This window comes from Gobius niger, assembly GCF_951799975.1.
Source record: "Gobius niger genome assembly, chromosome: 20".
NCBI classification, from domain to species: Eukaryota; Metazoa; Chordata; class Actinopteri; order Gobiiformes; family Gobiidae; genus Gobius; species Gobius niger.
This window is the reverse complement of record NC_136871.1, coordinates 20498744-20626132: the sequence shown is the minus strand read 5'-3', so window position 1 is coordinate 20626132 and position 127389 is coordinate 20498744. Positions and strand designations below refer to the sequence as shown.

At 40.5% G+C, this 127389-nt stretch overlaps 12 protein-coding genes across 26 annotated transcripts; 6 read left to right on the top strand and 6 right to left on the bottom strand.

The window, feature by feature from the left end:
- Positions 1 to 14394: 14394 nt before the first annotated feature.
- Positions 14395 to 15351, bottom strand: ora2 (olfactory receptor class A related 2; the record flags this gene model as incomplete). The annotated part of the gene is made up of 1 exon (XM_079579119.1): positions 14395 to 15351. The coding sequence occupies one exon, from the start codon at positions 15349 to 15351 to the stop codon at positions 14395 to 14397; it is 957 nt and encodes a 318-aa protein (XP_079435245.1).
- Positions 15352 to 18927: 3576 nt separating this feature from the next.
- Positions 18928 to 19872, top strand: ora1 (olfactory receptor class A related 1; the record flags this gene model as incomplete). Its single annotated transcript, XM_079578492.1, has 1 exon — positions 18928 to 19872. One exon carries the CDS (start codon positions 18928 to 18930, stop codon positions 19870 to 19872), a length of 945 nt encoding a protein of 314 aa, XP_079434618.1.
- Positions 19873 to 20776: 904 nt separating this feature from the next.
- Positions 20777 to 26457, top strand: phtf1 (putative homeodomain transcription factor 1). The gene is made up of 17 exons (XM_079579125.1): positions 20777 to 20798; positions 20881 to 20951; positions 21170 to 21229; positions 21312 to 21381; positions 21503 to 21661; positions 21862 to 22042; positions 22257 to 22353; positions 22439 to 22600; positions 22671 to 22919; positions 23105 to 23233; positions 23318 to 23584; positions 23844 to 23975; positions 24448 to 24534; positions 24605 to 24760; positions 25241 to 25336; positions 25428 to 25553; positions 25850 to 26457. Exons 2-17 carry the CDS (start codon positions 20922 to 20924, stop codon positions 25868 to 25870), a joined length of 2022 nt encoding a protein of 673 aa, XP_079435251.1. The 5' UTR covers positions 20777 to 20798; positions 20881 to 20921; the 3' UTR covers positions 25871 to 26457.
- A 161-nt stretch (positions 26458 to 26618) lies between these two features.
- pfkfb2b (6-phosphofructo-2-kinase/fructose-2,6-biphosphatase 2b) lies at positions 26619 to 32809 on the top strand. Of its 5 annotated transcripts, none has more exons than XM_079579107.1 (16): positions 26619 to 26729; positions 26998 to 27114; positions 27724 to 27849; positions 28022 to 28118; positions 28825 to 28891; positions 28967 to 29041; positions 29114 to 29170; positions 29315 to 29439; positions 29926 to 30133; positions 30440 to 30586; positions 30778 to 30882; positions 30962 to 31091; positions 31177 to 31239; positions 31311 to 31375; positions 31751 to 31918; positions 32712 to 32809. In XM_079579107.1, the coding sequence occupies exons 2-16, from the start codon at positions 27027 to 27029 to the stop codon at positions 32775 to 32777; spliced, it is 1587 nt and encodes a 528-aa protein (XP_079435233.1). In that variant the 5' UTR covers positions 26619 to 26729; positions 26998 to 27026; the 3' UTR covers positions 32778 to 32809. The 5 variants fall into 5 exon arrangements, with proteins under 5 accessions (XP_079435233.1, XP_079435232.1, XP_079435234.1 ...); XM_079579106.1 differs by having other exon boundaries at positions 31311 to 31387; XM_079579108.1 differs by lacking the exon at positions 31751 to 31918 and having other exon boundaries at positions 31311 to 31387.
- Positions 32810 to 33711: 902 nt separating this feature from the next.
- On the top strand, positions 33712 to 37229 carry yod1 (YOD1 deubiquitinase). 3 transcript variants are annotated; one of them, XM_079579121.1, is made up of 3 exons: positions 33712 to 33759; positions 34379 to 34593; positions 35719 to 37229. In XM_079579121.1, the coding sequence occupies exons 2-3, from the start codon at positions 34386 to 34388 to the stop codon at positions 36414 to 36416; spliced, it is 906 nt and encodes a 301-aa protein (XP_079435247.1). In that variant the 5' UTR covers positions 33712 to 33759; positions 34379 to 34385; the 3' UTR covers positions 36417 to 37229. The 3 variants fall into 3 exon arrangements, with proteins under 3 accessions (XP_079435247.1, XP_079435249.1, XP_079435248.1); XM_079579123.1 differs by having other exon boundaries at positions 33738 to 33759; positions 34385 to 34593; XM_079579122.1 differs by having other exon boundaries at positions 33742 to 33770.
- Positions 37230 to 40759: 3530 nt separating this feature from the next.
- Positions 40760 to 42563, top strand: LOC306979970 (uncharacterized protein; the record flags this gene model as incomplete). The annotated part of the gene is made up of 3 exons (XM_079579158.1): positions 40760 to 40864; positions 41085 to 41280; positions 41479 to 42563. 3 exons carry the CDS (start codon positions 40760 to 40762, stop codon positions 42561 to 42563), a joined length of 1386 nt encoding a protein of 461 aa, XP_079435284.1.
- Positions 42564 to 44659: 2096 nt separating this feature from the next.
- kif17 (kinesin family member 17) lies at positions 44660 to 50540 on the bottom strand (the record flags this gene model as incomplete). Its single annotated transcript, XM_079578491.1, has 13 exons — positions 44660 to 44835; positions 45399 to 45522; positions 45991 to 46266; positions 46392 to 46620; positions 46800 to 46924; positions 47001 to 47080; positions 47454 to 47619; positions 47749 to 47804; positions 48330 to 48782; positions 49151 to 49340; positions 49532 to 49633; positions 49996 to 50142; positions 50310 to 50540. The coding sequence occupies 13 exons, from the start codon at positions 50538 to 50540 to the stop codon at positions 44660 to 44662; spliced, it is 2355 nt and encodes a 784-aa protein (XP_079434617.1).
- A 1010-nt stretch (positions 50541 to 51550) lies between these two features.
- On the bottom strand, positions 51551 to 55803 carry sh2d5 (SH2 domain containing 5). The gene is made up of 11 exons (XM_079578983.1): positions 55718 to 55803; positions 55540 to 55644; positions 54749 to 54857; positions 54578 to 54658; positions 54110 to 54184; positions 53879 to 54025; positions 53553 to 53753; positions 53034 to 53214; positions 52564 to 52669; positions 52029 to 52188; positions 51551 to 51951 (listed from the first exon to the last, which is right to left on the bottom strand). The coding sequence occupies exons 3-11, from the start codon at positions 54797 to 54799 to the stop codon at positions 51748 to 51750; spliced, it is 1206 nt and encodes a 401-aa protein (XP_079435109.1). The 5' UTR covers positions 54800 to 54857; positions 55540 to 55644; positions 55718 to 55803; the 3' UTR covers positions 51551 to 51747.
- Positions 55804 to 56249: 446 nt separating this feature from the next.
- hp1bp3 (heterochromatin protein 1, binding protein 3) lies at positions 56250 to 61434 on the bottom strand. 2 transcript variants are annotated; one of them, XM_079578159.1, is made up of 13 exons: positions 61303 to 61434; positions 60802 to 60881; positions 60317 to 60482; positions 59837 to 59899; positions 59582 to 59735; positions 59361 to 59504; positions 59206 to 59265; positions 58697 to 58836; positions 58428 to 58518; positions 58193 to 58352; positions 57991 to 58102; positions 57773 to 57919; positions 56250 to 57442 (listed from the first exon to the last, which is right to left on the bottom strand). In XM_079578159.1, exons 2-13 carry the CDS (start codon positions 60866 to 60868, stop codon positions 56926 to 56928), a joined length of 1821 nt encoding a protein of 606 aa, XP_079434285.1. In that variant the 5' UTR covers positions 60869 to 60881; positions 61303 to 61434; the 3' UTR covers positions 56250 to 56925. The 2 variants fall into 2 exon arrangements, with proteins under 2 accessions (XP_079434285.1, XP_079434286.1); XM_079578160.1 differs by lacking the exon at positions 59837 to 59899 and having other exon boundaries at positions 56251 to 57442.
- Positions 61435 to 62096: 662 nt separating this feature from the next.
- On the bottom strand, positions 62097 to 97006 carry eif4g3a (eukaryotic translation initiation factor 4 gamma, 3a). Of its 7 annotated transcripts, none has more exons than XM_079579074.1 (34): positions 96414 to 97006; positions 89251 to 89323; positions 87330 to 87647; positions 85792 to 85824; positions 83341 to 83361; positions 81506 to 81685; positions 81098 to 81206; positions 80847 to 81007; positions 80588 to 80722; positions 78289 to 78493; positions 76345 to 77073; positions 76028 to 76119; positions 75523 to 75796; positions 75327 to 75451; positions 74557 to 74676; positions 74061 to 74216; positions 73582 to 73779; positions 71495 to 71650; positions 71190 to 71426; positions 70686 to 70790; positions 68158 to 68296; positions 67780 to 67892; positions 67396 to 67486; positions 66139 to 66262; positions 65844 to 66064; positions 65636 to 65748; positions 65373 to 65545; positions 65134 to 65259; positions 64525 to 64618; positions 64336 to 64434; positions 64102 to 64248; positions 63936 to 64017; positions 63714 to 63860; positions 62097 to 63055 (listed from the first exon to the last, which is right to left on the bottom strand). In XM_079579074.1, the coding sequence occupies exons 1-34, from the start codon at positions 96575 to 96577 to the stop codon at positions 62874 to 62876; spliced, it is 5442 nt and encodes a 1813-aa protein (XP_079435200.1). In that variant the 5' UTR covers positions 96578 to 97006; the 3' UTR covers positions 62097 to 62873. The 7 variants fall into 7 exon arrangements, with proteins under 7 accessions (XP_079435200.1, XP_079435201.1, XP_079435205.1 ...); XM_079579075.1 differs by having other exon boundaries at positions 64537 to 64618; XM_079579079.1 differs by having other exon boundaries at positions 64537 to 64618; positions 78289 to 78442.
- Positions 97007 to 100542: 3536 nt separating this feature from the next.
- ece1 (endothelin converting enzyme 1) lies at positions 100543 to 115460 on the bottom strand. 2 transcript variants are annotated; one of them, XM_079579097.1, is made up of 19 exons: positions 115327 to 115460; positions 109864 to 109950; positions 108615 to 108753; positions 107035 to 107247; positions 106764 to 106888; positions 106541 to 106687; positions 105761 to 105826; positions 105411 to 105599; positions 105198 to 105340; positions 104940 to 105054; positions 103970 to 104080; positions 103789 to 103887; positions 103593 to 103670; positions 103413 to 103516; positions 102434 to 102544; positions 102173 to 102240; positions 101833 to 102023; positions 101269 to 101364; positions 100543 to 101136 (listed from the first exon to the last, which is right to left on the bottom strand). In XM_079579097.1, the coding sequence occupies exons 2-19, from the start codon at positions 109948 to 109950 to the stop codon at positions 100960 to 100962; spliced, it is 2259 nt and encodes a 752-aa protein (XP_079435223.1). In that variant the 5' UTR covers positions 115327 to 115460; the 3' UTR covers positions 100543 to 100959. The 2 variants fall into 2 exon arrangements, with proteins under 2 accessions (XP_079435223.1, XP_079435222.1); XM_079579096.1 differs by lacking the exon at positions 115327 to 115460 and having other exon boundaries at positions 109864 to 110434.
- A 672-nt stretch (positions 115461 to 116132) lies between these two features.
- alpl (alkaline phosphatase, biomineralization associated) lies at positions 116133 to 126924 on the top strand. Its single transcript, XM_079579180.1, has 12 exons — positions 116133 to 116288; positions 118879 to 119031; positions 119730 to 119849; positions 121016 to 121131; positions 121968 to 122142; positions 124381 to 124556; positions 124736 to 124876; positions 125006 to 125075; positions 125221 to 125355; positions 125635 to 125826; positions 125908 to 126027; positions 126593 to 126924. The coding sequence occupies exons 2-12, from the start codon at positions 118959 to 118961 to the stop codon at positions 126856 to 126858; spliced, it is 1584 nt and encodes a 527-aa protein (XP_079435306.1). The 5' UTR covers positions 116133 to 116288; positions 118879 to 118958; the 3' UTR covers positions 126859 to 126924.
- Positions 126925 to 127389: the final 465 nt, after the last annotated feature.

The following is a 127389-nucleotide window of genomic DNA, read 5'->3' as shown; positions in this document are numbered from 1 at the left end:
TGCACATTTCTCAATAAAACTACTCTCATATTCCCCCATAATATCTTCTGTGAGTCTGCTAATCCCAAAATCTCTTCGCTAAGAAGTGCAGGAGGAATAAATTAGCAAAGTTTAAGCCGCTACCTCTAAACAGGGGTCCACAGAAAACGATTCTGAGATGTTTTTCTCCAAACAGTCTGATGTCTCATGTTTTGGTGGATCCATGAGTCAGGAAACAGAAGCACATTTTTAAAGGCACATGATGTGCAATGTAAGCTCTCTTCCGTGCTTTGCCAAAAGACACAACAAAATGCAAGAATTGCACTTCACATTGTGTGTCATCCAGTCAAGGTTAAGCAACGTCAGGCCACACGAAACAAAAGCTTTTATTCAAAACAGATGTTAAATGCTCTGTTTTATTGAATTAGGCCTATGTCTTCTTTTTATTGGACTTTTAACATGAATTTCTGTTGCACTTCCACACATCTCTTATCCAGGTGTAGGACCTCCATGAAATACAACTGATTTGCGATCTCTGTGGATGTTTGATAAGTCTAATTCGCTTTGACAGCTTATTTATGAACAAGGAAAGCATTTCTCCTTGGTCCTCATGGCGGAGGGAGCTGAGATTGCTGCAATACCACCCCCTGGTGGCCAGGACCTATAGGGTTCCATTTGTGTCAAAAATAAGTCGGGGCGACTCCAAAAAGAACTCTTTTAAACGGAGACCGTATGTACACATCCCAAAAACAGCTTGAAAGCCTCACTGGAAAGAGTTTTCTTTTTTCTAAAGATTGCTGTGACCCATGTGACAACTCAGGGAAGGGTTTCATATTTTTAACTATGTTGGTTTTATATGGAATTAGAACGTTTAAGCTCAGGGTTTGATTGACAGGTTCTGGAGCACTGTAGGCGGGATTTCCCGCCTTTTTGCCCTTTTTCAGAACATTCTCTGTAGGAGGAGCAACGTACGCCATCTTATTTTCACAAAAACACGGCAACATTACCATGAATGGGGTGGAATGGCGATAATGCAGGGTGCTCATGAAAAAGAGAGTCTCATATTCTCCCTGTATCTAGAAATAAAAAACAAGCAAATGAGCAACTGATGATCCAGTGTATTTAAAGTCACAGTGCAGAATTTTCCAGGTTATAACTCAACATTTCAAGATAATGTAAACTGTTGTAAAACTCAAAACAAACACAAATGCTCTGCCAGAAACAGATCATGCTACTTTGAGGTTCTCATTATAAAGCAGAAGTGGACCCAATGTATTCAAACCTTGTGTTTGCCTGTAGTTACAGCAACGCATGAAGACAAGGAGCTAATATCCCACTTCCCAGCAAAGTTACGAGTCAGGTCTGAGCATTGTCCTGTATATTTTTGAAAATATATCGTCAATGGTATGGCGTAATCGTCTTAGAAAAAGAAGGTAATGTAAAAGTGTCATGAGAATGTACAGTAGTTGACAAGCTCTGTTAGACGCAGTAATTCCCCGAAAGGTCACACCCATGACGAGTGGCAGCTTTCTCATCCCTTTCCTTCTTTTGAGCTAGAATCTGTCTGATCCAGTTTCCCCGCGCCGTCTGTGTCATCTCTCACATCACTCTCACCTGCGCTAACGCCACTCCTGACAAGCGAAAGGGCAAAAGGGACGATCCGTGTCTTGCTCCCCATACCTAATGTTTTTCTACACTGAGGCAAAACCCGGCACTGTGTAAATCAATGCAACTAGATTGAACATGAGCAACTTCCTATTACTTTTTATTACCTGAGGAGAAACTGTAGGTCGAGGATTTATTAGGGTGTTAGCGTCACAATGCTGAAGCAATTTGGCCGATTGCCGCAGTAAATTGGCTTGTCAGTTAAGATAGCGCTACCAAGATGAACGGAAAATGCCAAGGAGCACATTAAATTATGAATGATGCGAATTATATTAACATTTAAATGGGACAGTCATGGTCCAGTGGAGTTACAAGTTTTCTGTGTTTATGGTGTGGAATGATGTATCACAAGGAAACCAGAAATTAGTTTTGGTGAGGGTGCTTTAGACAACAGCAGTTTCCCTCCGAGGAGCATTTAGATGGAAATGATGGTATAACTAATCATTTTGAGAGGGCCATTAGGCATCCACTCCAAATGCTCAAAAACTGAGAAAAGGTTGGCCTCTTTTCTCCACATTGCTGTGTGGAAAACAATTGTGTCACTTTTGTTTTCATACCCACAATATCTGGTACATTTCGTATAGCAACATCCACTGCCCACATGCGCTGTCCCGACCAAATAAACAAATCAATCAATCAAAAGCAATATAGCCATATTTCCTGTACTGTACATACACCTCTCTCGCAGTGCCATATCAAGACGACCAGAATACCAGTCTCAATGGTATTTATTTATTTATTTATTTACATTTTTTAAACAAACATTTTTTTTATTTAAACATGATATTTTTTACAAACATGTTTAGTTCTTGGCTGGTCATTAATGAGCAACATAGATGAAGAAAGGTTGTTCAAGCTGTCATATGTACTGGGGAGTTTTGAGTACTTTTCCCCACGAAAGCTTTGACAAACATTGAAGTTACTGGGAGCAGGCTGTCTCATTTACTCGGACTAGGGAGGCTGCTATTCTCAAAAATCTATTCTCAACTTCCTCGTTTTGTAGATACCTGCTACCTCTCTGTACACAATAGAGGTTGTTCCACAGAGCACGGGTCTACCACACACACCGTTGTTGTGGGTCCCGCCCCCTCGGAGGAGCTGTACATATCGTCATTTAAAGTTTTGCAAGCCTCGATGAGAACAAATGTTGAGGAATGCTGCCTTCTGGTGGAGGTGATGGAATCATTCAGAGGTGCCAAGGCAAATAAAACAGAAAAGAAACAGCCAAAATATGAACGATGAAGGTAAGCAACATGCTATTGTTTTGCTAACACCAGCTAAAGTTGCGCTAACAGGGGTAAATGCTAATATCTGCAAAATTTGCTTTTGAAATAACCTGCGACTCAGCTTCATTAGCATGATAGTGTCTATGTTGTTTTTCTAAAGCTTTGGTGGTGAAAGGCAAACGTCCACTACCCTAAACAGCACGGCACAGATGACTACTTTTGAAGAATGGAAAACTCCTGTATCACAGACAGACAGCCTGCATTAACATGGATGAAGAAAGATGGTACATTAACAGCACAGTGATGTCAGATGGTGTCTACTTGTGAGCATTTGCGATCTTAAAGTCAGATTTCCCCAGGCGCGGTTGTAGCAGGCCATAAGCAATCACAGTGAAACATGTCCACAGGGAACGGGCCTGGCAAAATGAAAGCAGAAGTACATGCACTGACCTTTGCAGACTCTGAGCATGATAAATGTCAAAGGTTTTCTGTTTTTAATTTGTCAGGCTTTCCAGAGAAGCCTGACCTATGCCTACTCCACAGCCACAGTGTTCCCATCACAGCAGTCGCTGAAGCGGCACCTCAAAACCTATTACTACCCGCCTTTGCCAGGGCTGGTGCTGTCAAAGCTGCAAATTAGCCTATTTGCAACCTTTCATAATGCACTGTAGCAGGGAAAAGCATGTTTTTCACCAGAAAGGCCGGCGCTGAGCTATGTAGAGCAGTGCAAATGTGACACATTACACACAAAACACAAACTATATGTTCAGATTTGGCATGTGTCACTTTTGTGCTTAAGTAGCTGTCATCTGCATCATAAGCACAATCTGACCTTCACAATGACATACTAGTATTTGAATAAAGTAATATCAGTATTGTGTGGCAGGTAGTTTGCCAAAAAATCATCAAAGTTATAGAATCCTCTCCTGATTTGTTTTAATTGATTGAGCCTCTTTTATGGAACATGAAACATCGTGATGAAACTTTTTGAATTATAGCTCACAAAGTGTTCTTCCTCCTAATGTCTACTTTAATCTCACACCAGGAAGAAAATGACAAAATTACCCCCAATTTTGGCTGTTTCCCACAGACTTTCTTTTCAAATCTTTCAAACATAAATAACCTAAAATAAGGTTGGAGGTGGCTAACAATAATGACAACAACCCAGAAAGTGTTTCTGCTGAGGTAACAGCCCTTGGACAGAGGTTTGTATGAATACCAAGAAATATTATGCAGATAAAGGATCATCATGCTTTGAAAACATGAAAATGGTGTTCTTCCTTATCATTTTTTAAATGATGCTTACAATTTTGGCTGTAAATTTAGTTTGCTAATTCTTCTTTTATCTCGCACACTAAGCATATTTATATAAAATGAATTACTCGCTTTGAGCCTTGAGCCAGGCTAAAGCAACAGCGGTGGGTCTACACTCTTCAAAGCTTCCTTTCTCCTGCTCAATCAATGAGCCGCAGTGATCTTTAAAAGACTGGTCGATGGACTCCTTCAGCTTTATTTGTGAGATATTTCTTTCTGTGTCTCTTGTGTGTGCCCTGATTGAACATGTGAGAAAGAGAACTCATATAATAGGGATATGGAGCAGCTGGTTTCAGGCATTTCCATGTTTCACACCATCCCCATGGAGGCACAGTAGCACTGAATATGATCGTCTCCGAAGCTGCAGAGGTCTTCAGCATGCAGGGAGGGGTGTGTGCTGACCTTCAGCCCCTCTCCTCACGCGACAGGACCACGAGGACGTGCTGCTGGGCAAGAGATGGTCCAAGGTCAGCAAGAAGTGAAGAGATGTCAAGATGGATTCCCTTTTCATTTTAAAAATCCTATATTCTGCTCTTATGGGGGGTTTCAAATACCCTTTGAGACGTCTGGAATACCATCCTGTATAGATAATCACTTGGGGTGCTAGTCCTGTCACAGAGCCACATGTCACTCTCTGCTGAAGACAGAAGGGACTGAAGCAAATTGAATGGCTTGTTAGCAGCATGACAGACACTAACCTTTATAGGGCTTTTCCACCAAGCTGGTGCTGGTTCCGGGTCGGTTCCAGCTTCAGAACCGGGTCTTTCGTTTTCCACTGAAAAAATGCCGGCTCTTGCTTCCAAAAACTGAAGCTGGGCCAAGAAACAAGCACCAGTGATGTCAGCGGCTGGGGGTGTGGCTTTCTCTTCCGGCAAACAAGCAAACTTTAGTTTTTTAGTTCGTTAGTTATTTATTATTATTAGTTATTTAGTGCTAACTTCCTAAAAGTGGAGAAATGGGGAAGCCAAAATGGTCTCTGTTGGTGGAAACTGTTGTTTTGCTTTATGGTCTTCAGGTACAGCTAAAACAAGAGGGAGCATCTAGAAAGAAGAAATCGAAATGTTAACAGCTGCTGTGACAGGCGCATTAGCTTATTTTATAACCAGAAGTGGCTGTAGTAAGATGTTACTATGCATGTTTTATGTGACAGTTGACTTCCCAAAGCGTTGCTATGGTAATAGGCTCAATGCCAGCCCTCATTTGGGTGGAAAACCAGTAACGGAATCAACCCGGCACCAGAACCAGCTCTGAGCCCTATTAGAGTCCTAATGGAGGCAATCAGTTGATAAAACTGGTCAGAACATGGTCTGATGGTGTATATGAGAATATGATGGGGATACATTGTTTTCCCCCCCAAACCTAACCCAACACCACTTTCAGCCATATCAGAAACCCTGACCATAAAAATGTAGTCAACCATTAGCCCAGCATGATTTACGATGAACTGTCCCGGCCACGATTACTTGAATTCAAAAGTAGATTCTTCAGCCACTCTGTTCATCCTACGTTCAGGCACTTTTAGCCTTGATAAATCCATAATGTGCTTAGAATGCACTTCTGCTCGTTTTGCTGAGCTCAGCTACACACATCTGTCTTATGGCCTTCACCGCCGCGCTCTCACTTTAAATGCCATCCTACACTGACTTTCCTCATTTCATTCAATTCACATGTTACTCATCATTCATCACTATGGAAATAATAAAAGTCATAAAAACCTACTGATGTCCCTTCTAGCACCGCTTAATCGGGATCTTCTATTTTTCATCTGCGGACATAATCATTTTGCTGTGTGTCACTTGTACATGTTTTGATTTCTGTTCCGCTGGCTGCAGCATTGATTGTCTGCTGCGCTTCTCCAGACACATGGGTCAATATGTACCCACAGATCTACACATGTGAGACAAGACATCCATGTGTGTCCAAGAGAATTGATCCATTCATCGAATACTACAGCCTTTATGCTGTCTTCACACTGAGCTTGTTACTTCAGCAGCCTGCGTGTTACCATTTGCACTGTCAGTTTGCAAATATACAACTTGACAGCGATGATGTGCAACTGAACAATGACAGTCCTTGAAATAAGATGCCAGGAACTGAGTAGGAAAATCTCAACCTTTATAAACGATAATATCATAACACTACGATTAGCCTCGAATGAAAGAAACTAATTATGTGTGGTGTAATTTTGCCTTGAACAGTAGTACGACATATGACCAACAGGTGGTGGCCTATTCCCAAGCAGTTTGCATTTGTTTTCACATGGAGACACTGGCCATACAACTCTACAGCAATTGACTTGTTCTGAAAGACATACCCAAACAGAAAATCCACAAATGTTGAACATATTGTATGGTGATCAACTGATAACAACAACGCTGTTTGATTCAATATCACATTTTTCCAATCACAGAGAAAAAAAAGTGTCATCTTTCAAGAATTTGTCCGGATAGAGACATTGAACTTTCTACTAGTTTTTGTTTCATGTGGATAAGCCCTGTAATTACGGCGATAATCACCACAAACCAAGGAAAAAAAAGGTGAATTCTACAATAGAATTTGTCCCTATCCTCCTATCAGGCTATTAAGAGTATTTGGATCTCACATGAACACAACCCACTGTCCGTGGCTTTGACATGATTCACTCTCATCACACTCCTGTCTTGGTAACGGTTGTGACAGCAGCTGTATGTTACTCTAAGGACTTTCCTATGCATAATTCAAGTTTAAGAGGGAAGGAACTATGTGGCTTCTTGTTCGGAAACATCCCAGCACTCAATATTTTATATGTTGAACCATGGTGGAATCTTTACATCGCAGCAAACATGTCCCCGTGGTAGGTAATGTGTTATCTATATGCAGGCCTCTTAATTGGTTTGGAGCGGTATGGCCCACTTAAGTGCTTAGAAGAGGCAGCATGGGCCCTTATGTAAAAGGTATAGCCTATACGTGAACATAACTGTGGGCCTCATTTGCCAAGCGTTGGAAAATGGATGCTGTGTGCTTAAGTGGTGAGAAAAGCTGGTGAAGTTGAGGTTTCTGTGTCTATCGGACCACAGCTCTTTATATCAGATTTGTGCCACTAATGTTATACACAGTTTTCTAATAACGTGAATAATGTGCTTTTAATGAGAAAGTGTTAATTTTAAGAAGTACTTGCAATTTAGCGCCTGACTTAGTGAATCAAGTCCTATTGGTGTTAAATATTAAAAGTGAAGAGGCAGAATGTCATTTCAGTCAGGTGACTATACAAAATCTGCGTCTCTTGTGTCAGCATTTTCCCACTTTGAAACACTTTATCAGCTCATTGTTGTGAGGCATGGATGGCAATAATAATAATAAAAAAGCTCCACTTGTAATCCAGAGTGTTTTACCAAAGTATTCCTGAAGCCGGGTACATATCTACATACAGTGTATATTCAAAAGCTACCCATCAAAATGCATTACAATATTGTGGAAAGGGTCCTTTTGCAGGTTTCATCATCCTCTCAAAACGTTTAAACTGTTCAATACTGAACAGAATGTAGTGCTTTTTTCTTGTGTCACATTTTGACTATTTTAGAAGAAGCATAATAAAACTGACAGTGCTTAAGTGCTTTTTTAATGTTACATTATCACTGCTGCGTATATGCAATGTTCAATGTTTAAGGCACATGTGTCAAACACAAGGCCCAGAGATTATTTAATGTGGCCCTTTGTAGAGCATGAATTTCTGAGTGTGTCAAAAAAATAAGTCTCTTGCCCATTCCTGTGCGGAATTATGGATTTTTAAAGAAATAGCCGGAATGCTCACTCCAGCCACTAAGGGGCAGCCTAAAATTGTTTTGAATAATGATTTCCACATGTGTCCATCACAGGGCACTGACATAAAAAGAGATCTGGATATAAACAACAGAAGCCCCTTATGAGAGACCAACAGGCCTTGGTTAGAATCATTGGTTAGAAGCCGTCCTTTCCCTGGACCCGCCAATTGCAGGAGGAGCCATAGGGGGCTGATGCAATGTGATTTGGGCAGCTCCAACAGCTGCCCCCATGACCCGGCAACGGACAAGTGGAAGAAGATGGATGGATGGATGGATGGATGGATGGATGGATGGATGGATGGATATAAACAACACATTATAGCCATGTGGTAAATGGTCAATCTGTCCCAGGGCGACTGTGGCTACAATGCTTACCACCGCTGAGTGTGGTGTTAATGAATAAGGACTTTATGTAGCACTTTGACAAACGTGTGACACTGGCTGATAAAGCGCAAGTAGTGTCAGCCGTTGTTATTTATTAGGCCACAGTCCTTTACGATATATGCGGCCCCGACCCAAACGAGTTTAAGGGCATGACTATTATTGGTGGGACTAACTGTCGGCTCCCTCTTCGAGAAGGCCCAGCAGAGGATATTCTTTCTGCGGCAGCTGAGGAAACTTAAGCTGCTGGTGCAGTTCTACATGGTCATCATCGAGTCCATCCTCACCTCCTCCATCAACCACACAGGTGTCCCGACTCATGAAAGAAAACTCTGCATCAGACTCATGAATGTAATAACCGGTTCCAGCCATTTGCACTGCTCTATTGCACTATGTGGCATGTCCACACTCATCTGCTGCAAACACTTAAAGCACCATCTGTGAATACACTCACGCTGTCAATTGTCAACAGCGCGAGTGTATGTCAAATTGTTGCATGCCCTTATAGTCTTAGTCCTAGTAATGGCAAATGAAACAATTCTGATTCTGATTCTGACTAGGCTGAGGAGCGCCTGAATGCAGCGCTAGTGCAGAGGTGCCGTCCTCCTCAGGCCTGCTGCATCTTGTCTGCATTCCACAGCGCTCTCAGGGAAGAGCTGCGTGGAAAATTCCAACATTGTGGCATTTTGGAGGGAAGAAGAAGAAGAGAAGAAAACAGCGATTAAATGGAATAAAAGAACCATGAAAACAAATGAAATCAATCAAAATCATTAAAAGTTTAGCTAAAAGTATGTCCCCTAATGCCAGCAAAATACACTGATATGCATTTATCTGAATATATATATACTGTATGAATGAGGTTAAAACAGGCACATGGAAGAGAAACTTTGAGCCTAAAACGATCCATTCGAAATGATTGCATATCTGCGTTAATCTTTGTATAACTTTTGTCAAACTCTCGTGACGGGGTCAGCCAAGATCAGATGGGTATTTTCTTGTCCCTGCAGAGCGGCACATATCTTACCTGAGCTGGTGCCACTGCCTCGAGGCCTCAGGTGATATCCTGCCTCCTCTCCCTCCCACTTTGTCCACACAGTGAAGAGAGAGCAGGAAGTGATCGGATGTGCAGAATGAATACACAGCCTGCAATAGATTAAAAGCATTAAAGTTGTACAAATATAATGCAAAGGGCAGTCACAGTATCTGCTGTCCATGTGGTCAAAGAGCACTGGCATTAAATTCTCTATCCACGCAGTGCCAAGTTTAACAGACGAGCAAAGCATTGTTGTTGTTTTTTAATTTACCCACTAATAATAAGACAAATTTAAATGCAAACTTAGAAGAAGAAATGAATACACTCAGAACTATACTTTTTTTTATTCCATAACACAAGGGTTTGTTTAAAGTGGCCAACCATTCTGGAGATGAAGCTGAAATGACAATCTTGGTACAAAATCTGATATTTTAACAGTTTGTCTCCACTATTTTTTTCCTAATTCAAATTCACAATGTAGATTTTAACATTTTGTTCCTTTGTTCTCTGGTACAGACCCACTCCACAAGTAACCATAACAAATGCCCTTGCATACAAATTCTGTAAAACTGTATGCATGAGTTGTGCCAAATCTGCAGCTTTTTTGCAGTTTTCTGAAAATCAGCACTCAACTACTAGTCATTTGAAAGTATCCTGTTTACGGGGTTGGGTGTAAAACTGGAGCACTCCTTTCAGAGATGCACAGCAGCATTCCACGGCAAGTTGAGACTCGACCGAGCATTGGTTCTCTGACAGAAAGTGTTCAAATAGGCCCATGAAACTGAAATAATCATAATTTGAGTGGAGAAAAACATGTAAAACATGATATAGTTAATACAAGTTAAGTACTGGTCACTTGGCTGGTGGGCTAATCAGGACTAATTTAGTTTTTTTTATAAATGTAGAAATAAATGATCAAAAACAACCTTGAGTTACATCAAATTGAAGGAAGGGAAAATGCAGTGACTGTAAAATAAAGCTAATAAGATATTATTTCAAATTAAAAGATGCCCCAAGTCAAATTGCATCAGAAAGCTGAGGTTACAGGGGGAGGAAACATCTTTATTAATTGCTATTGCGTGCGTCCGCAATATTTATTACCATATTGTTGACAGTGAATTTGTTTAATCATGCCATCATTCCAGGCTTTGCACGTTATTGTAGCCATTCAGATGTTACTGTAATTGGAGATTCTTTGTTGAGGGGGACAAGGGAGGGGCCTGCTGTGGTTCCTCAGTGGGAGAAAAAGGCTATATTAGGGTTTAGAGATGCAGATGTGGGCAGGGTTAGAGACGGCTGATGTGTTTCTATTGGTGGAGACTGGGGACAAAAATGCAGGTACCTGGCCCAGGTAAACAGACTGACAGGAGGACGGATGGAGAAGGAACAAGTGGTGGGATTTTTACTGATGCAGATGGACACCCTTTGAGAATTTTTTTTAGAACTTTCTTTTTCTTCTTTATCTTAAGCTCCTTTTTGTTATGGTGAGTAACAACTGGGGATTGAATGGCTGCTTAATGTCAGGCTAAATGTGGAATGCTTTGAAACAGATGCTTTGTTTGATCTTTGTAACAGACAATGTAAGCAAACATACGTAGTGCATCTAAGATAAGATTTGTTGGGTGAGCTCTCTTTGGAGGTGTAGAAAGTGTTGTGCAGTCACTGGTGCTTAACTGAGTGAGGGCCAGGTCTCATGCAGGTACAGACCTGCCTGGCACACCCTTCTCACTCAAAGAAAGCCAAAATGTGACCGGTTTTTCATGGCCTACTAATCTCCCTCGTTTTCTTTTTCTCAACAGAAAGACCTGCCCAGCAGAGACAGAGCTTTGTCGACGCTACCACTTTTAATGAACATTTTGATCCATGTATTTCATCCTTCATTCCACCGGAGTCTGTGTGTTTGAGCCAATCAGATTTCAGTGGAGTGAAGGGTGAGGCGCATGGAGTTAACGACCAAAGCAAGTGTTTTGATGGTTCCAACGCTTTTCAAATAATAAAAAATGTATTTTCTATTGCTAATGCCACCTTCCTTATGCTGCTGCTGCCACAACTGCTGCTAACTTAAAAATACACCAGTAAGCTGGGGGAAAAACTTAGTAGTATACTGATAAACATTTTTTTGTCCATCACTCAATTTAAGAAACTGCGAAATATTGAAGTAAATGAACGTAAATTGCATATTTTTCAATAAATAAAGGATTGCAATCGTTTTGAATGTTTTGTCCGCACAAGCATTGCAAAAGTCACCTCTGCCGCCTCAGCGACAGCACTCGGGCAGCACTTAGGACTTATTGTGGCATCACAGCGACTGACAGCCTGGTTGTTATGTCTTTGAGACTGCCACTCACGCAGGTTGTCCGCAGTCATGTGTCCTTGTCCTTTCAAAGACATCTCAATTACAAAATTACACTGAAAACCTTGCATCATCTAAAGCATCTTCTACCTGGCTCATGTCAACATCTCAATACAGCGTTCTCACAGGCATAAAGCAAATCTCTATGAACAATGAACCTAGCTTAAACATCTATTTATCTATTATAGTACATTCACAATATTGATTACAGCAAACCACTGAGTTGGAAGTCATCTGACATATCACAAGTGAAGGTCCAATTCCTTCAGCTAGTTCATCCAAATAAAATCCCTGTAATGTATTTCTTGCATATGGTTTGTTTGTTTGATTGATTGACTAACCACAGTTCTTAACCTATATAGCTTTGAGATCCATTTTCAACCATAGACATGAGGCAACCCAAATTAAATGAGTAATCACAACAACTAAGAACAAATAATTTGTAGTGTAGCATATAGTTTTAGAATATTTCTGAGGCTGAACTGTCCGACCTTCAAACTATAAAAACAAACTTCAACCAAAATAGAAACATTGATTCAACCCTTTCATAGAAAACATATATAATTATCAGATGAATGCAAATCTCACATTTAACTGAGGAACAAAAACAACATTTGTTAATAACATTGTTTCAAATTAATTAACAATTTCTACTAATAATGACATATTATACCAATGTCGCTGGAATCTGAAATCTATCTCAGTTTATTTTTCAATGCAAGTCTTTCAATGGAGAAAGAAAAAAACACAGCATGAAGAGAAAACACACAACTCCTAAAGGATAATTAGGGCCCGACCGATATATTGGCCGGCCGATATTAGGATATTTTCAATATTGGTTATCGGGCAAAATTGGCCGATAAAAAGGCAATTTTCATTGCGGTGAAAATTGTTTTTACACCTATTTTACATATTTTGGTTTTTAAACTTTTGAGTATAATTTTGTAACCATAAGAGATGGAGACTTACCGTTATTTTGTTTTGGAATCTACTGATTTTTGTCTTTCAAACAAGCTCCCTCTGAAGTACCTACTAAACATGAATATACAGCGCCCCCTGCTGTCACAGTTCAACACTGACACATTTAAATTTGGCCAAATTTTTTTATTTAAAAAAAAATAAATATATAAAAATAAATATATATATATATATATATATATATATATATATATATATATATATATATATATATATATATATATATATCTGTGGTGCATACCGGCATCGACCGATCAAAGTACCCAATAATAGTTTAGTTTAGTTTATTAAAAGGACAGTGTGTTCATTTCAGTTTCAGTTTCAGTTTCATTTAAAAGATGGCTGCACCAGATTTAGCTCTATGTTAATTTCCATTTGCAATCCCCACATCTGTTGACTGATATTTCTATATATTTCTATTTATTTCTATGATTGAAAACTTTACTATAATAATAAATGCTTAAGCTTAGGCTATTTGAGAGATTACTTGAAATTACTTCAAATATTTGCCTTTATTTATATCGGCCAGACCAACCCCCTTCATATCGGTATCAGTATCAGACCCCAAAAAATCCATATCGGTCGGGCCCTAATGATAATTGTTTTCCACCAATGATTTTGAACTGACAATTTTCCACAGAACCCGACTGCACATACTTTACTCGCTAAGTGTATCCTTTGGACAATTATCGCCACAAACAGTGATGGAAAAAAAATGCAGAGCCTAAACTTTTTGCTCATACAACTGTAATAAGCACAATAACAGAAAAATGCTGCTCTGATAGACGCAATAGGCAGGAGATGACGTTATCGCACTTAGAAGTAAAAGAACAAAGACAAATACAGCTTCTGCAAAATGGTATGGCTGAAAATCCATTACAAGGCAAGGCAAGTTTATCTGTAGAGCACAATTCATACACAAGGCAATTCAAAGTGCTTCACATTTGAGATTAAATCAATCCACAAAACATCAACATGAAAAATTAATTCATTACAGTAAAACGCAAGAGTACAGATAAAACGCTTTCAGTTGTCATATGCACAGACAAAAAGAACTGTTTTCAGCCTGGATTGGAACATTGTCAGAGTTGAGGTCTTTCTCACATCCTCGTGAAGACTGTTCCAGATTTTAGCTGCATAAAACTGAAACGCAGCCTCACCTTGTTTATTATTGACTCTGGGAACCACCAGGAGACCCCTCCCTGAAGTTCTCAGGGCCCGAGATGGTTCATATCATTGGCGCTAAACCATGAAAAGACTTGTACACAAGCAGAGCTGTTTTAAAGTCTATTCTCTGAGCGACTGGAAGCCAGTGCAGAGGCCGGAGCACTGGACTAATATGGTTGTATTTCCTGGTTCTTGTCAGGACTCGAGCAGCAGCATTCTGGATGTACTGCAGCTGTCTAACAGTGAGCAGGTCTAACCTGCTGGAGACAAACGCATGGATAAGTCTCTCTAAGTCTGGTTTTCACAGTATTCCTGTGATCTGAGCAATGGTTTTCAGATGGTAAAAAGCTGCTGATGTTATTGCTTATGTTACTAGTGTTTTAATAATACACATAATTGTGTACAAGGTGAAGAGATTGTATTTAAATTAAGCTATCTAAATGTTTTTCCTTACTGGTCCATACCTTTTGTTTTAGTATAGTTTCTGCTTCTCTTCTCTCACATTGTGGAGAGAGTGGTCGCCTTCTCCACAAGTGGGTTCTGAGCTCTAAGACACCTGAGTTGCCTGAGCACCTTCCTGTTAGACGCAATAATGACCAGGGGGCTGAGAGCTGCATAGAGCGATGAGAAGAATATACGCAGATCAGACAAGAGAGCAGACTTCATTGTTTTTTTTACTGTTAAAGTGTATACCCAGATCCCACAATCTACTCCATACAAAACCACATAGAGAGTCACTAATGCAACCACAGCTTTGGCAGCACGTTGCTCTGCGCCACCTCCCCCTGCGCTGCCTCCACGAAGCCCCTTCACATGAAGGCTGTGCTTGTACAAGAAAACTAGAATGATCAAACTGGCCAGAGTCATAAGCGCCAAGGGTACCACATCCCGTCCCACCTGACCTGCACCATTGGCCTCTTTTGAGAGTTTGGAGGGGAAGTAGACAAAGCAGAATTGTACGTTAATGCCATGCTGGGCTGAAGAGGAGGTGTTCTGGCTGCCGAAGGAAAACAAAATGGCCGCTGAGCTCATGCAAGTATTGATAAGCCATACGCAAAAGAAAACAAGACAGAGGTACTTTGCAAATAGAGCTCGTAGCGAGGCCCAGCGAGAGCCAGGAGGTGCGATGCTCAAGCACTGGTATGTGCTCAGCACGAAGGTCAACCAGATAGACAGGGAGCGGGATGTTCGATAGACAAAGATCACAGCCTTGCACCCCACATCGGTAAAGACTTCGGTGAGGTAGAAGGATTCGAGGGTTTCCAAGAGACAGCGAACACCCACAATAAGAAGGTTAGCACAGGCCAAATGTAGGACGATGGCATCAGCTGGAAGCAAACTATTCTCCTGGTACAAAAGTAGAAGGAAAGCCGAGATAACTGTAACATTTCCGGGAACGCCAACCACAGTGAGGGACAGGTAAAGCATGCCGCGGACAAACAGTTCAGAAGTCATCAGTGCAGCTGAAGCAAGATCCCTTATCTCAAAAATAGGGTCTTCACATTGCATGAATCTTCCACGCAAACCATCTGACAGACCTACTATGTAGTGTGGGCTAACTTGAGTTTTATCTAACAAAACAGGTAGCATCGTTTGGCATGGTCCATTGATTCCCTTCCCTGAGCTTCCAATTACTTGAGATCAATCCAGAAGACTGCAGTCGTCTGTCACTTTGCTGTGTGATAAACAGACAAGATTGTCCCTAAAGGGGATTGACTACCAAGTGCACTGCAAAGGCAACAGTGTAAACGAATAAGCCATTTACACCCAATGTTGATCTCAACCATGCATCAAATCTCTTCTCAGTGATTGAGGTTTTAAATCTACAGGGTATTTATATACTGAAATTGATTCAAAAGGCCATATTTCATCAGAGAAACTTGTGTCCCGTGTTTTCTTTTGTCACACATCACACTGTTATGATTGTACTAATCTCCGTTGTGAGATCAATAAAGGATTATTTTATCGTATCTTATACTGAACGTGTATTCATGCACTACATTTTGTGTATGGTTACAAATTTGTTTCTGGTTCAGTTATTTTTTTTTGTTTTTTCTTTTTTTCTTTGAACTGCATGTTAATGAATATACATGAGAAAATTGATATAAACATACTGAAGTATTTGTAGCCACAGGCTAATTTCATCCTTTGTTTCACATTTATGTGAACAAACAAGCAATAATTTATAGAGCTCTGTATATAATTCAACTTCTTATATTGCTCACAGGCTGCTATCACTTACAAATCTGTGAGGCCATGGTCCTAGCTCTGGAGAAAAGCTGTATTAATTTCTGCTACGGACAGAGCTATCCCAAATGTAGAAAATAAATTGCATCTAATTATTAAATTAAAGTGGACAGTTGGCCCTGGAAGCTGGTAACATTGCCCTTTTGCTTATACTGTATTTGTTTTAAACTTCCAACTATTGTACTATTTTGAATTCATTACAGAAGATGCTGTGATATACAACTCTAATCTTAATGGAAGAAAAACATATTTACATTCTCAAACCTGATCCGAACACACGTCTAAAGCCATTGGGAAAATGGCCTGGATTTTTCTGCATATAAGACGCCTTCCCCCGAGAGCGACATGCTTGAACATGCCATTTTAATTAGCTCTCTGAACGTGTAAACATGTAAGAAACACACTGAAAATAACAAATTATCCCTTGCCTTATTACAGGGAAATGTCCCAGGAGGACGCCAACATTTCTTTCACTGTTCCTCGCTTCAAAATGTAAAATGATTAAATATGAGAAGGTTAGTGAGGCACTGGGTTATCAAGATTTCTGAAACAAGACAACAACAAAAAACATGATACATGCTGGGAATGTTTGGAGTAAGGTATATGTCAGTGATGAACATAGTACATAAAGGAAGAAAGGCTGTCCCAATACCCCCAATTAGAGAAGGTGCTCATTGTTATGGCCTAATTGTCTCGCTCCTCTGTGTCTTTAACAAACTCCCGAGACATGAAGGAATAAGCCAGAGCACCAGCTGAGCATCTAAAAGCCTCCTGATGGCTTATTCAAGGAATCATCAGGCTGCTTTGGCATCAACAATCACTGCACACTGTTGTCTCCGCAGGGGTTAGTGAACTCTGTGTTTTTATTCTACAGGCTGGAACTTTGTATGTAGATTGGCAGGCTCTCATATGGAACTATGAATTATGAACAAGGCCATATCAGTCAAGAAGTGTATTTTCATATATTTACATGTGTTACTTTATCTCAGTAGCATGTCAGTGCTGCTGTCATGATTGTTATAGACAAGTACATGGCTGTGTAGGCTTGATAATTACACATGTACATATACATGTGTGGCTACATGGCTGTGTAGGCTTGATAATTACACATGTACATATACATGTGTAGCTACATGGCTGTGTAGGCTTGATAATTACACATGTACATATACATGTGTAGCTACATGGCTGTTTAGGCTTGATAATTACACATGTACATATACATGTGTAGCTACATGGCTGTTTAGGCTTGATAATTACACATGTACATATACATGTGTAGCTACATGGCTGTGTAGGCTTGATAATTACACATGTACATATACATGTGTGGCTACATGGCTGTGTAGGCTTGATAATTACACATGTACATATACATGTGTAGCTACATGGCTGTTTAGGCTTGATAATTACACATGTACATATACATGTGTATATGTATATGTACATATACATATACACAGGTCACATGTACATATACATGTGTGGCTACATGGCTGTGTAGGCTTGATTATTACACATGTACATATACATGTGTAGCTACATGGCTGTTTAGGCTTGATAATTACACATGTACATATACATGTGTAGCTACATGGCTGTGTAGGCTTGATAACACATGTACATATACATGTGTGGCTACATGGCTGTGTAGGCTTGATTATTACACATGTACATATACATGTGTAGCTACATGGCTAGGCTTGATAATTACACATGTACATATACATGTGTGGCTACATGGCTGTGTAGGCTTGATAACACATGTACACATACATGTAATAAACATAAGAAGTTGAACAGCATTTTGTAAAATTCCTAATTTTAGAATATACTTTCCTCTTCATTTAGTAACAAATGGATTTATAGGTCAGAATACAGTAGAAATAGGGGTTGTTGAGTTTGTGGATGAAATGGCTGGATTAAAACAAGTACAGCCACAGTTTATATAGGTTTACAAATCATTCCTGTAACCTGTAAAAATACACTGAATGTTTTCACAGAAACAAAAGACGCCTTGTACACCTTGGTTTGTTTAATGGTTTGGAAAGAGTCTTTTTAGTTGATTATATTGTTGTTAGTGATATTGTTGTTGTTAAATATTCACAGAGCAAAAATGTATCACATTCACAATATGCAGTCGCCAATAAAGCTTGAATTTAACAGTATTCCCAACAGGGTGTCTGTCTTCTGAGACCATTTTGGTGTAATTCTTGGGCTGAACACTTTAATATTTCCAGACGATCTCATGGGAAGTGTAAGACTATAAATGCCAATTACACGGCCCATTAATCTTCTTGAGCACAAAATGCTTCATGCTTCATTGACCACTTCAGGTGAGATTACTTTGGTTTTAACTGTTTTTCGTGATTAGTATCTGTTTACAAAATGAAAACAGATACTTGTTATTTCAACAAATGTAACTCTTTTTTTTTTTTTTTTTTAAACAAAAGGTTTCTTTAACTCTATCAATTTTCAATGAAATCAAATTGCAAATTCAATGTTCAAAATAAAACAGAAATCTAAAAATGTGCCTAATCTTCTTGGTTTCACAATGTGTTTATAACCCAAAGGTTTACACTTCAATTGCCTCTTTGTAAGCAGTTTTCTTTTGGCAAGACACTTCCTTCATGCTTCAGTGTCTGAGTGATTGGTGCTGTTTGGGACGACTCTGTAACATTTGCAGTCAGGTCAGCTGACTTCTGGACAGTCACCATCAAGTTGATTTGTCTTTATTACAAAAGTGACTACGTATTTGTGTATCTGTCTTGCAGATTTTGTAGCATGGATCTGTGTGTGACCATCAAAGGTGTCTCCTTCCTCTTACAGACTGGAATGGGAATTTTAGGAAACACGGCTGTTCTTCTGGCCTATGCCAGCATCATCTACTCTGAGTCCAAGCTACTCCCCGTGAACATGATCCTCTGTCATCTCGCCTTTGCCAACCTCTTGCTGCTCTTAACCCGCTGTGTCCCTCAAACAATGACAGTGTTTGGCCTTCAGGACCTCCTTAATGATGCGGGCTGCAAGGTGGTGATCTACGCCTATCGAATTGGCCGTGCCTTATCTGTCTGCATCACCTGTATGTTGAGTGTGTTCCAGGCTGTAACCCTTGCCCCGGCTGGCCCTTGCCTTTCCAGGTTAAAACCTGCTCTTCCATCCCTTGTCCTGCCCACATTTGCTGGCTTATGGTTCCTAAATATGGCCATTTGCATTGCTGCCCCATTTTTCTCCATGGCACCACGCAATGGCACCGTCCCAGCCTTCACTCTCAATCTGGGCTTCTGCCATGTTGACTTCAGAGACAACCTGTCCTACGTTATAAATGGGGTAGCGGTGTCTTTGAGGGATTTTGCATTTGTTGCGCTCATGCTTGGGTCAAGTGGATACATCCTGTTTCTTTTGCACCGTCACAGTCGCCAGGTGAGGGGCATCCGGCGCACTCAGGGTGGGGAGACCAAAGCAGTAAAAACAGTGGTGACTTTGGTTGTTCTTTATGTGGTTTTCTTTGGTATAGATAATGTTATATGGATCTATATGCTGACCGTGGCCAAGGTGTCCCCAGTTGTAGCTGATATGAGAGTGTTTTTTTCCTCGTGTTATGCCTCTCTGAGCCCATACTTTATTATTTCCTCAAACAAGAAAGTTAAGGCCAAAATTGTATGTGCAGCAGAACAGGAGCAAGCATCAGGCAACACAAAGGGATCTACTGAAGTGACAAATAAGTAGCATGACCTATTTCACCTAATTTAAAAGTTTACAAATGTTACATTCCTTACAACAGAAATTAGTTTTATCTTCAAGCTTACGTGTAGTAATATTCTCCTAATGTTAGGCCGATAGAGATTTCTTACAGGGAAAGATAATTAGGCTATCTCAATTTTATAACTATGAGGCATTTAGCCTAAGTCTAGTTTAGTCTACAAAATGTTTTTTTTTTTTTTGCTGTCAATGCTTGTCATTAATCATCATATAGGCTATGCAAAGTGTCAGCATTAAAAGCTCTCATTTAATACCATAATCTTCTTCTTCTTCTTCTTCTTCTTCTTCTTCTATGGTCATATCCACATCTGATTCCATGATTGGTGACGCTGCTGGCTTAGTTTTTCACTTTTTTGCCCTAGGAGAGACCACTCGGGTAATCTTGTGGTCTGTACGTGTTAAATAAATAAAAATAACAGCGGAGAGGTGAACTAGAAATACACTATATGTGATTTGGCATAATAATGTATATACATACATTCTGAGTTCCTAAAAGCGCCTATACCTTGGACAGCGTGTCATTGTTCAGTGCGTTGTAGCCTGACGTACAAAACTGAGGGAAAAGCCGCACGCTATTAAGCAAAACAAACCCCGGAAATGGGAAGTTGAAGACTGAAAGGAAAGTTTTAAAACATTTCGTGAAATGTGCGTAAAATGCTCAAAGCGTGTTTATTCTTGGAAAATGAAGGGCTGATATTTGAGCTGAATCGTTTTGAGACGCCACAAAGCGCAAAGGAAGAATTTTGTGATGATTACCTAACACCGCGTTCAAGTTTTGACAAGTTACCATCCTACTCCTCCTCTTTATCAGGTAGGTGCTCATGCATTTTAACTTGTTATTTAAGTATTGTTTGCTCTTTTGCGGTATACATCTACAGTCTAGAAGCTATATGGTGACTGCCTTGTCTTTTTAATAACCTTTAAGGCGAGTAGTTGTGTCCCTCTGAATGAACCTGTTTTTTGTTTTGTAAACAGAAGTGGCACGATTTTAAGAGCTCACCGTGAAAGATGACACTATGGCCCGAATAGCCTGGTATCAGGAAAAGGTAAGGCCTATAGACATCGTTCAGGTTTCTGGATTCAGTATCCTAGTGTATGATGTTACGTGGTGATTAAAATGATTATCTTATCTCATTGTTGGCGCAAATCATCTCTTGATATGGCCTGTGTTGTGATCTTTGGTCCACTGGCCATTATTGAGGGCCGATTTAAAGCTACATGAATAACTTTGAAAACTGTTATAATTACAGTGCTATTGTTACAGATTGGTGCCTATGACCAGCAAGTCTGGGAGAAATCTTTGGAGCAACAAACGGATTTTAAAGTAAAACACACTTAATTTATCAAGTTTAATTCCATGTGCACACACATTTTAAGACAATAAGTACTTCTTGTAATCCCGGCAGGGATTGGACAGCAAACCAAAGAGGAACTGCCACATCAAACCAGATCTTATAGATGTTGATTTAGTAAGAGGTGATAATGTCTGAATTGTCAATTTGGACCTATAGTTATTAAATACTTGGTGACGCAGTTATGTCATGTCCTATTTGTTAACTGACTTAACATTAGTTTTATTTTCCTGTCTTTGTGTCAGGGTCAACATTTAGTAAGGCTAAACCAGACAGTCCCTGGACTGCCTTGACGAGGAAGGGTCTAGTGCGGGTGTTGCTCTTCCCGTTTTTCTTCCACTGGTGGATCCAGGTGACCTCCAAGTCTGTCTCGATATGCCTCCTCACATTGTATTTCATGCAAGGTTTGTCCACCACCCTCATTTTATAAAAGGAATACCTGTAAAACTGTTACTGTAGATATACATTTTATAACTTTCATAGTGTTTTTTCTTTTTTTTAATCACATTATGAACACTGTAAGTGTGATAGCCCCATTTCTCCCAGTAACACATGAGTTGTATGGTAGGGATAATGAGACACCTTTTTTTGCTACTTTTTTCAGTTGCTGCAGTGGTTCTGTACTTGGACATCCCCGGGGCGAATGCCAGTGAGGTGTTGGGGCCCATGTGTCTCATGCTGCTGCTCGGGACTGTGCACTGCCAAATTGTGTCGACTGAATCCAGCCGCTGGCCTTCAGGCAGTCCAGATGCCAGCAACACAACTAGCCCAGCTCGCAGAAGGAGGTGGGGGTACCATTGTTAGCACTGTGCACACATTTGCACTTGGCTCAGGCATAAATCCACTGACAACACAAAAGCATTCTACCCCAAAGGCCTCTCTCTAACCCAGGCATACAGTGTTCGCAATGCATCACTTCATACTGTCATGTTTCCTGTCATGTTTTTACACCTTTAGACTTTAACGTTATTCTTTTTGTTGTTGTTTTTAATCTCCTAGACCAAGGAAGAGCAGAGTTCCCAAAAAATCAGAAGAAAAGAACAGAGGGAACACTCCAGTAGATGAGGGGGCACATGAGTCAGACAAGAAAACAGAGGTGTTTAGTGTTGCTTGTATTTTTATATAATTGAGCACAATCGGAGAATGTCATTACTAATCCATGGCTATGAAATCTTTTGCAGCAGAACAACAAAAAATGCGGCTTTGGAGCCTCTGATGAGTTGTCCAGTGATGAAGAGTATGGTGTGCAATCACTTGATGTCACTCATTTACTACCTCAAAGAGAAGACTCTAAATCGACACATACAATGTTTTCTGTCAGAAAAAGAAACATAAAGTCTCAGGTTTGTACAAATGACACATCATACCTATACAACAAGCACATTTCTTACTGTGTGCTTATTATTGTCTCAGGATGGACATGTATCTGCTGTTAGAATGAAACCTCGAGAACTGGAGCGTCTTAAGCCAAATGCTGGCCCTCATCCTGCCTCCGACACAGATGACACAATGTGGGAGGAGCTTTTACAGGGCCCAGACACCGCGTCCACAGGGAGCAGTGACAGTGAAGGCAACAGGGAGTACAGTGTAGGGGGCATGGCTCTACAGCAAAGCTCCTCTCAGAGCAGCAATGATGAGAGCCTGCACCACAGCATCACTGGGGTAAGAAAGACCAACAAGTACTGTATGAATACTTGCTTCTGTTTGGGATAGTTTTTACAAAGCAATTCTTGAGCTCCAACTTTGCTTTTTTTATACAATGGCGCCCCCAACTGTTCTATTTGAGTAAATGCTTATTTTATTCTCTAATCAAGTGTTGATATCTTCTCATCTTTCCTTCACTACAGAGCCAGCTGACTTGGCTTCAAGCTTGTCATCCATCCAAGGACAAAGTCAGCGCCTTTATTTGGGAGCAGGGCGAGTGTAAGAAAGTAGACATGTCAGTATTGGACATTAGTGGAATCATCTTAACACGGGTACACGTTTTGTTTATATTAAATTGTTTGTTATGTGTCAATTTTGAAGTCACTCATATAGCAATTTCTTTTATTTATTAACAGGTGAAGACAGTGGAGCAAGGAATGGGTTACCTGGTGTTTGGTGGAGTGGTTACAACCACGATGGCTCTGCTTCCGTTTGTCTTTCGTCTGGCTCAAGAACTGGACATGTCCAATATTAGCTCTCTGCCCCTGTCAGAGATACTGAAGATGACAGTGGGACCTGATGCCAAGAGCTACATGTTTTACTTGATCACTTCAGTTCAAAGAGTCTGCCTCACTGCATTATTCTTCTTTATGGTGTGTGTGGCTGAGAGAACGTATAAACAAGTAAGTGGCCTGCAACCTGTATCTTCCTCTTCAGCATAATAGTTTCAGATAAAATCATAATTTTGTGCTATATTCTTAATATACTTTTCGGGGGAAAAATAGCATTTGCATATACTACATAGCAATAAATGGCAATAAACACTTTTCCAAAATCATACATCTTGAAAACGTAAAATACTGTACTTTGAGATTGATGCTAAATTCTTATGTAAATTTACTGTCGTCTTCCTACACCATTTTTATGCCATTTCTTTTACAGAGGCTCTTATTTGCCAAATTCTTCAGCCATCTAACCTCAGCTCGAAAGGCCAAGAAGTCTGAGGTCCCTCATTTCAGATTGAAGAAAGTGCAAAACATAAAGATGTGGTTGTCTCTGCGCTCTTTTCTCAAAGTATGTTCAACAACTTAACATTTATAATGTTAAGTATATAATGTAAATATAATGTTTTGGTTTTTTTAATCAGAACATATGTAATTGTCAGGTTAAAATATCAAAAAAGTGTAAACATACCCGCAGACAACAAAAAAACACGGCACTCTGTCTGATATGTCATATAATGTTGATGTTTTTATGGAAAGCACTTTGGTCTGCCCAGTGCTGTTGCAAAGTGCTCTAGAAATAAACTGATTGATTGATGATAAAATTGAAAAGCTTTAAATAGAAAATTAGGATGTTTTTTTTTTTTATAACATTGTAACCTGACAATTACGTATTTTCTGAATCTGCAATGAACCTTATTTCAAAGAGCACCTTTCCTGTATAATTTTACATGCACTACACTAGTGCCCACGCACGCTTCCCCCCCAAATTGTTACAATGTTTATAATTGTCTAAAAAAAGTAACAAATCTTCTTTATTGCAGAGGAGGGGGCCTCAGCGCTCCGTAGACGTCATTGTTTCCACCATCTTCCTTTTAGCACTTTCCATTTCATTCATTGTTTGTGCTCAGGTCAGTCATAATAACCTACAATCTATGCAATTGCTAGAGACTATGAGAATAAGGAAGTGTTCTTCTTTAGCTTCTGCACAGTCACAAGACATTTCTGCTGTCTTTAACGAATTGGGAGCTGGTGGTGTGGGGACCATCTCTCCTCCTCTTTCTGTTACGACTTGCCACTTTGGGCTCCGAGACCAACAGCAAATACAGCAACTCCTCAGTACTACTCACTGAGCAGGTAATAGCAAATCAAAATAATCAATAACAAGTTCACCTATGACGTCACAACATTGTTAAAATGTTGATAGTAACTATGGTAACAGTTAAAATTCAGATTTGTCTTTCTGGAAGTTTATGTTTTCTCTGTCAGTACAAATAAACTAAGGTGCAATTATTTTTCCATAAATGTGTCCAAAGGTCAAGACGTATTAAACAGTGTTTGGTCAGATGAAAAGACTGAATGTGGCAGGTTTATGAATCCAGTCACATCCAAATAATTATAAAATTCCACATTTGTCTTTTTGGTGATCTCTTTTAAAAACTGTTATTCCACCATAGTCCCTGTCCTCTATCGGAGTTAAATGAGGTTATAGTTTATTAATCCCCGTAGGAAAATAATGACATAATCAAATTCTAGATTGTGAACGTATGAACAGTTCATTTTTTTTTACCTTCTTAATTTAAGCACTTTTATGTATTCATTTATTTTGGTTTCCAGATTAACTTGTATCTAAAGATGGAGAAAAAACCCAACAAGAAAGAGGAACTAAGTATTGTTAATAATGTTTTGAAACTGGCAACAAAACTAATGAAGGCAAGTAAAATTGGATGATGGAGTATCCTAACGTTTGTATAATTGTGCAAGTATCTGCAGTGTGCATGTGACTACTGTGTGTCTCCTCTAGGAGCTAGATACTCCTTTCAGACTGCTGGGCTTGACTGTGAACCCTATGATCTACAACATTACCAAAGTGGTCATCCTGTCGGCTGTGTCCGCCGTGGTCAGTGACCTTCTGGGCTTCAACATCAGAGTAAGCATCCTTTTTTCCCTGTAGTTATTACTCTGTTGAAAACCATAGTCATTTAAAACGTTTGTAATGAATATAACAGCAATGTCATTGTGAGTGACCCATTCCATTGATCTTAATAAGGTCATTAAAATATCATAGTTTTGTTGTGTGTGGAAAATTCCATTCATTGCCCTTGGTAAAGAACGATACAGCCTTTTTATAAGCTCAAATGTAGATATAAAAAAAAAAAAAAGATTTTTCCAGACCAACCTATTGTGTATGTTGCTGTTTAGTTTTGCTATGTTTGTGCTTCTCAGCTTTGGAAAATCAAGCCTTAATTGAGGGCAAACCACTACTCTGCACTGGAATAGAGGGCGACTCTGCTTGCTTCTCATCTATCTACAAATGTGTGCCAAACTACTGACACTGAAGGAAATGTCTGTACCGTCCAAACTTCCCGTGACAAGCCTTGGATGCTCCGAATCACTCATGCCCCACTACTGGCTGCTCAGCTGGTGCACTTTCCACTGCCTGGACCACTAACCCAATGCCTTATGAGGACCATAAATGTTATGTCCCCCAGTATGTGGCTAAATATAACTTTATTTTCCACGTATTTGTAAAACTGTTTTTATGCTCGTGTAGTACAAGTGTATGTATGTCTCAGGACATGACATGGAATCAATCTGTACATGATGTGTTCCTGGTTATTAAATGTGCATTTAAATGTATAGAATTTTAACTAAATATGTGGCGAATTTACAGACTGATAGATCTTTCTTTTGTGCAATGTTGTACAGCTTGAGCAAATGGAAGAGTTAACTGTATTTATTTGGAGTCTTAACTCCTTGGAAAGAGGGTACTTTGGACACTTTAAGCAATGTTTGAGGTTTTTCCATAAATGCATAATGCAAGGTGATCAAAAAAAAAAAAATGGAGGTTAGACATTACCACATTTTGTCACCAATCCAAAACCCATTAAAGAAAGGTTTAAATTCCACATGGTGATTGATTTATTAGTATCCTCATGCACTTGTGATGTACGGCAGTTCTAATACAAGCATTACGGTAAATGCTGTTCCTCCAACTCAGTCTCTACAAGTACAGGCCGGGGTGTGACAGTTCACCCTACGCACGCTGCGGCGAAATCCCTGCATCACCCGCGTCTCTGCCCGCGCAACAGCAAACTGCAGTCAGGTAATAACATGCATGCCTTTCCATAAGCTACTTGCGCAGTGTCAGTGGAGTAAGATGATCATGCTAGCCCACATTCATGTTTATAATCGTATTTTAATGTCTATTTCACTACAATCAAGGTGCGTAAAGAGAATAGACAGTGTGTGAGATCCACGTTTGCTGGAGACTATAGTGTTGCTAAAAAGGGACACTAAACCACACTTGATATCGTTGCATCAATAGCAACATATTTTTGGAATTGGTGTTCAATGTTATTCCTCTTTTTCAGACCAGAATGAGCCCTTGAGCCGCCAAAAGATGTCCAACAATCAGTCTGAGTCCTCTCCTGTGAACTCAGCAGAGAAAGAGAAGAAGGCAGACATGAGGGTGAATGAGAAAAAGTGCTGTAAGTGACTGGATCCTTTATTAGGTTAGACAAGAGCAGGTGTTGGTAAGATTAGATCAGGAGTCGAGGGCTAAATCGGCACCATTTAAGTGAATATTTTGACATTTGTTCATTGAGCATGATCAATCCAATGCAACCGATATTACTAATAAGAATGGCATTTGTAGGGAGTGTTCTCCTGTGATAATTGCTCAGGTGGTAGATGAGTGTTAGAGCAGAAAGGCTGCTCAACCAGTACAGCTGTCATAATGTCCTTGTGCAAGACACTTTACCCACCAAAGTATGAAACTGAGTGGGTGATTGTGTTTGTGGTTAAGGTGTTTGCTACTGTATTGTATTGAACTGTAATGTAAATAGTAAAGTATACCGTACTGGTTGTCCAATTATTATTTTCTTTCCTAAACTAAACTGCCTGGTTTTCATGAAATCTTCCATACAATGATTTAGAATGTTGATAATGATACATACTTCTAACATTGATGCGAACATAGACACCTCGACCACAAATATACATGAGAAATCCTGCCCATGCCTGGCTGTATTCCTATGTGTGTACAAATGTATTGATTTAGTTGCCACCCTTGATAACCAGTGACTGTTGTTGCGCAGCCTGGGCGTCCTACATGACCAATTCTCCAACCGTCATTGTGATGATTGGTCTCCCAGCCAGAGGCAAAACTTACATGTCTAAGAAACTGACACGTTACCTAAACTGGATTGGCGTCCCCACTAAAGGTAAAACATGTCATGTGACACACATCAGTATTCATTTCAAGACAGAAGAGTCGTGATGTTAACCTTTATTCTCAGTTTGTTTACTGTTTACTCATAGGCTATCTATTTAAAACTATTCCAACATTGTTTTATAATCCTGTTGACTTAATTGTATGTTTTGTCAACTCTGCAGTGTTTAACTTGGGCGTGTACCGTAGAGAGGCTGTTCGAGCTTATAAATCCTACGATTTCTTTCGCCATGACAACGAGGAGGCCATGAGGATACGGAAGTGAGTTTTATCAGCTCAGCAGACTTGCAGATGAGCCACTTTACGTATCATCCTGCCTCGTGGAGGAATGATGCTGCTGTTTTCTGCTGCAGCTTCTGCATCGATGACTAAGCTCTTTTTTGGGAAAGAATCAATAGTCAGGCCGCACCTTTGACCTGATTTGAGTTAATATCTTTGTAATTCCTTGGCCTATCCAAAAACTGTTAAGTAACTAAGTCAGTAACTAAGATGTTTCTTTCTTTAAAAGTCATCTTCTATTGTTATATAAGGTGATTCCATGTGATATTATGGAGACTGGGGACTCGATAAAATCTGATGTAGGCCCCTGCCCTGATATAATGACATAAAACTTTAGAACATCGTGAAAGCAATCTATTGTCAGCAGTCAGTGTGCACAAGTGAGATATTGGCAAGAGACTCTTACAGCTCCCCTCTATTGGACCGTGACCCAGATTTAGGCTTGTCACAGCTGTCACTTTAAAGCTGCAGGGCTCTGAATTCTGACTCAAACTGCAGTGGAACTAAACCAAGATGAAGCAAATTTGGGAAGCTACTTTATATAGGAGACAAATCTCGGAATTGAGATTTTGGGAGATTATGAGGAATGGATTGGGATTTTGGGGGATTATGATGAATTTTCTCAGAACTATACAGCATGCTTAATTTGGACAATTGGTTAGTATATATCTTTACGGTCTCTTTGCAGACACTGTGCACTGGTGGCGTTGCAGGATGTCAAATCTTACCTGACAGAAGAGGGAGGTCAGATAGCAGTGAGTGCCAATGTTTATTGGTTTGTGTTAATCTCATTTTTTATAAATGTGCTACAATGTTTAAAATTATTAAAGGTTTTCGACGCCACAAACACTACAAGGGAACGGAGAGACCTGATTCAGGCGTTTGTGAAAGAAAATGCTTTCAAGGTACAGAGTGGAAACAGTACTTTGGTTATTATTAGCCCTACTGGTGTGTAAACGGTATGCCCCTTGTAACAGGTGTTCTTTGTGGAGTCAGTGTGTGACGATCCAGAGGTCATAGCTGCTAACATTTTGGTACGATACAGTCTCACCCCATGTACGGTTCTTTTGACTGTGACTTTATGTTAAGGTCATATACATTACTTATTTTAGCCTAGCTTAAGTTTAGTGTGCACATGCATGCAAAAATTGTTTAAATATGTGAAATACTTGTCCCAGGAAGTGAAAGTGTCGAGTCCAGACTACCCTGAGCGACACCGAGAGCGAGTGATGGATGACTTTCTTAAAAGAATTGAATGTTACAAAGTGACATACCAGCCGCTAGATCCTGATGACTATGACAAGTAAGAGGGTTTTTTGTGTGTAACAATGTGCAAACAAACATATGCACTAATAAAAACATCCTGCACGGCACACATTATCCTTTGTTATAGCGTTAATCTATACTTTTGCCCCCCCCCCCCTTTTTTTACAAAAAGACATTTGACTTGCTCTTCACCATCTTCACTTAAAGTTGCACCGACAGACAGTAGTCTTTTGCCATTTTCAGAAGGATTTGTCAAAAAAACGAAAAAGAAAAATACAAAAAAGAATTCAAATTTCTCTGAATAATAGAATTATGTTCTCTAAAAATATGTATGTAATTTTTTTGCATTTTTATTGATGAAATGCCTCATTTCCATACATCAACATTTAAGGAGAGAAACATTTCATTTCTCTCTAGGAAAAGTTTAAAAATGCTGTCTCTAAATGTATTTTTTCCTAATCACTATTGTTATCATCGGTTTCCTTTCACAGCTCCTTTGATCCTGACCCTCATGTTTTCTCAGGGACTTGTCCTTTATCAAAGTGATGAACGTGGGGCAGCGATTCCTGGTGAACAGGGTGCAGGATTACATCCAGAGTAAGATTGTCTACTACCTCATGAACATCCGTGTGCACTCCCACTGCATCTACCTGTGCCGTCATGGAGAGAGCAGCCACAATGTCGAGGGCCGCATCGGAGGAGACTCTGAACTCTCACCGCGAGGAAAACAGGTTCAGAGATATTTTCTTCACTACTGAATATTATTTTGTGGAGTTTACAGCACAACAGTATTATTAATATCAATTTCAAAGACAAAACATACAATATACCATAAACATAATAATAATAGACATGATTAGCATGAATGTATATAAAATACTTAAGGGCATGTCTTTTAATATAATGATTTCAGATATTTAACTGAACTGTCATCTTCTCACTTCTGTGGCTAATGGTAATCTTGTAGTTTGTTTGGGTCAGAGTATGTACAGTTTAGTAGTAAGTTTCATGATAACTGCATGTCTCTACCTCCCCAGTTCGCCCATGCTTTGCAAGACTTCATTGAGGAGCACACGTTGTCAGATTTGAAGGTTTGGACGAGCCAGCTGAGGCGAACCATACAGACAGCGGAGGAGCTGGGGGCCCCTTATGAACAGTGGAAGATACTTAATGAAATTGACGCTGTTAGTATTTTTTATTGTTAATGTTACTTTCAACTTACTTTCTGGATGATTGATTTGCCATAAGGCCTCTAGTATTGGACAGGCAAACAGTAGAAATAGTATTATTGGATCAACCATACATTCTAATGGCTGCACAGTTTAATTATGGATCAATTCATGATTTGTTTTTTGCTGTATTTTTACCTTATTAGGGAGTGTGTGAAGAGATGACCTATGAAATGATCCAGCAGACATTCCCAGAAGAGTTTGCTTTGAGGGACCAGGACAAGTACCACTATCGCTACCCTGGCGGGGAGGTGCTCTGGACTACATCCCCCCAAAACATGCCACCTTGCTAACTTTATTATAGTAATCTCTGCTTTTTACTTTTTTTAGTCCTACCAAGATTTGGTTCAGCGACTGGAGCCTGTTATTATGGAACTGGAGAGGCAGGGCAATGTATTGGTTATCTGCCACCAGGCTGTGATGCGCTGTTTGCTTGCATACTTCCTGGATAAAAGTGCAGGTCAGATACACAATCACCTGCTATTAATGGATATATGGCTAATGTTGTCAATAATAATAATAACAACTGTCAATGTGCTCAACAGAAGATCTACCTTATATGAAATGTCCACTGCACACGATTCTAAAGCTCACACCTGTTGCTTATGGTATCAAAAAACAAACTAGTTGTCTACAACACTGTTACACTGTAGTAATGCGCTCTGGTGGTGTTTTTCAGGTTGTAAAGTGGAAATGTTTTACCTCAATGTGGAGGCCGTCAACACACACCGAGACCGACCAATTGTAGGTGAAGTGGTACGTTTCTTAATGATGCGCTTTTCAACAGTTTTTTTGTGAACTAAAAAAATAAATAAAAGCAGTATAGAATTAATTTTACAGTATTGTACCTCAAATTACTAAAATAATGACTGATAGCACATTCCCTTACGTACATGTCAAGTTTAGATAAACATGACCCTGGCTGTAACCAACTGCCTTAGTTTTATATCAAAATGCTTAATGCTGAGCATGGCTTCTTTCTGCCTTTACTAACATTATTTCCCGACTTCCTTTGTCTTTACCAAGCTTTTACAGGATCCTACAGTTTGGTATATGCACTTTTTTTTCGCCTGATATTTTTTTCCCCTTTAACCCGAGTGGTATTTCACTTCCTACCAGGGTTCCATGCCGAAGGACCCTTCTCTCATTCACCGAAGGAATAGTTACACCCCTATGTCCAGTTACGACCAGGTCAAGCGTCCCAGGCTCTACAGTGCAGGGAACCAACCCTGGCTGCCCCTCGCCCCCACTCCGGCAGCTCTGATGCCAGAGGGACGGCCAAGCCAAGTTAGTGAGAGTTAGTGTGATCGTCATCAAGGCAGTGTTCTAGCTCTCTCCGCTGTCCGTGTTATTGCTTTCCCCTAACTAATCGATGGTGTGATTTGATGGTTTTATGGAACGTTGTCTTGTGGAAACCATCTCTCTCTTTTTGTCTCCGGGTTTTTCAAAGTGGTTTGCTTCTACATATTTTTGTCATGGTTTGACTGTTTCTAAAGTTTTTTGCATGATGGGCCTTCTATGTATGGCTATCTCTTGCTGACCATGCAGCATGCCACTCATGGAAAAAATGATTCAAGAAACATTATTCATTATTCATATTAAATTAAAATCAATCCCAATGTCCTGGATGCAGAAAAGGCTCCTCATCAGTTTGCAAAACATATTCATATTGTGATCTGTCTTTATTCATGCCATATTGTCCACATTTCTATCTGTCTCTCTTTTTGTATATCTGTGTTACAGTCTTGGATGGGAAGCAATTGTCTGTGAGTATTTTTTCAATTAGAATTAGGTTGTTTTATTTTTTGTTTTTTGTTTCTTTCAATTCATTTCATTGTATGCCTTCATGCTTGTCTGTCTGTTTTTCTATGATATTTATTGCTTGGAAATGATGTGTGTTCCCCCCCCGCTACAAAATAAAGTTTTATTTTCTATTGCAATGGACTAGTGTAGCATCAACTACAAATAATCTGCAATCAAGTGATTTATGAAATACTAAAAATGATATAATTTGATTTGGTTCTATTTCCTGGGCCCTTTCATGTTCTGATATAAATGTGTGAATTGTTTTATTTTTAAGGAATGCCTGTCAGAAGGAACCGACACTGACAGCCCAGAAGAAACTAGTGATGGCGTCTGCTTCTGAATGATGAGGACAGTCTGATGCTGTGGATAGTTGGAATTGAAACTGTACTTTACGTGTACACGCACACTAAGATAGTTTGCACAAATTCCATGTATTGTCTACTCTGAACTATATAAATAAGATGTAATCATAGCATAAAATCTAGTCTTATATGTTATACTTCCAAACACAAATATCCATTTGCATTTTAGGTAAACCTGAATTTCTCAATTTGTTACCGTATGTAGGCCTATAGTAATTTATGTCAATGCCATATTTGTAATCTGCTACAGCTTTACAGCCCTGATGCTATTTTTTTTTTTTTTTTAGCTGACCTGATTGTTAATTGACTGCTTTAGATGATTGTTGAACAGTTTCTATTGAACAGTTTGAATGAGGGCACTTTCTTGGAGCCCTATGAATTGCCAGATGTGCCTTTAGTTTGAGTACCAGTCTGTAGGCCTATGTGATAGGAATTTAAAGGTCTGATTTTATTTGCATAGGCCACATAATTGCTGTCTTCTGTAAATAATATATAATTCAACGATGCTTATTCTGTGGTAATAAACAAACCCATTAAAAACCTGTTTGTTATTTTTTGTGGTATTTATTCAACAGTAATAAATTGTTTGATCAGTCAAATGAAGCGACTGCCTGTCATGAATCATGATGTGACGCAGATCTTTGGTCATGTTAAATCTAGGGTACCTGATTTTTCCTGTCCAAAAAAATATCATTAATAATTTCTTTATGCATTTTTCATGCCCGTGTACAGCTTTCAGCAGTGGCAAAGTGAAGCAGGGCGAACCACCTCCAACATTGTACTAATTTAGATTGTATATTGTATATTGTTCATTCCGTAAAAGTACTTTGTCATGGTCTTTCAACTACAGGACTTACGGTAAAGGCGTGTTTTTTAACATGACGTGATGACGTACTGTCGCCGTAAGCGGACGTCTAGCACTCACTGGCTGTTTTTGTTTGAAGCGGTTGCATTGGCCAGGTAGGACCAGGGTAGGACACAAAATAACTAAAACAAAGATTGGCAAGCACTGGTGCAAATTAAGTTTTACTTTACGTAGATGGAAAATACTCTGGGTTAAATTCAATCGACAGCGACATGCTTTTTTGGTCATTGGTTTCATGTAATTCTAACGGTTGCCTTAGCTCGCTAACATTAGCATGATTCATGACACAAACAGCGAGGAAAGCGTTGCCATTTGTATTTGCACAAGTTTCCGAGTTAGCTATTTCATATTTTGTAACATGTGATCATTAATGAGAGCTTGTAGTTTGTCCTGTCGTGTAACGTTAAATATAAATGTGAATTGCTAGCACATAACTCCGATTGGAGAACAAAGGACAAGTACAAAGACATTTCAGCACCAGACTCTTCTGCATTTCATCAGCAGTTTAATTGTTTTTCTGTAGCCTATACATGACACATTATTGTCACTATCATGGAAATATCAGCAACCTAGCAACTACTATTTGAAGATAGCATTGTGTTGAGTTGTTTGAACAGCTAAAGGATTGTGGTTCGGATCTCTTGCAAATGTATAGAGTTTTGGTTTATATTTGGTTTTACAACTATGATAAAATAAGAACCTTTTTTTGTGAAGCCACAGGATGCTGAAGCTACGCTGTAAGACCAAAAATGGGAGCCACATAATGCAAGGCTTGACGCACCAGTCATGTGTTCAAGAATTAAAGAGCAAAGTGGAGGAGCTCACTGGTATACCATGTGATGTCCAGAAGATCATGGTTGGTTACCCTCCATCCAGCTTAGATCTTCGAAATGGAGATGCCCATCTCAAAGACTACCCAATCAAATCAGGTATGACACAAATGCAGAGATTCTAGTGTGATGATGAGGTTTTAATATTAAGACAAGTGTCATGCAAGTCTCTAAGGATGTCAACAGGTATACATTGTAAAGGGGTGATTGTAAAGAGTCCCAGGAAACTGCATGAGAACATTTCAAAACAACTGCTCCTATGACCTGTTCATGACGGTCATGGAAGAATCTGGTGTGTTTGTGAATAAAGTGCGGACAAAGGCTGAACTGTGTGGATCAATTATCCACACAGTTCAGGTCATACCGCCTTTGCAATGCCCAATCCCGTCAGACCTTGGAAGCTAAGCAGGGAAGGGCCTGGTCGGTACTTGGATGGGAGACCGTTTAGTAACACCAGGAAGCCTAGTGAATGTAGTGAGTGAGTGAGTGACTGGTGGTGGTCGGAGGGGCCGATGGCGCAGACTGGTTGCCTCGCTTCCGTCAGTCTACCCCAGGGCAGCTGTGGCTACAATAGTAGCTTACCACCACCGAGTATGGAGTGAACGAATAGTGCAATGTAAAGCGTCTTTGAGTGTCCAGAAAAGCGCTATATAAAACCAATGCATTATTATTATTATTAATTATCCAAAAGCAGATTGACCTCTAGTGTACTGTGCATTCTGGGGCTAGCTTTGTTTTTTATAGAAAATAATAAGTAAGGATTAGACAACAAGGAGCCGTGCTTTACCGTTTAAAAGCGACAAGGAGTGTCTCACCGACCATGGTATAATGCAGTATTAAACGCTATAATCATCTTTCTCAGCAAAATTCTTAACATTCCAGATGAGAGTGTAAACAATGCACTCTTGCAATGCGTTTGCTGTGCCATGACATCCCTTGGATTACCTCTATATGCTAAACTCTCTTAACATGAACACTGGTTCAGTCATGGGCACAGTTCACCAAATGGCAATATTTATGTTGTAATTCTACATGATCATTCTTTGTTTTATATACACTAGTAATTAGAATACAAAGGTGTCAATGTTAGATGTGAGGATTCTGCCCTAAAGCTTGACACTTTAATGCAATGTACATTTATGATACTGTGCACAGTTTAAGATAATGTTGTAATTTGTCATTGTTTGCATGAAATTCTATATGTTATGTGTCTTTTTCCCCCAGGAGACACACTGATTGTTGAAGAAGAAAAGAACAAGCCAAAACCTCAGGATAATTCTACTGTGAACAAAGCGCCTCGCCTCGATGCCTCGCCTGTGCTGGCCCGCAGAGTGGTACCTGCTGACAACTCCTGCCTCTTCACCAGTGTATACTATGTGGTGGAGGGGGGTGTGCATGACCCTGCTTGTGCCCCTGAAATGCGACGCCTAATTTCCCAGATTGTGTCCAGTGACCCTGGCATGTACTGTGAAGCAGTTCTGGGTAAGACCAACGAGGAGTACTGCGCATGGATCAAACGTGATGACACTTGGGGAGGAGCTATTGAAGTGTCCATCCTGTCCAAGTTTTACCAGTGTGAGATCTGTGTGGTGGACACTCAGACTGTGCGGGTGGATCGATTTGGAGAGGATGCTGGCTATAACAAACGCGTGCTGCTCATCTATGACGGCATTCACTATGATCCTCTGCAGAAAGAAACTCCCGGCTCGGACGCCCCGCCCCAGACCATATTCTCGACTACAGATGACATAATCCTTGCACAGGCTCTTGAGTTGGCAGACGAGGCGCGGCGCAAACGGCAGTTCACAGACGTTAACCGCTTTACACTGCGCTGCATGGTGTGTCAGACAGGCCTGGTGGGACAGAAAGAAGCACGAGAGCATGCTAAGGAGACAGGCCACACCAACTTTGGGGAGGTGTGAAGCTCTTCAGCTTCAGTCTTAAATACTGCCACTAACTCTATATCCCATGTGTGACAGTTTTTATTGGTCTGTTTGCTTGTGCGATCCTCTACCTCAGTGGTTCCCAACCTTTTTCCTTTGAAGATCATTCTAGAGTTAGTCTGAGTCCCTCCAGTCTGTAACCCCTGAGCCCCAAAATGCATCCAAACATAAAATTGCCAACATTTCTGACAAATAAAACAAAATTTGAGTGTCCCGCACCTATGCTCAGATTATTTTTTTCTGGTCTCAATTCCTAACCAGACCAGAAGTGCCAGGTACCCTCTACAACCCCTGCACTCTCTATGGGACCTGCGCTCTAGGTTGGGAACCACTGCTCTACCTCACATTGTCCAGTGACCTCCAGAGACTCAGCAGATGATGTTCAGTCTCTGGCCTGTTCAGTATTAACTTTACTTTAATTATTAAAACTATCGCCAGCGATCATGTGTCAAAGAGTAGAAGATCACGTAATGTTATGATACATCTGTTACTGTCATGCACTGACCTACACTAAATATAAAGCAAAATACAAGTTTACGTAAACACACTTTTCTAGTCAGTAAATTATATGACGTGACTGTTATTAATGTTACGTAGCAGCAGTCCATGGAGGACATTAGTCATTCTGAAAATAGCACATATTTGAAAGTAATCAGTAATTTATGGTAGATTTTTGTTGTTGTTAAAGACCCCATACCTGATTTTACAACTAATATCCAAATTCATCATAGGGTAAATTTACAAACATGTTTCACCGCACTCAGAGAGCAATACTGTCAAGGCAATGTAACAACTGGCCTGTCAGGTCACAATTTTTATTGCAGTTCTAGGAAAGTAATCAGGTATGAGGCCTTTAACTGAGGTTAGGCTCTATTGCTCCACAAATTAATATTCAGAACACTAACATGCATGTCTCTGTGTTTGTTTTGTTATTTGTTGTTTATTTGCTGACAATGGCCAGTCATTTTTTTTTTTAGCTGTTACATTTTTATTTTTTTTTTACAATATATTCTGACTTTTTTGTTGCACTACTGGCTCACACCTCTTAGCCATAGTGAAGCTTTAAATCATCGACTCAGTCTAGCTGTCAAGTTAAAGCTTCCGTACAATGAATACTTGGACGACTGAGAGCCTTCACAAACTCATCTCCTGATTAGATTGTTAAAAATATTTATTTATTAAACCACAAAATATTTAAAGCAATTTTCACATGTGTTTAATAGTTAAGGTGCTTTATTTGTCATTATACAACATGTGTCCTCTGCATTTGACCCATCCTTGGATACTGCTGGGGCAACCCATAAAGAGCAAGGGGCAAGATGTCAAACCAGACATATTCACCTGGCTGGAGGATTAACCTGTGTTGTGCATGTTTTGGGGTGATGGGGGGGGGGGACATGCAAACTCCACACAGCAAGGCCTGTATGGCTCGGGAATCGGACCCCAGGACCCTCTTGTTGTGAGGCAAGAGCATTAACGGACTGAGCCACCGCGCCAACTACTTCACTTATGCAGAGAGTGTACAGACTTTGATCTTCAAAAGGAGCATGTGTACAATGCAACAGGCCTTGACAACATGCACTTATGTGATTATTAACTATTTATTGCTTGGTTCTCAGTGTACACTGTTGCCTCACCGTGTGTGTGTGTGTGTGTGTGAGTGTGTGTGTGGCCAAAAAGGTTTTTAAGTGGTGACGATTAGGATTAATACATGAAATAGGAATACTTTTTGAGTGTGACTTTTGCTACTCTGGTTGTTTTATCTCTACAGTAATTTTGATTTCATCTCAAGGCTATGACAACAATGCCTGATGTATTTTGTATTGAACAACTTCTCATGATTCTTACACAGACCATAACAATGAATGTTCAACACTGAGCACTAAAAAATACTGGAGTTACTTGATTCTGTAAGTGTGTTGCAATTAAAAACTACATCAGGTGACTCTGTCGTGAGGATTCTTTTATAACCATTCTTTATTGCAGTGGTTGACGTCCTGATCCTATTTTATTTTTAACTCAACATGGTAGCCCTCAAGTCTTGAGTCAGCCCTGCCTCATAAATGTTAAGATATGAGTTAATAACTGCAACAGATTTCTAAAGCTTTCCTTCAAAATAATATTGATTTGAGATTGATCTGTTTTAATCTGGGCTAAGTATCAAAAGCTTTTGTACCCACACCCAAATTCCTGGCTATGATCTCACCACTAGAATCTCACCAATAGCTTATTGTGTTTGTGGTAGCTGTGAAAACATACATTGCTTCACCCTCAGTTCAATTCAGAAACCTATTTTATTTAAGATAGATGACAGGGTCAACTTAATTTCTTATAGACAAAATTATGTTCATCAGTCAACTCCACAGTTCGAGATTTTTGTCCATAACATTTCAGTACGCCCAATAAGCAAGCACTTTTTAAAAAAGATGGCAAATATTAAAAGTAAGAAATAAAAAAAATAGGTTACTTAACAGCCAAAGTTGAGTAGTACTCAGTTACAGTAACTTTTTGAAGTAATACTACTTCTAAGAGTAGTTTGCCAGTAGTTTTACCATGTGGTACATTTTCTTCTACTTAAGTAAGTAATTATATTATTATTCAAGTTAAAAAAATGTTTGGCTGCTCGTTCCACAGTGAGTAAGACTTGTGTGGCAAGAGCTTCATGTTGGCACATAAAATACGTAGTTTGTGTTTCATGTACTTTATTGTATTGTATTTACTGTATTACCTTTAGAGACTCTAGGATTTTTACATCATTTCAAGTTTTGCTTCCTTAATTATGTCACTACTGAAAAAAACAATCTGACTTATGAAATATTGTAGCTACTCTACCCACCTCTGCTTACTGCTCTTTAGGCAAGGCTTTGTGGTCAGTGCGTTACGGTGTGACGCGCGCGCGTCTTCACCAGAATAACGCTCTCTGATTGGCTGAAGGCTTAGCGCACTAAGTCCTCGCGCAGGTATATTCCCGTGTGTAAATTGTGTCTGGGGGCAGCGAAGAGCTTCTAACGGGACACACAGGTGCGTACATGCTGCTGCTGTTTTGTTACGTTGTAAATGTAGGCTTATTACAAAAGTCTTAATCGCAGTTAAATATTGTTAACTGTTAGTAAAGTGCGTTGGTTTCTTTAATTCTACCTGGAATGTGGGCCTATTTAAAGTATGAGCTGTTTTGTAATCTTTCAGTGGAGTATAGCAGATTGATAGTTTATGCAGCTAATTTAATGAATGGCAGAAGATTATAGCTGGCTAAAAAGCAACCTGTAACCCCGTGCTTTAAGTAGTTTTAAATTTGAATATCAAATAGTTTACCATATGTTTGAGATTAACAAACCCATTGCACCCAGACATGGAAATTATTGCATAATGTCAGAGCTGGTTTGGTAATCAGTCCTACTGGAATTTTTATTATCATAATCAAAACTCTAAGTGCAAGGGCAACGGACCACACTGAAATTGACTCATGGCTCAAGGCTTAAGAGTAGGGTGAATAAATATGATTGAATTATGAATATTGGTTACATTCAATTTAAAAATTGTTAAATATTTTTTTGTGACTTGGACAAAACATGACTTGAATTCAGAAAATGATATGACTTGTAATGCTACCAATAGTTCACATCGTCTTGGTCAGAAGATATTTAGGCTGTTCGAATATATAGCTATCAAAACATGTATATTTTTTATTTTTATATATATATATATATATATATATATATATATATATATATATATATATATATATATATATATATATAATATCCAATTCAATACTAAAACTTTTTTTGTTTTTTTTCCCCTCCCCAAAGCCAACTATTTCAAAATTGCCTTATTTAGCTACATGTTGGGGAGGCATGCACAAAAATAGTGTATATTGTACCACAATTAGCATAAACACTCTGAGAGCTACCATATTGCAATAGCATGGTCAGAGGTGCTATCATGTATCCTCACGTATATTTCAACAGATTATTTATCCCGTCCTCTACTACCTTCTGAAACTGATCCCATTCAGGAAGATTAGGAGTGGCATGTGTGCTGTAATCCGAGGCACATGCAGAAGGAAGGCTAGTGAGAAAGGTATCTGTCAGAAACACTTTCAACAATGACACTCATTCAGGTAGTCTCACCCACTGTGAGCTGGATATGTGCCTTTTTTGTATAGCATACAGTTGTACGTATCCGAGTACTGTAGCTTATTAAGTGGCTCAGTAGCTAAATACAGTTTGCATTCTTGTCCTGACCTATACTTTATTCTTCTGTCCATATTTTCATAGATAAAAGATTCTTTACCATTTGTGCTGCTAAGGAAGGGCAGCAAGATGCCCAAAAGCGACACATGGCCAGGGGGCACTGGCTTGGAGCCAATGCCCGGCATTGACAGCTCTGGCAGTTGTGACAGTGTCCTAAGCACCAATTCAGGATTTGTAAGTACTTGAAATTGAAAAATAAAGTTTTACTATAGCATGATTGTGTATGGAAAAAAGCTGTTATGTTTAGTGTACTTCACTTATTCTATGCATTTAATCCAATCACATGGTCAAAGAGTCAAAAACTAACTTGGTCCCAAGCCCAATATATTATGTGCCAAATGTTGTAAAACATGTTAAAGTGCTGCTGAAACAACTTATATTTTATTTATTTCAGAGTGATGACAGCCTGGAGCATCTCTCCGCTGAGGAGAAGGCTTGCCTGATGTTTTTGGAAGAAACCATAGACTCTCTGGACACAGAGGACGACAGTGGACTCTCAAATGATGAAAGTGAACAAAAGCCTACAGGTGGGATTGTGGCGAGCAAACAGGCTGAACTAGCCGCCTCTTTCAGCAGGACCACATCCAACAGTGAGTAAACACAAAACTACAGTCTGTAAGAATTATAAAGAAATAGTTACATTTTGCTTAAAGCCTTAAAGATAGGGGCATGTTGTTAACCTCAGGTGCCACTTTAGGATAATTAAGTGCTCGTTGGCAAAGAAAAAAGTGTTCACACATCCCTGATGAGATAACAGGCTAGTTTAACAAATCTTTTGTGTCTTTCAGGTGAACTGAAAGAAACAATCAAGCATCCTCTCAAGAAAGATGCTGAACAACATGCCAAGCCAAGCTACCTTGTACCCACACCCTTTGTCATAGCGAACTGTACTCAGCCATCGACAGCTGCAGTTAAACCAAGTGTCACTTCGAAAAGGAACCATGGTCTCAAACCTACATCCAAAATTTCAACTAAAGAGGTCAACTCTAAAGTCTCCCACAGTGCAGAACTTCCCCCAGTCCCGCTAGAAGTCAATGTTATAATCCCATCCAAAACACAACAGCAGTCGGATAAGGCACCAGACAATTCTCTACAAAGAGGCCCTCTGTCGTATGATGCTCTTGTTTATCTGAGAAAGAATGCATCGGAAAAGAAGACACCACTATGTCCTACTGTGGACCATACCTTGGAGTCTGATCACCGGCCCACCTCTACAAGAGATAATGGTCCCATTCAAAGTAATATATCAAGATTTGACCGATTTCACCCTGAGTTTTCCCAATCAAGGACCATACCCCCAGTGGTGCCCCCTAAACCGAAGAAAGTGTCTGATAATCCATCATCTAAGGCACAAACCACTGTAAGTTCAAGCCATTCATTCAGTGTCAAGCGTACGCCAAATCCTGAAGCTGTGCGACACCAAGCTCTACAAAAACTAGGCCTCATCCAAGAGACAAACGAAACATCAACATCTAAAGTTCAGAACGGTCCGGGCCCACCTCATAGTCGATTCATCAAACCTTCCTCTAACAACAACCCAACGAGGAGCCCGTCTTTCTGCGTCACCCGTTTGCCCGCGGAGCCCAAGAGCAGAGGTCTCCACTGCAGTGCCAGCTTCCACCACTCATCCCGCATTGAACAAGGCTCTACAACGCACAACATTCAGGCCAATAGAATGAGAACTGGTCCCCCAAACATCCACAAGAATGAACCACACCCTCAGGCCCCATCTGAGTCTTCCAAAGGACCAGACACGCCCCCACCCACAGCCATCAAACCACCCAGTGCAGTGGGATATACGGTGATGGTGGTCCCTGGGATGGGCACTGACAGAAGAGAGGCCCTGAGGAAACTGGGTCTGCTCAAAGACTGAATAAAGACGTTGCCTGTTTGTTTGCATGGATTGTGCTCAGGAGGAGGTCCGTCAGATTAAAGGATTTGGCACTTGGCACTTTGGGATAGGTATATAACAAAGTTAAGAGGATAGGTAAAGGGCAAACACACGCACAAAAGACAGTAAATCACTTCTAAAACAGAAAAAAGGGAAAACAATTTTTAGAGTTTCGATTTGACATAGTTTTAGACTAATGAGCAACAATAGTTTACAATGATTTTTCTAACAGGCATTTTAACATACTTTTACATTTAGTGAGTTAGAATTAGTTGAGTGAAGTATATCTCTACATGACCGTCTTCTTAACTTTACTGTCTCATTCTTTGCTGCTCTGCTTCTCACTCTCTCACAAAGTGCCTACCATACAGAAAGCAATGCCTCAGATTTGCTACTTGACAAATTGCACTGATACCCCGTAATTATAAGTTCAGTTCTTAAAAATGCTTTGCACTACTTCCATGAATTTATTGGATGTAACATTTGACATTTGGCTTTTGCTTGAGGTATACCACTGTGAATGAGTGCTAGATTTGTGTTCTATTGACATGGCACATATGCATTTTACTTACTTTTACAGTGTCTTTTTTTAATTCTTTAAGTACCATTTTAAATCTTTCTAACATTATTAAGGCCTCTATGACAATGCTGCCCTTTGTGTAAGCATTCAGTCAAGGGATCCATCACAGTACTACTCATCTTACAGTGCACTCGAGTGATGCAGCTCACGCAGCTTTTATTTCAGTATCTGATTATCTTGAGCCTGTTGTCCCAACAGTGAACCTAGTAAACCTTTACTTTCTTATGTTTATATCCTTTTATACCTCTAATTCCTTCTATTGGAAGAGTTTATGTAACAGTCTTATTGGCAGCAAATGATTGCGTGGGCGGATCATTCGCTTTAGCACAGATGATTTGTGTAGCCGATTGGCAGGAGGCTCATGTGGCAAAGGCAGAGTCTGTGTCTACTGTGTCCACAATCCAGCCAATGATGGTGTCAAATTTGGAAATTGATACAACTTCGGTCAAGCCATAATAAACAATGGACAAAGAAATCAGGCCAGAACTTGGCCTCTGCCCTTGTGTGAAATTGGACTGGTGGTTAATCAAGCTGTATAAAAGATCAGATGATTGATGATTTGGTGGTTTCTGTTGGTTGACCTCTCCTTCGACAGTGGGTTCGGGAAATGTACATAAAACAAAAAACAAACAAAAACACAGTGGCTGTACCTTTCTGTATTATGGACAATGAATAGAATTTCCACAGACCCACATTTTTATGCATGTTCACAAACAACATCATGGAGAGCAATGGAAAGTCTGCTTTCTTCACAGTTACATTTTTGTTGTTCATATTTATCCCCAAAACATTTTACTGTTCTACTTTATATGTAGCATGGCAATCAGTGTATAATATTTACCATTGGAACACACATTTATATGACTGTAGTACCAAATGACCACATAATAAAATTTAAGTAAATAAAAGGTGTGAAAACTTTCTTAATTGTATCAGGTCTTGGGACTGTAGGAAGAAAATGGCTATTTGAATTAAAATATATTTGTCTTTTCAAAAAGTGATTTAGGTTCAAAACAAGGCATAGTTGCTGCCGATTTACAGTACTTTAATCTTTAGCGCGAACCAATTTAAATGATCACATTTCACAGCTGAGATAAAGACAGTTTGTGAAGCTCATATGTAACGTACACCTGTAAATTAGACCCCACGGGTCATATGTCGAGTCAAGTCTGTCACACAGCATTGTCATGTCAATAGGCTCCACCCATTTGTAAATAAATACTTTGAATATAGATGGTCAAATGCAGAAGAAATGCACCCAACCACAATAAGGTTCCCCCATGCCCCTGTATGCATATATTTAGTTTATTAACAGATGTGCAAATTTAAAAACTGTAAAATAACAAAATATTTGCCACTCATTTAGTCATCCTACTTTACAGTTTAAAAAGAAACATATTGTATTAATTTAGATGATTTTTTGTTTATGATTGAACATTATTTAAAATGCCACAAATTCAGCAGCTCACGTGACCAAATTGAGCATTTAGATCAAGATTTAGATGTGTGATTTTCCCTTTTTCCGTCGTGCTTTACCATTCGAGACAGAGACGTCCAGAGATTCCAGACGAAAGGGCCGGGGCATCACAGAGTCCGGACTTACGGACGAGTTCACCGGAGAGCCACTCAGACTCAGCTGGGATATCCCATTATAGAGGGCCATGGAGTGGACAACTACAAAAAACATACAGCTTCTTTAGTTTAAAACAGCAGGCAACATACGGTGACTTGACAAAGTTTAATAATTCATTTTTCATTATGGACTTGTGAAATCAAAACATTTATTTTCTAAACTTTTTTCAATAAATGAATAATAATGAATCTGACAGGACTGTAACCTTGGCTTACACTTGTATTGCATTTAAGAAGCCTGTGTCACAAGTCTCTGCTACACTGTAGTCATTTTTCATTCACTCAGCACTTGGTGGTGGTAAGCTTCTATTGTAGCCACAGCCGCCCAGGGGCCGACTGTCCATTTACCACGTGGCTATAAAGTGTTGTTTATATCCTGAGCTCTTCTTATGTCAGTGCCCTCTGCTGGCCACGTGTGGAATTCTTTCCTTTCTTTCTTTAACTGCCCCCTAGTGGCTGGAATGAGCATTCTGGTTATTACTTTAAAAATAATCATAACTCCGCACCTTTAGGTAAGTGAAGATTATTTTATATATACATAATGTGTGTATCAATCAACATATACTATTACATCAAAAGGAGATTTCACTTCCTGTATGTCTTACCATGCCCCTTATTTGGTTCCCCTCCCAGAAGTTGTGCTGTTCTTTTGGATTTGAAGTAACTGTTGGCGATGTTCTCACTGTCACTACGGTTGAGCATTTCTTTAAACCTGTCCTCTTCTTCATGCTACAACACAGAACAATGGTATCACATTTTATTACAAATGGTATACAAATGTCAAAAACATTTTTTTTTTTTACATTTTGTAAACTCACCTCTTCTAAACCAGCAGAAGAGCCTCTACGAGTTGGCAATTTTTGGGGGACAGCTGTTAATTAGAAAGTGAGGAAAATATATAATGAAACTGAAGTTGGGGAATAAACTAAATACATTTTTGCTCACTATAATTCATGTATTATACATTAGCCTTCAAATAAGACTAAGAATTTTATTTAGAAATTACATACTTTGTACCCACTGCATTAAATGTTTCACTTAAAGTAGCCATTGTTGCCATGAGTTGTTTTTGGAATTGAACATGTAGTGGCTATAGATCTTTTAAATATCTTCAGTTCTTAAAACAACAGATGACCACTTTTTGAAAACCCTTTAATTAACTAAAATCAATCAATGTTTGCATCTTCACCCTCCCACTACCCAACTTATCTTGCCTGAAGGCAGTGTTGTTTTCTGCACTGTGACATCTGGCAGCCTCCAGGTGGCGCTCTCTTCATCCCATACCGCCTCTTTCTTCATGCGGTCCAGGTTGCTGTAGTTACAGTCCCGTCTCACCAGTTGCACCATGCGCTCCAGCAGACTCTGCATGAGTTGCCCGTCCCGCTCCAGACGCCGGATAGTGGCCAAATAGTCATCCCTTTCCACCTCAAACTCTGCCTGGAGGTCACGAATCTCCAGTTTAGCTGCTTTGAGCTGAAAAATAAACAGATAAAAAGAATACTGAAGATATTTCATACAAAACCCTAAAGAGGGAAACCTTTGCATAAATTGTTTTCACCAATTCAAATATACACAAATCCATTTATTGATTTACTCACCTTTCCCTGAACGTGGACCAACATTTGGCTTTTAGCATGAACCTCTTCCTGAATGGAGTTGTACACACTGAACAGCACATTTTCACTCTCCTCACTGTTCTCAGACAAAGCCTGGATCAGCTGGACTTGTCTTTGGTCGGCAAATTTTTTCCGCAGTTGGTGCCTCCGCCTGAACTCCTGATTTTGGACCTGTTCTCCTCCAACAACTGCCTGCTCCAACAGCTGCAGCCTAGCAGTGGAGAAGACACAATGTGTTGTGTGATTGTGAGAGAAAATATTATTGAAATTATAATGATAATGTCATCAGCAAAAATTTACATCATCGTCTTTATTCAATCAAAGGTTGTCTTTTGCTTAGATAAACTGTAGATTAAATAAATTGTGACTTCAAGTTTTGTTTGTGCACACCTCTCCATAATGTCTTTCTGGTCTTGAGTTTGTGTTGTTGAGATTTCTAAAGACTCTCCATCTGAAACTATTCCACCCGCTGCAGCAGACTGATCCACTACAGCACTTTGGCTTTTAGCACCCTTCTATAACCAATAAAAAGAATTGCAAAAAGTTACAGGTGAGTTTAGAACTTGTGTGTGGAAAGTGTGTGGGATGTACCATAGTGACCATGCTGGGCTCCACCCTGTTGTCTTCCTTGTCGTCTTCCACAGAACTCAACTTATTGCTGCAGGAATTCACTAAAACACAAATTAATTTAACAATATATATATATATATATATATATATATATATATATATATATATATATATATATATATATATATATATATATATATACTGACGTGAAAATGTAACTATGCAAGTCAAGCCCAGAAATTGTATAATTAGAGTATTAGTGCAGTAAATCTGAGCAACTTTCTTCTCTTTCTTTTTTTTTTCACGACAAATGTGGCTATCACTACTACTGCTACTATACACATACTCGCGGATAACAAGACAAGCATGCAGCATAGACTGTAAAAAAAAAATACATCTAACTAAATAAATACTTCGTGCACACAGCTCATTTTTAGCATGGCAGAAGAACAATTTGTGCCTGCATTGTTGTACCATTAGTTGGCTCAGAGCTCCTCCTAGTGGCCTGAGCGTTCTCTAGGTCAGATAGCTTTGACTCAAAGGAAAATCTTAAAGCAGCGATGTCTTCCTGCAGCTTTGCCTTGGATTCCTGCTCGGCATTGTATTCGGCCTGCAACTTGGCAAGCCTTCCCTCATACTCCTGTAGAGAAAGAAAACACAGAGAACCATAAATCACTGCGCTCCCACTGAGAGCATGTAGAGGAGTGGAGTGTGTGAACAGGAAAAGTTTAAGTGCCTCTTTAATCTTCTCTCTATCCACTTCTGTTACAGTGGACAGGGGCTTCGAAGAGAACGAAGACGCTACAGACTGAGTAGTCAACAGACCTGAAAGATAAAAGGCTAAATTACACCTTCAGCTCTCTGTATGATAGCACACATGCACAGTTGTTTCTCTAAACAAGAGTCTGCAGATGAACCCCAAACTTCCAAATAACTATATTTCTTTAGAAAGCTTAATAATGTCCTGGCAGGAATAACTAGAATATGTTAACTTATTTGCAATTATTTAGGTTTCCAAGGGACATTCTGGTACAGTATTTCTCATCAAAATAAATAAATCATAATAATAAACTTACTTTTAATTCTGTATTACTACAAGTTATGTTTAATAAATAGATAGTTAACAACTATAACCACTTTCGCTATTACAATTTCAAATCCTTGAGCCAAAAATACCAATACTGTTTTCTTTTTTATTCTTTATATGTATTTACATATATACCTCTAGTTACTACTACTTGATCTTGTCTATTTTGCCCCCCCTGAGTGTTTCTTGAGAGCTGCTGGATCTTATAAAACACTGGATCTTAATAAACACTATTATTATTGACATAATAATGTACCCATCACCTGTTAGGTTAGTTGTTCCCAGTTGGCCTGAGACAATTGCCTTCAGCTTTTTGATCTCCTCTTGATACTGTCTGAGGAGGGCATCTTTGGGGTCTTCATTAATCCGAGGTTTGTTCTGAATGCACTTGGCCCGGTTTGCATATCTCAGTGTGCTCAAAGTCTCCTCATAGTTGTAGTCGGCCGGAGACAGACAGGCGATCATGAGGGTGCGAGTGTTGCCCCCGAGAGAGTCCTGGAGCAGTCGGGTGAGTTTGGAGTCCCTGTAGGGGATATACTTGGAGCGTCCGTCCACCAGTGCTGAGATTACGTTGCCCAGAGCAGATAAGGACAGGTTGATCTTGGTGGCTTCACGGAGGCGCTCACCAGTTGCACCGGTTTTGGATTGACGTTCACTCCCTGCCAAATCCACCAGGTTGAGTTTCCCAGCTCGCAGATGACTTTGTCCATTTTCATCTAAGGTGAGAGGCGAATACAAAAGAGAGGAAATCAGTCACTTTTGCACAAAGATTGTTACGCAGTTTTATAAACAAACTTGTCATTGTTAATGAGGTAATCTTCTGTTAACAACTGAACTGATCGTACATGCATCAGATAAAGATCCTTTTTACTTTGCTGTACTGTATTGTAAGGATTAAAAATGTTATTCAAATGTAGGTCAATACATCTTAAACCACAAGGAAAAAACTAACTTAATATGAATCAATAAGAGGTGTGAGGTATGAGTTCTACTGTTTTAAGAGATACCTCTTTATTTTTTCACAAGATCTATTTCAAAGACCTCAATGGTCCACAAAAATGTCATAAAGCTTAGTACTGTTCACCAGTGCTGCAGATCTCCAGATGGATGGTGAAGATGGAGTGTGACCGGGATGAGTCTTTGTTCATCAGTGTGTATGCCACAGCTCTGTTCCTCCAGCCCTGCTCCAAGATGGTCTCACATTCCCCTACACTGTGCACCGTGTGCATGGACAGGTCCCGAGCGTACACGCCTCGCTCTGGGTGCTCCTTCAACTAGAACAGATCTCAACCATGTTAAACAAACACCTCATATAGATACTGTATATGGCTTCAACTACTTTCACAATTCTCAGGTATTTTGTGAGTTATAAGAAAATCAATGTTAAGTTGATTATCAGTTATTATGTTGTTTGCTTGCTAGGATTTGTGGATCTGGAATATAATAATAATACAAAATAAATTACCTCTAATTTGCTTTTGGTTTCACTTCCCAAGAGATCCCTTATTTCTTCATTGTAAATCTCCAAGTATGACGCCCTCACCAGGAATTTGGTGTTTTCTGCACACTAGTTAAAACAAACAGTTGCACTTTTAAAGGGTTCTGGGCTTTTCTCACAAATACCAGTTGTGACGAGAGGTGGGTAGAGAATAGCTAAAACATTCACTCCAGTAAGTGTAACTTTACTTTAACAATAATTTTACAGCGCACTGACTGTTTGAGTGTCTGATTTACGATTCACTAGTGACATAAATTCTGAGAAATTAAATATAAAATGATGTAAAAAGTCTAGAATTATATACTTTACTTTATATACAATATACTTTTTGAAGAATTAAGAACACAAACTACATCTGTTTTATGCCACTTTTTAGTAGAAGCTCTTGTGTAAATGTATCAGAGTTCTGCCCGCCTCTGGTTGTGACGTACTTGAATGGTTTCAAAGATGTGTTCAAAAGCCCGTGGAATGACCCCTTTCTGACACACAGGTTCTGCTGTGCCCTGCATCGTGAAGGATTTACCACTTCCAGTCTGCCCATAGGCAAAGATTGTGCCATTGTAGCCTTCAGTGACCCCCTAGAAGAAAAAGACAGAATTGACTTGGTCACAAATGGTTAAAACAAATCATGAGGTTTGCAGTCATTAGAAATAAGATAGGCTTAAGCAACGTTAATGTCCAAGGTGTCCTGTGGTGACTTGAGTTGGTTGCTTTTGTCGAAAACTCATTTTAAAGTCTTGCTTACCTCGACCAAGGGATACGCGATCTCGTTGTACATTTGCTCAGTGGTGTGGTCAGTGAAGTAAGTCCCATCAAATGTGAACTGTTTAGGAGGCTCGTCCGCGACCCCGGGTTTCACTAGAAAACACTGACAGCGCTCCAGATCCATGGACAACACCACCTTGGACTGAAAGGCCCTTTCGCGGTCATTCAGCGGCCGACAGCGCACAACCACCTTCACAGACTCGGAGCCCATCTCTCTGCTGGTCATAACAGTCCTGTGCTGCAATAGTGTTCACATTCCCTACAGGAGCCCCCAGTCAAGGTAATGACGAAGCTCGAGTTGGCTACAGGGCACCGGTCACTCTCCTTATTTATCCACGGCGTTAGTAAATTGCTTAGCAACCATAAACTCTCACCTGCCCGCAGTACAGGTGAGGGCGGGGCGACCCCTACCGGCCACAACTGTGTAACAGGCTATGATTTACTGATATTACAGTGCTTTTGATATTGCAGTTCAGTGTAGCACTAGGGTAATAAGGTTAGAGCTCTACCAATAGGCTATAGAATACCAACCAGCCTTCAATCACAAGGGCTGGCAAGTGAAAGCACATTTTCCTTTTTATAGGCAATGAGTAGCTTGTAACATATTTTAATGTTATATTCTCGGTATCTCATTAGCTTTATGGTTCAATTTCAGAGCTTCACAGCAAGAAAGTCTTAGGTCCAATCCCCGGACGGGCCTCTCAGGAGTTTGCATGTTCATCCAGTGTCTGCGCCGGTTCCCTCCAGTTTCCCCTACCAGTAAAATCTTGTACAATAGGCCACGATGAGTGAGAGTGTGCTTGAGTGTATGAGTGTAGTTTGACAGATAGAATTTAGCCCATGACTACAATCTGGTGTGGTGTGTTCACATAGATGTGTTTCGTGTGTGTGTTCATTAGCATACACCTTCCCAACCAAATGATCAATAAAATGCTTTCTTTTGTTACTGATCAAATTGAAAAACATCCCAAAGGACCTCTAGAATCTAAATCGTTCCCATATTATCAGCCTATCCAGGAGGGGGAAGATTGACATCTTTATAGAGATAAAGTAACAAAGATGTACAGTACATAAAACAGACGAGCCGTTTCCAATTTACGCACATATTGTATTTGCACACACGGCAGATAGATAAAAAAAAAATGGTCAAAGCAGCTCTGTAAATAGTAAGGGTAAGAAATAACGTACAAATAATGATTCTAAAAACATACAAAAACAGACTTAAAATACTGAAATAAAAGCAGCATTTGATAAAAAGTGCCCTTTCTTAAGGTAAGTGCTGACATTGTGGAAGTAAATGACACACAGTGTATAAAAGGTACACCAACAACAAGATCCCCCATACCAGTAGTGAGACATGCAAATAACAACAAGCACAATGTTCAGTCAAAGCTCTATGTAGCAGTTCAGTTTCCAACTCAAGCTCTTAAGTGGGTACTTTTCATTCTTGTTTTTTTGAGATTGTTTGGCGTTTTAACAGCTTGTTTTGGTTTGCTGGCATCTTCCTCCCACTCGTAACAGTGGTTTACTCGGGCGCAGTTTAGCAGGCAAGGCAGCTCATCCACGGTCTCGGTGTAGTGCTCAATTAGTTCAGCCAATGAACTAAACTCCAGCTTGCATTTCTGTTAAAGCAGCATACAAACAGCCAATCATATATATGCGTTTCAAAATGAATACAATACAAACAAAAGTGTGTTACCTCAAGCAGGAACTTTCCTTTCCGTGTATTTTCTATGAGGTGAGTGACAAGTCCAGCGGGAAAGCGAATAATCAGAGAGCCACATTTCTTTTTTTTAGGATGTGGACACAAAAGATACGCTCCCAATACATCGTCTGCCAGGAGCGAGTAGCTGCTATCACTGCAGAAAATAAAGAAAGTACATGCATGAAATAGCATTTACAAAATTACATCTGGAGCAGTGGTTCAAGATTTCCGGTGGTCTTCAGTGCTTTGTGTGTGGGTAATGTCACCCACAATATTGTTTGAGTAAATGTGAATGGAAAAAGGGTATAGGACCAACAAAATAAATGTTTGTTTTTTTTAATGCATGATGCAAGCGGCCCCACCGAGACAAAAGTGAAGCCATGTCCAAAATGTCGCGCTCCTGAAGCATTAGGATAATCCATAGCGGCAGATAAAAAGCCTAAAGACCAAGCCCTTGAAAAACAGGTGTTGCTAAATTCTTGCGCAGGTGTAGTCCGAGTTAAAGGCTTACATGTGTGGTGGCACTCACGTTGCGATTCCAGCCCAACACCACACCGCCTGGGCCAGTGCTTCTTCCGTCTCGGCCAGGCTTGGGGCTCGAGACCTCCTCTGAGCAGGGGCCTCTTGTGCCTTTGCTGTTTCCAGCGGAGCAGACAATATTGAGAAAGAATATTGAAAAATGTGCATGGAGATAAATGTATGGATGCGGCGCAACAGTAAAAACAAACAAAGCAAATCACAGAGCCATTGAATACAGTAATCATTTTCTGCGATTCACTATATATTCATTTTAACAAAAAACAAAAGACCCTCTATACAAACCACACCCTCATGATGAAAGTGAAATTTAAGTGAGTGCACAAGGGATCCAAAAAAAACTTGTGGACTAAAGTGAGGTCACACCAATCAAAAAGTGCAGCCCATCCTCTATCAAAAACTCCTTGCGTTACCTAATCAACTCCTTGAACCTCGAGAGCGCCTTCTGAACAGCTGGCCCACCTGATGATGTTTGGAGTCGCTCCTGTACCGTGCGCTGTTTGAGAGGGGTGAAGGTGAAGGAGCGGTACGCCCCGGAGTGCAGGGCTTTGGTTCGGATTGCTTTCTTGCGCACCAGTGAGGGGGACGAGGAGAAGACTTCATCCTGGCTGCTCTGCTGGTCATCGGAGGATTTCCCGTGCTTCTAAAACAGCAAAGACATGTGACTGTGTTCATTTTGATAACTGCAGAAACATTTTTGGTGCTATTGCTGGTCCACATCCACAAATATCAAAACCTAAGTGTGTACTAAACTTCACGGGAAAACAATGATTCAGATTCAACCATGTGGCAGAGGCAGCGAAATCAGCAAAGATGCCCACACATGCACAATTATACAAGTATTTAAATAACGGGTGGGGAAATAAAATGGGATGATTTTTCATTCCCTCCACAGCCCTGCTTTGTGTAGTGATGTATGTATTGGCATATAGTTAAACCAATGCAGTACAATTGCGTATAAAATATGAGAATGGAGAATACCTTTGTTCCTGGCAGCCACCCTCTAAAGGGCGCCCTTCTGAAGGACACCAGGGCGCTGACACTGAGGGGGAAGCCATGGTTGAGGAGGGACGGGTTTCGGCGCGGGGCAGAGCCGGCAGAGTCCTGCTGAGCCTCCTCTGGATGTTTCTCCAAATACAGCAGCTGGAAACATCTGCATAAGAGCAGGTTCAGGAACTGGGCCTATTAAACAAAGATAAAGCTTTCAAAGTACATCACTTTGTCAAATGCTGTACACTTCAGTACATTGTGGTTAAAAGGCAGCCATTCAAAATATGTGCACGGTAGCAGAATAAACATCGTCTTACAGCTCTGGCGTGTCGTGCTTTGAAGACGTGACAGTAGAGTTGCGTGTCAAGGCTTCCAGGGTTGTGGGACACAAACGCAAACTGGGAATCTGTGGGCCGCGCTGTGGAAAGAGACACTCTGCGAAGTGCATGGGCCATCAGGAGAGTCTGCAGGTGGGACGGTGCACAAACTTAACACAACTCACCCAGTGCAACGAAACAAAAACTAACGAAAACAAAAACATTGCTTACGGTTTCATCCTCGTCATATATTTTCACTCCTTTTATGGAGAATTTCAATGACACTAGTCTTCTTGGTTTGCATGTCTGATGGGAGACAAATGCAGCGTAAGGCGAGGTATACTGTACAACAATGTATAAGTTAAAGCTGCATTGTGCAACTTTTTATGTGGGAAAAAAAAGTTGATATTTGTGCGTATTTGACCTTACAGTGACTCAGCGGCTGTGTGAGTGGTTACTTTGCATCACAGTGGTCTCTAGGACGCTCCAGGATCAACTGTTTGGAAGGTTTTCTCTGCCGACGGACCAGAAAACCTACAAAACAAGTGATCCTGGAGTGTTGTAGAGACCACCGTGATCAAACATAAAGGCACCATGCTGACCTCTCAGCCACTGGGTCACTACAAGGTTAAATACACACAAATATCAACTGGATTTTTCCACCTAAAAGCTGCATAGTGCACCTTTAAAGTGACTCACCCTAAAACATTTTAGCCGTGTGTGCAGTTGCTCAATTTGGTCATCCAAACAGTGGTCATCCACAGGAAATGACCCGACATACTGAACATAAAGAACATGTTATGAATGAATGAATGATTGCCTGGGGGGTTGGGATATGAATGAAAGGATGAATAAGTATGTTTTTCCTACCTCCGCTGTGCGTGTGACTGTGCCATCTTCTCTGCCTGATGCCTCCTCCATGCTGTTCTTTGCTGTGGCTTTATCTCAAGAGGAGAAACAATGACAGCAAAGTCAGCAACTAAGTAATTCCAAAAGAGAGAGAAAGACAGTTTCATAATCCTACATCTTATGGTATGCAACACTCTAAGCCAGGGGTGTCCAAAGTGCGGCCCGGGGGCCAAATGCGGCCCTCAGACCAATTTTTGGTGGCCCTTGGCCTCTTGCTGAATCGGGACACATCATCAGAGACAGTCCTTTTTATTTGAAATGTAATAATTCTACACAATTCTAACCAAACAACTAACCTTTTTCTGTGAGACAGAGCTGGCATGAAGGTTTTGAGCATAAATAAAGGTGTGGGGCACAATTTAAACCTCTGCTAGTCAAAGGTTTTGCGGCACTAACCACTGATCTATGGCCCTTCATCCTGTGTGCGCTTCGGCCCCCCATGAAAAAAGTTTGGACACCCCTGCTCTAAGCAATGTTTATGTCTGTTAATTGACTAGGCCGACAGCAATAATGAACACATCCAATTGTCAAAATGCGCCCTCTCTGTTGAAAAGCGTAAACCTACAGCCAATGTGGCGAGTGTTACACACGATGAAACCAAAACTTTTCACACAACTTTTCAGAGAGAGACACGAGTCCACTAACCTGCGGCAGCAACTTCAGAAAAGACAAAACAAAATCCCCAGTGCTGGCAAGTAGCTTTCCCTGTTGTGCCTCTAGTTCCGACTACGCTCCCCCAGCCAGACTCTCACCCTGCAGCCGCGGTCACAGTCGCTCCCCTCGCGCCTCGCCTCAACCTGCCACTGATACGGGACCAGGTGCGCGGCTGCCGTGGGCCGGAGGCGGAGCTTCACGCGCTGAAAACGGGCTTAGAAAACCTGTTGCTGACCGACTAGTTGTTTTCTATGAGTTGGAAATGTCAGGACTTACAGGTTACACTGCTCAGAGAAAGATGAAACATTCAGTCATCTACTGTAGCTCCTTCCGGCGGTCTATCCCAGATTGCTCCTCCACACATTCCTCGACATTGCGAAATTGCGTCCCGCCCAGTCAACCCTCTGCGCTGAACTATTCAGGCTGGGACCTCAAAACAATCCCACGCTCTTAAAACGAACGAATAATATATCAAGCAATACAATAAAACTAAACAAACCTATTAATTAAAAACATCAATCAAGATATGGTTAAGGGCCCCCATTTTGACAACCACTGCCTATGACCCACATGTTTTCTTTCCTGGAATAAACTATACATTTCCGACACGTCAGGGCTGCAAAAGTAGTTATTTTGTAAAACGCTGCAACTGAGCGCATTCATTTTTATGCCCCAAATTTTCCTTATGACTTCCAGGTCTAGCAGAAATATTTATTCGCTGACAAAGGTTCCCATAAGTAATAAAATGTGCCATGCAACATCACTAAATAATGGACAAATGTTACAAATATAGCCATTTATTAATGACTTCAGAGAAAAAAGCTTAACAACACAGGGAATACATGCATGCAGAGTGTACATCTTAAGCTCTTGGCTTCCTTCTCTTTTTCTTACAACACACATTTCTCAAAGTTTCTACAGTGATCCAATGAAATGAAATCTTTAGATGTTCACATACATATCAAAAAGACATTTCCTCAAAGCCACATTTTAAAGTTAATACTGACTTGAGAAGTCAATGACCTGGCACCTGCAGGCGCAAATCTTTTCGAAGGGTAATTGTTTCAAATAGAATATAAGCACGTAAGGCAAAATCATTCGATGCTTTTACAAAATGCATTAAACCATAAAATGTAATTAAAATATTTGAACAATAACAGAAAATGGAAAGGAAATTTCCCAGTGAAAACTAACTCCTATGGCGCGCTGCTTACAACTATGAGGTTATGAGGAGGAAGTATAAAAACAGAAGTAACTACATGTCTCTAGTTACATGTCGATCTGGCTAAGTTTTCTCCATCTGTTCATACCTTTTTTAATAGAACTAACTGAGCTTTCTACACACAGAGATTAAGAAACACTGGAAACTCTCAATGTACAGTTAACTTAAAAAATGAAACTACTCTACAATAGAAATAAAAAACTGCTGCCTCTTTAAAAAAGGCAGCAACCAATAAAAAACATATGCAAACTGCTATGGAAGTTTAGCGCCTGCCACGTTTGGACTTCCGAGCTGACTGAGCGCTACCCTTTGACCCCTTTTTGGCCGCAGGCTTGGACTTTTTAGATGCAGCTCGGGAATTACTTTTGGTGGCCTGTTTTTTAGCTGGAGGCGCTGGAGATTCTTCTGGTTTTGAACGGCTGGACCTGCCTTTTGCTGCCTTCTTTGGGACAACTTCCTCTTCTTCCTCCTCCTCCTCCTCTTCTTCTTCCTCCTCATCTGAAGACAAATCTTTGGGTGGTGGTCGTTTGGCCGCTCGGCTTGCCATCTTTTTAACGGCTGGAGTTTTGGGCTTTTTAGCGGGAGCGGCTTTCTTCACCGGAGTGGCTTTTTTTGCTGCTGTAGATCCCTTTTTGGAGGATGCTGGTTTGCTTGCCACTTTCTTAGATGGTGTCACTTTCTTAACTGGAGATGACTTGCCGCCTCTGGATTTGGATCGACCAGCACTTCGAGATTTACTTGGCGGAGGACGCCGTGCCTTGGGTGGAGGTCTCTTACTTCTAAAGCAACAAACATAAATGTATCAATTGGCATGGACAAAAATATATTCATTTTGTATAATAGATTTCATTTACATAAAACTAGAATCTTAACTAGTATACCTGCTGTTTTTCCCCTCGGCCTAAGACAATCGTGAAACAGCCCCCCCTCTTCAACAAAACTTTACAGCATATTATTTTGGATAACAATAAAGAGATGATAAAAGGAGACGGGATTTACTTTTTATAGCAGCATTAAAAAATATGTTAAAGCTGCTCCTTGGTAATTAAATAGAAATAGAAAAAATTGAATATCTTCATATTTACACCAAAAAAGAAAGAGGTACCCACCGGCTGCGGACGGGAGCTTCATCTTCTGACTCCTCTTCCTCAGACTCTTCAGATTCCTCTGACTCGTCATCCGACCTTGCCTTCCGTCGTTTTGGTGCTGCAGGTTTTTCAACATCTTTAAACCGGTCTGGATACAGAATTGTAGGACTGCATAGGATACCATTGGTTAGTTACTACAAATGATATATGCCATACAGAGAAGACAACACAACATGTACCCAGGGTAGTAGGGGAACGAAAGCCGGTAGGTCCCTGTGAAGCCGTGACCAGTGATCTGCTCCATCCAGCCCAGTACTTTGCACTTTGTGAGAGTCCTCCTCAGAGAAGACACTAAACAAAAAAACAATTTGAGTTTATTCTCAAACAGCCACATCGATTAAATGCAAATCAGTTGCAAGGGAAAAGCACAGTTATTGCTACCTAGTATGTGCTCCTTTCGGTCCTTGTTGACGTCTAAGAGGTGTTTGCGTAGAATGGTAGTGCTGCAGGTCTTCGGTTCATTCATAGCCGTTATCGCAGCAACAATGGCATCATCCAAGGTGCTACCTTTCAACTGGGCTTGGCTGCCAGAACGCTTCAGCTGTAGGGAGGAGTAATTAAAAAATATTAATACAAAGGCGGAAAAAAACAAACGTTTTAATGAAAAAATGCATACCTGAAATGTTCCACATGCTCCTTTCCCAGTAATCTGCTCCACTTGGCCTTTTTCTATTGATCTCCCCAAAGCTGCCTTAAGAATATCAGGTCTGAAAGCACACAATTTCACTTAAGACATTTCACCAAAAAAAGAACTGCACTGAATAGTTAACACAGGTGATCTTATTTATCTCCCATTGTGATATAAATGATATAAACATCAATGGGAAATCTTTACCAAAAATGTGTCGATTTACATATAATTAATAAACTATATTCAAGCTGTACCTTTTCTCTATATTGAGGGCTGGAAAGTGTTGCATCAGGTATTTCTTGATAAGACCAAAGGATGCCTCCTTGGGCTCACAGAGTCGTGTGATGATGAGCGGCAGTGCATCTCCCAGAGACTCTGTGTTCTGTGATGTTTTCTGAAATTGACATTTATATGACATTACACAATGCCTGCAAATATAGAGCTCTCCAGTGGTAGGAAATGACTTTGTTTGTATCAGGACATGGTCACAAAGTGCTTTACATGGAGCAATTAACATTCATGCCATACTCAGTGGTGATAGACAACCTTAGTAGCCACAGCTGCCCTGACAGAAACAATGCTGCCAATTTGCGCCATTGGCCCCTCACACGACCACCAACCACACACATTCACAAACATAAATACGTGTTTTTAGTGATGGAGAAACTGGAGCACCCGGAAAACAACAATACAGACATGGGGAGAACATGCAAAATCTACGCAGCGCTAACGGCTGTCCCACCGCGGCGCCCGTAAAACATACCTTTGATGCTGGTGCCACTTTTCCAATGGCAAAGGTTCCAGAGAGGCCTTTACCCTTCAACTGTGTGCCACAAATACAGAAAAACATATTGAAGACCACCGAATTTTCAACTATTATTTAACTAAAACTAATTGAATAAAGAAAACAAGCAATACCTGCTTAATAGCACCATTCCCCAACTGCTTCTTCATTGCTTTTTTGATTAGAAACTTCTTCCTGTCAAGTTCCATTGAAGGGTATTTTTTGATTAAGTATTTCATGAGTGACTGGTAAGAAACCCCAGACCGAGAGTTGAAAGACTGCAAATCAACAACACATACGTTACTCTTGAGTCAGAAAATAGGTGGTTTCAATGGTTTTCTGTTGAAACACACACCGTTATAGCTTCAACCAGAATGTTATCCAATCTGTGCTGAGTCCCTGCATAGTTTGTAACAGGAACCTTTTTATTTGAGGAGACACTAGCCCATGCGGGAATGGTCCTTTTCACCTTCTTCACTTTGGATTTATATTTGTATCCATCCTTTAACCTGTCACCAAAATAAGCAAATGTTTGAGTTATGCTTCATGATTACCTAAAAGCGATATTTCACTGTGATTGTTACCACCCTTATCTTGATCACATCCTCACCTTAGAAGGAGAACATAGCAGTGTGTGGTGCACTGTCCGGCCAAGCAGTCCTTGCATTTGTCACTTTGTCCATGTGTCGGCGTCGGGGGAGACAAAATGAAATTTCAGAACATCTCTCTTAATGAGCAACAGTAACTGAACTAAACTAGTGAGGGAAAGGTTCTTTCTAGAACTAGTTTTCTTCATTGAAAATCTCACACAACTCAGCCAAATTTCAAAAAGGAACATTTTCTTGATTTTATTTTATTCCATAAATTTTGAATTGTTTTTCTGATGATATTTTAAGATCTCTTAGTCACCCAGCAAATCAACATATACTGACATAACTGGCCACTCAAGACTGACTGAAATGTTGCACTAGAGATTATGAGGAGCTGTGAGCTGTTATCCAAGCCGAGGCAAGGATCATAAACACGGATAAAAGTGCTATCAAAGTGAAATATCGCAGAGCTCAGAGTTGGAAAAGTTTTAAAAACTCACACTTCCTTGTTTTTCCCATCCTCTGCTGTTCCCTCTTCAGGATCCTTCTCTCCATTCTCTGTCGGTTCAGACTCATCAGTCGACAGGCCCTCCTTTGCTTCTGGAGCGGATTTAACTGGACTCTCATTAGCCGGTGGAGACTCTTCTTCTGGTGTTGCTTCATCCTCTGAAAGTTAAATATGCATTTAGTATATTTTAAAGTGAACAATGAACATGAAATATTTGGTTTGTGCATTGCAGATACAATTGAATGAAACTCAGGAAACTAATGAAAGCTCCTAACTATGGTGCGCATGCGCGGTGACACAAACGTTAAAATTGTTAGAATCTTCATTTTTGAATACGTAGACAAACTATAAACAGCATTAAGTCCAATATATTGTGTTGCTTTTAACTAAACATGATGTCCCTGACGGTGCTGTGTGCACTCTGCAGTGCAGTAAAGCCGAAGTCAATCATTGTCCTGGGCCTAAGGGAGGCTTCACCTTTCTCTACCGCCGCGGAGGGGGGTTTCTCCTGTGGCGGAGTCGCAGCTGCTCGACGAATGGGCATCACTCTCCACCACCTGGATGGAGAAAAGAGCATGCATTTTCACTTTTATGAAATAATCTGCGCATGAACCCACATACACCGTGGGTACTGCAGCACCAAGCAGTCACTCATTCATTGAATTCATACTAGATTAAAGACACAAGATAATCTAAGCATGTATTTCACAAAGTGTTCTCTGCTTTTAATGTGTGCAAGGCGCTTTTTATTGGCACATCTTAAGGAACAACTCAGCGTGTTTCCAGGATTATCAAGGAAACGATTAGCCAAAATTCTCGGCAATTTCGCCATTTTGTTGGTTGGCATACACACGGTAATGGCGTCGCTCAATCCAGATGAAAAACATTATTTCCAGCCGCGTTACGCGGTCTTTTTGTGAATGCATGCATGCAAACGAGTAATTACTCAACAACGTTGTTGTACGGAAACAAACTAACCTGTTTAGTGTTGGGAAAATGCGAAATACTTTGAAGAAATTACTGCACGGTCCTTTATTTAGGCAAGATTTCTCAGTTTACGTGCCCCGCCCCATTGCCGTTGCTTGTTACGTCCTACGTCACACACCGCGGGATTCCCACGAGCTCTTTGTACAATCAAATGCACTCGGCATTTTTCAAATCATGGATTACCTTCTGAAAGCATACTTGCTCTGCAGTTTTCTTTATCTGTTATTAATAATTTCATTTACTTTTTTGTTTGTAGGATTATGGGGGGATGCTCACTTTCATTTACTGGGTGCATGAATCAAAAATCAATTTATTTTATGCATTGACTCTTCAAAGAATTCCAATATTAACTTTAAAAACCAAACACAGGCCAACCAACAATGTGCCAACTACCAACATTTCACAAGAAAGAAAATACTAAATACCTGAAAATATGGCCAAATACTTTTACAACCTTTCAGCTTTGAAGTTGTGCGTTTTATGTCCATGAGTTAGCACATAGCTCATTTTTTTAAGACTGTTAATACTGAATGGGGTATTTACCACATGGCACCCATCAAATGACTGGAAGTGGGTGGGACGGTTAAGATTGGATAGGACAGCACAAGGTGATCATGGGGCAATGGGGTCATTTCAAAACCATGCAGATTTCTGAAAGAGTTACAAAAATAAAAGACACAGCTCTATGTGAAATGTTTGCGCTGGTAAAGGGTCCTGCTTGCTGGTGACTCCCAACTAGTCAAACCAAAATGAACAAGTGGTAAAGAGCACAAATCTGAAACGACTTAGCAAATAGATTTTTAGTCTTTATTTACAAGCTTTTCATTTGCTCTGCAGTATTACAAGCATACCGTATGTTCAGTGACCCTGGACATTTCCTTTTGAAAGGTTGCTTGTTTCTTATTTCATGAGTATCCAGTTTGTCCATCTGGAGGGTGACAGTTCTGATGAATGATTTTCTCCACTTCTTGAATGCACACTTTACCGTGAGGTTCATGTACGTCTCACATCCAGTGGGTCAAGGCTGAGGGAGCACTCTGGAGGCAACCACAAGTGCCATACACAGACATGTTAACATTTCTCGTCCTTTCACTGACGCTTCCCCTTCATCCCCAAATAACTTTGGTCTGCCCTGTTTGAATTCAAACAGTGTGGAGTCCAGGGAAGCAATGATATCACAATTATTATTTTGTTATTATAATTCATATTATTTCTGTTTTCAGGTTCTCCTTTGAACATCTGCAAACGTTAAATAACTTTCATATTTGCAGTCCTTAAAAAAATAATAAATTAAAGAGTCCGGGACCTATGTATTTAAGTCTTTCTTAAAAAGTAAAAACAAAAGTTAAAATTTAAAACAAAAATATTTTCTATGTATAATACAAGTATTTAGTGCTTCCACCGTTGGAATCCAAACTCAAAATGGCGGCATGTCTCAGAACCGTACCGCAGAAAAAAAAAATCCAGCTGTAAACGCGTTGTCCTGCTCATACACCCATTTTGAATTTAGTTTGTTCAGCTGAGACAATTTAGTTCAACTACGAGTCCTGGGTGGCCTCTTGTCAATTGTCCTCCGACTCTTCTTCAGCTTCTCGTAACCAGGTGAAGAATGCCGTCACAGATTTGAGGGCCACCCCTTTGCCCTGTTGCTCTGCAGGGTCTTTACTTGACTCCCACTTGTAAAACGCATCCTCCGAGATGACATCCTCGTCATATAGACAGTCAAAGAACATCCGGAGGAGATCTGAAAGACCAAGCGCAGGAAGAATTTAATCATCTTTTGCTTTGCACAGTAGCTCCTCTTTAATAACAATTGCATCAAAGAAAAACATTTCACAGCTGGTATCATTGAGCACGGTGGGCAAGCCCCTCCTGTCTTTTTGTTTTTAAAAAGGGGCGAGAATTTATACGTACATTTTAACGTCTTTTTTGTCTACGGATGTCAGTGTACATGCGTTGTTTTAAACCCTGCTTGTAACAACACATAAACATCTATTTTATGATCCCCGTTATTGTGCTTAAGGTAAATGCACTGTTAGGAAATACTCTGTTGTTTAAAGACGTCGTTTCAGCTATTAAACTGCAATGCATTGTGAAAACATTTTCTTTACTTCTATGTGTAGTTCACGTCACAGTTCTGATGCTCATGCTCTGAGGGATTGAGAATTGCATGCATTGTTGGCTTTATCTGATATGTGGCTAAATACTGTAGCTTCTTTTTAGTCCAAAATGCAGCAGATCTGATACACAACATGATATGCAATAGCCCCACCTAGAGTTTACATTATCACCCGCCACCGTTAATAGCAGTTTGCCATATTGCAATGTATTAAAAATAAACATTAATACTCAAAGAAACACAGACTTGCAATGTAACATGCTGTGCACACACTCTAACTTACTTGGCGGCTGATCAAGGGAGACGATCAGTGCCTGAAGTGCATAAAGTGCTTGAAGCTGTCGCTCAGTGTCTGAGTTAAGGTACTTGAGTAAAACAGGGAGTCTCTTCTGGATGGTGTCCGTGTCCACACGGCAGTTAGTGTTCTCATCTGTTCAATAGGCAGTAGACAGGTCAGTGAAATCGGCAGGTTTATAAACAGAAATGTGTTTGTTCCATTGGTTACCTTTCACAGCTGCTTTGCACACAGCTGTCATTAAAGCCCTCAGGAACGGAGATGAGCTCATCTGAGATTCATCCAGGTTAGCCTTTACAAAGAAGAACCGGCAGCACAAAATGAGACGAGTGTCATCGTTTTGTTTCATGCACCAGTGTCATGCATTGACTCCTACCTCAACCCAGTCAAAGATCTGCTCATCAGTGGCCATTTCCTCCAGCAGCAGTTTCTCCAACTGTCGGTTTAACTCTTCAGGAGACAAGCTCCTTTTTGATAAGGCTGTCTGAGATAGAGATGTGTCCGATACAACAAACTGGAGTTTCTGTTGGCAACATAAAAACATGTTACAACATCACAGATCAAAAGAAAATGTACTTGGCCGCAGTTTTTTTGTTTCATTATGACTAACATGCTGTGTGATGAATGACTCGACATCGTCTCCATCCGGTAGAAAGTCTGTCCAGCTGAGACCAGATTCCCTCCATAAAGACCCCACCGACCTATGGCTCTGTTAATACAAGGCATTACTATTATACAATAAAATAACCAAAAAGCTGCCCTTCATTTTCATCGTTCTTGATATTATTTAAATCATTACTTTGTTGTTTACCATTTGTTTGCATAGTAAGTGCAGTATTTCAGAAATTAAGATCCCAGCTCTTCCCGTAGTAACCAAAGGTTTGCTTAATTCACTGTCAACAAAACAGACGACAAAGGTAACAGAGAAAGAATTTAAGACACTTGCTAGTATTAATGATTTAAAGACAAACTGCATAACATTTTGGATTCTACTGTTGCAAAAACAAAACATGTTCCTAACGAGCACCTCGACACAGAAAAGTCTATTTTTGCGGTGGGTAATCAATGAATGGATTTGGATGAGGACCTGACCTATTTAGATCTAATATTTGGCTGCCTTATTCATATCTGCATGAGATGAGCCAGAGACGTCCCGCTCCCAAAAAAGTTAAGGAAAGAGACGTGAGCAGCTTACACCAAAGACATATGTTTGTTTGGTCTTTTTTTTTTTTTCCTCAATAAAAAAACAATAAAAATAATTTTTAAAAAAAGGCTTGTATTTTATTCTATTTATTGGGTGAAATGTTACACAGTGTGGCTTTAATTAAAGTATCTGGTGATCACAAATGCAAGTCTATAATTCCTTTGCAAAACTTAAGCAGAGGGTTGTCAAAGTCTAACATCTTACCAAAAGAGCTCTTTCATTGAGAAGAGTCCATCCTTTAGCACTGGGCAGAGCAGTTCGGCGAGGTACAGCCATATGTGGGGAATGTCAATGGCCATGTCATCTGCCTGCTCCAGCGTGTCGGCAAATCTAAACGCACAACACAAGAGCAGATCATAGATTATAGTCGCTAAAACAACATGGAAAAAGAATTTCATACAGTGAATGAAATTAAGAGACTCTCAGTTGGTCTTTGTTCGGACCCTTTATAGAATTCCGATTTGGGCAGGATTCCCTGATGCAGGAGCTGAAAGAATAGCTGTCCCATGTGGTCCCGTGTGATCTGGCTGCGCTCAAGCGTTGACTCCACCCCAATGTGGACAAATATGTGCAGCTGAGAGGCCAAGTCCAGTTCATCCACACATTGGACAGCCTCCTGCAATAAAAGCATCCAGCATATTGTTAAAACCACCATCGATATTGTATTAACAATCAACTAGAACATGTTCATAATAAATAATATTACCTTGTAGTCATTTATGTGCAGAAACTCATCAATAATGGACTTGGATTTCCTTTCAACTTCTTCCTCAGATAAAACAGTCCGGTCTGGGGCAAGAATCACAGGTTCAGGCTTAACTGTAAACAAAACGATTTGTGGACATAACATTAGTATTTTTCAGTCAATATGGAAACAAATCTGAGTGTACTTGTTGTTCAAAGTAATTGCTCACCAGGTTCCCTGATTTGGCAGCGCTCTAGCTCTGGCTTGTCCTCAGCCACACTGAGTCTCCTGGGCTCTGCTCCTTCTCTGTCGCGGTCTCTCCGAGGCTCCTCTGGGGACTGGATGTCCAGAAGCTCTTTGGAGCTCCCTCTCCGGACAAACGGACTGGAGCGCGATGACGAAGCAGGTATGAGAGGTTTCTCATTACGCTCTCTCCCTGCAGTGCTTCGACTAACAGCAGAACAAAGTTTTGTCACTCACTAAAATAATGACTGACCAAATTACCCAAATCAAACAGCAGGTACCTTCCTAAAGACCGTCTGGAGTCAAACTCTTGGTTCTGAGTGGGTGTGGTGGAGGGTTGGGCTGTGGGTGCAGGCTGCAGAGCGGAATAACGATTGAGGCTTGAGCTAGATGGCCGAGATATCTCTGTTAAAATAAAAATACCTGAAAAATTAATTTGAATAAGCTCTACGCACTTACAAAAAATACACCAGCTGTAGGCAATGTCAGGCCTGGCCATCCAGCTTAGACCCTTAGAAGATGATTTTGAGAAAGATTCTTACACATATCAGAGCTCAGTTAAAGTACACTAAAGATGTCAATTTCTTCATAATTTCTCCCCCAAACCCCGGTACTACTTAGGGCCACAATTGGCAGGTTTAGCCCATAGTCTTTAAACGTGGAAGAAAAGTGATCTACCACCTTATTTTATTAAACACACTATAAAACGCCCTGTGTACGAAATGTGAGGTATAAATAAAGTTGCCTTGCCTATAACTGATAAACATGTTACAAAAGTAAAGTTTAATTCATAATAGAATATAATGCTACAAATATTAGAAATCGCTGTGCAATTAATGAAAGTTTAAGACAATCTCAATTTGGTAAATCTCAGCTACTGTCATGGGGCATTTTAATTGTCAGGTCTACAGTCAATACTGTGGCAACCACAAAGGGTTGGGAATTTGGAAGAGAACAATGGAAGATGTTTGTGTTAAATGTCCTTGAGCATACAATTTTTTTTAAGCTGATGATTCCTGATTTACCTTCTGTGGACCCACCACCTGCAGGAGGAGCCATAGGGGCGGATACAATATGATTTGTGCAGCTCCAACAGCTGCCCCCACGACTCAGAAATTTCTGATTCATTTCGACTTATTCAAATGATAATAACTAAATCCGAACCATTATAACAATTAGAATTCAATTACAAAGACAAAGATTCCTTCTTTGTCAAAAATTGAGAAAATGCCACTTTCAGACATAGAAGCTTTTTGAGGCTGGTGAGATGTAACTTTGTTTTAGTGTAACTTAAAGGAACTACACCTAATTTGAACAGTTTTAGTCAAATATCACAAAATGGATATTTTTACCGTCACGGCCACCCTAAAGCCCTTTCCGTCACATATTGACTAAGTGGGTTGACCATACACAAAGTCAACAAATCATAATACAATTCACAAATGCCTACTTTTACAACATACCTTTATGGGGAGAAACAAATTAAACCCTACAAAAAGAAAACAAAAAGTCAAGTATAGTTCCTTTAAGCAAGTTACCCGTGTCACTGGCCTTGGCCCCTCCACTGCTGCCTTTTACCCACGTGACCTGAGCCCGTGGACCCAACTGGATCTTCTCATCCATCTGAGGCTGCACACAGACAAACACAAGCAATTACAGATGTTGCACATTGGCAACAAATAAAGCAGGGAAGCTATTGAGCAGTGTGTAGCAGTACCAAAAGGATCCTGTAGAGGGCTCATGTGCCATATTTGACCATACCAGTGTTGGGACAAGTTGTACAACTGTGGTGGTGCAGTATGCAGAAATATGTGTCTTATCAGTTTGTATAAAACCGTTCATTTAACTGATTAGTACTTTATGAGTACCACAATAGTTGACATTTTTGTTTCAGCCTCCACAAAGGCTGAAGTATGTCTGACCTTGGAGATCTTTGGGATCTTTGTGGGGTCGATAGTCCTGCTGTTCTTTGTCATGGGCACAGTGTTCCAGGTCTCCTCTCTCTGCATGCGCTGGTCTCTCTGTTCTCTGGGATCTGTTCAACCACAAAATAAATAGGCACACGCACATTAGTGACATACTGTATCTTCACTATGTTGAAGAGGCTCTTATGTCTGTATTTTTGAGCAGCTAGATTATATAGAGCAGATGGGAGTGTATCCTGGCTGCAGTGGTATACAATTGAGGCTGTGTGGGCATTTCAGACAGGAAGTGGGGCTGTTTGCTCATTTGACTTCCTGAGGCGCTGTAGATGCGCCGATGTGACTAAGCCCTAAAGAGGATTGGAGTGCGACACTGACCTGCACGCCGTTTGCTGTCCTTGGAAAGCAGTTGCTGGTGCACTTTCCTCTGCTCCTCTTGCTCTTCAATTTTGGCTTCTTTGTGAATCTGCTCGATGGTTTTGGGGCCCTGGTCCGCTCTCCGGGAAACCCAGTTGTGCTAACAGTGCAAACAGTATCAAAGAATCATCAGATTTGTTGATAATGACTTACTAGAGGCTGGGAAATTATACATTTGATGTAAAAAAAAAATAATAAAAAAGAATGAAAAAAGCCAGTACATAAAATTAAAGCCTCCATGATATTATTTTTTCTTATTTTCAATCTTTAGAATTTCGTGCCTATTATACACTGCACGTTCTAAATTATTATGCAAATGACATTTTTCTCTAATTTTCTAAACTGTCAACTCAAATGAGAGTCAGCATTATTTTCAATTCTTTAACTGTTAGAGGATCATTTGAATGTGGTTGAAAAAACCTCCCAGTGATAACGCTACTTTTTTCAAAAATAAATATAGTAAGAAACTCAAAATCTACTGTTCCAAATTATTATGCAACTTGTTTCAATACATTTTAAAGCTTATCATTAATTGTCATTTGTTGACTTTGTAGCATTAGGTGGTCATATTTACTGAAATCAAAAGCTATTTCAATCAAAAAAACAGGTCATAACAGGTCATGTTATATTTTAACATAGGAGCCCTTCTTTGATAGCAGCTTAAAAAATCTTAAATCCATTAAACTTATGAGTTTTTGGAGAGTTTCTGCTTGGATTTCTTTGCAAGGGTTGAGCTCAGGGGAGGAGGGGGTCCGCATCATGAGTTTCTCTCCTTTTATGCCCATAGCAGCCAATGATGCAGAGGTATTCTTTACATCAGGACATGGTGCGTTGTCATGCATACCATGTACCATAGAAGAAAGTGGTCAGTCAGAAACTCCACATATTTTCAGGTCATTTTCACACCTTCAGGGATCCTAAAGGGGCCGACCAGCTCTCTACCCATGATTCTGGCCCAAAGACTCCGCCCTCTCCTTACTGACGTCACAGCCTTGTTGGGACATGGTGGCCATTCACCAACCATCCACTACGCCATTGATCTGACCATCCAGGGTTACACGACACTCATCAGTGAACACGACTGTTTGAAAATGAGTCTCCATGTATTTCTGAGCCACTGCAGCCGTTTCTGTTCATGAGCTTCAATGAGCAGTTTAGGGGAGGCCGGATAGAAGGTTTATGCACAACTGCAGCCTCTGGAGGGTCCTACACCTTGATGTTTGGGAGACTCGAGAGGCACCAGCAGCTTCAAATACCTGTCTGCTGCTATGTAGCATCTGTTCTCTTAATCTGATGTGTTTGTCTGGCAGAAACCGTCCATATTGTGCCATTACCTGCACAAACCGGAGTGTGCTCTGAATCATCCACAAATCTCTTAACAGTACGATGATTACGATTGATCTTTCATGAAATATCGAAGGTTTTCATACCTAGACCAAGGCATTCAACTATTTCACGCTTTTCATCAGCAGAGAGACACTTTTTCTTTCCCATATTGCTTGAAAATGATGGTCTGCTTAATAATGTGGAACGTCCTTTTTCAGTAGTTTTTCCCTTAACTGGGCTTAACCTGACAACTAATCATCCCAGGTCTCTGAGATTAATGTCAGTGATTCATAGAGCCCTGAGACACAATACCATCCATGAGTTTCATTGAAAAATAGTTTTTTTTAACCTTTTTGACACATAATAATGCATAATAATTTTGAATATTTGGTACAAATAGAATTAGGAATAAATCAAAGTTAATCAAACTACCGTAAATTCCGGACTATTGAGTGCACACGAATATAAGCCGCACCAACAACATTTATAAAGAATTTTTATACATACATAGGCCATACTGGTCTATAAGCCTCAGCTATCTACACTGTTCCAAGTGCATTAGAGGTGCCATCCACGCTGGGCTTTTCTATTATATTATTGTTTAAACGCGTGCGTTCAGTGAAGCCGAAGTGCTGCCCGCACGGCGGCAACTCCTCAGGAGTGTGGCCGTGTTTTGAGCCGGGCTCCTCGGCATGTTAGCGCCCACAGCCACGGCCCTCGGGAGTTTCCTGGCGTTCGAAGCTGCTCTGAGCTGGGTTTGTGATACCCGCGCATCGCTGGACCCTCCATAGTATTTCAGCGGTGAGAGAAGTAAACACATTTATTTTAGCTCCAGTGTGTAGTAAACATCATGGAGAGACGTGGAGGAACTAAGAGAACGATATTCAGTTAGACCATAAAAATGTATAAATTAGGCGCACCGTTGTAGGTGCGAGGTTCGAAGGGTGGGCAAAAAGTAGCGGCTTATAGTCTGGAAAGTATGGTAAATAAAATTGAAATACAAGGTTGAATTGCTCTTTTTAAATGACTTTGCAAGTGGAAAAAAGGTGCTAAAATTTAGACACCAATTACCTGGCAGAAAAACGCTTGCGACAAATAAAGTGAGTGATGATTGATCAGTTATTTTCTCAAAATAAGCAAAGACACAACAAAACCAAACTCACCAATCTCAGGTCTATTATATCCTGAAGCATAAACCGTATTCGAGAAGACGTCTTCCTTTCCTTGACTATTTTCTCCATTTGATTGAAATACTGGTCCATTCGAGGCTGCAGAAAGAAATAACATAAAGGTTGAAGTTATTGTCCTGAACATTTGATTTATTTCAGAAGTAAGAGCGAATGTGTTTGAAAGGAGTTCTGCATCATAAACATACAAATAACCAATTCACAAACACCTCAACCTTGAGAGCAAACTCTCCAGCTAAAATACCATTCAACCTGTATTATAATCCTCCTTTACTATTAACCAACACTGATTAGGATATACATACGATGACAACTAGTGTAGCTTGAGTGCATCCATACGTACAGTGGGGAAAAAAAGTATTTGGCCAAAATCCAATAGAATGTCTATGTGAAACTGACCAAATACTTTTTTTCCCCACTGTAATTCTGAGTCGAATCAACTATCTACATTATACTGTGTTTCCTGAGCATGCTGCACACCTTGGCCTTTTCAAAATCCAAGTCCTTGCCGATGGTGGTGAGTAACCTGCATAAGCACTCCAGGGACTCCTCATCGTGGTTCTTGAGCAGCTTAACCACGCAGTCGTGCATAATGGCCTCAGTCAGCATCCGAAGTTTAAAAAGCTCCCCTATAAATTTGATATTGCCAATGGATCGCCGCCGAGCTTTGTCCTTGGCTTCCTCCAGCTCTTCTCGTAGCCTCTCACGTTCTGTTGACTAAAGGACAAGTCGAGAATGAGCTTTCATCGTAAAAAGGACCACTTCAAGATATTCTCATACCATACCATTGCAGCAGAGTCCAGCTCTTTCTGCTTCCTTTCAAACACCACATCGTCAACTTTGTCCTTCTCAAACTCTTTCTGGCAGCGGTTCAGAAGAAGTTTGCGAAAGTTTACTGTAGTGTGCTGTTGTGTGGTTTTGTCCACCGAGGGCACTTTGAGCTGGAAATGCACATTAGACACATACACGCACACTATTAGTGATGAAAGCCCGTACAAAGTCTCATAGGTGAAAGTTAAAGCATGAGCAACATAACACATGAATATCCACCACTGAGATATGTTCTTACCTTAGCTTAGACGAGTTGATGCATAACTGTCTGCTCTAGTTACACAAAATGAAGCATGTCGATTTTCTCAGCGGATATAAAGGGGTAACTAGACTTGTGTAAAGGCTCACGTAACTGTATCTAAATAGGGAAAACAGCTTGGTAGATTCTAACTTCACCCCAGTGGCACTATACCTATGCTGAGAGAGGATAAATGCTAACACCATTTGCGTGACTGAGTGCATACACAAAGACCAGACAGTTACGCATCAACTCGTCCAAGCTTAGGACATATCTCAGTATGTAAAAAAGGAGGCCAATTCCTTTTAATAAAATGCGCCACTTGGCACGTCCGTGTGGGATTTCAGCCAAACGAACACATCACGGAGAGAATAATATTAATGCGCACTGCAGGTATGTCCCAATGTGAGTGAGAACTGTCAGAACGAAACGAAACAGTTAGTGTATCAGAGCTAATCACCACGAGAGGAGCCCGACCGCTTTAGCCAACTATCCAAATACAACGATAGTCCTGATAAAATTACTCAGCACTTAAGCCAGAATGTTATTGTTCTGCACTGTTCAAAAGCCAGCGGTTTGACAAACAGGCAATGAGTTTCCCCAAAAAAACTGCTTCACTCCGACAGCCATGTGTGCAGGAGGTTATTTTAAAAAAACTAAATAACACAACAAAACAAAAAAAGGCTACTCTAATTTTGCATTAATGTACAGTATCATCTGAATCCATACATTTGATACACATTTAATTCTAACCAGGTTTAATTTAACACAGAAGTGAGTTTTTGTCAGGATTTTACCAGAATAATGTAGAAGAAATATCGCAATATTATCTTTTATCGGGATTTCATCCACAATTGTTTTGCCAAGAACCTTGTGACACAAGTGGCTAGTGTAGTTTCATAAGCCTCTTCAGTGTTCTACTGCCTTCAGGGAGGAGACTGCGGCGTCTACAGACCCCTGAACTCTCTTCCCTAAACCCTCCTGCCCAACCCCCATCCCAGGCAATACGCACCAAGGTAAGGAAAGAAACAAAATGACATTTTTGGTAAATATTGGGACGAAATATCAGATTCGAAAGAAAGCAGCACCTTCGTCTCATTTAAGAGACGTAGGTCTCTTAAATGTGACCATTAAGAGGCATTAGACAGGAACATATTTTTAAATATTTGCAGGTACAGGTGTGTGAGTGGGAGGGACGAGGGGAGTGGCGTATGAAAGAGATGCACTTTATGTATTGTGTTGTTGTTGTCCTTGCCTGTTTTGTAGGTTCTTGTCTTGTTTTTTATGGGACTGCGGATGGAAATTTGCCTTGAGCTAAATCCAGCATATTTACAGCACTAGTTGTCTGTTCATTAATATGCACTGTCCCATTCAAATAAATTAATAAATGAAATGAAATGATTGGATTTGGATCGCAATACTTTGTGCTGCAATACCAAGTATTGATACTTTTTCAAGTATTGCAATACTTTCAATACTTGTGTCTGGAGGAATTTTTATCCTGCCCTCCTTTGTTTTGAAGAAACAGCACTAAGTTACATTTTGTGTTAATTCACTTTTTGATTTTAACACTTCAATAACTGTCAAATGGCACTGGGTTTATAAACTTTAGACACATGACAGCTTTGTTTTCATACATTTAAAGGTTAACATATTACAAATCATAATCACTTATTGTATCGCAATACTGTACATATTGGATCGGCCCCTGAGTATTGTATCGGATCGTGACAAAAATGGATCGTCCCAGCCCTAGTAAATATACAACACATCTTTCTTATGTCTTATAAATGTATAGCTCACCGTGGCGAGGCCGCGACACATGTTTCCATAGGCGACAGAGAAGCTGGGCTCGTCAATAGCCTTCTCAAACACCAGGTCGATGACCCCCTTAAGCCTCTCCTCATTGTCAATGGTCAGGTCCGTCACCTGCTTCATCAGCTGATTGAACTTCTGAGGTGTCAGTTTGTTCAGGATGCTGCGAACCTTCCTAAAGAGCTCCTGTGGGAACATATATGTATATCATGTGAGAAAGAGAAGAGCAAGGCGAAACATGTTACAGTACAACTGGATGGAAAAATGTCCAATACAATAAACCATCAATACATGTGGAAAAGATAAGCTCTTCATTTTATGTGACAATGTACAGAAATACAATTATTCTGATAATTATTCAAAAATATTCTACAGATTCAATGCCGTTAATCCCAAGACTGTTTATTCTTTGATTGTTTTAAATATAAAAAGCATCAATGGAAATAAAAAAGCTATTTTTATTTTACCAGTGTTTTAATTGCCTCAGGATCCTCTGGAAGATCCTCTCTCTTCAGTCCAGGTTTCCAGGCGTTCTCAGCCTTTTTCAGCTGTACGTCATCAATCACCGACACGTTCATGATGATCTTTCTGGTAGGAGGCCGCCGCGAGCTGATGTTCATAAGCTGGAGAAGGATGCAATACATTTTAACAATACAGTGTGAGTACTATTCTGAGCATTTACAAGACAGTAAAGTAAAAATAGCTGCACAAACGTCACAGCAACATCGAGTAGTCTCCAATAATGCAAATAAAAGTCTGTGTCTGTGTTTACACAAATGTCTTAATGTCATCGACAGATCTGAGAACATGAAAAAACGTGACATTATGATAACAACACAAACAGAAGGTAAGTAACTTTTTAATCGCAAAAGCAGCAGGCACTGATAAAAGTGAAGGTGAAAACTGTTTTTGTATCATGTGGTGACACAGCTGGAGTGTGTATTTGTTATTTGTGTAACTCACTGCAGCGCCTCGGCCCCCACTCATCTGTCTGCCAAAATCTGCGAAGGCAGGTGTAAAATCTGGTCCTCTGGAAATCACCCTGGAATCCACTGTTCGCGTTGGCAATTTATTTTGGTTCATCTGCAACATGCAAGAGACAGAATTAATGTCTTTATCACGGACAGCAGAGGGAGCAACTGTGGCCTAAAGAGCAAAACCGCAGGCATATGTATCAGACTATGAATCTAATTTCACATATTTTTCCAGGGAAATGGATGGAAATGGAATGAATTTTCTGTGGGTCATTTAGAAAGCGGGGACGGAGGAAGACATGGATAACTCGTTACAAAATTAAGACAAATTAAATTGATGCCTTTCAGTTGTGTTTGCCCTCCTCAGCATTCAAGTCCACAGTGTTTTCACCCCTATAGAGCAAGAAAAACTGCACTCCAGCTCCACTGCTAGACTGTGGGTCTGGATGTTCTCTTACAGAGGCGGGGGTGGGGCACAAACTCTTCAGCACAGCCAAGTGTGACATAATAGCAATGTGATTTTAATCAAAACAGTATTTCTACTGGCCATATGCTCCACCCCTGTGTATGTGTGGATAAAAGGACTGAACTAGACTTTCAGTGATGTGAACCATTTAGTTGGTCTTTAGTCCAAATGAGTTCCAAATGAGTTCAAACCTCAAAAAATCATTATGCTCAAAGTAAAGAGTCACATGATAAAAGTGATTTTCACAATTGCAACAACCCATATTCCAGCATACAATGACTAGCTCTACTCACCTTGTCAAGTACCACATCACTGATCGGTGGGAGTCCCTCAGGTTTCTGTATGCACGCTGGCATAAACTGGAAGCCCAATAGAAAATCTCTGTTATACTGTCGTTTCCCAGTGGGCTCAGCCAGGTCTGAACATGGAGATAGTAAAAATCAACATCAGGGGGAACAGTGCTTTATACTTTTTTTTTGGGACTCCTACCTTCTATGTCTGGTGGAGCCCCTGTTGAGCTCTCCTTGTCCCCCGGCGCTATTCCACTGTCGCTGCTCTCCGTCTCTGATATATGGCCCGCTCCGTTCCTCATTGGCTCCGTTCCGGCCTCACCGTTCTCCTCCAGACCAGTGGGTTTAACGTCTGGGTCTGGGCTGCCGGTGGTGGGGGTCGAGACTGATGGTAGGTGCACTGGGCTGCTGCACAATGTGTCCGAGTGCAGGACCTGCTCTCCAATAGACTCATCAACTGGACGCGCTTCATCCTGTGTGAGCAGTAAACATCCAATTACAGTACTTCCTAGGCTTTTACAAACATTTTGCCGTTATTATTCTGCACGACAAATGCCTCTTTCTGTCCTGATAAACAGTTCTTAACTCAACTCAAGGGGATCTTTTATGCCATGAATCAATATACTGGCCAAACTTTACTTCCACAATCTAAAGCAACGTGTGCCCTTTGAGTACTGGTTTGAAATAAATGCTTTTGTTATTACCTCCTCTTCCTTTTGAGGTGTCTCCCCTGCTGTAGTGATGCCTTCATTTGGTTTCCTCCAGGTCTTTGGTATAGTAGCAGCGGTCTGGTTGACTAAAGACAAGTAATGCATTTATTTAATTGGTCAGTGAGTGACTAGTGAGCCTCATGCAACGGTTTTTGCTAGCGTTTCCATGAGCCTTGGTTATAGATACTGAGCAATTCCTAATAAGCTAAAGAGGAACTGTTAATGCCATTAAGCTCTTCTTGGAGTCACACTTGATTAGTGAGAGATTTTCGTCAATGTATGTGTAAGTGAACAAACAAATTTAATTGTACCTGTGGTGGGACTTTTCCTGGTGTTCGCTTGTGGTTGGGACTCGGTTTTGCCGTCTTTAACAACGCTGCGAGCCTCTGCCCCCACTCGGGAGCACACGTCTTTAGAGTCCAAAGGCTCGCCGGGCTCCTCCACCTCTGTCGTGGCCTGCACTAGAGGTGGGAGGCCCGGGGGTAGCATCATGGGCACCACAGGGGCGGAACTTGAGGTGAGTGTGACTGGCACCACAGACACGGGCGCCCCGGGCGAGAGCACAGCAGCAGAGATGGGAACCTCGGGCCTTACGTCGGGGGGCAGAGTTTCAGACAGGGCCTCTCTGTAGATGGGTGCCGAGAGCGGAGGCGAGAGGACCACTGAAGATAGAAGCACAGAGTCGTGGGGCGGTGTGTCGAGTTCAGCCACAGGGTCTGCAAGGCCATTTAAAGTCTTAGGAAGTGGCGCTGGAGAGGGCGTTAGAGTCCGTGGAGGGTCGGAAACAGGTTTGTCCGTGCAAGGGGTTTGTTTGTGTTCTGCGATCAGGGGTGAGGGAGAGGCGGAGGGTCGCTCGCTGCTATTGGAGGCTGCCAGCGGGACAGTAGGCAGTGGCGCGGGGAAGGAGCGCTCTAGTTGCGCAGAAGAAGAGTGCTCGGGTGCAGGAGCAATAGCTTCTAATCTTTCAACAGAGGCCGCAGGCGAGACATGCACTGGTGAGGAAGACTTCTGAACAACTGGCTCCAGCTTCGATGTACCATCTGGGAATAAGCAAGAAAACAGTTTCAATGGTGAACCGAAATTCAGACAAAAGACATTCATTACCTATAGAAAAGCAAGCAATCTCACTTTAAAGATATGGAAAAATAACATTCAATCTATTGTCTCGTACTGTCTCATTTAGGCAACCTTTGCTTAATTTTGTTTTTGTATTAACTAATAATACAGCAAAAGAAATTAAGTGGAATGGATTTTCTCTCAGTTCTGCTTTAAACAGTATTATATGGAGCAGAACTAAGTAACTCAGGCCCCTAGAGGCCATAGGCGCCACTGCAGGTGTTGTAACATGCTACGTTTTTTACTCATTAATTGTCCGTGAGAGTAAATACTACGCTGACAGAAAAGACAAAGGGAGAGAGGGATATTGTACATCCAATTATACAATGGAGATCATTTTTTTCTTGCCTGTAAATACTGTTCAAGAAGCACTAGCCCGCAGTTAGCATTGCCCGTTAGCCTGTTAGTTCTCTTTCGTTTAGTTTAGTTTAGTTTATTTATTTAGAGAAAACAGGGACAGTATACAATAAACATTAACCTCAAGGGGCGAAACGCATAGCACCAGGTTTATTTATTTATTGGTTTATTTAGTCGGGCAGTGCAAGTTAATGAACAAGCCACACCTGATTGTAGCCTTGGGCTAATTTCCATCCGTCGTCCCCCATGTGCACTCTCAAACACACTCTCATACACCCCTGGCCTATTGTACATGTTTTTATAGCTCAAGTGTTTCCACGCGTAGTCCCTGGGCAGGCTGATGTTACAGTAAAATACATTAAAACATCACGCATGGTGATTCCATTAGTGTGAATTGGGGCCTTCGGGTCGGAGCAGGGAGAGCTGCAAGTGTGGTTTTCTGGCCAGAGACACCAGGGGGAGATGAAAGACCCCCCGATCATCCCATTAACACTTGAATTACCCCTAGAGGAACTATGAAAATAATTTATTATGGTAAACACATTACTTTGTACTGCTTTAAGCCAAATTCACACATCCACCCTCATCAACAGGACATTCTGCTGCTGGTAATCTTTATCCTGTCATTGTCCACAAAATAACAAAGTTTAAGTTCAAGATATGTTCTTCGAGAATGTGTAACCGCTTAAAACAAAGCTAAAGCCTGTGTCTTCTTGGTTTTAGGGGGGAAAAAACAACTAGTAAAAGTTCTCATATTTCTTGAGAGTAGAGCGGAGTCAGACCTGGGGTTGTTTTGACATCTGAAGCTCCAGAGGCCAGGGACTGCTGTGGCGTTGGTATGTGCGGTGACTCCAGCGCGAAGCCTCCAGAATGGGCCTGCTGCGGCTGTGAAGGCTGGGACTGCTGCTCCGGAGTCTGGCTGCTGCTCAGCTGCTGCTGTGTTTTGAGGTAGAAAATGTGAGGATAATGAGGATGCGGCCATAAAAACTAGCAACACAGAAAACCACGATAGGCACAAAAATGTAGGCAAGTGCACAAACCATGTTCAAGCAAGCCCAATGCATAAAACAGCAAACAAAAAAGGGAGCCCAATGAGGGATGGGACAATAAAGTAGAGGTTAAAATGAACGTCAACAAATGGAAGAAAGTACTCCGAACAATGCCAAAAATGAAACCAAAAACAGACAAAGAAATGGAAAATTAAAATAGAGGTTGGGTAAAAGAACAGGAAGAGAGAGGAAACACACTGTTAACAATCACAAACACAGGCAGAGGAGAGTTTACTAGTCCCTCAGCAGAATCTCAATCCAGTAGTGTCACAACTAATTGATAGTCAATATACTGTGCAAGAAAAATAAAAGAAAAATGTCTAAAATAAGTTTGACATCATAACATTTTTAAATGTTTATAAATAAAAGATATCTAAAGCAAGTAGAAATGTACTGTTTTAAAGACAAAAAGGTGCATCAGCTACAAAGAGGTATGGAATATTGTTGATTTCCTGATCAGTCAGAATCCACAGAGAGAGAGCCTTAATTATAGTTTACAATTTAATCCATGTTTTTGGCAAATTTTGGCAGTTTGCTCAATTAGCTTTGATGCATGCCAAAGCCAACAGCTCCAAACCATTGAAAGTCAGTTATTATACTGCTTCTCTGGCCTGCAATTGTTATATCGCCAACTACAGACAGAAAAGGAAAATGCATTGCATTTAAACTTTATGAAACTAATTCTAGGCGACATGGAAGCCAAGTTACTAGGGCTGGGACAAAATATTGGATATACTTTCAATACATGTGTTTGGAGGCATTTTTATCCAGTTCTTTGTTTCCAGTCACAGCACTTTGTTACTTTTTGTGTTAATGCACTTAACACTTCAATAAATGTCAAATGGCATTTTGTTTATAAACTTTAGACACATTTTACGGTAAACATACTACAAATCATAATTACTTATTGTATCGCAATTCGCATCGGCTCTGCCCCTGAGTATCGTGATACATTTCGGATTGTGACAAAAGTGGATCGTCCCAGCCCTACAGGTTACCCATACCAGAAAAGAACAATTCTACAGACTCCCAAATCCTCACCCTACCAAGTGGGGACAAAAGTGACTCTCATTTGCTCTCATTTGTTATGACTTATTTAATCAGGCAAAACATGAAGAACAAATTCTGATTTACAATGCTGAAAAAGGCCTTGTTGTAAGTTTGTGTACCCACATAATTGAGAATGATTTTTCTCGATAGCAAAGCACTGTTAAACATAGAGTTAAGCATTAACTCTGGGGGTGTCATATGGAAGACATCCTGGTTCAACTGAGCACCCTGTCCCTGACAGGATCCACCATTCACAATACTGACCTCCCTCTAGGCTCTCAACTATTCTTTACAGTCAAAACACACTCAGAATCAGGGGAGACTGGGCTGAACAAGGACCATATCTGAAGTGACCCAGGTACTGCCTCAGCAGTACCTGGGTCTATAACTGTCTCTAACAGGGCTATAACTGTCTCGCTAGCGCCAGACAGTTATAGCCCTGTTCAGACAAAGTCTTAATTACATTAATGGACTGTAATTATGGTATTGATTGATTTTAAAGGTCAAAATGAGTATGATATTGGACATAATTAGTTTCTGCAGACCGGACTAAAACATGTTCTTAAAAGATGTGACTCTTATATTTGCTTCTAAAGTTAATGCTTCTGAACATGTGTTAAGTTTGTAACTTAATCATGCAAAGCAAAATCACAAATTGCAATTAGTATTTTTATTCCAAACAGTACTTTAATGAGACTTCCTTTTTAAGAGACTGTGTCACTGTTGTGACAGTAGTACCAAACAGAATACAAATTACAATACAATGAAGCAAGTAAAGAAGTAAGTGGAAGTGGAGGGAAGGAAGCATATCTAAAAAAAAACGTGATGAATAAAGAACTACACCAAAACTTGGGTGTGGTGTTATGCTATATTGCACAAAACTTATTATTGCTCAGGCAATGGACAAAATGTATTGCATGAGGCTTGCCCCATTCTTGTCTAATGGAGGTACCTACAGTATGCATGTTACAAACAGGCATACCTGTGGGGGCGTCGGGGTGGAGGAAGGTGGACCGACGGGAGGCGTTGAATTCCTGCTTCCCGAGCCTCCTGCCATTATCTCTTCTGTGATGTCCCTGCCGCCTTGATTGGGGTCACGGATACGGATCTGGGAGGACAATGGGGCAGAAAACAAACCTCAATAAAGCTCTAAGATCTTAAGAGCAGTCTCCTCTTCCTTTGGTAGTGTAGTAGCAGCGCGATATTTTGCTCAATAACTCATAAACAAAACAGATACTCACTGTTTTCTTCTCACGCTTGGCTGGTGGAGGTTGCTGTGGTGTAGGCACTATAATGGGGGGCGAAGGGGGATATACAGTCTGTCCGGGATAGTAGGGGGGACCAGCAGTGGGCACTGGAGTGGGTACAGAGGGTGAAACAGGAGGATGATACCTGAGGGTATCTGATTAAAAAAGGAAAAAGATCACTTTAGGTTAGGTTTTATGACTGGATAAGACAACGTTTTGTAATCCTAAACAAAGGCTTTACTCACGGTATGGGGCAGGGTACTCCCCTGGCCCAGGACCAGGATAAAATGTGCCAGACCCTGGAGGCGGTACAGAATACTGCTGGGGTCCCACATAAGGCGTACTGGGGCGATACTAACAAAGAAAAAGAAACAGGAAAAGGTAAATAATATAATAAAAAAAGTTAACCGAGACAACAAACACTACTCTGGTACCTCATACAAGAGTCAAAGTGGATCTAAGCACCAAATGGGTGACTGCAGTGTTCTTCTAATCGAGTCACAACATGTAGGAATTAAATTTACGTTTAAACTATATAGTTTCTGTCCAAATGCAGTCATTTTCAACATAAGTTATTGTTCATAAATTCCAAGTCTGTTTTATCTGAGAAGAAAAAAACAAATCTGCTTAATGTTTAGTGAAACTTCTAGTACCTGTGGGATGTAGTACTGTGCCGCTTGTGGCGAGGGGAAAGGCATAGGTGGCATGGTCATCATGATGGGTTGGTTGGTAGGATAGACTGCTGCAGTGGGGGCTTGTGAGCTTGGTCGTATTGAGGGAGTATTTGTAGGTATGGTTGGCCTTGCAGTCTGCATCTGAGCTCTCGGGAAAAACTTTGTGAGGGAGACAGAAAAACATATTTAAAAGAGCATATTTTAGCTTTAAGAGAAGAGAATATCACTTAACTATACGCTTGGAGTGATACGAAATGCAAAAAGGAATAATTGGTACTACTAATTTACCAAAACAACACTCGGAATACAGTATGGAGAGCGCTGTTCCATATTGACTATAGTGGTAAACTAGACTTTATTGAAAGTGGAAACACAAACATGTGTGATTAAAATAAAGGTTATGGTCACAGTATGTAACCATGGTTCTCTGAGTGAAGAGACCATCTCTCCACCTTGTTACATAATCCATATGTACGGCGATTGACCCCACGTGAGTCAGGAGACGTGGATAATTATTTAAGACACACCACCGATTTCACTAAAGTAAAGGCACCTAACATACCAAACGCACATCGATTAAATTTTTATGGAATGGATCAGTCTGAGTATTCAAGATCAGGCACCGAAACTGTCGCTTGAGAAGCCTGGTCTTCTCGTGGTTGACGTAGATGGTCCAGCAGCAGAGACAAGTGAGCCTGACACTCATGCCATGTGCACGCACAAATGCCAATCTTCTAAGTAGTTAAGGATTCTAGCACCTTTGTCCCTGAGGAGCACTGCCTCCATGCACCTTGTGAATATGCGAGCTAGGTATATCCCAAAGGGTAGGAGATGAAACTCGTACAAAGACAGCACCAGTGCCTCAGATTGAAATCTGCAAATGGCATTCTTCAGGTTGATGGTGACAAACCTATCCCCTATGCGAATAAATGACCTCACCCTGGAGACAGTCAACATGTTGCACCAGAAAGGATGGGGGAATCTGTTCAGTCCTCTTAGGCCGAGAATGTGGCGGAGTCTGACATCCTTTTTGGGAATCAGAAAATACCTGTAATAAAACCCAACCTGTCTGCCGCCTGGCGGCACCCCCCTCTTTTCTCTTTTCTACGGAGTAAAAATCTCTGACAGGAGAACTGCCCTGTGCTCGGGATGCACCTGAGTGACCACCACAGGGGACACTGAGGTGCGAGGCCCATGGGAAAACTGGATACAGTACCCCTGAGTCATGAAACGACCCATGGGCTCAGCAAGTGTCTATGATGCGTGAACCCCTTGGCAGAGCAATACGCCACAGTATCTTCCCAACACTGAAAACAGTTACTCCAAGAGGTATCGTCCCTCACTCTTATAACAGACAAGTGGCAAAGATCTCAATCTTTTTCTTTCTTCATATTTCACGTCAGCCTGCTCATGGTGGAATCAAAATGTGCACAAGGCATGCAGGTGCTTATATACCTCACAGGTGGGGTGTCTTAAATGATTATCCACGGCACCTGACCCACGTGGGACCAGTCGCCAGATGGAATTTAACTTGGCAGAAAGATGGTTTTGATACTAGATACTACTCGAGAACTACTCTTTGCCTAGTACATGCTGTTCATTCCATTGCAAACGTGTGACAATAACAGAATATTAAAAAATAAATAAATACATTGCAAAAGACAGTACATAAGGATAAATGTAACAATAGGCCTCTTTATCAGGCATACACTGTATTAACAAAGAGAGGGGTTTGTTTGAAAAGGGATCATTTCAGGACATTGCCCATCATGCCATGCACTTATGTAAAGATTTAATACAGAGGTGAATGTTACCTGGATGGGCCTGAATCCTCCCTTGTGTTTTGAAAGCAGGAGAGAGAAAAGAACCAATAGCAAACTTGAGGCACAACAAGCTGAACGACTTCACCCACACACATTAGGACAGGAGTCACACTACCCAGTTACTATTTCTAAATATTTGACTAATGTTAGAAATTCAGTTAGCAGATCAAAGAGTCAAAAATAACGCAACAGAGAAAAAACTCTCAACAATGGTTGGTTTGTCAGTGAGTGGGCGTTCCAGAACAAGAAGCATGAAACATTCATCTTTGTGCCATTTGATTTCCTAACTCTTAAGAGTCCACAAATCGCTGCAATGTAATTCACAGAATACTTTGCTAAACCGGCCTTTTCCACCCTTTTGACCAAGCTATCACCTGTAGCTTTTGGATGACTTTCTTACTTAGAAAATGGTTTGGGGTAGGAGATAGAGAGCGTCACACACACCAAATTCTGGTTATGAAGCTTTGTGCACTTGCAAGACACAATCTAGTCAGCTCTATTAGGAACAAGCTTATCACCACTGGGAGACACACTGCCACAAACAAAAGTTAGATGTTCTGACAGAAATGTATCTCCACGGAGCTTGACTTTTAGATTGAACTGAATAGAGACAAAGTTTGTCTGAACACAAGCCAATCAGAAGACACTGCTTTAAAATCATGTAGTTAACGAACTGATCTGTTTTATAATAATACTCTGCATTAGAGCTGAAAAAACAAATAGAGTGATTGACAACTTATCAAGTATTGAAAGAGTTGACAAGTATTTTAGTTATCGATCAATCGGTTTCTGGTAAACACAGACTGAAATAGAGTATGTAGTGTGTAAATTACATAAATATCTTTGTCTCATCCAATCAGAAAGCAGAATTAGCACTAAGAGCCTCCTACAAATGTCCTCAATCGGCATAACTTTTAAAGTGGTAAATAGGTATATTTTTATACACCTTTCGCAGCGAAGAGATGAATGGTAAAAATAATATATAGGTTAATCGATTTCGTTTACCAAAATAATTGTTGCAGCTTTAAGCTGCATTAACTGCATTTCATCAAAACAATGGCTGTTCTTTGACAGAATAAAAGACCACTGTTAAGCCATTGTCTGGTTTCTGCATCCACTTCCGTGGTGGCACAAGGAAGTCCAGCGCCAGTTAGTGACAGCTAGAGTATGAGAGTGTCCACAGACCTACAAAGGCCCACACAACTATATACCCAGTTACCATAAAAAGAACCAAATCTGGCTATGAGGTGGGGATGCTTGACACAAGAGTCATCTTTTAGACACGACTCTGTAGCATTATGGCAATATTTGCATTCATCTGAATAGCTCAAATCTCCCACATAGGTCCAGTTGTTTTGACATTGGAGGTTTGATTTGATCTCCTGGATGACTGAGAATCCAGATACGTTTTTTAATCGGATGTTCTTTTCGAACATAGAAATATGAGAACGCAGCAAGTCTTAAGTCAAGAGGGAAGTGTACAAAACAATCAGAGGGAAAATTAAAAGGAAAACTCAAGTTGAAAAATATGATCATGTACATTATGTACAGTGGAGTGCGAAAGTTTAGGCACCCCATAATCAAAATGTATAATAGTGTGGAAAATAAAGCCAGGGAAAGGCATGAAGTTGTAGTTAATATCATCATTAACATTTTCAAAATAATAATGTAAAGCAAAAGTTTGGGCACCCTGCAGAATAAGTGCCCCGTACCCTCCGAATATGGCAAATTTCCCTTTTCTAGGGAGTCAAGAGTCTTTCAGTTCTTGTTTGAGGGACTTTGGCCCCTTCTTTCTATAAATCTCTTCTAGAGTTAAATTAATTTAATCCATTCTTCGTTCTGCCTAAAAAAGTTCCCTGTACCACTGGCTGCAATAGAACCCCAAAGGATGATGGATCCACCCCCATGCTAAACAGTTGGCCAGATGTTCTTTTCATTGGTTTCTGGGTCCCTTCTCCAAACAGACCTTTGCTTATTTAGGCCAAAAAGTCATATTTTAACATCTGTTTTGTTGTCTCTAAAATGCATGAGGCTTGTCTAAATGTTATGCCTAAAACTTTGCATCCCAGTGTAGCACATTTTGGTCATCAGGTCAGTTTGGAGAAGAAGGGGCACAGAACTTCACGAGGAGAACATATGTGCAACTGTTTAGCATGGGGGAGGATCAATCATCCTTTGCGTTTGTATCTTCGTTTCTGAACATTTATTACAACTGTCGTTGAACTTATGCGTCTTGCAATACAATATAACGTGAGGCGTTAAAAACAGAGGGACATCCATCTGTTCATTTCACACACAAAAAAAAAGGCCTTTAACTGCTTTAATGCTTCCTGGAAGGCTTTCAACACACAGGCAACAGTCCTTGGACAGCAGTAAAAGACTTCATGACAATGGCTATGTGAGAGAAGGAGCAGGAGGGGTGAACAGCGGGGGTAAAATTACCTGATGGTGGGTTGGTCGTGGGCCCGTAGCAAACTGGTGGGGGAGGAAGGAGAGGTCCAGCAAGCAGATTGAAGCAGTGATGGTTAAGCAGGGAGAAGGAAGAGCATAAAAGACACAGACATAAGATGAGCAACTATAGCAGGTGGTACACGACATACTACAGTGGATGGAGCTCAAACACAGCATTAGGGCTACCGTTACATTTTCTTTAAATACCAACACTTGGTTTACAATACTGATACCTTGAAGCAGTACTATGTAACTCATGCCCCTAGAGGCCAGAAGCATCACTGCAGGAGTCGTAGCATGTTGCGTTTTCTTTTTCTCATTAATTGTCCGTGAGAGTAAACACTACGCTGACAGAAAAAACAAAGGGAGCTGTAAATACTGTTTAAGTGGTGCTAGCCCACATTTAGCCTGTTAGCTTCTTCTTCGTGATTCTATTAGTGTGTATTGGTGCTCTGGGTCGAAGCAGGGAAAGCTGCAAATGTGGTTTTCTGGCCAGAGACACCAGGAGACGAAAGAACCCCAGTCATTCCATTAACACTTGTATTAACCCCCAGAGGGGCTACGAAAAGGATTTAGTAAGTTTAACAAGTTACTTAGTACTGCTTTAACTAGGGCTGCCGCAATAACTGCATTTATCACACACCGCTGTAGGGCCAGTCAAACCGCACTAAATCCCAGTGTTCTTATTGACATTTTACTGGGTAGTGGGTACACTTGCGGAAATACGCACTAGCAAAGATTGGAGTCTAGCAGGAAAACACAGAAAAACGGCACTTTGAAATCAACTATCGCTAACTTTTCCATAATAAACTGGATCTGTGTAGAGAGAAGGGAGGCGAGCTGTCCATGGACGCAGATACCGGGATGCTGAGGGGCGTTTGCCACTCCCCACTCGCCTGTCCGACAGGTTCAGTAGGCAACAAAAGGCCTTGTTTTGGACTGGGGTCATGAGCAAAACTATGCCCAACACATATTGAAAAAATGAGACTAAAAAATACTCTCAAAAGGAGGGATTTTGGCATATGAGGACAGCATCCTGCACGGAGTCTGTAGTCTGTATAATAATGGGAGTGATGTGGCGGTAATTTAAGAGTGCTATGGTGTCGATTGCTTTGTGTCACGCAGATGTCATGCCACGTGTGTTGTAGGAGCTGTCCATCTTATTATGGCCACATTAATCGCCACAATGGTGCATAAGCATTTCCGTATCATATTAAGCAAAAATCCATTGTGAAATTGCCACACCGCCAACTATAATTAGCCTAGGTTGTCGTGACATCCCCTTGCTGCTATTTTTAAAAATAATCCCCAAATTTCCAATGCATTATTCTAAACTAATGAGCCACACCGTGGTATTGAGGCACGCAATATCAACCGCAGGGAAATTCCGTCTCTTCAAAGCTAAAAGGCTAAAACTTAATTTAATCTCAATAGACTTTGCAACTTCCGGTCAAGCACTTCATGAGACTTTTAAAAGTACAAGTTGAAGCGAAACGGGGGCAAAGGAGAAGGAAGGTCAGGTTGCTTACCGGCCGACTTTGCTGTTGTGCGCTCATTGTCTGGGTCTGTGGAGAATACAGTATTGTAGCGGAGCCAGCATTTTGTCCAGGGTTGTACGGAGACTGGACACATGAAATACAAAGATTAAAGACTGTCGTCATAAGACTGAAAAGTGGCATCACTTGAAGGGAGAAATCATGGTGACGAATTGTAAACATTGCCACCAGACACCATATACGACGTACCTGAGAGAGAGCAGAATGGGCATGACCTGGCGGCGTGCCCGTCAAGCTGGGATGTCCCTTTGTAATGTCGTGCGCTGTGTAAGGGCCAACTTGCCTCGTTACCTGTATTTCAGACAAGACATAAGAAATAATGACATGTTGTAAAATAAAAAGATTTAAAACGAACAAAAAATGGGCTCAATTGGGCTCGTTAGCTGAAGAGGATAAAATCAAAAATCTAAGACAGAGCCTATGGTAAACGGAGTCTAAAAATCATTCAGAGGGAATAGTTTCATTCAACTCTTGTTCAGAGTTTTTATATGATTCGCTGAGCTACACTTTCATGTGAGAATCTTCTGTATGGCTCATATGGCAAAAGTAGGTCAAGTCATCACACTACACTCCTACTCCCCAGAGCACCTGCATGCATACAGCTGAGTCATGTTGTTTGACTGCATTTATGTTGTAGCATCACCACAAGCCATTTGAGTGCACCCATAGTCAGTTTAAAGAGTCATATTAGACTCTGTTCGTGTGTTCAGAAAGTGCTTACAGCTGCAGCAGTGAGATGGCACTACTGCAGGTGTTGCTCAGTGCATTAATGATGCAGAAAAAATGGCACTGGAGCAGCAGTTAATACAGGAATAAGGAGGATGACGAACTGACATTGGGCTCTGGCGATTGCATTTTAGCAAAAAACCTCTAGGGATAACGTCTTGAGATTTTATCAATATGGTCCGTATCTGACTCTATGTGGCCCACTTTCCTCAAATGACCTGGGATAAAGCAACTAATCTGGCTGCTGTTGCCAGGGGAGGGGCCTGCACCGCTTCAGGCAACTGAGTGATTCTGAGGACGTACACAGTGATGGGCTGGGGGAGGGGAGCAGCCCGCTGTATAGAAGTTGTACATGAGAGCTCAGGGCAATGGGGAAGAGAGAGAGAGAGAGAGAGAGTAACCCACAAATCTATCGATGGGGAAAAGCTTTCACGCTGGGGGCAGCTGCTATTTCCACTAATGTCATCAGCACTGAAACTTAACTTTCCTAAATCAACCTGGAGCATAAACCAGCTGTAGTCGCCCCACAGGAAACCAGTAGCAAAGGCTTGTTAAATAAGAATGGCATTTTGAATATGGCACAATTTAGAGCTGGAACACAGGGCTTCTCAACTATGGGACAAATTGTAATCTACATTGTTATCATAATTTAACAATTGTCCAACTCATATTTCTTTTACAACACAATATATTCTATTCATAATATATGCGAAAATACATTAAAATAAATATAACAGTGCAAAAACCTGTATGAAATAAACAAGCGTGTGCACAATGCAGTGCACAATCTGTGCCTTTGACCAGCACCATCACCCGTTCACACACCTACTCATACAGACAATTGAGTGAAGTGTCTTGCTCAAGGACTCTAACTACTGATTTTTTTGGTTACAAGACAACCACTTGGTTCGCTGTCAACCACAATTATTAATACTGAATCAATGCTTGTTTTTCATAATACATAAACCACTTTACTTGAACAGACGGGGAGTGGGCAGCGTCAGACAGTAAATAGTTAAGTTAGACATCTCTTTGAAAGAGGATCTCTCATGCACTGACTGGGACATTTTAAAGCAACAGTCGTTTTCACAGACACACGATGCATGGAGTGTTTCCGTGTAGGCCAGCAGGTTTGTGTTAGAGGAAAGGACAGTTTGTAGTGACTCACGCTGTAGACTGCAGCCACTGCTGGCTGTGTGGGAAAGATCCGCTCGTCCAGAGGGGGCTGAACACGGGGGATTCTAGGAAACAATTGTTAAGGAAAACTCCAAAAAAGCAAACTTGTGCTAACAAAGTTTCTAGATTCATGAAAATCCACACTTTACCCAAGAAACCAACTTTACCAATCTGACATCTGCTAAAAAAAAAAAAAATAGTCCCCCCAATCCTCCCCCTGCTTAAAATACCCAATCTCTGCAAGTACACCATGTACCTTCAACTCTTGAAAATGTTGGAGGGAAAATCCAAAAGGGACTTCAGGATAAATATTTCACATTTAGTATGGCTAGTTAAAAATACCAGAATAAAAAAATATATATAATAAAAAAAAATATATATATATATTTTTTAAAATCACTTAAAGCAAATAACATTTAAATGCATTGATTATCACTGAAGCAATGTTCTCAAAAACATCTGTGTCAGAATTTAAGTCCAAGACATATTTAGGAACTTCACAATAGTCACAATAGCACAAACTGTCAAGAGCCATCTGCAAGTCATTAAAAGTGGAAAGTCAGCTTGTGTACTGTTGGTCACATGGTTTAGGGGAAAATGGAAGTCTGGCCTTCTTCCTTCAGCACAAATCACGCCTCCTTTTCTCCTAAACTCCCATTGCTCTGCTGCGCCTGTATGAACCGTCATCTCTCTGGACTCCTTCCAACAGATCAACCATAACAAACAAACATCACAAAGGGGAGCAATAAAAAAGAAAGATTATCTTAAAAGTAAACTGATTAGCTGGAAGACGACACTGCAGGAAACTGGCTGGTTACTGGCTTCATTGTGAGGGAAGAAAAAAGAAAACAATGCCTGCACATACATACTTCGGAGGACAAAACAATACAAATTCAGTATTGACAACAGCAAACGGCTTGAACAGGTCAGATCAGAAGCAAGAAGATATAAAGTAATAAAAGTACAGAGGCAACTTGATCTGTCAGATCTGCTCATGGCTACAGACAAGTTGGGAACTGTCAACACAGTAGGGGGTGCAAGGTTCACCAAAACAAACCTAACTGGAGGTCAGTGGGTTCTTTACATAAACTGAGCAGCAAGCTGAAAGTCGAAATTGTTGGGATGCACCGATCTGATACGGAAAAAAATCCGATATCGGGTATTGGCAACAAATATCCGATACTGAACTGATGCCAGTTTTGTCTCTCAACGCCTTAAGAACATAAATTTACCACCAAAATCTAAGTGATCATGGGCATGCTGTATATCATTGGAAAGCTCAAACTCAAATTCAAACAGTTAGTTTCAACCTCTCCAAACGCATTTTGATCGCCACACAAAATGCCTCGGTTAGCATCAGTATGCTAAAGCTAGCATGCTAACGAAAACTAATCAAGACTGGCACAGAAACTATGGTAGAAATACCTAAAGTGGCCCAATAAAATAAAATCAACCACTGCTGAAGCCAAGTGTTTGTATTTTAGTTAAAGAAATAACTGATCTGACATAATTGTAATGATCAGATCACATCATGTGAGTTATTTATATTAATGTAACCTAAAGCCTGTTATATACCCAAGGATATTTAGTGTAGAAAATATGACTTTATTGATCTTAAAATGGAGAAAACAGTCAATTAAATGTTTCACTCAGAGAAAGCCACTATTAAGAAAGTGGTATCGGTAAATATCGGGTATCGGCAGATACTCAAAACCTGGTATCAGAAGCAAAAAAGCTAGATCGGTGCATCTCTACAAAATTGTATTTAATTAATTTGACCTTTATTTATGCGATGAAGACTGAGATTTTTCGAAGTTCCGCTCCATAAGGGGAACTATTGTATATAATTTTATTGAACAAAATTAAAATTAAACATTTTCTGTAGGAACCTAAGAAATATAGATTCAATGCCTTTTTTATGACATTGAAAGACTTAATTTGGCACAATTCATTTAATTTGGTGGACAAGCCGCTCTTTGGGTGATGTCTGCGTGTGATTATTAATTATTGCCTGTATGGAATGAAATTTAAAGATCAGAGACCAAGAACGACTAAAAGGTTAGTATTCCTGCCTCACAGTAAAAAGATCTCACAGCTGTTTTGAGTGGCATTTGCATATTCTCTCTGTGACTCCGGTTTCACCCGTCAAACTCATAACTTGCAATACAAAGGCAAGGTATTCCTGACCATGAGGACCATCCTTTTTCTTAAAAAAACAAATTCTGCCATTCTGTTCTGAATTGTACCAGTGTAAAACACGGGCTTTTAAGTGGCTGAGTGCACTAATTAGACATTGGAAATCTTCATTAATTTTCTGCTTGAAGAGAGATGTCAACCTAAAGCTTACAAGAGAATTACCATGTCAGGGGAGAAAAAAATCAGGGCAATAAAATGGCACGGTAGAAAAACTGGTGACTCATGTACATCACCATATTCAGAGAGAAAAAAGATAAAATAGTATGCATGGTTTTGGTTAGAAATCATCATTCCTGAATACATACTGCTATATGACTGCTGTGCATGACCATTTAGAATGGAGTTGAAATTATCTATCACAATATGTTGGATGTTGCTTTGTTGTTATACAATTCATACATATACAGCATACATATTCAGTCCAGATCAAAAAGTTTAAGAAAAGCTGAAAGATGGCTATAATTCACATTTTGCATGGTTGGAACCGATTGGCTGTCAGTCAAGACACTGGACAATCCTCAACCCAAATTAAGAAATTACTCCAGCCCAATAACCAGAGACATCTGTGACTGAAGTGCTTCAAAAAATATATCTGCACATGTTCTGTGTCTACTACACATGCAACATAGGCTACTTACTGATTGCCAAGTCTGGAATTTGGTCAATTATTCCTCCCTACTTTACTGCAATGTCATCTATAAGCCTTTAAAATAGACAAGCTGTCACAACCCCATGCTTAGCTTACAGTAAAGCCACTTAAGTGCCGTGTGTATAAGGGTAAAAGAGCGAAGAGAAGAAAGTCCAATAGGCACAGGCTTCTTATTAGAATTGGTACCTTAGATCTAATGAAAATACAATTACAGTACCTCAACTTTCCGTGAAAATGCCATAATATTTGTAACACACTCTTCTTTAAAAAATAATTACAGATTTCTGCCGTCAAAAAACAATTCTTTATTTACCTCCATTTGAACATGACACGTTTACCTTGCAGGAGCTTCTGTTTTTGTTCATACTGAATATTGTTTAATATTAATTGCAGACCTTAATATTGTTATTGTGTCGAAGTATTTTAAAACCACTCCGAAACAAAAACAAAGATAACATTTAAGGACGTTCATAAATATGACATTCATGTCTTCTTAATAAGCTGCTCTTACTCCATATTACCAATCAGTGAACAGAATGTTCAAGGATTTCACACTGCACTGTCAGGCTCTTGCCAATGTGTAACAGAATGCACACAAGATGGACACAATCCAAGATCCCACAACGAAAATGTAAAACAAAGCCCACAACTAAAATGTACTTTGTGTGCATATCTGACACAAAATTACCTGTGTTCTCATTTTCACAGAAATGTATTTTTAATCCTGATTTGTTGGCAGGGGCTACCTGGGTGTATAAATGGAAGAGGTTTCCATCTCATCCACAGGAAGTGAGTAGAGACAGCCCAGATGGTGCAGACACAAACCTTCCTTTTCCCCGCTTGACTAGTGGCCATTCTTTCACGCTCACACACGCACACACAGTTGGATAAAAGCAGAGCTAACAAAGCTGTCACTGCCTGCCTGCTGGTGCTGAGGCTGCTTTTTCACTACAGCTCAAACAATAGATGGCAAATTCAAGTAAACTTGCAAACTAAATCATGAGCAATAACACAATCTCCTCCACTATTAAAAATATATATAGATACACACACAAGGAATAATGTGTGTGCCATTGAGAATAACTGAAATGCATGCATATACATATATATATACACAAGGTATGTGTGTGCGTGTATATACACAAGGAATGTGTGTGTCATTGAGAGTAACTGAAATGCATAGCAAATTTTCAGCTTCATCCAAATCTCCACAAATCACTGGCCCAAAGATTATGAATTAAGGAAGTGATCACCTCTCTAAAGAACCCAGCATGCTGTTCCTCATGTTTATTACTAAAATCATAACAGTTATCCACACATCATGTCCTTAAATGGCCTATGTAAGCTCTGGGAATGTTAGTTGCATTGAGATAACAACTAAAACCAAAACAAAACACAAGACCGTAAGAATTGAAAGGATGCTTAAATACAACAAAAAATAAGTTAGAATATGGAAAAGCTCACTTTTTCGACTGTGCCCGAGGTGAGCTGAGGGGGATGGAAAGAAATAAGGCAGGGCTAGCCAGCCTGAGTGACCTGGGCTTTTGTTGGCAGATGGTGGGAAGCACCACCTTGGCCTCTCGCTCTGAATGCTAAGCAGTGCTGCCATTGTCTGGCAAGTGCAGCAGCAGACGCATGCGCTAGGTGTTTCTCCAGCAACCAGGAAACAAGCTCCCCCCTCCCTGCACTGCACACATGCCCCACTATTCGGTCTCAACTAATGCCTGTACATGATAGTAACACAACCCTGCACAAGACTTTTTAATACAAAGCTGACATTAGGCTCTGGCACTCTGATGTAAACTTGTGAGAGAAAAGACTTTTGTTGCTTACAGCAGATTTATATCAAGTTAGATAAAGAACAGTGTACTGAGAGTATGTGCCACTGTTTTAGCCTAAGTTGCCAGTGCCGCCGCAATTGCATAATTTAACCCAGCAGCCACAGTTAAGTATCAAATGTTGACCACATGTGAGTCTTATCTGCTATGTAAGGTATCACATCATTAAGTGCAAAAATCACTTACTCAGGAACAGTTAATCTACTAGTCAACTAACTTGGAAAATACAATACCAAAATGCAAACATTCAGGGTGCCCATAGCATATGCCATAATGAAATAAATCACAATATATTAGACTTACTCAGGATTTTTTCAGATGTAGAAGTTGTTTTACATATTCATAATCCCACTTCCTATACCCGGGTTTATATGGCAGACAGGAGCAAGTCAAATTGAATGTTCTTTTAATGCCCAAATACTATAATGTAATGCCACAAACACTGAAATAGATCAGCACATATTTCATTTCAGATTTAAGATCATCTTAAAACAGAGGAAAGAGAATTGGATAAAACGGGCAACTTCTGGTCAATTTTAGCCAAAACTACAACTGAAGAGACCATCACTGGAATTTTTTGATGAAAGAGTACAGTAAAAATTGTTGAGCATCATCATAATTTTAGATTTAATGTCAGTTTGAATCCACTTTAATGCTTTTTAATGCCCCCTAAGGCTCTTTTGTTTTTAATAACGAAAGCTAACCAGAGAAGTCTTCAGTGTGATGTAAATGCTGATATTTTTTCACTACAGGAAATGTGACATGATCCATGACCCATCCTTCGATGCCGCTGGGGCAACCCGCATGGGGCAGTGGGCGACCCCAGTACAGCACCGGGGGACTCATCTCCAGATGGGTCAGAACAATCAGAATCACCTAGCTGGCTGGAGAATTAACCTATTGTGCATGTTTTTTGGTTGATGGGGGGAACTGAGACATCTGGAGAAAACCCACCCAGACACAAGGAGGGTAAATAGAAAAATCCAGACAGAAAGGCTCACATGAGGATTGAACCAAGGACCTTCTTGCTGCGATGTAAGAGCGTCATCCACTCAGCCATCAGAACACATTCCCCTCACATGGAGAGAGTCCCAAGCTGGCCACAGATCATCACTTTCACTGGGCAAAAAGAAGAATGAGCCGCACTCAGCACTAGGGGCTTGGAAGTGCTTCCTCTGGGCAGGGTTGCCAGGATGACGGAATTGGGCAACTTTGCAAGCCTCACCAAAAAAGCTGTGCATAGGTTTTGGTCGTACTGTTCTATGCGTACAATAAGATGTTTTTATCTTATTTCTTCATGAACATCCCAGTTTTAAATGACAAAGTCTAAAATCCAAGCCTCTCAGAGCTGCTTTTTCAGTGAGAGTGAGAAAAGGGCAGCTCCATATTATCAGAGGAGCACATGGGCTCTGTAAACAAGTAAAACACATGTGAAAGTCCACACATGTCATATAGCTGCGGATTTTCAAATATTTTTTGGGTGGGTTTGGCCACTGAGACCTGGCAACCCTTAGCCTCGGGGTAAGAAAAGTGGGTAGGTTTGTGAAGCAGCTCTTCTCCCATGAGCCGCCTGGGATCTGTCAGAATATCAATGTGCATGTTTGTAAAAGGCTACAGATAAGCAATGAAGTTCACCCCATATTCCATCACTCTTGCCACCAAATCGTAAATAAATCAAGAGATCGCTTCAGTTAATTAACTCGTTTGCTATCAACATCTATAGAAGACACAATAATGCAACCAATGTTTTTGGTATTAAAGCTAAGCTAAACTAAGTTGTTTCTCAACTAGGGTTAAGCACACGCTTTGAGGATCAGAAATAAATATTAATGATGCTCATCTTTTATTTTTACTGCCCCCTTTGAATTGATTCTATGCCAGTTTGTGATTGTTTACGAATATGAACACAAATCTCCATGTCCCAGGGGCCCCCATGCGGCTGACGGTAGGTCTGAGAGCGCACCGGCTTTCTCCAATGATGCCGTGTACAAAATCAGGATGCTTTCGCTTTTACAGTTACTGGGCCAACTGCTGATAGTGGCCAACAACAATAATGAACAAAGCCGGTCACCGGTAATGAAAGCTGCACCGCTTGCTGGATGACAGTGTTACGTTATCGTTTTTATTCATCAAATGTAAAGCGTCATATTGAACCTGGAGTAATCGAACATGTGAACAATATGGAGCACAAACCCCCCCCAATCTGAAATGATGTTTCCATTGGTTTTAACTACATTCATGACTGCAGTGACACCGGCTCCATGGGCTAATGTTAGCACGGTACTTAGCATGCTGAGCTAAAATGCTAACATGATGCTAATGGTACCCTCCCCTCACAGAACCCTGGCTGCCAAACCGAGATACCCGCATTCAGCCTTCTGGTTCCTCATCAATAAAACGCACGTTAGTAAATGTCATGAGGTGAAATACAACACATGCGATCACTCTTACATTGCCCGTGTCAAAGGATACTGTGGTGGCGGGACAGCACCGGGCTGAGGGGCTGTTGGAGCTCCCGGCGGCAGAGATACCGAGGTCAGGGTAGCCCGCAGCTGGCTCGACGGAGAGGGGCCACTTCCAGGTCCGCTAACTGCGACAGCGGTGGGCTTAGAGACTACTTTGGGTGGCAAACTCATCGCAACAAATTAACAAATAAAATAATATCCACAAATAAAGACGGTCACAAACAATGCTTAGCTTGCATGCATTGAGCAATCGTAGCAAATTCTTGAAGGCCCCAAATCCCTTTAACGAACCGGGATAACGAAGCTCAAATAGCAACACAAACGTTCGTTTTCATGGAAAGTCGCTGTTCGGATCAGCGGTGCAATTCATGGGGACGGCGGGAGGTTTGCCTCCCTCGCCCGTCCGGAACCTCAGCGGATCCGGCTGGGTTCGTTTCTTTTACAAGAAATAATCGCCGCAATCTTCAGTGTCCCTCGGCGATTTGACTCGTCCTCCCAAAAAGTGTTTTTTTCCCATAATTTCTCCTAACAGAGATGAGAGACTTCGCCAACATGGCGTTGCGGCCGCTTCCAGCAGTCCGGGCAGGACAGATGATTCGGCAATTCTCGGCCAATTACGGATCACTCGTTTCCTCAAGAATTCACTGTAACAAAGATGAATCACATTTTCCAAGCTTTTAGCAATATTTATAAAAAGGGAGTTACGAAAAGGGGATTTAGTAATTTGGCACAATTAAGAAGAATATATATAGCCTATAAAATCAAAATAGCGTAATCAAAAACTATTATACTATGTATGCAACTGGTATCAATGAGTACGTGTCTAATATGATGAAATGTTGATTTATTTTATAAAATACACTAAAAATACACTACTATTACTTAAGTGTAAACATTGATTTTGTGGCCGTATTCCAACCATAGATAACATACAACACCATACTGCCATCTACTGCCTTAAAAGTAAAAATACCAATGTTCTCTCTTCACAGCCACAGGTTTAAGACCCACCATCTAAAACATTTGTGAAATATTGACCTTCAAGTGGGCTCCCAAGCTTCGAGATTAAATCAGGACAAAGCGGAGTAGACTATAAAAAAGGTCTGTAATAATAGACCACCAGGTAGGACCTGCCTGAAAATCTGAGGCAGTGGGGATTTTTTTATTCTGATAATTTTGCGGATTGGGTGTTTTTTTCAAGTGAGCTGTGAATCAGAGATGATGTCAATGTGCATCAAAGGGAGTGGTGGACAGGGGCAGAGGTGATTATGAATATGAGATACCGACTGTGGCAGATTGATAGGAATGATCTGTGAAGATTTGCGCCATCCAACTGTTCACATCATTGAAACACTGTAACACAGCAGCTAAACTCCTGGGGTAGTTTGATCTCACCGGGAGGTATGCTATATCTGTGTGTCATTAGCATAGCAAAGGATGGACACAGCGAACTATAGCATGTCCTAAAGGCAGCATAGGGCCTATATAAATAGAAAATAAGACGGGACTGAAAATTTAACCTTGCGGCACACAACAGGCATTTGAGGTGGAGGAGGAAGTACAAATTAATTGAGAGCATTGCCAGAGATGCTTGTCCACGATTTAAGACTATCTTTTAAAATTGCCTGATGAGCTGTGTCAAAATTCGTATTCAAGTCTAAAAGAATTGCAGTCTCCCCTTTGTCTGCGGTTAAAAGAAGGTCATTAAACAGTTTGATGAGGCCTGTTTCTGTGCTGTGCAGAGCTTCGAAACCTGATTGAAATCTCTCAAAGATGTTGGTGGTGCAAAACATTTCTGTATATACATAGGCCTACATTTTTCTCTAAAACTTTCGATCAAAATTGCAGCTTGGAGATTAAAGTTTTTCAAAGAGGTTGAACCACCGCATGTTTAAAAGAAGATGGGACAGAAGACAGGACAGTCAGAGATAGATTGATAATGGTTAAAAATGGTAGGCTCAACTCTGCATCTTTAAGACGTTTGGTGGAAAGGCAAGTGGTTGGTTTTATGTGCAATAAATTAAGCAGACAGGTGAAAACGGTTATAACAGTTCAAGGTTGTTGATGTGTAGTGACAGGGTCAGCACAGTTTCTGATGCCGTCTACTTTGCTGATAAACAACTAAAAACAATTCAGAGGTCAGGCGATACATCAATAAAATCAACAGGAGTAGGGGAGGTGATCGAGTTTTAAAACCTGAAATAACCCTCTTGGATTGAACCACCACAGGTATATTTAGTCCAAGACATCTCCTGATTTTTCTCAAAGTCATGTTTTACTTAGAAAATGTAAAGGTGGCGTCGTTGGTTGAGCGGTTCGTCTCATGATTGGAAGGTCGGGGGTTTCAAAAGAAGCACACTGTCGTTGTGTCCTTGGGCAAGACACTTCCCCCATGTTGCCTCCAGTGTCTGCATACATTGGTGTATGAATGAGAGAGTGAATGGGTGATCCTTGTTGTAAAGTGCCTACCTAATGTAGGTGGAAAAGTGCTATATAAGTTGAAAGGGCCAGCTTTTCAGGAGTAAAACAAGACACACGTGCATTTTACAAGTGTTTTACTACACAAAAATATTTTTTATGTCACTTTCACATAAAAAGGCATAGAGCAGGTTAATGAATTCACAACTGGAAGGAGTTGCATTGTTGCAATTGAAATGGGCTCAAACAAATTGGCTTTTTACTTTATGAACAAACCGTGCTTGAAGTGCCCTATTTTACATTCAGCTATACAATTTTGGTCCCTGATACACAATATAAAATAAGATATGCCTATACCGTTCCAATCAAAAGTTTATGACCAGTTGAAAAATGTAAAAAAAAAAAAAAAAAGCAGAACTTCAACATGCAATAAGAAGAAACTGAAGTGAGACAAAGAAAAAAGTTCTGGTTTTGAACGTGGTCGGGTTGTTGAGCTGCATAAGCAGGGCCGCTTGCAGCACCATTGCTGTTGAGGTGGGACGCAGTAAGACAGACATTTTGAATTTCTTAAACGATCCTGAGGGCTATGCAACAAAAAAGTCAAGTGGAAGACTCAAAAAAATGTCACCAGCACTGAGCCAGAGGATTCGATTGGCTGTCCGTCAAGACACTGGACGATCCTCAGCCCAAATGAAGGCAGTTCCTGAAGCGCACTGCAGTCCAATACCCATCAGGCGGGATCTGCGACTGAAGGGCTTCAAAAACAAAACATAAACTCTTCAAAGGCCTTGTCTAATTGAACGCCACAGAACTGTCCATTTAGACTTTGTTAGAGACCAAACATTGAACAATGAAAGGTGACAGCAAGTGTTATTCTCTGATGAGAAAAAAATTAACCTTGATGGTCTTGATGGTTTCCAACGTTACTGGCATGACAAGCACAACTTCCTGAGATGTTTTCTACTCGCCAGTGTTAATTTCGTCGACTAAAATATTTAGTCTTAATTTTAGTCAAAGTGATGTTTTTGACGACTAAAATTGGACTAAAACAAAATTAAAAGAGACTAAAACTATGTCTAAATGTCCAGACATTTTAGTCGACTAAAATAAGACTAAATAAAAATGAAAAGGAGAGACTAAAATCATCCAAACTTCTAATGACCATCTGAAAGAGCCTCAGATCATGTCAATTCTCTGCCAAAGGAGCAGCTCTGAGCTTTGTTCATGTGGGAGCAGCTCCATGAAGCAAAGGACCTGGATTAAATATGATTATAATGAATATTATAAATGCAAAGACGACTAAATTAGTCTTAAATTTAGTCGACTGCTAAAACTAGACTAAAATTGAAAAGATTTTTTCGACTAAATCTCGACTAAAATTAAATTAAATTTTAGTCAAAAGCTAAAACTAAATTAAAATATGTTGTCAAAATTAACACTGCTACTCGCCAACATGATCTGGGCTGCTTTTTTCTTCAGGAACAGGGACATCCTTGAGAATTGTCCAGTGTCTCGACAGACAGCAAATCAAATCCTCCAGCTCAGTGCTGTTAAAATTTATTTGCATCTTCCACTTGGACCTTTTTATTCTTCAGGATCTTTCTAAATTACTGTCTGACTTCTCAGCAGCGAAGGCTCGCTACAAGAGGCCCTGCTTATGCAGCTCAGCAACCCAACGATGATAAAAAAACATTTCTTCCCATTGCATATTGAATTTTTCCAACCGGCCTAAAACTTTTGATCGGGACTGTATATATATAATATAAACAAACTATAAAAGTGTGGTGAGAAGAAAAATAGCAAAGTGACAAGCAATAAATATATACAGTACAATTTGTATGTCACTTTGTCACAGACAAGCAGTGGCATCAGTGGTTAACCCAAGCTGTAATAAAAACAGTGTTCCAGTGTTAAAGCGTTTTTCTGACTACATTTAAACTTCACAGTCACATAAACTGCTCAAAGAAAAAGTTAAATTGCAGTCTCCTACCAAGAGCAAGCGCAGCAATAATGAACATAACGTGGTTAAAGCAGACGACTTTTGAGTGCTGCGTAAGTTTTCTGTGAGCATAGATTTGTCTGCATGTCCTTCCCATTGTCCTTCTCATCCCCAGTTGACAAACTGTAATTTGGCATCACCAAAGCTCACACTTGTGCTTAGGGTTCATTGGTGCATCAGATTTACAGCCAAAGTGCTTTGAAAATTCAGGTGAATTTGAAATGGTACCAATGACTCTAAATTTTGATGGGCTGTGGGGGTCTGTGATCACTCCTTCATGTGAGCTTTCTGGCGTCCTGACTGAGCACCATACCTGTAGAATAATGAGGACACAATGAAAACATGCGGTCTATTAAACAATTAAAACAAAAATTGTCTTCTTCAGTCTGATGAGAAGAGTAGAAGTATTAAAAACATTGTGAGTAATAGCCACTTCAATACACACCTGAGCAAATCCTACAAAAAACAGCTGCTGGTTGGTCATTCCCAGGGCTGGTAGTGTTGGCTCTTCACCATTTTTTTCAATCCACTTTGCATAAGCCTTGAAGGAACAAAAATGTCAATGGTAAGTGGGAAGTGACTGCACAAACTGTTTCGTATGTGCACTTTTTCTTTGTTCCCTTTTCTTTTTAAATGCCATTTCCTTCTTTAGTCTAGGCTGCTTTCACTTCAGAAGACTGACTCATCTCTCTTTCACATCATGACCTTTGATTACATGGAAAGAATGTATGTATGTATGTATGTGAAGAAGTCATCAGAGGGCACTCATTGCCACCTGTTATACAGTATTTTCAGACTCCACAGTAAATCAGACCAGTTTCTTTTTCCTTCACACCCACACAGGCCTGAAACCCATATTAATAAATGTTTTTTTTAAAAAGTGGAAGTGAAATGCTGAGTGCAGTTTACGGATAACTATGATAAATCCCCACATTTATGTGATTCATATAAAGGACAAAAATAACACTGGTGACTTTGCCTTCTCGTCATCTTGTGCAATGATACATACTTTGTAAGCAGATTTAAGTCCTCCGTTGTCGGCAATGTTTTCTCCCAAAGTGTGCCGTCCATTCAAAGGTTCTTTATTGATGCTGTAGTTTCCATGCTGCTCCACCATGCACTGGGCTTGCTTCTTAAAAGCCTCTACAGACGAATTTTTCCACCAAGAACGCAGGTTTCCGTCTTTGTCATATTCGCGTCCTTTGAAAGTATTGACAGCATGACATTTTCTAATTATATTCTTGTATTAAAGGCTTAACATTAATGTCTCAATAGAATTGTAGACAACAAAGGTGTTATTATGAGCATTAAAGATTTCTCATTCGGTGGAAATTATTTTATATACTCACCTTGGTCGTCAAAAGCATGAGTCAGTTCATGTCCCATCACTACTCCAATTCCCCCGAAGTTTAGAGCTCTGGAGAGAAATGCTATGTTGCAATTCAATAAAATTCACAAATACATTTTTACTGTTTATACAGTACAGGTTGCGCAAAAAAACTTAACTCAATAACAGAATTTTGTGCACGTTTGTTCATAAAAGTATTTCTTTAGAAATATGTTTATGAACTGATTTTGTTGTTGTTGTCCACCTGAAATAATGTACATACTTGGGCCATGTCCGGCTGTAGAAGGGTGCTTGAAGAATCCCTGCTGGCAAGACCATCTCATTTTTAGTTGGATTGTAGTAAGCATTGACAGTTGGAGGAGTCATGCTCCATCTGTGGATAGAGTTATGCAAGGCCAAAGTCAGTATATGTATAGTTAAATACACTGGACAGGGAAAACAAGTCATCACCAAAAAACAAAACTCACACACTAATTATTTATTTAACAGTGGCATGGTTTCTATAAGCTTCTGCAATGCCACAAGATCCATTTCTGTCAACAGTTAATTTTTCCTCCTAATAGTTCCTCACTACCCTTCCAATTGTAATCAATTTCAGTAGTTTCTGACTGACCATCATCTTTTCCACAACCACGAGATGCGTCTTTTGACGTGTTGATGTCTGTATATGAAATTATATGGGCTCGTTGTATTGATTGTGGTTACATAAATTGACTCTTTTCCTTACTTAAAGTAAAGTAAGTTAAAGTAAGTAAGTATTAAACTTATCATTTTTCTTTGGTTAAAAACATACAAAGGAGCTATCCATCCATCCATCCATCCATCCATCCATCCATCCATCCATCCATTTTCTTCCACTTTTCCGTTGCCGGGTCGTGGGGGCAACTGTTGGGCTGCCCAAATCACATTGCACCAGCCCCTTATGGCTCCTCCTGCAGGTTGTGGGTCCAAGGAAGGACGGCCTCATGTTTCTAACTGGGCCTGTTGGTCTCTCATAAGGGGCTTCTGAACTACTCTTTGTCTGACCCGTCACCTAGGACCTGTTTGCCATGGGAGACCCTACCAGAGGCATGAAGCCCCCGACAACATAGCTCCCTGGATCATTTGAGTGCTCAAACCCCTCCACCACGTAAAGGTGGCGGTTCCAGGAGGGGACAAAGGAACTACTCAGGAAATAAACACAATATATACATAAGCAGATTACATTTGAGTTTGCACTGTACTCTTTGTGGCTAACTTACTGGTTTCTGTTGGGGGCTTTTCTCAGCTGGTCAGCAGTCACTCTGCCGGAGAAATTGTAGTATTGCATGACGTTTTGGAAGTAAAGCTCTGAAACCACTTCAAACTTAAAAAGATATATTGTCATTATAAGTATAGAGATCAAATAAACATTTTGTTCATTGGTACAGTCTATTACCTACATCATTGAACACCTTGTCCAGCTTTGTACCATTCATTATGAACTCTGGGTACCCAACCATATTGTATATTGCATCTGCCTATGGGATTAAACATTAAAGCAACTGTTAAAGAATTGAGACAGTAGGTGGCACTCCAGTATGTCATGATGACTAACTCTGTCTTAGATTGATACCCTATCTATTCAGAGTTTCCCACCTTTTCTTTAGCTGCTTTTTTAGTTTCTGCATCCATCCATGACACATATTTGAGACTCTCTTCAAACGCCCATTTGATTTCTCCAACCATATTCTCAGCCTGAACCAAAGGGACGCAGTGAAGTCGGGAGGTTGTAGACATACTTCAGACAAGTAGCTCACAGTTAAGGAGCAAAACTTACGATGGTTTTGCTGTCTTCAGCAAAGGTATCTTTGACAAACATGGCTCCAAGTGCAAATCCAAGAGCACTGTCTGTATCACTAACGCACAGCTTCCAGCGAGGAGTACAACTCTGCAAAACAACAAATAAACAAACAAATAGTTAAATTAATTATTCAGACAATAAACCACACATAAACCATATCTATGTAATTAACAAGTCTATTAACACAACGGTTTGTATAATAATTTCTTTTCCTAAAGCCCTACACAGGAACAGAAGTGTCCAAACACATCTGCTTGGCCGTGGGCCACATCCTTTGTTAGTATATACTATTGCTAATGGCACACCATGCTTCCTCTTCCAATAAACTATTACTCTTTTTACCTCATTGGCATGAAAAGCACAGTAAGATTACAACAATACAACACCAGGACTTGAGCTTCTGCTGCTCGGTGCAAAACCAGGATATACATCCATGTTAATCCAGTGCTCCGGTCTCTGCACTGGCTTCCTGACGCTCAGAGACTGGACTTAAAAACAACCCTGCTTGAGTACAAGTCTCTCCATGGCCACGCTCCAAAGTACATGTATAACATGTTAGAGCCACATGAACCATCTCAGGCTCTGAGAACCTCAGAGGGTGGTCTCCTGCTGGTGTCCAGAGTCAGTATTAAACACGGTTAGGCTGCATTTTAGTTTTATGCATCTAAATTCTGGAGCAGACCATCATGCCTCAACTATGACGATGTTGAAGCTTATTTTTAGCTGCAGATATGGCAACTACAAGTTGTACCTGCACTCTTTTAATATCATAAATAAATGATCATATGGAGGTTTTACATTGATTGCATCGACTTCTTGTAATTTAATGTAGCTGTGAACACTCTGAATTGCCTAATGTATGAGATGTACTCTACAAGTAAACTTGCTTAGAACTGTCTGGTATTATATGACCGATGAGAAATACTACATCCCCTCAAGCTTTTACCTTTTTTGTTCCATACATGACTTCAAGAAAACGTTGCTCAGCATCCTGAAACCTTTGGTCTAAAATGGACACCATCTTTCTCACCACTTTCATTATCATATAATTGTTAAGGAGACTGAAAGGAGAAAAAGAACGATTTGTTGTTATTACTCAATTCATCTACAGAAATATGAACTGTATGAATTCTAAGATACTTCAACCATCTTTATCCAAAGCCTTTATGGAATCATAGTCAAATCACATTCATTCACATCTAACCTTTTATTTGTTCTGTTGATGAGGTCAGATACTTTCTCCAGATATTCTTTGGCATAAACAACCACTGGCTCAGAGTCATTGAGTGGCACAGGAGCAAACACTTCTTTAAGGTATGGCATCCATTGCACTGCAGGAGCCAATGTCTGCATAAATAAAACACACTTGTTAAAAACAAAACAGGTTTATGCTTCTGATTAAATGAACAGTGCTCACGGATAAGCTTTTGGCGTCCATTTTGTGGTAGATCAGTTCCTCGTCCCTCCTCTCATCCTGAGGGATTGTGATGTTGGCCAGGATTGTTTCAAAGTCCACAATCTCCTCCATTAGTTTCTGAGAAGTTTCTCTTGAGCCACCCAGTAGAACCCCTAATTCCACCAGGAAGTCGAGGTATGCCGTCAGATACTGAGGTCAAGCAGAGAAGAGCAATTTAAAAGAATGCATGAAAGCCATGTGATAAGGACTCTGTATAATGTACAGCTTAACTCTATGCAGTGTTGAGATTGCTTGTTTACCATAGCGATAAAACCTTTGGTTCACATGCAATGTATACAGCGCACTCTCACCTTTTCATTTGCTGTTTTGTTGAGGTAGTAATCTCGTGAAGGTAGTCCAAGACTCGACTGATCCACCTGGAATTTTGAAAACATCCGTTGAGACAGACCTCTCCGTCACACCACTTACTTGCTGTTCTCAGCGCCAAGACTACAGGTTGCAGATTTTTATCATCTGCTTTGCTCGCATGACTTTGTACAAGGGGATCAATTCTCTTGTCCAATCAACAGTGGCCAAAATGATATAATATGATTAATATGGACATAACAAGATGTGTGTAGAGATCTATCGAATCATGACTTTAAGCAGTACTAAGTAACTCATGCCCCTAGAGGCCATAAGCGCCACTGCAGGTGTCGTTGCATGTTGCGTTTTATTTACTCATTAATGTTTCAGCTGCCAACTGCAGGCCTTCATCAGAAATATCACCATCGTGCGGTGACGTGTCACTTATCGGTTGTTCTTACTTCCGAGGCGTGACCAGCCTGTCGCCCTGTATCCGGGCGGCAGGGGGTGTGACCAGTCTGTCGGACCTGTTGGGACCATCAGGCTGGTCACGCCTTAGAAGTAAGAACAACCGATAAGTGACACGTCACCGCACGCCGTGGATACTTCTGATGACGGCCTGCAGTTGGCTGCTGAAAAATGTAAAGGTAAAAGATTTCAACATCTCTAACCCTAGTGTCTGACAAAATGAACCCAAAAAGTGAAACATATTATTAAAAGATAAAGTACAGGATTAGGCCTACACTTTCCATAGGTAACCAAGTTTAAATATCTAATCCACTTACTTGGATAATGTTACTGTTGGAGTTTTTGGAGTCTGTGCTGACAAAAACTGTAAAGAACGGTGATGCGCGATAGTTAGCCGACACCATTCGTAACACCTCCTGAAAATTATCTTTGTCCCAGGATTCATTCAAGGCCCATCCTCCTAACTGAAACAAAAATATTCAAATGAAAGATACAGAAAAGTATTTATTGAGTGTCAATGACTTGACAAAATCATCAAACCTGGCTGATTAGCTCCTGTAGCGGCTTAGCTCCCAAGTCCTCGATCTTGGCTTCATTCATACAGGCCTGATAATATCGCTGGGCTTTCTCCTCTGCGTTACTCAGACCTTTCATTGTTGTATTCTCTACCCCAATAAAGACACAACCCGTAAAGGGACAGGAACAAAAACCAAGCAGCTTGTATGTCAAAGGGAAATAGGACAACAGGTCCGCCTTTGCCTTAGGTGAAAGCACGTAAGGACACACCGATTTCAGAGTTTGAGCTTCTTACCGAGTAAATGTTTCATTATGAGCATGTTCTTCTCCCAGAGGTTGCTGAAAGGACTCCAGCGTGACTTGCCCTCAGGAAGTGGGTTGCTCTTCATCCAGCCTCCACAGGCAAAATTGTAGAAATCATGGCAGGGGTCTACAGACCGGTCCAGGGCTGTCATGATGGCGCTGGACACAGTAATGCATGATTCTGACAAACACTGGCCTGGATGAGCTGGAAATGAGAAGAGTTTGCTTAAATCAACATTGGAATGAAATCAAATACCATAGATGCCCTGGGACACACAGCGCTTTGTATCCTGATCAGACCATTTATGAAGGTTTAAAATAGCAACCATTTGTTTCCAAGCTTGTAAAGAAAGGTCTGCCAAAGGGATGTCAGTGGGAGATGAAGGGAGGTTGCGTTGCACAGAATCTTTTTCACGTATCCCATTGTATCAGATATATGTGTGTGAAAAGTCAGTGTCACTGCTGGAAAATCCGCTATTGTTCTTCTTGTTTTGTTTTTTCAAGTGTGATATGACATGCAAGCCTGAATGGGAGGAAGTGGTTATATTTTTCCCTGGATAAATCAGAGGAAACCAGCGCAGACACTACCTTGACATGATGGTAAAACTGCGGCGATTACCATCATCAAGACGCGCAAGGGAGACGTTCATTGGACTGTATTTTTTGAAGGACTAACTTAAACCTAACAGAATAAAAAGGATGAGTCTTCTTAATCTGAGTTAAAGCATATCAACCCAACATTTAATATTTTCCTTGTCCTTTTCCTGTCCATAAAATAGTTTAAAAAAAAAGGAAAATCCTTAATTTATCCAGACAGTGACCTCAAACCTGCCTTCCAGTGTTGATCATTTTATTTTTAATTTACTCGAGGACAGACGGATTACACATTCTCTCAAAACTGATGATATCCGGATGTGCAGGAAACAGCTTATTACTTCCCTCTAGTGTACAAAGCCTTAATGATGGGAACTGGAGTGGCTAAAAATAAGTAAATTATGAATGAAGCGTTTTCAAAGATGTTTCAAATACCTTTTTCTTTGTATTTCTTTATAATAGTATTTTACTTGAAATCAATTGCTCAGACATCAGATTAGCCTCGTTTTAAAGTCTGTTTTTATCCAGGTTACGGACCTAATACAAGAATCATATTAATTTCAGGTAGCAGGTTAAACATGACATTTGTGATACAAAAACACACCCTGCTGTGTGTGATGTCAGTGGCTAAATTAGCACGGCCTTAGCATTAGCATTAGCCTCATTCATGTATCAACTGTCTCGCTATGAACTCTGGCTGAGACGAGCTTCTAATGAACTCAAGTTAACAAACGGGACGTGCAGAGGGTCTGTGAGATCTAGAAATACAGTTGGGCAACCCCTGAGAGATTTTACTCAAATACCTGCGGCTTTCACGATTTGATACCGGGGTAACACAGGTAGTGCAGCTTGAAAAACTAAATCAGACCCCGTACGACAAGATATTCAGGTGTTTGCAAAATGCTACTGTGCAGGTGCAGTAAAGTTCCCCATACAAATCATAGAATCACAATCCACACAGAAATCCCTCCGACTTACTCTGCTTGTAGAAGACTCCGGTTGTGATGAGAGATATGAACAAGCCCAAAGATAAAAGACAGACTAAAAACAGGAGCCTTCTCTCTCTCTGCGTCTTATCGGACCAACACAAAGGACCCCTGCTTTGAAGAAAAGTCACCTGCACAGACAGAAAATGACATGTAAATAACGAGACATAAAGGCAAGCAACTATGCAAAACAAAGATATTGCAACGTTTAGGAAGATCAAGACTAGAAATACCATGCATTTTGGTTTTTGACTCCGTAAAAAGTCTAAATCTCAGTCAGATGGAAGACTGCACTGATACTATTATATATTTAGTTTCATGCGACTAATATTAACGTAAACCATAGTCGATCAGTCAAAACAATCAAAAGTATCCACTCGACTAACCTGGCACTCTCATGTGAATGTCAATTTCGATATTTGTATAAGAAGGTACTGAAGTTCAATTGGCTAGAATCCTATAAACTATGGTTCAATTTAAACATGACGTTCTTCCTTTTCGATGAATATTTCACATGACAACAACCAGTATCTAATAACGCATTTTCAAAGCACCATCGCTGCCTCTTTAATATGAGAGCTTCATTGCAGATAAGGTAACCCATTCTTCTATTGTTGCGTCTTTTCTAGTTCAACAAAATCCGGCACGGATACTTTTCCATTGGAATGAAAACTCTGAAAACACACAATGTCAAAAAGGGGGCAATGGGGAAGTGAATGCCTTTGTCTGAACACTTTTAAAGCTTGGATATTGTATTGTATAGTGGTTTGGATCTGAAGTCGATTTTTGTTTAAGTTAGTTACTCGGCAAGTTGTACCGTTTCCATTTTCTCCTTTAATTCGACCAAAACCTGCCGGATGTGTCTCCTAAGTCATGAGTGTGGTTCGTAGAAAAACCTGTGGAATTAATTACTACTGTGAAAGTGGCTGTGAAGGCTAGAACACGGAAGCAACGAAGAATGTTTCAGCAATATGTGAGACACTGACAACATAGTTAACTTACAAGTGAGGTCATAGTAAGCGTTGCCCATGTTGTTTTAGGAATCTGTTTAACCAACTCGAAGCCTTGCGAACTTATAATGTATGAATGCTAAACCTTGGACCAGCTTTAACAAACAAAGACTAAGGAGAGACGAGAACCACCAGGACTAACAACACTCTTTAGAAGATCTGTCATTTGTACCTTTCAAAGCCACAGGGGCATGTCCTGCAATTTATTTGGACATTTGGTAGTACGAGTACCTGCATGGGCTGTGAGGGATAGATGTCGTCCGCTGTGGAATCTACCAGGTCCTCCTCGTCCAGCGTAGCCCTCTTGTACGATGACATCTGAAAGGTTAAATGGAGGAATGACTGTCGGATTGCTTCCATGCTCCCTGTTGTGCCACACTGTCGACTGAAAGAGTTGCAAGGTGTAGATTTCTGAAGCCACCAAGGCTATACAGGATAAGGTTTCACTCCTAAAGCCATGGCAAGGAATCCAGTCTTTCCAGCCGGTTCTGTCTTGCTCAAGTATTTTGCTTTAAATAGCTTTTCACAACAGCAATAAAAAAAAAAGTAACTCGTCTGTTTGGGTTAACTTATATGGTCTTTTCAACTCCACCAAAAACAATCTTCAGCTGCAAATGCTCTGGCATGATCACCCCGGGCTAAATCACGTCTCCTCAAAGTCGGTAACATCTTCTTTTTATACTCAAATACTCTGTCCTTCGTGGGAATTCTTCGCTCCCAGACTTCCTCATCAGTCTCTGTACTATGTAAATGACAATTGGAGAAAGCGGAACTAGTGAAAAACAGGAAGACCCACTGACTGACTCACAGACTACAACTGAGAGTGGAAAGGGGAGCTGTGCATTCCCCAATGTGTTTTCACTTAGGTTTGGGGAGGGAGCGTTGCTGTTTTAGTGCACACCCAGTGCCTCTTCTATAGGACACATTACGCTTGGGGGAGGGGTTTGGAAAAAACTTTTGCCCATCCCACAAAATGCTTGTAGTCGCTTCCCTTGGAAACCGTTACCTGATAGTCTCAACCCTCACCACAGATCCCTACCGCCATCTACAGAGATAATACAGGTAGATAGCACATAGGAAGTTGATTTGTTTTAAAACAACATTTGTGTTTCAATTTTGTTTGCTTACATTTACAACTCTAAAAGGTCATTTTTCTTACATGTGCATTGAAAATAGTCAATACAGATATTAATATCAATGATGAGGGGAAGTAGGAGAGCTTAGCATATTACTCAATTGTATAAAGAGTTAGCAAAACCATCCACGAAAGGGTGGTACTAACCTTATACTCTATTTATCAAGGCATGTGCAAGCTGAAAATAAAGCACTGTTTTGTGGGCACTTGAAATGGCCTGTATTACAGTTTTAGTGCTGAGAATGCTGCATGACTAAAACATAGCCAAAAGACTCATGCTGCAGATCCACTTTTGCATATCACGTGCTACTCGTTTTGCACATGAGCAAATGTTTGGTAGCCTCTTGATCTGCTAGTAACATAGATATAAACATTCCCTCAGGTATACATTTTTATTTTTAAAGCATGAACGGGGGTTAATGCAGGAAATGCCCTTTTGACTTGCTGTACTTTTACTCACCGTTTAGATACAGCCTTTTTGACAGTGAGTGTGCAGCGAATATGTCTAATCTTCCTGACAGAAGACACTGCAGCTCTGGCTTGCATCATCCTGTGTTAACATCCAGTGAACACAATCCAAGACAGGCATTTCCAAACAAATCCGGGAAAAGAAGAACCACACCACCATGCTTTATTTGCAACTCATTTGGGTCGCATAAACACACATTCCACAAAAGATCTGGTTAATTCAAGAGTGCGGATTCCTGTAAAATGTGGTCTATCAAGCATGTGACAAAGTATAGCGTAGTAACGACTACACTATATTTTCAAACAACATACAAAAGATTTTCTTTCATGCACGTAAAAATCCTCCATTAGCAGTTCATCAGCTTAAATCAGGACACCCAGGACATAACACAAGGGAGATGGCACGAGGGAGGGGGCAGGAAGAGCCCATCAATTGTTTTTAGGACAGCCTACTCGATTACATAAATAGACTCAAATGACCTACAGCTGAAAGCCTGCTACTCAATAGTAGCTTTCTTTCACTCAGAGGTACGGCCTGAAAAAACCTTTTCAATAAAGGCAGCTGATTTTACAATGCATTACAATATTTAAAGTTACAATCAGTCTTGATGAATTACAAATGGTAACAGTAAACGGTCTCAATTCATACGGCGCTTTTCCACATACATTAGGCAGTCAAAGCCCTATTATAGAATGCATGAAGTTTTGCGTTTGATGTCAAAGTCTAGCAAAAGCGTGGCCTGAAAATTGAGTGGCGTGTTTCCATTGTTATTGTTTGATTTTCCACTCAGTACCGAACGCTACTGAACAAACCGAGAATCCTTTTGATTCTGTTCAGAATGATACCTCAATCTAATACTGTACAGTTCCACTTACAATGACTTTTAATTCAGAAAATGGGGTCCAATAACAAACAAGCGAGTTAAATCAATCCAGCTGCCTGTTGAATTGAGAACAGGGTCAATGTGGCATCTCTAATTCTCCCAAGAAATATAAAAATCAACAATATAGACTCCAAAGTTTAGCTGTTCTTAATGTTTATTGTCAGGGTTTCTGGCAGCAAGTCAAATCTAATGCTTTTTAATGTCATTCCAATGCCTAAAACACTATAGTCTTAATGCCACAAATGCAAATCTCAGGAAATGCAACATGCCAAGATGGTTTTTTTTACAAGTTTATTGAATCACACATAGGAATGATGGGAAATGTTGTTATTCAAAAGGGTTATTGAGCAAGAGATTGTGTAAGAATTCAGTCAAAACTGCTGCACAATTTGTTTAAGACCACAGTTTTTGCATTTTTGATGAATTTATGCAGTAAAAAAATAGTTGAGAAATGTTGATGATTTGTTTTTTTAGTGAATGCTTTTCAATTACTTTTTAAAATTCTTTTAAGGCCTTCACTTTGGCATAATTCATTTAATGACTTTTAATGCTTTTTAATGCCTCGCGGAAACCCTAATTTTAGAGGGGAAAAAACATGTGCACTTCAAAATGCTTTAGTAATAGCTTTTTGCTTCATAATCCTGTAGACTCACTACTAACCATCAGCAGATATGTGTATGAGGAAGGATGTGTGTGGATGTTTATGACAGCCATCTGAATGCAGTGGCGAAATGCTTGAAGAGCAGGTCATGTGACTTGTGTCAGCTGCGGACACTTGTACCAGTGTCCATTTCCCCAATGAAAACAAGATGCATCCACATCCAACAAAACCGCACTGCACAAAGGGTCAGTATTGTAATGGTTGTGAGGCCATGCTTTTCCAAAGGCTGTAAACCACAAACATGCGTCAGTAATTCGTCACTGATCCTCCAAAGCGGTTGATTATTTGTAGCACGGAGGCGTTCCTCCAAGAACAACTGGAGTATGTTGTGTTTGGGATAGGCTACTGCAAACAGAGGCATGCAGTGTTGTTGCTTTTTCTCAAAGATAAAAAAGACAACATGGCATTATGTTTGAAACAGCAACAGGGGCGTCATAGACAAAGAGTAAAGAGTAAAGAATAAACGAAACTCAGCAGTACATCTGAAGTAGGCAGTGAGACAGATGTGGAAAGACTTCACACCAGTGATTAGAGACTCCCTAAATGACTGTAGAGAGCAAACTGAGCCAGGCTAAAGCTGGCAGTGCATCACCAAGAATGCAACCTCTCAGTTCAGAAAAACTTTCGGTTTTATCAAAATGTGTGTCATGCAATAAAGATGAGCAAAAGGAAACCACAGCTCTACGAGCAAAACCTGAAGCGATCAGTTGACCCTTATCTGATTATGCTAAAACATTCTTCAAATACCACAAAACCTCACACAAACACAGGCACGCTTCTGAGTTTTGTCTCAGTTTGTTCTCTGGCATCACTATAGCAGCACACTGAATCTATGTTTGCGATGCCAGTGTGAAAGATCAACTCCATGTTTTGTACAGCATGTGCCATGATCCTGCGAATTAATCGACACAATAAGAAGACCAAACACTGTGTGGAAATCTGCGTCCCCAACTTGCTCCCCTGAAGGCCACCGATAAAAGCTGAGCTGTCGCAGGCCACAGCTTATGACCTCTGACGTCAAAACAGGCAGCACTGGAAACGTCTGCTTTAACAGAGAGGGGCTGTTTCCTCATGAGAAAACACCCTGATAATACAGCATAACCAAAGAAGAAAAAAGGAAAAAAAAGGACTTTCTCAAGCAATCGGCTTTCCTCTGGGTGGCTTTGTAAATCTTTGAGAGGTTTTAACACGTAGGGTCTATTTTTAGTATTGCCTCATGAAAAGAAGCCAGCTTTCCCGTTCTGATTAATTAGCACTGTATCTGAAATAGACAGCTCACATTTTCGTTACATGCACCCAGCCAAGAAACCCCTAGCTCCACGTTACAATAATGCTGTTTGGACTAAAAGCACCCAGCTGTATGCGTTATGTTGAATGTCAAAGCAAGAAGCTTTATGGCAGATTGGACGACCCAGGTGTGTTTTGGCTAAAAAAAAGGATTTTCCACCTCCTGACAGAGATAGATAACAACATGAGATTACCTCTTCCTGCTGTTGTTATGGTGCCCTGAAGGCTCAGCAAACTCACAATAATGTCATGTGACCAGTGTAATGAGCAACCACAATGTAAACACAGTGCCCAATATAAATACTAGACGATTACTCAAGTACTCCAACAACGATCAATTGACCTGCCAGGTACAGGAGCCTGTATATCGGCTTCCTATCCAAGGTTTTTGCAGTACATGTTTGAATAGGCAGCTATAAAAAAAAGGCCAATAAATCAAATCAATAATCAGCAACACCAGTGAAGTAGGGAGCACTCGGGGAATACCATTTCTGAAAGAGTCAACTCAAAGGAAGGTTAGAAAACAGCGGCTTACATCATGAATTCAAGGCTGCAGAGTGACTGTTACAAGTCAGTGCATGGGCAGATGAACAAAGTCTAATATATGAATCATCGCTTGCATTGCACTGGAACTCCAGAGACATGACACACAATTCTCTGACGAGTGTCTGGCATGCAAATTACTTTTTTTTTAAAAACATTCTCTGGAAGTCACAATTCCAGAGAAAAGACAAACCCAAAACAAACATACTCTTTCCACTCCTCTTTTTGTCCTTAAAAGTCTACAGCTTCTATCTTTATTGTGACTGTCTGCTCTGTGGCAGTAGGCTACAGCTAGAGAGAGGAGAGGAGCAGCTAAAAAAAGAAAAAAAGGATTTTCCCAGACCACTTAAAATGATTGTAATGCTCAGAGATGCAGGGATTTTTATAGTATGCATTGGAACACAACACACACTGCAAAAAGGAAATGGAAGGTGTCAGATTGAGAAGCTCCTCGTGCACAATAACAGAAGTGAGTTGAAGTGGAACTGTGGGGTGATAATAAAGTGAACAGTTATAAAAAATAAAAAAAAATAGTTTAACACTCAAGTGGGCAGGCACACAATGAAATAGATATAGATAATAGAAATAGGCGGCGGAGCTCATCAGAGTTAATATATAGTATTTCTAATCAATCGGTAATAGTATCGCTGAACAAGAACACAACTAAGTCCTGCTAAGTTAAGTTTTACAGTCAACAGTTCGGGACACTTGCTTACCTTGCTGACAGCGGGGCAGTGACACCGCCGTGACTCCAACGTGCTTTTTCTGACCGCGGACAGTTCATGGGACAGTGGGACAGCCTCTGCTCGTCAAAGATAAAAAGCCCGCGCCTCTGCGTCAAGATAGCGCTCTGTTCCACCGCCAGGAAGTTGGCCGGTCGTTTAGAACAGCGAGCCGAGAGCCCCCCTGCACTGAAGGATGCAGCCTGCTACCGCAAACACGGATACACGCATTTGTACATTGACTACTTCACAAGGTCTGAAAGTAAACTCACTCCACCTTCTCGAAATATGATGTAGAAATTAACGCATTACCGTGGCAATATTTGACATGCTAGTTAAAAGCGTCTCAAGTTCTAACAGTGACCTCTAGCGGATGAGCGAAAGTATTATCTTCGCATGTGTACGCTATTATTTCACTGTCATCACAAACATTATTGCAATTATACAAGTGTACAATAAAATAAATCAGCGCAGAATCTGTTGTCTGTTCTTTGTAATGTCTGTTGTTCTTGTTTTTTTCTTTGTAATTGTCACAATAAAATTCACAAAAAAAAAAAAAAAAAAAATCAGCGCAGAAAATCAATTTAAAAAAAAAAAGTGTTTTATCTTGTAGCCTAGGTCTAACATAACAATAAATTAGGTTTTTAAAAATATTTGTAAGTGAATAGCCTATGTCTAGTTTGGTATGCTACGTGTTGCGCTCGTGCACCGACAGGGGGAGCTCCCGGGCTGCTTTCTATTTCCCCGAGCACCATTATTTGTAAGGTTTTTTTTTTTTTTTTTCTTCTCGTGGGATTCAGACCGCTATTCTCAGAGAGCCCCGGAGCCAAAGCCGAAAAAACGGCGGCTTTATAAGAGGAGGTGAGCGAGCAGACACACAAGGGCACGCAATTCAAGGAGGCGCTGCGGCTGAAGGGGACTGTTTTGGATGAGAGAGCATTGGATCGCCGCGTGAGGTACTCAAACAACAATAAACTTTTGTTATAGACTTGTGACCCCCGTTTCCATGCATGTTCGTGTTTAGGACTATATATTTGTTTTGACATAACTTGCTTGACCATGTTGTGTTCCCTGATGTTCTATCTGAGACGTTTATAGGGCTGGGTGGCAACTGTTGCACAAGACAGTCGAATTATGTCAGTGTTTCATCTTTTTTCTGTTTTCGACATTGGATGTGCCATTGTTGTTTCACGGTTGGACGCGAGCACTTTATTTTCTAATCAATTGAGAGGCATTGCTGCTATTCAGGCTTTTATTGATGCTTTTCGCTTCCCCACGTGGTGTACAGAGTGCAATGAAATCAATCACTCAGCTCGGACATTAGTTGCCTAGATCTAAATAACGGTGTTTTTTCTTGACATGTGAAGTGACGCAAAAGGTTGGCCCTGTTCTTGGTTTTAAATGTGACTTTATTCTTCTTGCATACAAATTGTAGCCATCCAGCCATGATAAAGTAAACGACTTTGAATTAAACTGAGTTGCCAGGTTGAAAAGTTGCTGTGTACATGAGACATTATGGAGATTTGCAGTGTGCAGAAGGAGTCTTTCATTTTGGCCTACCCATGTTATCACAATCCTAATCCTTCCTTTGAAGCACAGCAGCACCACACTTGCTCAGCTCTTCATCAGCACTGACTGCCTACCAGGAGAAAAGCACAGCTATTGTATCTAGATGGCCTATTTGGACATGTGAGTGTCCACTGGGCTGTAGCTGCAATGACAGACCCTGAGTTCAATGTGATCCTGACCACACTTCTGACTGGTCTTCTGCTAGTGGCTGTGGTGCTGCTCCTGTGCTTCTTCACTTGCAGACTGGCCACCTCAATGTCTTCGAGTGGACCAGGGCGCTTCTGAGGCCACACGTCAGGGGCACACAACGGGTAACTTGACCTTGCTAAATGCAGGTACAAAGTAGCAGTACAAGTAGTCATTTAATATTGTTTTTTGTTGTAGTTTTCTTTTTTTTTCTTTTTTGTCTACCTTTAGCGGTTACACTTTATTTTTTACTATGTAAACATCTTTGTAACAAAGTGTAATAACTTGTACCTATAGTGTGTACACACAATGGAATTATGTGTATTAGTACTTTAGAGATACATTATGTAATAAGACATAAAACCCTAACCTTAAGCCCTATTCCTTATGTCTTATTACATTGTGCACCCCCAAAGTACTAATACACATGTGTTTATACACTAAAGGTACAAGTTGTTACACGTTGTTACAAAGATGAATACATTGTTCTAAATTTGACAGGTACAGTGTATATCAGGGGTAGCGTAAAATAAAGTGAAACCGATACATTATTACATTATGTACCTCCAAAGTATTAACACACATTATTCCATTGTGTATTCACTATAGGTACAAGTTATTACACATTGTTGCACAGCACATTACATTGTAATACATTTGGCAGGTACAATGTATCAAGGGTAGCGTAAAATAAAGCGTTACCAGGTTTATGATACAAACTTTTTTTTTTTTTAATTCATGACGTTTTTCTTGCATGTGCGTTAGCTTGTCAAGTTCAGTCAATCATCCATTGTTAATCGGCTTTGTTATGGCTATTAAACCTCTCAGAACTATGGACCTCAATCCAATTAAAATGACCTTGAGTGTAAGCAGGAAAGAATAGAGGAGAGTGTGGATAATTACTGTTAAAAGCCTTACTGGCCCGAACCCATTCAGACCCCTGTTGTGGCTACTTATATTCACAGCAAGACCTCCTGCTCAACTTTAGTGAACTTGAAAGCTTGTGTTTTTTCTCTTTTTAGCTGCAAAGACTGGCAATGAGGTGAAAGACGCACATTTCAAAGGTTGCTAAAGCCAGGGCTGGGGACTGTGCAATGCTTTTACGTCTTTTCTTTTTGGCTGCTTTCCTTCAGGGGTCACCACAGGAAATCATCTGTCTCTGTTTAGTACTCTCCTCTACCTCTTCCTCCCCCAAACAACTGCCTTCATGTCCCTTTTTACTGCATCTGTAAATCTCCTATGATCTTTCTCTATGCCCACTGCTCTTGGAGCCAAACCTTCAGCTGCCACGGATCCCATTAATGCTGCAAAATTTACCCCTAATTTTGTTTTTTTACTTAATAGTTATCACTAATATTTACACCTTTTTTGCACCTTACATGATATTTATTTTTTTCAACATTACTTACAGCTGTTTCCAATACTGTAAGGAGTACTTATAGTACAAATGTTTGATCAGTTTTCACTTTCAATCTTCACACACAACAAGGATTTTGGCATCACACTTGCCAAATCATGTGTAATGTTTGATTTGGCATGTTTCGATCACCTGTGTCTTTATATTTTTAATTCATTTTAATTTGATGCTGTAAATAAGTATCGGGTAATAATGGCCTCTGTTGGAAATGCTGTTCTTTATAAGTACACACAACAACTGTCACAAGGCTCTGTTTACTCACTGAGTGTTTACTCACCGAGTGTTTAGTCACTGAGTGTTAGTTACTAAATGACAGGTATGCTGAGACTTTATGGATTAGCTTGAATAACTGGTGTATTCATTGTTTTTTCTAGCTACCTCTGGACAGCGGCTTCATCAGCTTCTCAAAGGCATGTTATGAGCTTCTGGGAGAAAGCTACACAGAGACTCCAGCATGAAGGTGACGGCCCTGCTCATAGTCTGCTCCGCGTTCATCTTGGGGAGTCTGGAGAAGCCACTGTTTCCTGGTAAGTCCGTTATTCAGATTTCTCTATCTGGAATACACAGTTCATTCTCGAAGTACTTCTGCATCAACAATAGAATATAGCACATTCAAATTCAATGCAGTAAGGTCACTCCACTGTGGTAACTAGATTGTAATTTATTTTTATCTGTGCATCTAAAAGTGAAGTAGCTGTGGTGTGATATATTTTGAAGGATGTCCTTTGTGTACGATTAACATGTGAGAGCAAGGATTCTGCATTCACAAAGTGTTATTGCTTTAAGGTACATTATATATTTGGGATTCCTCCTTTTATTGACTTAGCTCTCAGAGGATTTACCTTATCCTTCATAAAGGGAGGGTGTTGAGCAGCAAATTAGGCCTTCATTGGCAGCAATAATAGGCTTGGCAGACTGAGCCCCTGGTAGGGCATGCCATATGTTACAGTATGTCGAACGACCATTACTGAGCTATTGCAAGCTGCTGTTAAACTGGCATGCTCCATGGGAAACACTACTTTCTCACCCACAGCTCAGTATTTAGCTTCTTGGATTCTGTTTGTCATACACACACACAACTACATCCAACATTTTTATAGTGAGGCCAGTTTGATCCTTTTGAAACATACATGCTTTTGTTGTTATAGCTAAGTTACAAAACAAGAATCGGCCAGTGTTTAGTTTAATGCCTAAATGTGCTTGATATATGTATTCTGATGTACAGAGCAAGAGAAAGATCCACAGTTTTGGAATGCGTGGGCTCAAAGAACACTGAAGAACGCTTTGACACAGCAAAACCTCAACAGAAACAGAGCGAAAAATCTCATCCTGTTCCTCGGAGATGGTAAGCTTGATGCCTTTTGAAGGGGCCAAGATGCGCTCTGCATAGTAAAACTGCGATGTTAGTGGAAAATACGAGCCATAAAAGCTAATGATGTGTACAATGTCTTGCTAGACAAAGAAAGCAGCCAGATTCACTCAGAGTTAACAAAAAAAAACATTTTTTAAATATTTTTGGATGAGAGGTTACACATTAAAAATCTATAGTTACTTATTATGAGGCAGATAGGGTTGAAAGATCACCTTTTATACAGGTTGTGGGGGTGTTAACATTATGTAATTGCCGTATAAACAAACTATAGCAGTTTTTACTGAATGAAATCTGAAACACAGCTTATGAAGAATAGAACTGAGACAGAGTTTTCAACGCTGCAGCGATGAGCTCATGTTTGTGTTGGGCCGGCTCACTGGTCACACAATAACTGTGATCCTCCATCGGGCCTCTTCTCACTGTTAGGATTAGACACCGGGCAATGCGCTGTTCACTGCAGTGATCATAGTTAAAAAGTAACCGGCTGAATTGTTTTAATTTAGGTGTATACTATAACAGCTTCCAAAGTGGTCAAAGTCAGATTTTTTTTTCTTCTTCTTGCATGCAGAGCAATAACAAGACCTAGAGGAAGTCCAGCATTTTTATTAGACAGCAACCTGGGGCTAGAGACTTATAAGTTGCTTCGTTTGCAGCGATGGTTGGCTTACTGCAAACTGGAGTTGCACGAAGGATTTCTTTTCTTAATGGTGCATTATGAGGAATTATGAGGGGGAAAAAAGTAGATATTTGTGTGTGTTTGACCGTGTAGTGACCCAGCGACTGTGCGTGGTTAGCATTACGCCTTTACTTTCGATCCCGGTGGTCTCTGCAACGCTGCGGTTTGTAGATTTTCTGGTGTTGTTTGAAAAACCTTCCAAACAATTGAGCCTGGATCGTCCTAGAGACCACTGTGATGGAAAGTAAAGGCGTCATGCTGGGTCACAACACGGTCAAATACACAAAATATATATATATATTTTTTTTTCCGCATAAAAAGTTGCATAATGCGCCTTTAAAGCTTTTCTATGTTTTTGGTTTTGCTTTATGCATGTCAATAACAGATGTACTCTTCTTTTCATTAACCGTATTATTATGGTTTTCTGGCACAAGCATAACTTATGGCCTGTTTTGGTGTTCAGGGATGGGTGTGCCTACTGTGACAGCTGCTCGGATTTTGAAGGGGCAGCTCAATGGACAGAGTGGAGAGGAGACTGTGCTGGAAATGGACAAGTTCCCCTTCGTGTCTTTGGCTAAGGTCCATCCAGGTTTTAATAATCTGAAGTCTAATATTCCTCCTTGACTACACTGGCAGTGGTTATAAAACAATGGCACAATGTTAAGACTCTCGTCACGCAGCAAGTAGGTCCAAGGGTTCAGTTCTTTCACTGCATGTATTCATTAGAACAGTTTTGCACCCATCTCCAATGTACCGTGACCAGTTGGTTCTCAGATAAATATTAATGAATTTCAACCTATGATACTAATAATTCGCAGTTTGTTATCGATCCAAGCACTGATCATAAAGCTCCTATCAAATCTTTAATAATCATTTAGCCTATTGCAAAGGCCTGTGACCCACTAAAAATAGTCTTGTGACCCACTTTTGAGTCTCGATCCACAGGTTGAGAATGACTGTATAAGAATGCTTTGTTCACTGTCTTTGTGGTTCCTCTGCAACTCACTGGTCAACCAACAACTTTATCCCTCTTTAAATTAGATTTATATTTACACTGAAACAAACAAAAAGAACAAGGACACATACATGTAATAAGTGTGTTGACTAAGTGATGACAGTGTAGAACAGAGTCTTATGGGAATTACTCAGTTTGTTAGTCACATGGTGATAAATACTCGAACCGCACTGAGTAATGATGCTATTGCTGTTAAAAATATACCATGTGACATGAAGATAAAAACAGTGTCCTTTAAATATACCACCTTAACTAAAAGAACAGCAAACGACATGGTTAAATCTCAAATACTAAGCAATCTAAGGTTTGTGCTTAAGGTCTGTAAACACTATCCAGACATTACTCACATAATTGGTGTCCCTGATCTACCATTGTGACAAGTACTGCTGTGTTTTTGCAGACATACAACACGAATGCACAGGTGCCTGACAGTGCCGGGACAGCCACAGCCTATCTGTGTGGAGTCAAAGCCAACGAGGGGACTGTCGGAGTGAGTGCAGCTGCGGTCCGCTCCCAGTGCAATACAACTCAGGGCAATGAAGTCACATCCATACTCAAATGGGCCAAGGATGCAGGTAGAACAGCACCCAATATCATCAAGCCATTTCACCTTTTTTATGTGTTCCACAAGGGAGCTATGAATTATAATTTGCTGGCAGTATCTAATATGAATCTTTATGAAAGTGCAAAGAACCCATTTGAGTTAGAATTTATGCTGCGCTAAGGCCGAGGAGGAACATAGTGTACACTTGGGTGACTTGATTGCTTGGAGCAGTGACTTTGAAGTGGTCTTGATCTCATTTGTGGCTTTGTTTTATTTCACATTTGCTTGATGAAAGATTTTGTGATAGTAGATACAGTTCTAAAATAAAAAAAACTGAAAATGCATGTGACACACAAATTTTGCTAGAACACAGTTAACACAGTTATACTTAAAAGTGCATTATGCAACAAAAAGTTGATATTTGTGCACGTTTGACCTTGTAGTGACCCAGCGACTGTAAGAGTGATCAGCATGGCACCTTTACTTTCCATCACAGTGGTCTCTAGGATGCTCCAGGATCACTTGTTTTGTAGGTTTTCTGGTGAGAGGGTCTGTCAGCAGAGAAAACCTTACAAACAATTGATCCTTAGAGCTGATCACTCATACAGTCGCTCTGTTACATAAAAAAGTTACATAGTGCAGCTTTAAGATTTAGTATTTATCATTAGCAGAGCCCTTTTTACCTATATGCAAACTACACAAGGTGCGTAGGGCCCCCGCAGGTGCAAGGGCCCCGCACTTCAGTCAAACTACGGTGTTGTTTCACTGATTAATCAAGGCGGTGTTACGTGGACAGACTCTCGCACTCACTCTCCGCGTACTTTGCCACATATGACACCAAAACGGAGCAGTCTGCTGAAGTGAATGAGCAGGAGAGACCAACCGCCTTCCAAGGCGCGAGTCTGTCTCCCGGTGCTCGCCCGTGACCCAGGCGCTGCTCTTATGCGAGAGTAAAGCCATTGTATGCCACTTTTTGTCTCAAAGGGGAGTTTAATCCACACAGTTCTCATGGCACAGTTACTTACAGTAACTCTTGTTCTCTGAATGTGCACAGTCTAAAACGAATTGGGCTACCCGTAGGCTAATTCTCAGTAGTAAGACAGAAATAACCCTTCAGGTGCAGCTTTCAGTTTCCACAGATCCACAGTTTTAATCAAACTGTGGATCAGGGACCAGAGGTGAGAGAATGGGACCATTTGCCATTTTAAAAAGTGGGGGAAATAGACTAGAAGTAGTCCTAAATCCCAGACTCACAGTGGCTAAGTGGTTAGTGGTTCTCACACAGAGGTGCAGGGCCTGAATTGAGGTCATTATGTTCGACTTCTGCCCTGCATTACTGCACAGTGGACTGTATTTGACTGTCAATGGATTTGCTCTTTGTTAAATAGCCATGAGACGCGTACTGTAGGGCCCCCATGTGGATTTTTGCTTAGGGCCCCAGAAGGGCCAGCACCAGCTCTGTTCGTTAGATGTTTATTGTTTCACTTCCTTATTTGACAGACAGGAAGTGACATAAATCGCGGTAAGCAATTTTGAAGTGTTGCCGTGCCAACCATGTTATATCAATGAGAAATGAGTCAGATTCTCTGAAACTCTATCATACTATGGCATTAGTTTAAAAAATTAAATGTAAATTTGTACATTAAAATTGTAATTATTACTTATAACATCTTATTCATGTAAGACCTGTCATATGCACTACAAGTCTTCATAAGCTTTAACAGCCGCTCTGAAAGAGTGAGACAGATGCATTGCCTTGATTAGGTTTGAAGGAGCGCAGGTCAGAGGTGACGTGTGTGGGTGGGATCAGGGATCACAGATCATTTGAAATCCAATCATTCCTCAGCCAACAACATGTCTGACCTGCTGCACAAGCACAATGAAAATAGAACAGTTTCATGATGTGGCTGGTGGTCTTTTGAGCTTTGCTTTTAATTATCTTTCACAAAGAAAATATATTTTATTTCCATGTTTAGAAACCCCTGACTGACTTGTCACTGTTTGTCAGATGATGAATTGCACAAACTGAGTCTCATTCAGAAAAAGATAGTGAGGCCTGGAACATGGGGATATGTAAGGTCGTAAAGTCGGCTTGACCATATTCTGTTTGCAAAATAATTGCATAAAGGGGATGAGGCTGGCGCTCAGAATTGTACACTGTGTACTAATGTACACTGAAAATGCCAATAAATATTGATTTGTTACTGTTAAATGATATGTGTAACAGTACTCTTTAGGTCTGTCAATTAAATTATTCTATCTATTTCAGGGAAGTCAGTGGGAATTGTGACAACAACTCGTGTCAACCACGCCACCCCCAGTGCTGCGTATGCACACAGTGTGGACAGAGACTGGTACTCTGATAACGAGATGCCCCCTGAAGCCCTGCAGGCTGGTTGCAAGGATATTGCCAGACAACTGTTCGAAAACATTCCCAACATTGATGTGAGTGTGTAATAAGCTGTCATTCCCCATTCCAGCAGAACAACACAATAGGTGAACACAGATTTTCTTGATCATGGCTCCTGTTTGTGGCTGGGATGTATTACTAGGTTGCATTTTTTATTAAAGATGTCAAATTTGTTGGCTTATTTATTTAATACAAGTATTTCCTTATATTGCAGGTTATCATGGGTGGGGGGAGAAAATACATGTTCCCAAAAAACGAGTCAGATGTCGAATACCCCAATGTTGCAAAGCACAGTGGCACTCGTAAGGATGGCAGAAACCTGGTGCAGGAGTGGACTGACAAAATGCAGAATAAGGTCTCAAATTTGTGTCTATTTTATGCTGTGCTTTTATCTTTTTCATTTTTTTCATGTTTAATTTGCCTCCTTTTGGAGTTCAAAGAGTGCAATATTCATCCACAAGGTTTCTGGTTTATCATTCTGCAGAAAGGTCATTATGTGTGGAACAAGAATCAGCTCTTGTCATTGAACCCTAACAACGTGGAGTACTTATTGGGTGGGTTTACACTGCTACCTTCATGTTAGAAATATTATTGAAGTGCAAATGAGGAACAGCGTTATTTTTTTGTATCAGCTTCAGGCTTATATTCAACATGTTGTAATGTTCCCCTTTTTTTTCTTTGAAATGTTATCTACGTCAGGCCTCTTTGAACCTGGGGATTTGACGTATGACTTGGAGAGGAACAAAGACACCGATCCTTCACTCACAGAAATGGTGGATGTGGCAATCAAAATCCTGAGGAAAAACCCAAATGGATTTTATCTTCTTGTGGAAGGTGTGTTTAGAAAGACCACAATATTTATTTTTGGAGAATTATAGATACTACCAACACAGTATGTATAATTCCAGGACAAAGGAGCATTGGCTCACACATTGCTTCATATGTTAAACTGACCCTTGATTTTAAAGATACTTAAACAATCTAATATATCGAGACACTTTTTTTGGTCAACATGGATGTCTTGAATTTGATTGAAATTGTTCATATTTCCTTTTTTTTTTAGTTTGTATTGACCAAGCAATTGTTTATTTTAAATGATTTATTCACAATCAGGGGGACGTATTGACCATGGGCATCACGAGGGAAAGGCTAAGCAAGCACTTCACGAAGCCGTGGAAATGGACCGTGCAATCGGCCGCGCTGATCTTCTGACCAGCGCCCATGATACAATGACCGTAGTCACTGCAGACCACTCTCACGTCTTCAGCTTTGGAGGCTACACTTCACGTGGAAACACAATCTTCGGTATGTAATGATTGTGGTGGATGCACTCGACAGTTTTTGTGTGGCTGGGATTGTTCGCAAACTAATCTTTCTCCATCCCAGGTCTGGCTCCCATGGTCAGCGATATTGATCAGAAGCCCTTCACCTCCATCTTGTACGGGAATGGACCGGGCTATAAAATTGTGAATGGTGCGAGGGAAAATGTGTCCCATATTGACTACCGTAAGTCTAATAGTACTTATACATGGGTGTTACTGGAATTCTGTACTGTGCATGATGTAAAAAAAAAAATACATATGTTAAAGCAGTACTAATTAACTTGTTTGCCTTGATAAATCCTTTTCGTAGTCCCTCTGGGGGTAATACAAGTGTTAGTGGGATGACTTGTGGTCTTTCATCTCCCCCTGGGGTCTCTGGCCAGAAAATCACAATTGCAGCTTTCCCTGCTCCGACTTGGAGGCCCCAATACACACTAATGGAATCACGAAGAAGAAGCTAACAGGCTAACGGGCAAAGCTAACTGTGGGCTAGAACCACTTAAACAGTGTTTACAGCCAAGTTTGAGTTAAAACAATTATCTCCATTGTGTAACTGGATGTATAATATTCCTCTCTCCCTTTGTCTTTTCTGTCATGGTAGTATTTACTCTCATGGACAATTAATGAATAAAACACCGGAAAGTGCTACGACACCTGCAGTGGCGCTTATGGCCTCTAGGGGCATGAGTGACACACACATGCACAGTGTTTAATTGTAGACTTACTTTAAATATTTGTATGTGTTTCAGAGGAGAATAACTACCAGGCGCAGGCAGCTGTTCCTCTGAGTATGGAAACCCATGGAGGAGAGGACGTTGCAGTGTTCGCCAAGGGTCCTCTGGCTCACCTGCTCAATGGCGTCAATGAGCAGAACTATATACCCCACGTCATGGCGTACGCGGGCTGCATCGGGCAAAACAGGGACCACTGCATGTCAAAAAGTGCGGCGGACCGTTTTCACCCCACTTTGGCCAGTGTTGCAGCTCTTGTTACAATAAGCAGACTGGTTTGCTGACCCCTCACTTTCTATTCTACAGAAGTCACCTTTACCCCCTTTCTCTTTTAGCAAGTCATACTTTTTTTTTTAAATAATGTTTTTTGTGTTGTTTTTATGTTATACAATGGGATTTAACTATTTCAATTAATGATTTAGCAAAACAAATGTAGTTACTGCGCTGAGAGCAATGTTTTGTTACTGTGCATATAAATGAGTACAAAGTATTATGTGTATTGCTTTTCAATGGATTCAATGAATGGATGTCCATTTCATGATGATGATGATATACTGTATACTGTCAGGGTTATACTGTATGTGTTTAGAAATTGCTATTATTTTTAACAAAATCTACCTCATTTGGTCTCAAAAAGGAACAATCGATTCATAAAAGAAACGTTCTAATGCCAAAACTGGAGGCAAGTTAAGTGTAGAAAAGTAATTTCTTCTTTTCATTGCCCTGATGTCCACAATAGTCAGAAGGAGAATTTAGTCAAGGGTAAACTATGCTAATGTGAAGTAGACATTTTAAACTGTGGAAACCTGTGGAGA

What these genes read in the sequence shown, in the direction of transcription:
- phtf1 (XM_079579125.1), top strand. Translation starts at nt 20,922, where the DNA reads ATGGCCCGAATAGCCTGGTATCAGGAAAAG. An exon ending in GTGGAATCATCTTAACACGG is followed by an intron (nt 23,234 to 23,317) that starts GTACACGTTTTG and finishes ATTTATTAACAG; the next exon opens with GTGAAGACAGTGGAGCAAGG. An exon ending in CAGTACTACTCACTGAGCAG is followed by an intron (nt 24,761 to 25,240) that starts GTAATAGCAAAT and finishes TTTGGTTTCCAG; the next exon opens with ATTAACTTGTATCTAAAGAT.
- pfkfb2b (XM_079579106.1), top strand. Translation starts at nt 27,027, where the DNA reads ATGTCCAACAATCAGTCTGAGTCCTCTCCTGTGAACTCAGCAGAGAAA. An exon ending in TCATAGCTGCTAACATTTTG is followed by an intron (nt 29,171 to 29,314) that starts GTACGATACAGT and finishes TACTTGTCCCAG; the next exon opens with GAAGTGAAAGTGTCGAGTCC. An exon ending in CTTCCTGGATAAAAGTGCAG is followed by an intron (nt 31,092 to 31,176) that starts GTCAGATACACA and finishes TGTGCTCAACAG; the next exon opens with AAGATCTACCTTATATGAAA.
- yod1 (XM_079579121.1), top strand. Translation starts at nt 34,386, where the DNA reads ATGCTGAAGCTACGCTGTAAGACCAAAAATGGGAGCCACATAATGCAA. An exon ending in AGACTACCCAATCAAATCAG is followed by an intron (nt 34,594 to 35,718) that starts GTATGACACAAA and finishes TTTTTCCCCCAG; the next exon opens with GAGACACACTGATTGTTGAA.
- sh2d5 (XM_079578983.1), bottom strand. Translation starts at nt 54,799, where the DNA reads ATGGAGGAGGCATCAGGCAGAGAAGATGGCACAGTCACACGCACAGCG. An exon ending in GGTGGCTGCCAGGAACAAAG is followed by an intron (nt 53,215 to 53,552) that starts GTATTCTCCATT and finishes TTGCTGTTTTAG; the next exon opens with AAGCACGGGAAATCCTCCGA. An exon ending in TGTTGGGCTGGAATCGCAAC is followed by an intron (nt 52,189 to 52,563) that starts GTGAGTGCCACC and finishes TATTTTCTGCAG; the next exon opens with TGATAGCAGCTACTCGCTCC.
- hp1bp3 (XM_079578159.1), bottom strand. Translation starts at nt 60,868, where the DNA reads ATGCCCATTCGTCGAGCAGCTGCGACTCCGCCACAGGAGAAACCCCCC. An exon ending in GATGGGAAAAACAAGGAAGT is followed by an intron (nt 59,900 to 60,316) that starts GTGAGTTTTTAA and finishes ACATGGACAAAG; the next exon opens with TGACAAATGCAAGGACTGCT. An exon ending in AAGTGGCACCAGCATCAAAG is followed by an intron (nt 58,837 to 59,205) that starts GTATGTTTTACG and finishes TGTCAATTTCAG; the next exon opens with AAAACATCACAGAACACAGA.
- eif4g3a (XM_079579074.1), bottom strand. Translation starts at nt 96,577, where the DNA reads ATGAGTTTGCCACCCAAAGTAGTCTCTAAGCCCACCGCTGTCGCAGTT. An exon ending in GGTGCTGTCCCGCCACCACA is followed by an intron (nt 89,324 to 96,413) that starts GTATCCTTTGAC and finishes ATTGTTTCCTAG; the next exon opens with AATCCCCCGTGTTCAGCCCC. An exon ending in GAGGATTCAGGCCCATCCAG is followed by an intron (nt 81,686 to 83,340) that starts GTAACATTCACC and finishes TCCCTCACAAAG; the next exon opens with TTTTTCCCGAGAGCTCAGAT.
- ece1 (XM_079579096.1), bottom strand. Translation starts at nt 109,992, where the DNA reads ATGGAAGCAATCCGACAGTCATTCCTCCATTTAACCTTTCAGATGTCA. An exon ending in CGGAGTCTTCTACAAGCAGA is followed by an intron (nt 107,248 to 108,614) that starts GTAAGTCGGAGG and finishes TCTCATTTCCAG; the next exon opens with CTCATCCAGGCCAGTGTTTG. An exon ending in TTTTTGTAGGATTTGCTCAG is followed by an intron (nt 101,137 to 101,268) that starts GTGTGTATTGAA and finishes ATTATTCTACAG; the next exon opens with GTATGGTGCTCAGTCAGGAC.
- alpl (XM_079579180.1), top strand. Translation starts at nt 118,959, where the DNA reads ATGAAGGTGACGGCCCTGCTCATAGTCTGCTCCGCGTTCATCTTGGGG. An exon ending in ACGTGGAAACACAATCTTCG is followed by an intron (nt 125,827 to 125,907) that starts GTATGTAATGAT and finishes TCTCCATCCCAG; the next exon opens with GTCTGGCTCCCATGGTCAGC. An exon ending in TGTGTCCCATATTGACTACC is followed by an intron (nt 126,028 to 126,592) that starts GTAAGTCTAATA and finishes TATGTGTTTCAG; the next exon opens with AGGAGAATAACTACCAGGCG.